The sequence below is a fragment of the Microchirus variegatus genome, assembly GCF_963457635.1.
Source record: "Microchirus variegatus genome assembly, chromosome: 17".
Taxonomy (NCBI): Eukaryota; Metazoa; Chordata; class Actinopteri; order Pleuronectiformes; family Soleidae; genus Microchirus; species Microchirus variegatus.
Window position 1 is genome coordinate 15,847,582 of NC_139818.1, and position 124,035 is coordinate 15,971,616.

General features: G+C 40.8%; 6 protein-coding genes across 6 annotated transcripts; 1 reads left to right on the forward strand and 5 right to left on the reverse strand.

Annotated features, from left to right (window-relative positions):
- Positions 1-40,495: 40,495 nt before the first annotated feature.
- Positions 40,496-43,447, reverse strand: cntd1 (cyclin N-terminal domain containing 1; the record flags this gene model as incomplete). Its single annotated transcript, XM_083903694.1, has 7 exons — positions 40,496-40,609; positions 40,777-40,873; positions 41,334-41,478; positions 41,594-41,756; positions 41,868-42,030; positions 42,117-42,192; positions 43,411-43,447. 7 exons carry the CDS (start codon positions 43,445-43,447, stop codon positions 40,496-40,498), a joined length of 795 nt encoding a protein of 264 aa, XP_083759820.1.
- Positions 43,446-44,905, forward strand: coa3a (cytochrome C oxidase assembly factor 3a; the record flags this gene model as incomplete). The annotated part of the gene is made up of 2 exons (XM_083903924.1): positions 43,446-43,641; positions 44,508-44,905. 2 exons carry the CDS (start codon positions 43,446-43,448, stop codon positions 44,609-44,611), a joined length of 300 nt encoding a protein of 99 aa, XP_083760050.1. The 3' UTR covers positions 44,612-44,905.
- Positions 44,906-46,583: 1,678 nt separating this feature from the next.
- Positions 46,584-83,052, reverse strand: wnk4a (WNK lysine deficient protein kinase 4a; the record flags this gene model as incomplete). The annotated part of the gene is made up of 20 exons (XM_083903476.1): positions 46,584-46,723; positions 46,816-46,910; positions 47,011-47,216; positions 47,560-48,178; positions 50,032-50,119; positions 50,349-51,211; positions 52,771-52,893; positions 53,140-53,194; positions 54,925-55,098; positions 56,375-56,491; positions 56,852-56,987; positions 58,241-58,314; positions 59,427-59,578; positions 60,459-60,819; positions 62,025-62,244; positions 62,986-63,074; positions 65,573-65,730; positions 66,398-66,618; positions 66,900-67,072; positions 82,429-83,052. The coding sequence occupies 20 exons, from the start codon at positions 83,050-83,052 to the stop codon at positions 46,721-46,723; spliced, it is 4,551 nt and encodes a 1,516-aa protein (XP_083759602.1). The 3' UTR covers positions 46,584-46,720.
- Positions 83,053-84,351: 1,299 nt separating this feature from the next.
- Positions 84,352-89,794, reverse strand: vps25 (vacuolar protein sorting 25 homolog). Its single transcript, XM_083903505.1, has 6 exons — positions 89,701-89,794; positions 87,929-88,074; positions 87,462-87,515; positions 86,802-86,890; positions 85,642-85,717; positions 84,352-85,144 (listed from the first exon to the last, which is right to left on the reverse strand). The coding sequence occupies exons 1-6, from the start codon at positions 89,745-89,747 to the stop codon at positions 85,032-85,034; spliced, it is 525 nt and encodes a 174-aa protein (XP_083759631.1). The 5' UTR covers positions 89,748-89,794; the 3' UTR covers positions 84,352-85,031.
- Positions 89,795-91,251: 1,457 nt separating this feature from the next.
- On the reverse strand, positions 91,252-109,972 carry arhgap27 (Rho GTPase activating protein 27; the record flags this gene model as incomplete). The annotated part of the gene is made up of 18 exons (XM_083903695.1): positions 91,252-91,429; positions 91,520-91,625; positions 91,720-91,851; positions 91,990-92,067; positions 92,167-92,265; positions 92,614-92,748; positions 92,863-92,968; positions 93,436-93,534; positions 94,195-94,296; positions 94,505-94,592; positions 94,710-94,777; positions 95,385-95,447; positions 95,532-95,618; positions 97,397-97,519; positions 97,766-97,846; positions 98,078-98,320; positions 99,262-99,735; positions 109,178-109,972. 18 exons carry the CDS (start codon positions 109,970-109,972, stop codon positions 91,252-91,254), a joined length of 3,057 nt encoding a protein of 1,018 aa, XP_083759821.1.
- Positions 109,973-114,255: 4,283 nt separating this feature from the next.
- Positions 114,256-118,410, reverse strand: mfsd13a (major facilitator superfamily domain containing 13A). Its single transcript, XM_083904035.1, has 8 exons — positions 118,184-118,410; positions 117,945-118,024; positions 117,140-117,589; positions 116,925-117,045; positions 116,509-116,605; positions 115,919-116,090; positions 115,292-115,485; positions 114,256-114,761 (listed from the first exon to the last, which is right to left on the reverse strand). Exons 1-8 carry the CDS (start codon positions 118,349-118,351, stop codon positions 114,511-114,513), a joined length of 1,533 nt encoding a protein of 510 aa, XP_083760161.1. The 5' UTR covers positions 118,352-118,410; the 3' UTR covers positions 114,256-114,510.
- Positions 118,411-124,035: the final 5,625 nt, after the last annotated feature.

A 124,035-nucleotide genomic window follows, 5' to 3' on the forward strand; every position in this document is an offset into this window, starting at 1 on the left:
CCACTGTGATGTTGCAGAACATTTTTTTTTTACCTATTCTTCACATTTCCAGGAGTGAGCGCGTGCAAGAAATACTCTGATGAACACACATTGATCCACATCTTAACAAAAAGAGTAAGAGCATATCTGACGTATTCACACTGCTGCTTCGACGATGCAGAGATATGTCCTTTCAAGCCTGAATCTCAGTGTGTGTGTGAAATGATATGGAGCTCTCAAAAGAACATTGACTCCAGCTCTTGAATGGCACCTGATTAATTGCAGAGCAGCCAGACTGAGAAGAATGTCAACAAGTTACAGATTGACTTAATCATCAATGATAGTATCTGCATTTAAAAAAGAAATTAAAAACAAAAAAAGGGCTGTAGTTTCCTAAAAGATAACAAACACAGTGCCTGAGTGTGTTACTGTGATACAGATTTGTACACTTATGCATCATCACAATGAGAGCAGCTTATCTGTGTTATTCAATTTAAAAAAGGTAATTTGACAGCTGAGTAACTTGGGGCAGAAAGAATTCCTCCAGTGCAGATTAAGGGACGGCTGACTCATCTGTTGTCTTTTGATTAGTATGCCTATTTCCCTGTGGAACGCTGGCATTCATACAGCCAGATATTTGTTTAGAATAACTGCATCACACATAAAGGATGATCATCTTATCGGTCACCATCTGAAGACCAATTTAAGTCGCCAGTCAATGCACGTGTAGGTGGCAGTCTTACGGTGACAAGTGTTCCCTTTGAGCCAAGAGCGCCTCCCACAGTTGCGGCACCCAGATGAGGCTTTCTAGCACTATCTGTCTGGCGCACGCCGATAAGTCAGGGTTGCTAAAACCCAGTCCTTTGCATGTCCTTGGCAGAAATGAAAACAAGTCTGGATTTATTTTCTGGGGCTCACAAAAGTGTAAATCGAGATTAATTGCAATGTGACGGTAGAGGCAGGTTAAGGATGCAGTTTGTACATAAGCAGGAATTTGTAAGAGAGCAATGTTTTCTGGTGGAGGATTAGGGGGTTTCATTGTATGAGCAGCACTTTGGGGAGTGAAGTGAATTCCCTGAAAAGTGACAGCAGCAGATATGAAAACACTGGGGGGTGCTCCAGTCATGCACTCAGACTACTGTCCATGTCACACAGAGTAAATACACAAACACACAGAAGGCAGAGAGAGGGGAGTTTTGTTACAACATACTGAATTTCTGCTCAGTAAATGGTAAAACATCCAGTGGTCTACTTGGTGATGGTATCAGTGTAACACCGCCAAAGGCCAATACAAATAATAAATGAAAATGGGATATTTCAGGTTAAATAAAATGAATTAATATGTGCAAAAGCTCTTAGAAGATAAATTTTACACCGTACAAAGACCCTGTCCTGGGGTAGTAGTTATCGCAGTAATAACACAAACCTTATTAGTTCAAATAAGAGTGACCTTACTGTTCCAAAAATGAGCAGTCTCATCTCTCCCAGAAGTCTCTTTTGGCTGGAATTAATCCACATCAAAAGCCCTGTTCCTCTAAGTGAGAGCTTTAAAATGCTTGAGCGACACTAATGCAATTACGGAAACAAAAGATTTCATGTGGTTTTTCCCCAAGAACCGTGGAGTAACATGGTCACTAACATGATCATACCAACCAGACCTTAATCAGTCTCAAAGCATGCGTTAATACAAGAGCAAGTATGTAGTATGTATGGCTGAACCTTTCTATTGAGCAATTTGAAGTTCAACCAAATTAGTGCATGAACCGAATGGTGAAAAGTTTTTACAGTGAAACACTTGCAGGAAGTGATGAGCTTGATTTGTGCTTTTTCACAGCTCTAATGGCCCAGCACAGGAAAGGGATCATTTAACAGTGGGGTTTTTATCTAAGGACGGAACAGGAACAGAGTGAAACAGACCTCCGGTGACAAACAGCGATGAAATCCACTGAACTAATGTCAAGAAATGCCCTGCTGTAAATGCATAATGGAAACATATTCATGGTACAGTATGACATTCATGGCTAAAGCATGTTTCGAGTGTCGAGGAGAAGTGACATTAAACCTTCACAGCAGGAGGGGGGACGGCTATGCAAGCAGCAGAGCTGAATACAACAGGTTTTTAAGAGTCATAAATTATTCTTTAAAAAAAACATAATACATTTTCCTACTTCCTTAAACAGAACCCAGGAACTAGTGAACATCTTCTGTGTTCTGATGAGAGGATGCGTCATTGTTTATCGCTGGCATGAGGAGATGGACTCACCACTGCTGCGACTCTTGCGGTTGGCCTTCCCCCCCGTCAGCAGCATCTTCAAGCTGTTCCTGAACATCACTGCAGCAGATGCCCTGGACCAGACTACAGGAAAATCTGTCAAGGGAAAGAAAGGACAATAAATATGAATATTTCTGACATTATTAATCGCCGTTATCAGAGTAATACACTAAAACTAGATTTAAAACAACAGGGTATGTCTAATACGGGGGAAATCCTATTCATGAAGAGTCAAACGCGGCAAATGCAGCATCAATTGTTATTATGGAAGAATACAAGGAAGAAACTGAGCTTTCACTACAACTGCAAACCAAAGAAACACCTTTTATGCGATATATAATAGTAAGGTCAGTGTAAAACTCCTTATGCTGTGTGCTTTTTTATTGCTTAAACATTTACACACCCACCACTAAAATTGAGCTATCATGTAAGAGCAGACATGTGGACAGAAATGTCACAAAAACGGCAATTAATGGTCCACGCATATTACCTGCAGAGCCACAGCAGACCCGCTCCATTATATAAACTGCTTTATAGTGCAAAGCTATACACTGAGGTACTACATCAGATCTTTGAATGCATCAATAAAAATGTTTCCTACAAAATATACTCTGGTTTAATGGGAAAAAAAATCCACAAAAACCAAATTCATATTGTGTATACTGATATATAGCTTTAATGTAGAAGAGCAGTAAGAATGCGAATCATTTTCCTTTTTTTACAAAACTGGCATAGGTATACTCAGGGCTGTAAGAATGGCAGCTAAAGTCCCACAGAGTAGCTCAATTGTGTACAATACACACAACAATAATGGTTAAAAACAAAAATATAAAATTCAAAAATATTACCCCCCCCCCCTTAAATCTGCATAACCAATTGTTTTAATAATCCCCCACTGTCCCTGTATCTAAAAAAAGGATTTTAGGATGAAAGACACTGGAGAAATGAGATTGTGGATAGTTGGGATGAAAGTGAGCCATTCATAATCTGTTTGTTTTCATTATTTAGACTGTTTGTCTGAAACCTGGCAGCTTCTTGTATTGACTATACAACACCACAGAAAACTGAGGGGAGTCACTTCAGCAGTCTCCAGCAGTGTATGTCGTGGCTTTAGAAGCGATGTGAAAGATATTTACACCAACCGTTTTTTGATGTGGAGAAAGAGTCATGAACTCTTTCTCCGGTTCTTTCTCTGAGTCTCACACATTTATTCCCAAATGAGATTGGATAAAACATCAGAGACGCTGTAAAGGTAGAGGTGGACCTTATTTCAACTACACACTGCACTTTTTTCACTTTGCTGGCTTGTTTTCAGGCCCAAAAGACTGTACTCACCTTTCTTACTCTATCACTGATACAATGCAATTATTTCATTATTTAGAATTAGGACAATACCGCGATAGTCTGATACAGTAATTTTTTGACCATTTATTAACTATGAATATGTTAAGAACACATTTGTGCTGAGTCATTTCAAATACATAATTCCACAATTGTAGAACAAATATTGTTGTACCAAAAAGAACAGCCCAAACTGACTGTGATTTTGACCACCATCATCAATTTAACTTACGTTATCTATATTAAGACGTATATTTGTGTCCAATAATACACTCACAATGCATTCACTGTGTAACGTAGTTAAGACAATTGAGTTACATCTACACTAATTTAACAGGGGTAATTACATAGTATAAAAGAAAGCACATGAAACAACTTATAATTAATATGTTATCTTCCATTTAACCACATTTTGACTACAATTATTTACACAATTGTCTTGACAAAGACTAGATCGCTAAAATAGTAATTTCTGGCAGCACAAGAGGATGATTGTACCCAATAATACTTTTGACAGCAGTTACCATTCCGCCACTCCAGTCAATAACAGTGAACAGTAAAATGGGTTAATGGTATTTTTACTTTAGTGTAAGTTCAAATTTTAAAGTTAAGTAGGCTTTTACTTACACTCATTTTTTAAAACTGATTCATGGCGATCATTGAGAATAAAACAAATGGGTTTTCTTTACCTCTTTTGCAAAACAGTGCAGGGTCACACAGCCACAGCAGTGGATTCCACTGAATTAAAAATGAGTCCCGGCGTGAATGAATGGGTCCTCGAGGAAAGGCTGATATTTTTCCCTGTAATGTTTGGCAAAGACTCTGATGCAACTAGTGAGGTTGTGGTCAGAGTCTCCTGCAGGGAACTTTCTATTATACATGTTGTTATCAGCACAGGATAGGATTGTCTTTGGAACTGCATGAAGGCAGTAAGTTAACTGATACTTCAGGCAAATAGTCCCTTATTAAAGATATAACATTTCTCAAAATTAAGTACTTTTGCCTTAATTGTGTTAAGTAAATTGCACATGATACAATCAATTTTATTATAATAATCTAATTTTAACAAAGGATTACTGATGTCATCAAGTGTTAAATGTTCATTTCAATCTGTGTGCTAGAATTAAATATGTCAGTGATTGCACAATACTAAAATAAATTAAGAATTAATTTGGTCTTGTTAAACAAAAACACTAAATGATTTGAAGCAAAAACAGCAGACGCTGATTCAAACTCTCTTCAACATGAGGTCTTTTTGTCCTCAAAATTGTTTTATTCCTTTTACCTCCCCATTTTCATGTAAATGTTAATGTGTCTGCATAATGCGTGATAAAACACTCTGCCTAAAATGTGTTTATCATGTTGCCTAAAATGAGGGGAAAGAACTAAACGCATTCTTCATCAGAACAATCACTTGCAGCTAGGTGGATGAAAAGCATTAGTCACGTCATTAAAAGCAGCAGCTCCAGTTCAAGGTGGCTGAGCACTGACACATCCTGAGAGTGGCCAAAACGTGGTGTGGGCAGACTTCTTCTTTTTTTTAAGTGAGAGCTCATTTATTGAATTCACACTGTTAATTAAAATCAACAAATTATCTAGCACGGGTGTTTTTTCCCACAGACTAACAAATGCTCCAAAGCTTAGATAAACACACCTGAAGCGAGGAAAAACAAAAGCCCCTTTCTCCTCTGTCTGAAATCAGTTAATTGGTATGAATCATGTGCCTCCCCCTTGACAAGATGTAGACAATAGGAAGCGAGTGTAAGGTGGCAGCGGGTCAGCTCTATTGGCATGCGCGCTCATCTCCAGAGGTGCAGCAGAGGTTGTGCAGGTGCGTCTGCGCATGAATTCATGCAACTCGCCGCAGTGTCACCTCAACGTGATATATGAGCAGGGAGCCACTTATTATGCGTGGTTAGTATTAGCCAGGCCAGAAGCTATTCTGTGGTTACAATACTAAATCAAAAAAAGTCACGTAGCTTCATGTCAGCTCTCCGCAGAGCAACAGAAAGAGCTCGGGATGGAAAAACAGAGGACTGTCTCCATATCTACGCCAGCGAGCTAACCAGGTAAACCTAGGACACTTTACTTGCTACCAGAGCTGAAAATAGTGAAATATTCCTGCTGTCAGACTTTCAATGTTTGAAATCATCCAGGACAGGATAACAAATAGGCAACGGAGCACACACACAGACATGCAGGTCACCAGAGAAAGACAGGCATGCACACAAAAATGCACCCATATACTGTACATAGCTGAAGCAATGTTTCATCCGAGGGTGTAAGTAAGCACACACATCTCTCATTCCCACTCTCTCTGACCCTGTGTACCGGCCTTTGTGAAGAAAAGCCAAGAAGCAGCATGCTCTCACAGATAATGTGCGTAAGCGGATGCAGCCCATCTCGGGCTCTTCCACAGCTTGGCCATCATAATGCTCCACCAGTGTGTTAAAAACCACTTAAAGGCACATTCACCAGCCCCTGCCTGATGAGACACTTTCATCCGCTGTGGTCATCCGAAGCGGAAAACACTTGTTTGTTTGGATGAAATATAAAACAGATACAGCTTAGTGCTCCTGTTAGCATGGCTCATAAGAGCCGAGTTAAAAAAGACATGGCCCCCAATTTGCTCTTTTAAGCTCAACAGATTTGGAGTTTGAGCTGCCTTTGCCATTTAGCTACATGCATTTGCTTAAAATGTGACTTTGTGACTAAGAGAGCAGAGTTATGATGATTAAGCACTAAGTATTATCTAAATTTTTAAACACATCCAGCTGGAAGCAGGTGCAGATGCCCCCTTCTGAGTGTAAGTCGTTTACTGAGAACCACCATAATGCTCCATTAATTACATCTCGTTTCCGATCAATAAAGTATCCTTTAATGGGGCCAGCTATGGCAAAGGCCAGCGTTGCAGGGCATTCAATAGGATTTATCTCATGTTACTCCTGGGATCCGAATAAAAAGTCTTCTAAAAGGAAACCACACAGACGAAATCACAGTATTAGAGAGGACACACATTTCCCATGGGCATGCTCTTACCTAACAGAGAAGTTACTGCAACTGCAAAGCAAATGGCTTAAATTGAAATAGATCTGATTGTGCCGTCTTTTTTTTTGTAAATCCGGGGCAAATCGTTTAGAGGTGAACGACTGAGGAAATTACAAGGTAAAATCTAATTTCCACTAAAAGCCATCATAAGACACCGACTCAAAATGGGTAATTAGGAGTCACCCAAGGAAGAAACACAGCTCAATTTTGCTGTTACAAAATCCCAGTGCAGTCAAAGCACAATGAGGCATCAACAGGCGGTAAATGACAAATGGACTTTCCCCTGAGGGACACGTATTTCTCGGAGCAATTACGGTGGAATCTAGCAGTCTGACATGGGAAACGTGAACGTCAGAACTTAATCAAATAAGAACAGTGGCAGACGAGGCACTGCGGTGTAAGTCATCCGCAATCCATTGATTTCCTTCATTTGTTTTTACACACATTTCTGCTGTCAGGCTACAGGGAAGGAGGGGGAGGAGTGAGCTGGGGGGCATGGCAAATGGACCTGTTCATTAAAACAAAATCCTGCTGCAGAAGTGCATCTCTAAACACAGCAGAGGAACAGTTTGCACTTAAAGGCAGGATTCAAGTTGGAAAGCTGATTCAGTCAGCCTCCTCCCTCTTCTCACCCTGCAGCATCAGACGTGGATAAATCACACTCCCATCTCCAGTTTGAGGATGGTCAGGGGAGTAGAGTTCCATAAATCATACTGATATCAATAAGGGGAAGTGTCAATGCTCAACTCACAAGGTGAGAGTCGTACAGGGGCGATGCAGAAACCACTCAAGCTTGCTGGTAACAAAGTTTTGCTCCTGCCCTGTGGTAGATTATTTATTAATCTAGATTAATGTGCCTGCTTTTGCAGGGCAAGGTGGTGATATCTGTATTATGATGCATCATGCACCAAGGGTATGATCAGTCACGGATGAGACATTTGGTCCCAGCAGGGGTGAAAATTGCTATCCGACACCTCCTCAGCTCGTCATTAGGAGTTCTTCATGGAACATAGGTCCTGTTCATACCTCACATTAACCTGGGTCTTGAGAGAACCGACCACAAGTGGTCTGCTCTCAGTAGAGGTGTGAGTAAAGTCAAGTTTGAGTTTTTGCTGGGGCCACACTGAAGCTCCGCCTACTAAACGGGAAAAAAAATTTGAGTGGTTCCCATACGCCGATTTACTTGAGGTGACTCAACACAACATCAAGCTTCATCATCATCACCTATCAATTGTACTTTTTTCATGTTGCAATTCCAAAAAGGTAAATTGGGGTTGTCAAGTTGTGAGATGTCTATGTTTTTCCACGCTTGTTGGCCTGTGCCCTGACTCTCAAGTTTCCACCTCCAATAAAAAATGGTGGACTTCAGTTTTTAGATTACAAAGTAATATTTTAGCATAGTTTGGGCATTAAAATGCATTTCTATCATGAGACATGACTTTTGTTTTCACATTTTTTATCCCAATTCATAACTGAGATCTTACAAATTTGTCAGGTCAGGTCTCGCCAGACAAATGTAGGACTGCCATGTATTTTATCGTTGCTATGATGGTTGCTATGGACGCCGAGATCCACTGAAACCACATATACCTACTACATTTTGCCACGACACACCGTGTGTTGCTATTTTTCCTACAACAACACATTGGGCCGCTAACACGTCCACCTGCATGTACTGTATAGCAAGGAAGTGAATTCAAATCACTGTTGGTCACTCGAGGCGCATGTGGAGACGGATTGCGATGCCAGGTGTGAACTAGTTGCAGATCTGCTCTCCACTGACACATGAGCTGACCTTACTGTCAGCACACCATCTGTGGCCTCAACCCCAAAGAGGTCAACACTAAAGAGCAAAGTCAACATTTGGCAAAAGTGTCTGCTTCCCAAGAGACCCTGAAAGTGACATGTTCACATATGTAGGTTCTCGTCTACGTCTTTGATTTTGACGGATCAGATGTTTAGAAGTAATCTTATAGATCGATTGCCAACACGTTGTGGGTCTAGGCAGGTATGAAGTACTTTTATTAAGGTTCATATTGCTTAAGGAAAGTCAGCCTAAGTGTATTTCTTATTCAACACGCTGACACACATGGCCCATATAAAGGCAAGTGAATTATTATGTGCTTTGGTTGTGTCATCTCCCTGTGGGGAAACAGAAGTCCTCCCACACAGGCCAACTGGCACGTAGTTTCATTACCACATCTATGGCCAGCTCAAACCAGCATAGACCTCGCTCACCCTCATTCAAATCATTCAAAGGAAGCAACTGAAATAGCCTGTCAACCTTCATCAGAGTCACAGAGAGCCAAATGAAGGAGGACATCATTTATTGTCTTTATTTTTCCCCTGTTTGTTTGAAAGAAGGTCTTGGCAAGACCAAATAATGGGATGAAACACTGTGAGCCAGACAGATAGAAAGATGTAGAAAATCCTCCTACCCAGAACGAGGATGAAAGTACAATGTTTATCATCTAAATGCATACATTTTATTTATTTTCTCAAAAGCTGCATGACAACAGTTTTTTTAAAGGTCGCATGTGTGTCTTTTTTGTAATCTTTTCAGCAGCAGAAGCAGGCATTTGTCAATGCCTAATGAAAAGGCATTTTTCACTGCGGAGCCGATAACAGTAGCCCTACTAGAGTAGTACTACTTTATTGCTCCCTCTTTCTTGTTTAGTTGCTGCTGTAAACAATAACACAAGGCTGTGTAGATGAGCAACACTGAATGTGAAGCATAAAAGCTCACCAAGCTTTAGTAAAAAGAAAGAGGAGCACATTTCTGCTTCAGCATCTGCTTTTTAAGGAGCTGCATGAAATCACAAAATTACCAAGTTATGTCACAGGAGATGAAGGACGCGTACAGTTCAATTGAAATACTAGATTCACTGACAACGATGGTACAGGAAGTTATTCAAAATTTACATTTACAGCCTGCAAATGCTGTATATGTTGTGGAGAACCTGTGCAATCAAGCCCCTAATAGATCTGTCAATTTCAATTTGGGCAGAATTGGTTCTTCAAACTACCTGTTAACCTTGAGTCTTTGGGTGGGGGGGGGACTCTTCCATATTTTTAGTATGGTTTGCAGTACCTGTTTTAAACTCTACTTGCATGAGGGGTGTGTTCTGGTAGTGAAATCTGGCACCGAGTTGCAGCTGTCTACGGAGGTGCTGCTCACACAGTCGGTGCGTTTACATGTTAAAAGTCCGATTTTAGGTGAACTGAAATCAAGCTAGACCTGGATAATGTGACCTTCAGAGGCGGAGTCAGATGTACACAGCCAATAAATCGATTTTCTATTCCGTCAGACTATGGCCTTAGCTCGAATAAAGTGTGCCTGTAAATGTACACGAGTGCTCCAGTGTTTTTTTTTTTTACAACAAGGTACAACAAGCCTTGTGCTGATTGGACAAGAGAGTGGTGAAAGAGCATACCACTGACCAAAACATGGACTAAAACAGCCAATGGCAAAATTTGAATGCTGGTATTTGACCAGAGAGATGCACGGGGATCATTTATAATATCAATACTTTACATTAAACTGTGACAGTTTGCACCTGGATCAAAAAAATAACATTACTATATACACATATACACTAGAAAGTATAGAGACTTTGATCTCACATGGTTCAGACCTAATAGAGCATTCTAAAAAGTTTACCACCTATCAACAAATGGAGCTAAATGATGATGCTTAAGGTCAAACGCTGTGTTTAATCATTGATTTTGCCCAAAGAGAAGGATGTTTAAATGAGACAGTTTGATTAATTTCCACTGACTGCTTCTTCCAGCTCTCTCTCTCCTTTTCTCTTCTTCATACTCTCTGTTTATTCACAGACCTCACTGCTACACCTGCTGGCCATTTGGAAGTGCTGCTGCACCATCTGCAGTGACACAATGAGTTATATTAATGCAACAATAAATCTGAACCTAATCTAAAATCATAGCCTTTCATCTGCTGCTGACATATGACAGTGAGATTGTTCATCATCTCGTCCAGCGGTACAGAGGAAATTTTGTTTTTGCATAAATCCTCCTTGCTGAAGCTCACATTTGTATGCCTCTGCCTCCCCAAACCTGTTCAAACAAATAGACCAGAGTGTCTGGAAGAAGAATGGTTCGATGTTTGACAGACAGCTTAAAGGGGCAAATAGAGCCATGACATGAGGAGAGAGAAGGTCATTCTTCAGAAAGCCACAAGCGGCAGGTAATCAACACTGGCAGGAGCGGGGGCATTTGCATTGAGATGGAGACATTTAAAAATCAGTCGGTGTCTCTGGTCGAAAATGTAATTCTTGGCATTAAACAGGCTGGTCTTACTCACTCCTCATTTCCTTGTTGATATTGACTTATATCTGTGTCTCCATGTGGAATTTAACTGGAAAATGTATTTGCTGTAATCAAACTCAACGAGACAACAGGGTGAAAAACAGGGCTCTGAGAATGAATTACAACGTCCTTACCCGTAAGGTCTGGTTATATTGATTAACAACATTGAATCACAACGAATAACAAATTAACTGAGTCCTATTTAATACAGATGTTTTTTTACCCACTGCTGCAGAGATCCTGGGTGTGATTCATGGCAGCTTGTGTTTAACAGGAGACATAAACTACCGGTCATGTGCATCAGTGGGAAACCAGCAGGAGATCACATTCTTGTTGCTGCAGAAGCGGCAACTCTGGGTTGACTGGGCAGTGAATAACAGGAGATGAGTGCAGTTCCTCTATGGCAGGTTTAAAGAAGTGAATGGAGAGAACATGCGATGTTGCACGTCTTGCAGGTCTGAATTACAAACTACATAAAATCGAAAACTGCCAGCTGCCAGCAAAATCTGTCAAATGGTTTGTGATAATTAAGTTAATGGAAACACTAAAACACAATATCTGTTGAAATGATTAGAATCACAAGATGGGTCATAAGCTGATCTTTTCTTTTCATTTCTCTTCTGTGCTCATCTCCCGACTTTATATATCAGATTATAAAGCATTAAACGCCTGTGCTGATGCTGGTTGTAACTGCTGCTCCTTCAAAGGGAATAACTGCACAGCCAACTCACAAAAGCTCCCAATGACATGTATTAAAAACCAATGTGTGCATCCCAGTTAAATTTATTTTTCTTAAAATGCTTGACCATGTGTTTCTCTGCCTGAGGCCCATCGAGGGCTTGTAGTAACTTTATCTGGCCCTGCTGCTCAGAGATACAGAGTGTTGGACTTCCTTGCCTGGGGCTATTGTGTATTAGGTCTGGCTGAGTGGTTGATAGGCTTAGCATGGTGTCTAAGTGGTATATGGCCGTGGGGAGACGCCTGGGTTGATACCCAATGTGATCCCTCAGTTGCAAAAGTCGCAAATGAACTTAAAACAAAGTGTACTAAAGTGTAGACGCACAGTCATTTGAACTAATGTATCACCCGCCATCTGAAATACATTATTCATATTATCATTATGGTCATAAAACAGACAGAAGATTACAGATTTTAAAACAGTGAATACATAATATACCAGAGTAGACAGGAGCACTAACGTCTCCACAGTCTGAATGTAAATCAGAAGATAACTCAATGTGGGTTAAGGCCTGAATAATGCTCTATTCTGAACCTGACATTCTGCATGTGGGAAGTTTCAACCGTCAAAGCTTGGCACATAACGTTCAGAGTTCAGCTGCTACCATTTGCTCTGCTGCTTGTGGCTGCAGAATAGAAGTCCTTTATTTTCTCATGTTGCACTGGAGCACTGTGACTGACCGCGCTCATTACAGCTCAGCTCGAGACAAAATTGCATGTTAGTATAAGAGAATTTCAGTCACATCGCTTAATTATAAGCATAATTCGACTTCTTTCATTTTCGACCGTTTTATCCTGTTGAGGACAAAGAGGACAACTTATTGTTTGGAACAACCCTAGGGATGGTTTGCCAAAGTCAGTGTTTAAGGTTAGAGGAAAATTGTTAGGTAACTAAACTGGGAATCAGGGAAATGTCTTGATTACATTTGCTAAATAAAAAGAAAAATTAAATTGAAGTTTTGCGACAGGATGTGAGCTATTTCCAGCATGAAAGCCAGAAACCATAAACTCCCATCCAGTTTCATTTTTGCTTTGTTACATAAAGGGCTCACTACTTCATTGAACTGGACAAGGCCATGACTCCTGCCAGAGGTCTCTTTCTTCCTGGTGAAGGGGAGTTGTTTTTCACTCCACTGTCACCAAGTGTTTGCTCATAGTAGAAACTGCTGGGTGTTTCTATATAGCAACACTGTAGGGTCTCATCCTCATAGAGTGCCTTGAGATAATGCATGTTGTAGTTTGGTGCTACACGTGGATTAAATTCTTAGCGATACTTATCTGACATCTTGTGCCTTTTTCACATAGCTGACTCTGATAATCAAGTTCAGATTTTCTTCTAAGGTTATGTGATGAGACTTTCTATTTATGACATTAACAAAGCGTGTGAATGGACTCGGCACACCCAGAAGCCATGGGCAGAGAGTCATCCGACTTTCAGAGGGTGGGTTCGGTTTCAAAACCACAAGACGAGAACAGAACAAATCAATAATATATTGCCATCCAACCAAACTGGAGGAGAGAGCGAGAAAGAGAAACAGTAGAGTAGCTTAGGAATGTCAAAAGGGTTCACAAAATGACATTGGGTGCTAGCCAAATTAGTTTTCTGCACTCAACTGTGCCTGCCCTCACTGACACAAGACTGAAATGCAGGTCCAATTGTCAAAAGTGATTGTTGACATCGGCCTCGGCTTTCATTCACGTCTGGGGAAATGGGTCTGTGAATTTCACTGGCATTGATATGACTGAAGCAGAAGCACATGGACTGGGATACAGTCAGAGATGAATCTCTTCCTCAATGAATTATGCATTGTTCCACTCCTGTATTACCATGTACACCACTATGTCCACTTTCACTGTGTGAAGAACTTCTTTGTCCACTGTGAATTAGCAGCACCTCTCTCATCTCCTTTCATCTCACCCACAGACAGTTTCAGCGGGAGATGTGCATGCTTTTGGCATGCAAATTATTTCATACAACTGTGAAAAAAGAGGCGCTGTCAGAATTTTTTTATGTTATCTTGCTTGTGAAAGGAGGAGAGGATTTAAGTCTAGAAGCAACAAGAGCCTTGTCAAAATGGGAGGAGTGCTTAAAAATTACTTTTTGAAATGTGTCCCATGATTTAAAACCGTACTTTTCTTGTTTCCCTCCAGACTCACTCGTCATCCCTCAGCCAGCAACGCAACACCACAAAGAAAAGACACATTAGTGTGGCTTACAAGTAAAATTATACCTTCAGGGTTCCTATTTGTGACTATGAATCTGGATCTTAGAATACGGTACAAAGGAAAGAGGGAAGCGTAGGCGGCAACACAGAACAACATCTTAAATTACTTGCTCTTCCAGTTCAGCCCTCCACCAGATAGCTGTCAAGACTGCACTGACGTTTCATTGGAAGCACAGACATGACCACAGGAAAGTGGGACCCAATTAGCGCGTTAGCTGGCCACTGACCTCTGATGGCAATTTGATGACCACCAATAAATGTCTGTTAGACCGCAGTGGCCATCACTCCACGTGTCAGTCATGCAGCGCAGGGACAGCTGCAGTTTACTTCTTCACTCACTAGTAAAGTGAGCTTGGTTTAAAATAACTTACGGAAGATGATAAATGGCATTACAACGCTTGTTGAGATGTTGGCAATCATCCGTGACATTTTCAATTTTGCAGCAATGCATGTCTGTGGCTTGAATTTCCAGATGCTTATCATCAGTTATTTCAGCAAATGGCTGTGATCGTTTTTATGTCAAATTACAACTTGTTTATCTTTTATTATTATGAGTAATTTTGAAGTGTTGGGACGATGAGACTGTTCTGAAAATTGATGAAATATACATACACATAAAGGGTCTCACTAATTCCACTGAAACCTGGCAGCGCCATCTTAATCAAAGTATCTTCTATCTCAGAGTGACAATGTCTGCACATATACAGCAGCCACTATGCAGATTTAAGACGCCACGTATGTCCTCACACACAAGATGAAGACATGTCAGGGAGAAGGTGAAAAAGGTGTGTGCATAAAGTGACCTGATCGTGTGAGGGTGATGAGATATTATGTAGATGTAAACACACAGGGTCACCTGCAGTCCTTCCCCTCTGCTGAAGGTCACATTTCATCACACTCCCTGTCATCCACATCAGAAGGCGGAGCCAGGCCTTGCCAATGTCAGCGAAAATAGAAAAGTAACTATAGAACCCTCTTGAGATAGAAGAAGTTAGCCTTGAGCACATTACGTACAGTGAGTGGAAAAAGGTGTGCAAGAGGGGAGGAAAAGAGACAGATAGCCCTTGAGACATCACGATCGCTAGGAGTGTTTCTACTGAATTGCAGATGGCAGATAAGTTATGAGCTGTTGCAACAACTTAGAGTCATTTTGTAGTAATCGGTAGTGTATACATACACTGAAAAGACTTCAGCTGTGTCCTTTACAAATGAAGAGTGGGATAAAACGTTACTAATCTTACTATAACCAATTAAAGTATACAAATACAGTACTACATTATCTGCAAAGTAACTGACATTGACCAGTGGTGGTTTCAAACGTCACTGAGATGATGCGTTGGCTACAGGAATATCACATTAATCCTGGATGTTGCCAAATCGAAGTCCATATTCATCAGATTTTTACATTACCATGTCATCATTAGTCATTTTCTATTCATTTATTTTCCCTTTCTGTCAAAACTGATAGCATCACTGGACTTAATTTTAAATTCCAACAAGCTTCCCTTTCCCCCCGCTCATGCCAATCTAAACTTTGTTACACCGTTCAAACGGACCACCCACAAATTCATTGTGCCTTTACAAAATAATTAGTTCTTCAAAGCGTTTCCTGCCAACTGTTTTTTGTTTTTTTTGTTTTTTAATGTATTAGGTTCTGGGGGAGGGGGAGGGGGAGACAGCTGTGAGCTTGGCCCAGCTGTCAATGAGGGCCGGTGGAGATGAGAGGGGAGGAGCTGATGTTGAACAAACCTGTGCAAACACTGTCCCCTAAGGAAGATCACTTTAAAGAATTCCATTAAAAGCACAGATGATATCTTGACTTCTCCGATTCAGAATCTGTAGCATATTTGCAGTCCTGCGAGCACATTAATTATGCTGGTCCACATGACAGAATTGGCTGAATGAGGTTCTTTCTCTGCACATTCAGCTCCTCCTTGAGGTAAATAATATACTAAAAAGCTGCTGTGGTCTTGCTGCATCACACCCATACCAAATTCAACACAGGATGTACTGAGGTGCGGTTCTGCCAGAATTCATGAAATAACTAAAGTGGGAAAAAATTTCCTGATTTTGACTGAATGGAAATTAATTCAGAATACATTTTTTGAGCCATATCTTCATCCCCCACAGTTATTATGCATGAAACAGGAAAAATATGTGATGGATATTGTGGTACAGCTCTGTCTGGACTAAAATGTAGATTCACTTCCCATGCTGTTCACGCAGTGTTATTTCTCAAACCATACCATACATTTGCACAGACTTAATTCACTGATGCAGGGCTAGTAGCTTTCATACTGAGTGGAAGCTGGGCTCTACTAAGCTTCATGAAGTGTCTTTCAGATGGACGACTGATGTCAGTTGTTAGAATGAAGGTTTTAGTTACACAAGCCTCCATTCTTTCTATGGTTGTGCATTGGAAGGAATCTGGTGAGACATCACATCACCCAGTACAGAGATGACAGTATGATATGTTGTGATGCATTTATCTAACACATTGTAAGATTTGCTGTTGGGTTCACCCTGTTGTAAGTTGATGCATCATCGAAATATTCGTATTATTTGAAGGTTATGTCACTTTAATCGATTACTGTAATATAAAACTTTCAGAAAAACTACAAATAACAATGTTACATACATAAATCATGCCATATGCCATGCCATAGTATCATGCCATGATATATTGCAATATTTTAGTGAATCAATATTTTTCTTATACCCCTAGATTCTTCTGAAATTACCGAAAGAACACCAATTGTAACTGCACATAGTTCTGTTGATAAGACAAATACAGTCTATCTTATATGTTCAATAACACAAAAGTGTCCTGATTAAATTTTCAATATTTGACCCTGAATGAGTCATTCTCTGCTCCAAGCCATTGAATCTGCTTACCATTCCAAAGTTCAGCTTAAAAGTCACCAACAGTGTGACGTTTAAATGAGCAGCAGGACAACTCGATAGGTCATGGCTATAAGCAGACACTGCAGACCTATCACAGAAAGTACTAACTATCAAAGCATTTGTTGGTTGAGTGGTCATCACCAAAAAATCTTTTTCACTTGCCAGATCATATTGAGAACCTTCTAGGATACCTTCAGGCCCACCACAAAAAATCCCTGAATTAGGCCAACAAAAGCATTAACTGGAATAAATGACTAATCTGGAGATAGCCATACCAGTACCCGCTCATGTTGCTCATCTGCACAGTCAGGCATACCTCATTGTTGAATCAATCTGTGGGCTGTACCATCAGATGATCCAGGTCTGTGGCTTCTGTGGTCTGTTTGAGACACAGAAACAATGCGGTGCTACCTGCATCATGCTCCTTACAACATTCCAGCTACTAGGAAAAATAAACTCCCGCCTCATCAGCTCTAAATCTGTGGTGGATATGTGATGACAAGTCTCAACAAAGCCCACAGAGAAACTCATCTTCCCATCACCATACAAGGATGAAAAAAAAACCTGATTCTGTAACATAAAGCCTGGGATAACGGCTCCCCCACAACTCAAAAAAGAATTTATTTTGCCTCTAAAGTGGTTTTTGTCACAACTTGCTTGTCAGTTGGCATTTGTGGGTTTCAACGTGTCAGATTTGACACAACTCCCCTACAGTAGCTGTGGGCTGTTGCTAAACACCCACACACCCCACTGGGATCCAACCATCTCTTTCAGATCCCATTCTCCAACTTGACAACACTGATCATTCTCATCATCATCCCCTCTAGTACTCGGCAGTGTTTTTCTGCCTAAAGCATCTGATTGGTCAAAGCGTGACTCACAATGCTGGAGGAAAGCCTATGTACACGGTTGTTTTTGCAGCAACCTGAGGCACAGATGCGAGGCTGATGAATACAGCTTTTCCATGTGATGAACATACAACGCAAACTGCCACTACCATAAGTTGTTAAACAACAAATCACATCTAATGATATGCTCAACTGAAAGACTAAAAGCCAGTACTTAACAAGCCCAGAGACACTGTCATGTTTCAGCATCTCACACTGACAGGCCAAAAGGGACAAGGCTTTCTCCTGTCCTGTCTCCAGGACACATGCAGTTTGCAGGATTTGTGTCTTTAAAAAGACGTTAACATGTTGTTAAATTAGGAGAAATCTTGATAAAATGTGTAATGATGATGTGTAATGTGTAGAAAATTCAAATGAGAGATTTTACACACAAAAAGCTAATTAACTCTACCTCCCTGACCCTCTAAAATGTAAGTATTGTAGACCTGTTTGTAGTATAATTATAATTGATGTCATCTCCTAAGTAGCACTTGCAGACTCTTTTGTGTAGCCCAGTGCTTTACAGCCGTGGAATCTCAGGGGAAGAAAAGAGCCAGTGTCATGCGGTCAGAAGGCATTTTATTCTGACTGAAATTTGTGTCAGCACTTTCTTCCACAGAGTGAGAGGCCGGCGTTCAGACCCCCGTGAGCCTGTTTCTCAAAAGGAGAGGCAGGTTTTAAAACGGGACGAAAATCCTCCACTCCATTTGCCAGGCCTGCATCTTATGGGCCACAGCTGCATACTTGTGAGGCAGCAACTGTGACTGTGCATACCGCTCTGCAGCCTGAGAACAGCTGACAGAGGCCGTTCATCTTCAGACACCGACACGCACGCAAGAAGCTAAACAGTCGACAGACGTAATGTGTGCGTTAAAGCCTGGTAATGAGTCTGCAGAGGTCACTGGTCGATGCTTTACTTTTTCCTTACTTTGTTTACCGGAGCTGCCACGGTCACAATTTCAAGGCTTCAGTTTTCCTGCAGTTATTGTGCATTGACCTCCCAAAAAGATTCATGACTTCTAAGGACGAGTGGACTAAAAGCACATTAGCTGACTAGTCTGTTGAGAGAAAATACAGTTAAATTCTGCACGGCTGTGCATTCAAATAAGTTTATAATCATGAATAACTAAAACATTTGAGCTAAAATTGGGTTCAGAAATTTGCAAATGATACCACTATGATTACTTCTTGGGTTTTACCGTGATGTTAACTTCTATCAAATGATGTGTAGTTTCTTTTAAGGGATAAAACGTTATGATGTCCTACTGCACAACATGTTTTACATGACACGTTTAACATGCTGAAGACCCACAGATGTGTGAGATAAAATGTCAAGAGGAAGTTGACCGAAGGGATCTTAGATCTAGCCAAAGCATCCAAGGTATTAATTATTACTGTACAATTTTCAAGGTAAAACTAAAATATCCACTGCAAATACGGCAGCAAATATTTCACAATCCATACACCTGCTTTAAAGGGAAAAAAATATTTCATGGGATGACCTTGGTGAGATGCGTGTAAAGATGTTCCGGTGCAACAGACTGGTTCAAGTGCCATGAAACTCACTAGACTGACTCACCATGAATAGAATGCAGGTAAGGTCTCCAAATCTGGCTTTCAGGGCAGCGAGGTGCTACATTTCGCTGTGCTGAACCACGGTCCCGATCCCTCTCCAGAGGGGACACCCAGCAGGTCTCTATAAAAGGGAAACACACAGAAAAAAATATCACTTTAACTGAAGGCAAGTCCCACATCGAGACACAGTGGCAGCAGAGGCAGACGCAGGCCTGCCGCTGTTCAATCTTCATGATCTTGCCTCAACAGGGCATGTCTGGGGTGGCTACAAGGGTGAATTGTCAAAGTGCAGACTGGAACAGTAGACACTTGTCACTTTCTGCATGGGGTGTCTCCAACATAAAGTGTTGCATTCAAGGGCTGTGATGTGGAGCCACACAGTCTCAAACGTATCCTTGTGTCATTAAGTGGCGAGCCAAGGACTGAGGGCAGAGGGTCATTGACATTTCTCAGTGGGAGACACCAGCAGCCATGTGATGAGAAACACAGGGGGAGGAGAAGTTATTTCAGTATTTCATATTTGAGTTTTCAACCTTCAAACCTCCAAGATTATTTTGATGGTGCGTCGACTTACAACAGGGGTGAATGTCACCTCTGAGCCAGGTCTGTGTCGCCTGCATTGGCACTGCAACTTATGGTTTCAAGTCTGTACCACAACAAAAAAACTAGTGGTTTCATCTTATCCTCTCGCACATCACATTCATAAATCAAGCGATTCAAATAATGTGCACACAATGAGCAATACGTTATATAAGCCGGGTTGAAAATGCAAGCTATGCAAACTAGAGCACAATTGTTCTGAAGACATGGTTGTTTCTATATTATGTCATTGGTAATTGTTGGCTTATGAACAAAAGCACACGTTACAATACTGTATTTTAACACATCATAAGCAACAATGAAGTAAATTATTTGACATTTATCCCTCATATCAGTTCATACCGGAACATCAGCATGCTCCACGCTGTTAAATTTGGTCTTGTGTAACTGTAAACAAGCAAAAGCAGCACAATGACAGGTATTTTTAATGGCACCGGGGTGTCATTATTTTTCTTCCTCTTATAAAATATGTAATAATAAAATGATGGGAAAAGAAATCTTTACTCGATTGGTTAAATCTGCAGTGGTGAGGCATAAACAAAGATGAATTATGGCAGTTAATTAGCCTTTTGTAACTACTTGATTTATTAGGAGAATGTTCCAGAATTTGCTAAACAAAAACTTCTTTAATAACTAAACCCTCCCCCCAAAAATGTACATCCCAGTGAGTATTAAATACATTAATTTAGGCTTAACAGTGCCCCAGTTTCAAACTGCTATTCTCAAAACAGTTGACTTCCTTTTATTAAAATAAAAAAGACAACAAAGATGAGGAATTCTAAAAGGAAGCATAGCCCAGTCATTTGTGCACAGAGACTACTTTTGACAAATTGCAACAGCATAATCAAGTTTTCTCAAGAGTGTCACACGTTTTTTTTTTCCTTTTTTAATTATAGTTTGTGCACTGTGCTCTGTAGGGAAAACCTCTTAAGACTTAATCTCAATTTTACCAACACATTAATTAAGCTGAGCCAATCAATAGGAGTCTAAATAAGTTAGAGCAATAATGATGAGAAACAGTAACAAAGTCATTGACAGTTTGAGTTGTTTTTTTTTTAATATAAATGTGTTGTTTTGTTGGCTTGCCAGTGAGTTAAAGGCACAGTGTGTAAAATTTACATCACACCTGTCCCCTTTCAAGTGTTTCTTCAGTTAGCTTCAAAAGACGTTTAGTTTGTGCATTATAGGCTATAGTAAAAACATGGTGGTCTTTTGAGTTGACCCCAATCATGTGATCGCACACTGGACCTTTGAAGCAAATATAAAAGGTTTGTAAGGTTTCTTTTAATGAAATGACAGCTCGGTTAGAAAATATTGATGTCCATTTTGGTCAATTTTCAGAGATGTTTTTTATCTTTTTGTTGAGATTTTTTATGTCTGGGTAAAAAAGTCAGGCTTTATAAAGAGAGCTAATGGAATGAGGTCAAAGGAATACGGCGGGTCAGTTCCTCTTGTCACTTGAAACTAGTAGGGTCACAAGGGGCGGGCAGCTGTCCCCTCTGCTAGATGATGATTAGAAGAGACACAAGAGCACAGGACCCATCTGTACTATGTGCGTGGTTTACAAGAATATGAACTATAAGAGTAAGATCTGGCACATGTAAAAAAAAAAAAAAAACTGAAATATCAAGTCCTGCATACACGTTGTCCACTGAGTCTGTAGTCTTAACTGAGGAGGCCAGAAATTAGAAACAAATTAAGCAACTAACACTCGAACAAATCCCCCTTTGACTAATAAATATGATATTCACGCGTTCCCTCTCATCTACTTCTCACAGGCCACAAGTCTTTAAGCTTTCATGTAATACGAATGCTTCTGTGTAAAGTCTAGCCGTTCATGTTTGCCGACTAATCTGTGGCTAAATTGTGCTGCTTGAGATCGTGAGGAAATAAAAAAAACTGCTGCTCCGAGACTCCTTCTGCCAGGAGGAGAAATAGGCACTCGAACAAATTGGCCCGCTTAGACCCGACTCCAAGCTCACAACAAGGTGTGCGCCTTTGCTCTTGCCACAGTTTCTGTTCACTGAACATCTGAGAAGTAAAGCAGGCCACTGTGGACCAACGAAAACAATTGCTTTCCCCTTTTAATTCAAACCAAAATAATGTGAATTAAATTGCATAGAAAACAGAGTAGAACGTTGTGAATTTAAGACTAAATTAAGAAAACACTATCACATTTAATCCATGCCTCAAGTCATTCAAAATGCAGTAGATTTGGCTGAATTTTGTTCTCTTTTGTACAAAAACAAATAACATTTCAATTATTTAATCAAATCACTATTTTGCATTCCCAAACTTACTTTCTGGTCCTACAATATTAGACAATAAAAAATGTATGGGGCCAAGCTTTGCCGCTATGTCAGTCTTCATTGTTAATTTACAGACAGTGGGCTGTATCACCTGCTCATGGTTTAACACTGCAAATGAATAAAACAGAGGTGACTCAGTCTGGTATGTCTCAAACCAGCTTAAAATTCTACAACAGCTCAGCTCGTCAGACGAGCCCGTTCTCACCAAACGACGTGAATGAATAGTAAACTAATACCCATAAGTCATTGTGAGTGATGCATTTTCTTGCTTTGCTGTGTTATTTTACTACTGTCTAACCCCTAATGTTCTGGTGTTTAGTGGCAGGTGAAAAGCCTTAAAATGCATCCTGCATAAACACTATCTCATTAGAACAAGGCACCAAGCTCTGACCATCTGCATGACCTTTACCCTTCTAATCTAACACTTTTTTGACATCCTCCAGCATCCTCCTTGCTGCCCTTTCCTGCCTAGCTCAAAATAATAAATGCTGCATCTCTTTCCAGGACCTTGGTTCAACATTGGACTGCCTTTTATAATATCACACAACTAAGCAAACCAGCACAAGCTGTTGAAGTAACACAGGGAAAAGCACAACCACTGCCAACACCTACTTATAATTAAAGAAATCAAGAAAAAAAACATGTACTTGACTTTGTTATCAAAGGAAACGGGCACAACATCTGAGCAGCAGCCTCACAGGTGTCCACGATTTAAGTGGCAGGTACACTCTCTGAATGGCAGATCGTCAAGCAGTTATCAGAGCACGCTGAAGTAGCAGGGATCAACGTTCAACAAATTAAAATGCTTACAAACACACAGGGTGCACTCATCAATGCATAAAGAGCGAGGAGACGCTTTACAGCCGCTGCTATTTCATGCAGTTGTTCAGTGTAGATCAGGATGAAGGGGGTAATCCATGACCATGTAATGAAACTAACATGGAATCTAAAGTAAAATGGTTCTCTCCCTCGGTTTCTCTTCATTTCTAAACATCTCAATGAAGTTTAACATCAAATATGTAATGTCTAACTGCATCTATAGGTGATGACATTATATATTGTAAAAAAAACAATATATAACTAGTGTCACTGGTTCTCATTACCTCTGTGACACAAGTTAAAAATGAATGCTTTAGGGCATTCTGTGTCTTCCTGACTAAATAATATATTTCCGTTTGAACTGGCATTAACACAGCGGGGTTTTCAGCTGGATATCAATTAGAGGCTAATTAAGTGTTTCCAAATGGCAGACCCTCGAGCGTCCCATCACCCACTGTGACACACAGACGACCCTTACCTTGACGGAAGGTTGGCAGTGTCCCTTCAGTGCTGTCAGAGCAACATTCGAGGAATTGTCTCAATTCAACAGCTTTAATAAACTTTTAAATTTATTCCAGAGTCCAATAATTGAATTCAGTGATGAAGGAAGTGCTCAGGTTATTGAAGTTAAAGTAGAAATATATTACACTATAAAGATTATGCGTAACAAGTCATTAGTTGACAGAGAAAGCATCAACAGTAAGAATACTCATTACCCCCATTAGCCATTGCACTATACAGATCTATTATTGAATTAGAACTGTTGATGCACTCATGTGAGAGCACCACTTCACTGTTGCCGTGAAGGGTGGAAATACTGTGCGTGGAAATTAACTAGTAACCACAGCCATCGGCTGTCAGATAAGACATAAAGGAAGTACATTTACCTCTGTGAAGGAGTCAAGTAGAAGTGAGCCTTAGAGTAGGAAAAATCACAGGTGTAAAAAATAATCACGTTATTGACAGCTTAATTCCATACAGCTGCCTCAGTTTTTGACTCACTTAAAACTAGAACAGAGCCATCGTTACTGATATCAGCGAAACCTGTGCTTTAACATGTCACAATAATGTCTGCAGGGGAAAAAAGTCCAATCGAATTGGTATATACTGCTGCATGTTTGTTTACCCACCCAGTCTTGTGCAGCTCGTCTTTATCCCTGCCATGGTGTGTAGTTCTGGGGCAGAGGTGGTGTATAGTATTTTTAGGGCAAACTCAGAAGGGACTCTTTGTTCGGAACACTAACACAATGAACTCTCATGCCTGAACAAGGACGTATTATGGTGACGAGAGGCTAAGCGGCAGACCGCTCCCCTACCTTAAACACAAGCCACTGTTGAGGGAGGCCGCTCGTCGACTCACAACTAACCCGGGCTCTGTTTATGAAGGCTGTCAGCAAGACCATCACACAAAACTGACACATTTTTATTTTTTCATACAGACAATATGTGCATTTACACACATTTGCAGGATTGAATTAAGTGTTAAACTAGGAGCATTATACTTAAAACCGCCATAGAGATTCCGCAGACAGACTCTTCATCCACAAAAGACAAACCCACACAGCTGGAGGGATTGTGGTCAGTCGTGTAACATTTAGTTGAACTTAGAAAACGGGGTATAACTATTTTTTATCTATGCTCAAAGCAGCTTGAGTAAAACACAAAAGTGTAGCAAAAGGGAGTTAAAAATAGTTAGTACGCTGTGCCACGTCGCACCGCAGGACTTCAGACTGACAGTAACCAGAACATGGGCAACTACAGTGGGCTGTCATTTATTTAATTATATCATTATTTGTGGGACTGTATTCAGTCATATTAAACTTCTTTCAAACATTGCAAAGCGTTTCACATAACAGCAAAAATGTTAAGTAAAACGAATAAAGAAACAGCTTTAGTATAATAATCTTGTTGGAAAAAACAATATCATACATTTATTCATCGTCTTCCACTTTATCCTTCACATGAGGGTCAAGGGGCCACTGGAGCCAATCCCAGCTGATATAGGGCAAAAGGCAGGGGGGGTACACCCTGGACAGGTCACCAGGCCATTGTAGGGCCAACACACAGAGACAAACTACCAATCACTGTCACATTCACACCCACTATTTAGAGCGTCCAATTAATCTCTGTGGGAGAAAACCAGAGAACACCCACACACACACACAGGAAGAGCAGGCCCAGACCAGGATGGGAACCAGCAATCTTCTTTCATGCTGAGACACAAGAGTGCTAGTCTGATGCGCCACTGTGCAACATAAACAAAGTCAAACTCTCCTCTGCGAGTTTCACATTCAGTCGTGAACTTTTCTCACACAAAAAGCCTTCATTTCTTTGGCGGAGTGTGAAAGGTCTGCCTGTTTTGACCCCACTAGCTGGCAGCCCACAAATCAAAAACTGCAAACAATGGCTGTTGATTAATGTCCATCATCAATAACTCTCTTCTAGATCCTGGTTACATACAGCGCCTTGACTGCCATCATATACAGAAGACATTTCATAACAAACCATGCAGGTGGAATGAAGACCTGGTTGATGTAAGGCTTCACTGAATGATAAGGGTGGAATATCACAATCAAGATAAACCCCAACAAATGCCTTTTATCAGAAGTCATGAAGAAATGCAGTCAGCTCTGAGGCATGTGTGAACAAAAATAGTGAATATTTAAAAAATTAAAGTTGGTAAACTGTGTAGCACCACACTGAAAACTAGTCACTTTCAGTCACTCTACAAAGAGATAGAATTGTGGAAATGAAGGCAGCAATAGTTGACAAAACAATTAAGCCAGGAAGAGGCGTGTAATAGTGTTTGACATAATAACAGCAGCTGAGGTTTGTTTGTATATCGCGACCATTAAAGTCACATCACAAGCCTTTCCACTTATGTCGGACTCCTCTCCTTAAATCTCGGGCTACTCTGCTTTAGATTCACAGCTATTCGTGCGTTCTTGTTCCATAACACAAAAGGCATCTTTGAAAAGAGAACTGAAAACAGTGCTACTTTTCATAAAAAATCCTTTCATTTCTTCACTCCTACACTCATTGTAACACACCCTGCTTTGGCAAACAAAGCCAATGGAAGCTGCTGTGTTTGCAACAACGCGTCCACTATGTTCTACAGACACAGAAATGCCTGGCAAATTATAATGAAGTTAGCCCACTAATGGTGCTTCACATCACAGCGCTGAGGCCCATCTCCCACTGCTAACCGAGCAGGACACAGTCGGCAGAGAAACAGTGGAGCTATTTAGATATGACAGAGCACTAGTGTTTCATTGACAACTTCATGCAAGCCCACAGATCACATTACACATTAGCCTTGGCAGCAGCAGTGTCAGTGCACTGGCATTATGGAGTTGACATGGTGGTAACCCCATTTATCTTGTGATGAACCTATTATAGCACATTAAAATGAGCAGCTATCATGACGGATAGCAAAGTCCCTGATTATCTTCTAAAAAAAAGTGACACCATGTTCTAACTGAGGAGAACAGGAACCCCCATGCCGACCTGTTATTAATACAATGCAATGTAGGAATTCAACCTTCAAATAATGTGTCCAAGATTATGTTGGTGGCACATCGACTAAAGCCTGCCCCACACTAAAGGATTTTTCAAATCTGACGTGGGAGACCACAGACACAACAGACTTTGTCAGTGATTTTATATCCTGAGAAAGCGCAGACTAGACGACACAGGACCACACACTTGGCGCTTAATCAAACGATTTCAGGGAGGAGATTCCAGGGATTTAGGATCTCACAGAAACGTGCGATTTAACGTGACTTGAGAATATAAACAGTCATGGAGGTGGACTGTCTGCGACTGTCAGTTTTGCGGAGGAAATCATGGCTGAGAAGACGGAATCAACTTGGCTTGTACAAGTTATGGTTCTAAACAAAAGTATGCAACATCCGTTTCCTGGTCAACTCAATATCACACGTGTATAATACTTCTGGAAGACTCCAATGTGTTTGATGACGTAAAAATTGTATCTTATTACCCCTCGATTGTGAGCAGGGCCAGATCAGAACTGAAATCTGGCCAATTATACTTAAGTGTAAGGCAGGCTTTAGAACAGGGTGAATGGGAACTTCTGTCAAAGCCTGAGCAGGGCTCCATTGACTGTTTTGACACTATGCAACTTCTGGTTTTGGGTCCGTGCCACAAAAAAAAACCACAACCTCTACTTTACAGCAATGTCAAAGCAAACCAAACAAACAACGTGTTATCCTTTACCTTACCCTAACCTTAACCTAACCCCAATTCAACCCTTAGCCCTAAACATAAACAGTTCCTCAGGAATGAGATTCTGCCATACTAGAATCTAGTTTTGGTCCCAATGAGGACTGAGGTCTTAAAAAAGTGATAAATACAAACATGAACACACATGCTTACATGCACATGTTTCCACCTGACACATTAGTACAGTCAGGCTTGTTAAGAAAAACAATTTAGTTCTCATGAACAGACGTGACGTCAGAAGGCATGGAATGATATGGGATTCTGGTTGGTGTGGTAGCCTTAGGTGAAAACATCCAGGTATCACTGTATCACAGTATTGTGATTACAGCTCTAAAATGTCACCTCCTTTGGCCAACAAAACATTGAAAACCCTGCCGACTGGGGAGGAGTCACGTACCTCAAACGTGACATGAGTGATTCCAGCACTCTGTTTTTGACGAGCTTATGACAGAAAATATAATATATATAGTAATCAGCCCATGCCTAAACATCTGTGTGTATTTGAATAAAAGGAATAAGAAAGCCAAATCCATTCTCATGTGATCACAGGAGAGGTGTCCAGGATCCATTTTAATGCCAGGCATGATTTGTCATAGTTAACAGTGTCCTTATGTGATGATTTCACTAAGGACACATGTTGTCTGAACAGGACCGAGAGATCAGAAACAGCTGGATAATAAAGCTTCCATGGCAGATGTAAACCTCCATTTTCATCCATAAAAACTGATGGAGTCACAGAGGTCAGCGTTATCCCTGACAACACTGCAAACTGAAGGTTGCTGGAATCATAGCTGTTGCTCCAGCTATGAGACACAGCTTTCATGATGGATACTTTGCCATTCATCTGACATCAGCAGCTGGGGCCAGATCAAGCAGCTGCCTAATAGGCTAACAGGGATCCTACGCTCCCAAGAGTAAAGTTTGAGTGGCAGACTGATTGGATTCAGGCGTCTAGCCAGTCTTTGTTATCCAAGAGCCGCGGCCATCTTGGCAGAATCACGTAATGTCATGTAATTTAAGTGGTAGCACTTATAAAATATTACATGTACTACTTCTGCTCGTCCGGAGAGAAGTGATTAACTTTATTTCATTAAAAGCTGCAATGCAGCAACAGAGACTCCAGTCACAGCAGTAACTGCCAATATGAAATATATCTGTGCTAACTACGGGGAAAAGGCTGGGAATTACTTCCCACACATCCCGGGCTCAGCAAGAACAAGCCTCTGGTCTCGGGCCACGTTCACACACAAATACATCAGTTTGAACGTGTTGCTGCGCGTCAGCATCTTTCCGGCCTGATTAGCTTTTTAAAGATTATTTTCTACATCTACACCACCAGGACGTCACAACAACAGAACACCACTCGGAATTGGACTGCAGGGCATTCACATGCCACCTGAGCCAACAGCTGTACTCCATTTACACCAAGTGGCTTTCCACCGATTTCAAAGCCTTGTTTGTAGTTGATTGCTGAAATCACTGTGTGCCAGCAAGTCCATTCTGATTACTACCACGATATCGACTATAACTATGATTATTAGAAGTTGAAGTACTGATCATTCTAAAGGCTTGTGGAGGTAGGTGTTACACATATACATCATGGTCAAAGTAACCATATTTATACATTTGAGGCATGTTTTAGAAGTGAGATGTAGGTTTAAATCCGGAGGTGCCAATAAAAATCAGACAAACAGGCTGCAGTAACCCTCGCTCCAAACAGGCCCTAAGCCTTTCATGTGCACTGACTCCAAACAGCAGATCTTGTTACACACACCGGCTCTTCTGGGACATAAATAGTTACCATTCATGGCAACGGAACACATGCTTCTGCCAGATATACAAAATGCAACGCCGTGTAGCAGATAGACTAAAAATGCGAAGTGAAAATAAAACATTAACCTCAAGTTATAATATATTGATGCAGTGCCCCGAGTTATTGTTATGGAACCATAAGGAGGCGTACGTATAATAAGACACAGCAGATGAAAACACTGAAGCACTGAAACACTTTGATCCTGTGCTGTATTTTCGGTTGAGCTGCTGGATTATTTTTTAAGGTGTATATTCAACCTCTTTTGAAGAAGAACAGGCAACAGCATGTACAAGAAATATGACACAGTCTCACCAGCACCTTTCTTCCAATTTATTCTGTTTAGGCTTTTTTTTTTTTGAAGATGACAGACCTTCCCATACACACACTGTACTATTCACTCATGGCTTTGCTGAAATTACTCTCTCGCAATAACAAAGCAGAGAGAGCAACAGAGAGCTGTGTGAAGTGGCACTTGTGGAAAAAAAAAATCATACCCCAGAACAACCTCTACCATCTGACAGTACATCTAGAGAGGGATGATACCCACCCAATACAAGACCTTGAACTCTAGTCAAAGACTTTGTCATACAACTAGGTGAGGAGGAATGGAGTTGAAATGTACCAATCAGGTCTCAATGAATGTCCCTGACCCCCCGCAGTACAGCAGACGAAAGGATAACCATGAGCAAACTATAGTGCAATATCCCAATGACGGAGGAGCTGAAAATCCAGAGAGGAAATTGGCCACTTGCGTCAGAGTCTGTTCACTAACAAGACAGAATGGAGCGCAAAGAAGGCGCCGTTTTCTGCATCATTATTACATACTCAAAGGGCCTCAGCAGAAAATGGGGGACATGCCTGGGGACAACCTGTCCCTCATTAACAATAGGCAGGGCACCATCTTTTTTCTTCTCTGAAGGTGTATTTTATATATTGGTGTACTTGTGTTTTACATACAGCCATTCATCAACTCTGGTCAAAGTCCGCCTTGACTTGCATTTCTAATATCAATGCCTTTCCCCACTCATGCAGGCTTAAATTAAGTTACTGGCCAAGAAGGAAATAAATTATGACCAAAATATCAATTTCTATTTCCTTTACCGTGCAATTTTTTTTTCTTAAGTGATGATCATGCTATTCATGCTACAGTGCACACATACGTGCCTGTTTTTGTACATTAAAAAAAACTGAAAAGCCAAGCATTAGTTTCCCCAAAAGGCTTTTCCCGTTTAAAAAACAGCATTAAAAGGCCGCAATTCGCATCAGCACTCAGTGGCATGAATCAGAAATATCCCTGAGGACGACACCTTTATTCCCCATGCAGGAAATACTCTCACATTTTCAGAGCTGATAAGATTCAGAGAGCAACCCCCAGTGCTGTCTGGCTCGGGCCGTGGATGCAAACCAAAAGAGCCATTTTTGCCTCATTAAAAAACAGACCTTTTCATATCTGAAGGAACAGTCAAACAGTCTTGCGCGGCTTGAAGTCTCTTAATTAATTCCAGCTACTTTAAAAAAAATAATGCAAAATACGCTGTCAGATATGGCGAGTGTATTCATTAACGGTATATGTTTAAGGGTCTCTAAACAGCTGCCGGTGACTTCAAAAGAAACATTAAAAGGGTTTAAACGTGATAAAACTTGAATGGTATTGTATAATAATCTGTAAATGTTGTAAATGCACTTTTTTTTTTCATTTGATGTTCCAGTTTTATCTCAGCCGTCCTCATCCGCTCTTCTCGACTAATCAGTGACTTCCTGAGACCAACCGAATAAGAATGTGCTTTCACACCTTATGCAAAAATGACTTTGACTGCATTGAATGACGATCTATCAAGACTACATTCAGTGTAAAATCAGATCCTTCAACTCCTTTATTATACCAAAAAGAAAAACACTGTGGAGATATTTTTGGAGCGCTTTCTGAAACCTCTGATGCTGTTGTTCTTCATGGGATGACAGCGTAACCACTGAGGCACAGAGGTGTTCTATAGAAACACAATAAAAATATCTGGATGCTTGTCTGGAAACTAGCTGACAGATATCCATTGGTGTAAGAAAAATCGACACTTGTTGTTTTTAACGTAAGAAGACTCATTTGTTTCAGATATTCCCAATGAGGATTAGCCATTGAGACGCAAACTAAGAATTCGTGAAATGTTTAAACTGAATTACTTACAATTCAATCAGACGTGCATAATTTATCACTCAATAGAGTGCATTCGATCTGACATTGTGAGTTGAGAGTGGCTACTTTTAATCAGTTTGTATTAAAAGATGTGTGCCGTCTTTTATTTATAATGCAGGTTTCTGAAGAGCAGAGTGAGATTGAAGGCTGTTTTCTGTCAATTCAGTTTTCTAAAAAATCCTTTTGACCAAATGCGGCAGCCGAGTCTTTTTCATTTTAACTTCTGGCCTCTCAGTGAGTGTGACAGGAGGGACCATCTTGGCTCAGGCTTTGGAAAACAAGGACTTGTCACTGCCCCCCCCCCCCCCTTCAGCACAAAGAGATAACAAAGAAAGACAAAAAGTTTAGGAATGGTCAACTTAAGACGGAGGGAAAAATAACACCATGTTTTCATAATAGAAAAGCTCCACACAGTGAACACGCAGATGTGTGTCAGGGGCTGGGATAGCAAGAGAGAAGCAAAACTAGCACATGTCACTGATGTGATGAGAGAATACTTTGAGGATGAATGTCTTTTATCTACGCCGAGCTGACAACCAAGAACTTGAATAAAAAAAGTACAGCGAAGACGGCAGGCATCTCCAGCCTCATACAAAAACCATGAGTGCTGGAACTCAATTTTTTCCTCACAACGTCTACATCGCAAAGCCATACATGATTGTGTGTATGTGTAAACAAGCGCAAAAAAAATACATATAAAAACCTTTTCCTCAGTGACAGTTTTGCTATTTTACAAAACCACTTCCATGTTCAATCCTAACCCGAGTCACATCCTAAGACAACTGCCAAGGTTCTCACTTACAACATACCCCCCCAACTATCCAACAATTTTCCACTATAAAAAGTGGCGTATGGTGATCATCAGGAAATAAGCATTTTCCCTTGCAAACAACAGGCATTACCCAGATTAACAGCCTTTTGTCGAAACATACTATTAGCACATAAGACCCTGTTGAGAAGGACCAGATGTCAGATAACAGGCTGTGAGGAGTGAGGTAGGTGCTGGCCCGAAGCCACTGAACAAGTAAGAACAGCTTCTTCCATATAAACCTCTTCACTTTATGGACAGTATGTTGTTTGGGTGGGCAACCCCCTTCTACCTTATGATGTATAGGTTAAATATAGGTTGCACACAAAGGGAAAAAGTAGCTTATAATTGTCCCATGTGTGTCACCTAAAACATTCACCAAACACTGCAACTAACGATTTTCACCACAGATTAATCTGTCCATCATTTTCTCAATGAATCACTGGGGGAAAAAAATGCAGAAAATGGTGTAAAATGTAATTATCAGACCTAAAAATGACCAAATAAATCAGAAATGACTTATATTTAAGAAGCTTAAATCAGAAAACACGTGTTTGGTGATTTATATAATAACCAATGAATAAACAATTAATTGTTGCAGCTATACTAATACACCTTTGCCATGTTGCAGAAAAGGATTCTGTTTTACAGCAAATCTTGCAGCAGCCTCCCTGCCCAGTGAAGTCTATGTGTGTGTGTGTGTGAGAGAGAGATTATCACCATAAACAATATAATTAAACAAACCACATCAATGTGTTGCACAGATCATTTTCACAAAAGACATGTTTAAAAAAAAAAAAAAAACCCAGACATATTCCAGTTTGCTGAGAAAAAAAATGGCTTGTTATTGTGCACAAAGGACCTTTTGAGTCAATCTCATTAAACACTACTGGGGGTGTTTATTGGCTTAGCTGCCAGGGTGCGCTTTGCCTATATGAACAGCAGCAATAAATAGACATTAAAGGTTATAGATCGGCTGCTAGAACTGACACTTCAAACAAAAATAAATGATCACTGGTTATTTCTCAGATGAACTTGAACATGACAAACTAGTTGAGGATCGACAGAAGTTGCCGTTGGGGAGAAAACAAAAAGCACAGATTACCTGATTCAGCCTTGAAAGCTTTGTTTTTCTGGCCAGCTTTGGCATCACATCAGTGCCTCCTCTGCTGCTGCTGCTGCTGTTGCTCCTATACAGTGTCTGCTGCTGTTGCTGCTGCTGCTGCAGCGCTCTCTGCGCGGCTCCACGGTCCAAGAACTCGACCACTCGTCTCCACGTTCCCCCAATCGGTCCGGAAAAAAGCGTTAACAGCACCGATCCGAGCGGCTGCATCCACTGTAGAGGCAGAAGAAGAGGACGCTAACAGCTGCGACTCTCATGGGTGTTATAAGAAGGCGCAGACTCGCTCTGCAGTAGGCAGCAGTGACCGGGGCTCACGGCTTCTTCTCACCCGCAGAGTGAGCCAAGTGTCGCGGCCGTTGACAACATGTGCGCAAGTATGTATGCGCCTGTGTGTGTGTGTGTGTGGTGCAGTCAGAGACAGTCGGTGCCCAGTGCCACGCAGCGCCGCAACATGGAGCTGCTGCTGCTGCTGCTGACCTGCCTATCACTGCGTCAAGTCCATGAAAGCTATCAAACACACGATTTCCGGTGCCATTTGTTTTTCAAAATAAAAGCACCAAGAAGTTGTCACGTTAAAGGCGCCGAAACCAAAATAAGAGCCCAGAAATATCCAGAACTGCACTAGCTACAAAGATGAACATTTTACAGAAGCCACAAAAATAAAAATACATAAATAAAAAAGTATGCACTGGTATGAACCAGTCATTTCCAGAGACTGGGTCAGATCGGTTGCAATTGCAGATTTTTATTTGAAGGTGCATTATGTAATAAATCTAAAGCAACTGGCCATAAAATCCTCCTAATATGTCACAGAGACTCAGGAATAATGTTCATATAAAATACTGAACTCACAAACAACAACACTACAGTCAAAATATTCACATTAAAAAATATATTTTGCGGACTACAAATCATGTTTATGTTTTGAAATCATGTTTTGGCATGTGGTGCCACCAACCGCCGTCTACCAATCATGCAGTCAGTAGAGTCTCAGCTGCCGAGCAACCTCGGGCTGCCAGTTAGGTCTGAGCTACAATGGCGGAGAAAACAACACCTAAAAGACCTCGCTATTTTGAATTTGAGTGTAGTAACCGTTCTTGGCCACATTCTTACATATGGTGCCTTTAAAGGTCCAGTGTGTAAGAATTTGTGACATCTCATGTGAGACTGCCAAGAATATCTGGGGACTTGCTGTGAGCGAGACAGGCCGCAGCCAGACCCTTGTTGTGACTGCACAGAGCAACAAACATAGCCCACCACTCCCTTTCCTAAGCGCATCAGGAAACTACAGTAACCTTAGCATACCAAAGATGTAAGCACTCTCACAACCCGCTCCTCTCTTACACTCTGTGCTGTTTGTTATTCTTAGGCCTGCCCCCAAACTAGTGGATTTTCAAATCTGACTTGACAGAAATGTTTATATTGTTACACACTGGATCTTTAACTAACAGGTTGCACAGAAAACAAATTGTTTTCCAAGTCATTTTCATAACTTGAAGAGGCAAATACATTGCTGAAGCTCAACACAAAATCAACATGATCCAAAACTAATCTAATAATGCCTGTTACAGACACAGAGTGTTCAAAAAAAACATTATCTGGGTGCATGCTGCAGAAGGTGTGGGCCCCATAAATATATCTATCCAAAAATGTGAAACAGAAATCACTTTGAATTTATCAGCCAGTAGATTTCTATTAGAGAATGTTGTGTCCCAACAATATCTTGCACAATAAACCGTCACTCAACAGATCGCAGTCACGTATAGTACGGCACCTTTGGGATTACCAGTACAGTATTTCCAGTTTCCCACCAAGCATCTTGATGCTACTCAGATGCAATACATGCTCAGAATAGTGTGGGGGGTAGAAGACAGGTATAATGAATAATGTATGATGAAAAGAGGAACTAATACCTAAATCATTCATAATTATTCAAGTGAAACAAGGTCGATGCCAATCAAACTTCAATTCCTCTCCCCTGGCGTTTGCCATTTGAAATGATAGATGGACAAAAGGTTGGCCAGAGTCAGACATTAGTCTGACCTCCTCCTCAATCCGTCAATAAAATTACAGGCCTATCAGCCAGAATTACAATCAGGGAGCAAAACTAACTACGCGCAGTGCATCAACATGGCATAGGGGTTCAATGGCCTTGAGCTGACTGACATTAACATGTGAGGCACCTGTGTAATTCATCATAATTTAACTAATATACATTGTTTATTTGAAGGATCAACAATTTATATTGATTATATTTTTCTATCAATGTCAATGACTGGTGATTGTCTATTTTAAAAGCCTTTTCATTCAACACAATTCTACTTGCTGATTCTTTCTGATTAAGTGAATCAAAATATATGTCTGACACACTGGTGTTGATTATTGAAATCCACTAGTCAAGTTGCAACAGATTCAATACATTATGGTAAATGTAAATTTATATAGCGCTTTTCCAGTCTTGATGACCACTCAAAGCTGCTTTACACTACAGTTTCCATTTACACCCATTCACTCACACTTTCATACATTTTCCTATCACTCATCTTTCATACCCACTCACACACTGCCGGCACAGCTGTCAGGAGCAACGTGGGGTTAAGTGTCTTGCCCAAGGACACATTGGCTTGTAGACTAGCGGAGCCAAGAATCGAACCCACAATTATCAAACCCCCATTATGTGACTCAGTGGTATATACTCTTAGAAATAGAGGTTCCAAAAGGGTCCTTCTACAAGGGCTGATGTTCTACCTGGAACCATTTGCTTCTGAAAAACCCTTTTTCCCCTGAAAAAAGGGTTTTACAAGGGTTCTTGGTAACACTAATGGTTCCAGTAAGAACCATTATGATCCAGAGAACCCTTTAAAACCCCTTTCCTGAATAAAGGAATTTAAAAGGGTTCTTGGTGAAACCCTCCAAAAGGGTTCCAGGTGGAACCTTTATAAAAAAAAAAGGTTCTACCTGGAGTCAAAAATGGTTCTCCTATGAGGACAAGCCAAAGAACTCTATGGTTCTACTTAGCACTTTTATTTCTAAGAGTGTAGAGCAGGCTGTCCTTCAACTGTTGGGGTTGTGAGTTAGATCCCTGGCTCCACTAGCCTACATGCGGATGTGTCCCTGGGCAAGACACTTCACCCCACATCGCTCCTGAAGGTTGTGCTGGTAGAGAAAGTGCTGCACATACAGTAGTTGTGCTAAGTGAATGTGTCTGTCAGTGGGTGTGAATGGATGAATGGAAAAACTGCAGTGTGAAGCAGCTCTGAGTGGTGCTAAATAAATAAATAAATATAAATACATAGCATTTACCATTTCACTATGAGCTGGATGAATGAGAATCTACAAAGACACGCTTATCTGACCTTAACTGCAATGTGCTTATTCTTATTCTGTGATTAATTCATGACCAGCATGTATTCAGATATGAGCCTCTCACTGCAGTTTTCTCCCGCTCAGCGTAGCCGCTCCTTTTTCAGTAAACACTGAGTATATTTACTCACGCACTAGTGACAGACTATACCTTCTTCAACAGCCTGTCTAGGATCAACTACGAGTGTAACCTTTGCCTTTTTGAGTGTGAGCTTCACAGGGCTCACACTGTAGTAGCAGTGAAATGGCCCACTAAAGTACTCTTTTTTCCCCCATCAATGTAATCTTTTTAATCATCATTTTAGTGTTACTCTAAAAAAAAAACTGATGGCACGATGTGCTCCGTCATAAAAACTCATCACACAGTCTAAAAACAGATAGAGATTATCCTTATCTCACATTTGACAGTTGCCAACATCATATGTCTCGGCTTGTAAGAATTGTACCTAAATATAGCCTTCAGTTGGCAGCCATAGTGAACCTGCCAAAGGGCATATTTGTACTTTAAAAGGCACCCTCTCTGCAAATGGTAATGAGAAATACTTGAGGGAGGCCCTGGAAACAGGCATCAGTGCAGGGTATCTGACATACTCTGTTTATGTGTATGTCTATGTGTGTGTGTGTGGGGGGGGAGCAGTGGTGTGAGTGAGTGTGATGGATGAGGTGGTCACAGATAGTCCCCAACCACTATCCCTATACACCCCCCACCCCCCCCACCCCCCACACCAACAAACATTGCCTGGAAACACATAAGCTTCAAACCTCCCGTCACAGCTTTTTTTTTTTTCCTCTCCCTGTCTTTCACTGTTCGTTCCCCTCAGCGTGAATACAAAGAATAAAAAGAGTGAAAATAGTGAAGGTGACTGTGCAGCCTACACTCCATAAAGCCGTCTACAGGGGGAACTAAGATTAATGGACACAAAACACAAAATTGCAGGGAGATTAGCAGAGTCATGGGTAGCTAGAGAAGTAAGACAGTGACTCAGTGAATCCCCTGATCCTCTACTTAACCCACCGGAGCTCAGGCTCCTGTGTGATTGGAGAGAGTTTCTTATAAACTTCTCTCAGATTTTAATATAAGACTCAAAGATGAAAGGGTCTCTACTGTGACTGTGTGTTATGATGGAACAAAGATTCAGACAGAAATGTGTGTTGCTAAATATGTTTTTATTGTTCTGGTTTACTTTTGTGAATAATATAAATGGAAATTAAAGCTGCAAGCAGCATTGCGCAGGCCCTCGCAGCCACCACCCTGCCAGCAGGTGGTGCTGTGCACTTGACTTGGTTTTTATGTGTTTAATTCACCAAGATGGACAAAAGAGTTAGTTTGTTTGGGCTGTTACATATTTCCACCAAGTTTGCTGAATTTTGGTGTACTGTAAGTCAGTTTCAGCTCCATGATACTAGGTTTCATGTTAGGGGGCGCTACTAAGCTATGATGCACCACTCATAAGTATTTCCCTTATTTCAACAAAATGCTTTTGTTTTGGAAGAAGCATGCTCAGGTGCTAATATTACATGTATGACTGATAAGACAATAATTTACACATACTACCAGGGCATGTCACATGCACCATTCCTATTTAATAATTGCTAAGTAAATGTCTCTTATATTCTGCTCCTTTATACTATCCTCCTGTTATGCTATAGAGTTTATATGATAGAGCAAATGAACTATGATGCATTTATTATACAGTGTGTCAACCAAATGTGCCACAGGTCTTTTTCAGAGACTGGGGAGGTCCAAACACATTTGCTCATAAAGTTCCTGTAAAACTATAATAGCAGGTTAATGGTTTATCAGCCATTTCTAAGCATTAATAAATGTTGCCTTATCAAAAAGTGGTTCTACTACCTTATCTTAAGTAAAAGATCTAAGTACCTCCAGGCTACATTTTTTTTTTTCTTTCCCGTTTTGCATCTGCATGTTTAATTCAAATTCGACAGGAAAATAATAATGTTTTTTTTCCCTCCAAAGTAGAAGAAAAACAGCAACACAAAATGACAGGCTGCTTTAACTCTCACAGAACATCCAGTAGCAACAGTGAGCAAAAGTGAGCATAGCAACCGTTGTTAGGGAGAGACAGGGGCAGATCCCTAAAGAGCTGATTTGCTCATTTGGTATGTCAGCCATTTAAAACAAATCCCCTGAAGACTTTTATTTTAGCCTGGTGATACCAAAGTAATGTGGTGGCAGGTAATCACTAAGGTAATCACTAAGGTAATCACTAAGGTAATCATTTACAGGAAGCTTGATTAAGTTAGAAAATATATATATATATATATATATATATGTATATATACATCCGTTTGAGACATCTATTTAATAAATTGGCTGAAATGCAGCCCCTGTCATATCTGCAAATATTAAAGAACACAATTATAAATGTAAAAATAATGATGATGACGTCGATCATAATAAATAATGATGTAATTCCTCTCATAACAGCTTGTGGGAAACCGTGCAATGAGGTCATAAAAGTACCTCAGCGTAGAGGCTGTAGAGTGTAGTAGCAGCCAACCTCACGCAGTAAATACACCTGAGAGTAGAAACAGGTGTTACAGCCTCCTGCTGCCTTGCTTGCTCTAAGATTATTTCACACCTGATGATATCTGCAAATGTTGTTCCACACTCGCTGGCAGCCATCTGTTATGTTATAATAGAGTGTGTGCCGGAAGCTACTGTGTGTATGTGGAGAGACAAGGTGCCAAAAATCTCTGTAGGTTTAACGTGAAAGAAACAAATGGGTTTAGAAAGTGAAGCGAAAGCTTTGTGTTAGCTTTAAATATAAATATATTTCCTTTGTTGTACTGTGTGAATGGGTTTTTTTTTTCAGGATAAAAAAAACTGGGACAGTGGAGATTCATGTTATGCAACCTTTCCCCCCCATTTTCATGTCCATGAGGCAACTCACTCTATATGGAAGTCAGAATATAAAAGAACCCCGGCTGCATCCAATAACGCTCTAACAAAATAACTTTCCTTGACAGTCAGACTCCCAACCCTCTCTTCTTGCCACCTACAGTCGCCCCCATGCAGCTCTGGGAAAAGTGTTTTGTCTGAGTCAGGATACCCAAGGAACAAAGGCTTGGTGTCCTGCCATCATGCGAACTCCCGTAGAAACCAAGACATTACTGCATACTGTTTCTGTGATATGTTTTTCACTGTTGGTTTATAACAGGATTTGATAGGCCTAGGTGTTTTTCTTTTTACCATTACTATTTATGAATTCTTTTTATTCAAAGCCAATCGAAGGTCTCATTGGTACAAACTTGTATACAAGGGTCTTATCGGTCTGTGTCCCTAATATCTATGTGCGTAGTTTCACCAAAAAATTGATGGACATGATTGATGGTTGTTAGGTTCTCTAATGTCTGTTATTGTCTTCTTGTAATTTGGCTTGTATTTGTTGATTTGTATGAAGAACAGAGTGGGTATGTGAGTGAGTGTCTCTCCAGTGCTGAGACACTGGGTGATTTCCTGGGAGTACCACCACTGCTCAACATTATTCCCTCATTCTAGAGATTTAAAATTGTCTTGAAGTACAACAACAGGAGTCAGGCTGGATTCATATCCCAGATTTTTATTATGACGTTTCTAATTGTCCCAATAAAAAAAAAAGATTCAGATTCAGATGTCACTCAGATTGTCATGTGACAACAACAACATATTAGAAATAAAATAAGTACCACAACAAACCACAATGCTTCTAATTAAGGTGAGCAAATCACAGTTGCATTTAAAATGAAAAGAAAATGAAAGCACACTTGTGTCAAATGTTAATTGCTATATCAAAGCCCTACAAGAGTTATAAAATAATCTATTTGGTACGTCAACATCTTCAATTCACAAAAATTCAGAGTACTTTTTCTGCCCAAAAATCTACAACTAGTGAAATAACACAGTTTTAGTGGGTGAGTGTTATTAAGACTCAAGCTGATGTTACATGAAAACTGGATCCACTGATCTGCATCACTATCACATGAGTAAAATCGCTGATGCTCCTCTTCGAGATTCCTGTGATATGGCTCAGTTCTCCCACAACCTGTGATACATGAAGAGGAAGTTAGTCTGCATGGATAAAAACAGCTTGTATGGCGTAACAGACAAAGCACATACAAACAATCAGTACACTTGATGTTTGTACACTTTCTATGGTGCTGACATTTAAACTGTGTTTACATAATTTGCAATGGCTCAGTATTATCTCACCTGTTCCCATTTTTTGACGAAGAGGATGAACGTAGCCACGGCAATGACAGTGACACCAAGAAGCATGTTGTCTTCAGTCACCGTCGCAAACTTCTCTCTGTTTTTTTAAATGCAGATAACGGCATCTTATCGAGTGAATATTTGACTTAAATTTGCCAGATGGCCGAAACGCAGCTCTGACATGATTGCCAATATTATTTCATGACTGTTTTGATGGTGTGTTGCTGCTTGCTATCTACAGGCTCACAGCTTGTTTTTGCTGCCTCCAAGTGGCCAAAAAGAACCACAGCTATGACAGGTTTGATCATTTCCCCCACTCACAAAATGCAGGCTGTTCTTCATCATTATTAAATACCTCTTGAGTGACTGCATTGCACTGGGTCGAGACGTGTGAAACAAGATAGCACAAAGAAGCGTTGGAAACCAAAACAACATTGACAGTTCACAGCTGCTTGCAGTCTACTCAACGATCGATCAATCAGCCTGTCCACTCGACCATGGCAGTAACCACCTGTCCCAAAACATCAGGAAACATGGCTGCAAGAGAAATATGATACCTCTGTTCTCTGGTTGGGTTGAGACATTGACTGGTTGTCTTTAGCAATGTCTCATAGATGGGAGTCCGCTGTAGGCTGACAAACTGAAGAACATGATGGCCCATGTCATACAGGCGCTCCACATGGATGGATGGCTCATTGTGTCCTGGAAATCACCAATTGTGTTAATCACCACAAATCACAAAAGCTATTTGTATTATTATTAGTTTAATGTATTTCCTAATATGTGACAAAAGTCGTTTACTAAATATATGTCTTACCAAGTACCTCCAGAAGTATTTCCATGTACGTCAGAGGATTTGGGACATCCAGTCTGAATTCAAGCCCTTTCAAGATCATCATCTCTGATTTGAAGAGAGACTGTGCAGAAACGCTTATGCCGACTGAATGCAGGAACTGCACAGCAGCCTTGTTGTTGATCATCTAAAAAAATATAGCACGAACAAGCAAGTTTATGTTAGTTTATGAAGAAGATTTGTTTATTTTTCATCCATGGGGAATTCAGTTATTAATGGTAGACTTCTCAGAACTAACCTGCCTGTACAATGACAGTTTGCTCGCAAGTTGGACGCAGGAGAAGATGAGGATTGGGAATTTCTCCTTGATCTTGTGAAAAAACGCCGCCTCGTATCTTCTCGGCTGATCACCAGCTGATGAGTGGGCAGTGAACAAATCCCTAAGGTGCTTGACCATGAATCTGAGGGAGATAATTATTCACAATCAAGGCATGGCTGTGACGCATAAGGTATGTAGGGTAATAGCATACGTGCGGCTCATTATTACCTTTGAAGTAATTCAATTGCATGGTATCCAACCAGTGGATCGAGTCTCATTTCTCTGCTTATCAGAAGGATGTACTCTGAGAGACGGGAGAGGGAAACACAGTGTTCACAAAAGCAGTAAGTATCTTCCAATTCCAATAAAGTAAGGCAAGAGAAAAGGACACATAATCTTCATTCAAAATGATTATTCTCTTTCTTCATATATGTACAAAATAACTGCCAAGAGCCATGTATGTTAAAACACGAAAACATTGAATCATAAACAAGCTGGGTTTCGACACCACCCACCAGCAAAACACACAAAAAATAGCAGCTGAGACTCTGCTACCTCACGGAGTAAGCATTGAGAACTGATGTCAGTAATGACAGCCCTCATAATAATCCCATGCTTGTGAAGTCTATAGAGTGACAGGGAACAGTGGGTGACACAGAGTTCATCTCAAACACCTGAAAATGATTGTGCCAGAAAACTACACCAACAGATAAATGTCTACAGTATAGGCTACTTACTATGAAAATAGAAAATATAAAGATATTAGCAGCACCCATAAAGTATTGAGTATTGAATGATTCAGATTATATTATTATGCTATTTATGAAATGATAATGTACATAGTAATAATAGTTAAAAACAAATAAAACACTTGCTATTAGACAGGAAGTTACCTTGCTGCTAATTAGTACAGCTGTGTGGCACAAGAAAAAAATAAATCACATAATTACTTATTTTAAGATTTTCGAATAACCGAGCAATTCAAATGTTTGATTGATATCTTATACAACTTACCAACGACTCTTTTATCTCTGAATACTCCGTTACATTTTGATAAACTGCTGAGGTTTTCTTTGTTTCGTTTGTTGAGATTAATAAGAAAATCCATGAGAAGGTCACCAGATGCTTCCCGAAACTTGCAGTGAATTAATTGGTTCGCCATTTTACATTCACTGACCACAACCATTACCTTTACACAACGTCACGTTTATATTTAAGAGTCAAAAACAAAAATAACTTGGAAAAACCTAAATGTAACTGAATTTGAACCTCATTTCTCCCAGAAGATGGAGCTGTTGGAGCATAGTATGTATTCCAGGACCAGTAACGTCTCTTTGCAGGAACAAAAAAGCTACCGGGGGGGACTCATTTGGAAGTTGGACAGACTTGTTCCGTTTGCTCTGTACGTGGAAGGTGTGTCTTCCTTACAGCGCAGATCTCACAACACAGGGATGGGCCACCAAGAGCGAACTTAAACTCAGCGAACACGGAAGATGTTTTGGGAAACAGCGCTGCGTATGACCGTGGTGAAACAGCTTGAAGTGACTAGCAGCAGACATGGCTGACAAAACGCCGCCGAAGTCAGATGCTCCCTTTGCGACCAGAGTAGACCCTCTAAAAGAGGATCTCTCCCCACAACAGAGGTACTTCATCACGCAGATTGAGCGGGAACAGTGGAAGAAGAGAACGCAGAGGATGGGGGGCAGGAACGCGGCCTTGGGTCTCGCCATTGGAGCAGTTGTGATGGGAATCTGTATCCTTGCCGAACACACACACACACTCACGCGTTCACACTACACAAGGTTAACTACGTAACGTTAGCTTGCTTAGCATGCTAGGTTTATTCTGTGGCCCCTGGGTTTAATTTGGAACTTTGAACACGTTGACCATAACGAAACATTTGTTCACGCCATTTCTGAACTACTGCAGAGGAAACATAACTAGCTATAATAGTTGGACGGATTGATACTGGTGTACTGAATGCTAACATGACAGGTAGGTCATTTCCTGTGACGATAAATGAGTCAGCGGCTCTACTGCCTTCACGGCAAAGTTTGAATCTGGATGTTGTTGTCTTGGAGTACTTTATATTCAAATGTATTTTTTATTCTGTATTCTCTATATCTTTTAAAAAGTATGTTGGAAGCTAGTTGTTTCTCTCTCCAGCACTTATGACACGTTCAAGTGCCATTATGCCTTAATCTGGCTTCGGTTTGCCCTGATTATTGATAATGTCTTATTGTATTGGTGTTGATTTACCATTATAATTCAATTACATATGTAGTTTTACAGAACAGCTTACAAAAACTAATATGACGTTAAATCAGCAGGATTTAGTGTTTTTTAATTTTGTTTTTTTCATCCATAAGCCAAATATGTTCGTTTTACTGTCATTGGGGACCAAATAATTCAGCAATGTTCACTTTAATTTCACTTAATCAATCAATGATTGCAGTCATTTTATTGAGTAAGGAGGATATTTTTAACCGTGGCTCTCTTGACTATTGAAAGCAGTAGAGTTGCACCTGGATAACATGCTGCTTGTTGCCATGTAATATCTGTTATATTATTGTTTCTTCCTCCCACCTGTTTGCCTTGACCACATGCTCCCTGCACTAGATGGCTACACGTTTTATTCCGTCTCTCAGGAGCACGTCGTCGATGAACTCGATGAGGAGGCCAGGCGTGCAAGGGCACAGGAGCCAAAGACTGATGCCAACTGAGATGCGAAGAGTTTCCTGCCTGTCGTTGGACTGCAAGTCTGTTCTGCACTTAATCAAGAATGGACATATGTGGACACTGATGCAGCCTGTTTTTTTTGTTTTTTTCCCATTCATATTTTTCTTTCTTACTTTTATGTTGGGACAGCGGAGTGGCCTTTGTCATCAGCGTGAAGGGTCACTGTGTGGTTCTGTTGCTGACTTAAAGCTTAATCTCATGTGATGAGGGTACAGTTTAAAGGAAATGTACTAAATATAAAAGCGAATAATCTCTGTAACACTGCTGAAATTACAAGGATCGACCTGTTCAAACAATATTTATGTATAAAAAAGATGATTTGTTAATAAAAAAATGTCATGTATTTGATTTTTTTCACACAATGGCTCAGTGGAACTATGTATATGATGCTAAGACAGAAGACAGAACGTTGGTATTTACAGTTGCATTTATTTTCGTCAACGTTTGAAATAGAGTTTGATCTAGCCACCAATAATTGAGAGTAAAATGAAAAAAAAAAATAAGACATTGAAAAGGAAAGGCACAGATTCAGCTCGACAGGACAGCAGCTTCAGAAAGCAATACAATTGCATATTTACATTCAAAATTTTGAAATGTCTTTGATATATTATGAACATTACAGGAGTTGAACTGCCAGGAACATTCAGTGTGTGTGTGCAGGGGAATATTTTCATAAGGCAACATCTACACATTCACAGCTTGAATTGATTTATCCAAATCCCACAATACATAAATAATTTAAACCTGTGGGACCATGGAGCAACTTAACTGTGATCAAGTACGTAATAATGCGACCAGACGAACTGAAGACGAAGGAAAAACAAAAAAGGAAAGCATATCCTCCTCGAGCGAGCACAGTTTTATCCACAAAATGACTGAGAATTAAAAATGACTAAAGTGCACAAGGTGCTTGAATCATGGAACAAGCAACACGTATGATTTTTTTTTTTTTTGCTTGAGCAAAAGTTAAGGTTGCTGAAATTTTTTAGTTTACTCTTAATGTGTAAACGTGATCTATAAAGGCGCTCTACTATATACACATGTACAAGCCAGTAGTCTAAAACCTAGGTGGATTTTTCCACAACCAATCAACATAAGGAAACATTGTCTATACGGTTTGGAAACTGAAGAACAATTCTCTACGCTTCTGCACTTTGCTTTTCACAAGATAAAAAATAAAGGTTTCTTCTGAAGCACGCTACATGCCAGCATTTGTAACCCATGTACAACTTTTCTTCCCGTTGCGTCATCATCTTCATGCTTTCTCATGATTCGGCTATACAACATGAAGAATCGGTCAAACCTGTCCAGGCTGACAAGAGAAAACACGTGATCAGAACCTTACGATACACTAAATAATACAGTTTAATAATTCAAACTGTATTTTAGTCAGCCCCAGGAAGGCAGGATGGAAATCAACTCCACTAAATGAGAGTATGTTAAAAACGTGCAGAGATATCAGCAAATACATTTTGGGATTAAACATGTTATCCATGTAAGGACTGTTAGTACAAGTCAGAGGTTCGCTGTGGTTCACATTACTGTGCTTCGAATGATGAACGGCAGTGAGTCAGACGGGCAGAAAAACTGCGACTTAAGTCATTCTAGCTCGGAGCTAATAACAAGTGCCACTGCAGCTCACAAGGCCACAACGCTACAGCACTTTACTGAAAAAAAAAAAAAAAAAAGCTTGCTCAAAGAAAATATTTGATGCAAACTGCAATGTGGCATTCTGCAAGGCCATGTGGCAGCCGGACCAGAAGCTGGTCACCTGTGAACTGTCTGCTCAAGTCGTTTATTTACAAGAGAATGTGACGCAGACCGGTTTATCATTCTGTGCTCATACTGCAGCAAATTCACCTCAACTCTTAAAACAGAAAAGGCAGAAAACTGACATAAGCGTCGCAGTTTCCTGTGTAAATCCAGATTTACTGAGGTAAACGGCCACTGGCAGACGGAAGCAAATTTTTGTTGATCGGAGTGCTGGTGTAAAGTGTTGAAGTGATCCTCCTGCAGGACGGGGGTTAGACTGTCGCAGTCACACTTCAGATGAGGTAGTCCAGACATGTACAGCATGCTTGGCTGAACATTTCTTACTAGGAAAGAGAGATGGAAAGTATTGTATTATGAGTTAAAAAATGTTTTAATAAATACACAAAGTTTGTTAATGCAGTGATTGAACACTCACCATTCTACTAATGTCAGTAGCAAAGGTGACCCCTCTGCTGTGTTTATCCTGGGACCCACTACTGCTGCCTCCAATGGAGTTTCTTCTAATAATACCTAAAACAATTGACATTGGCTGTTTATATACCGTCACATGAAGTTGTCACATTCAGTAGACTGACTAGAAAAATCAAATAAAAGGATGTTTTTCCTTTACCTTGGATTGGCAATATGTCCAAACGCTGCAGGCTGTTCCTGCGGGAGGTGGGGAAACCGCTTCCCTTAGAGAGGCGGCGCTGTCGGCTGGACAGCATAGCAGCAGGAGAGACGATGCCGGGCGGAGGAACCTTGCCCATCTTCTGATACAGCTCCTCAATCTCTTTCTTCTGGGCAGCCTGCAGGGTCTGAACCTCTGTCAGATGTCTAAGGGACAGAAGTGAAAAAAAAAAAAAAATGACACTGACACCTGACATTCTGACAACAACCTTTTGCTGGAGATTCATTTTCAGGGGAATTACCCTTTAGAAAATGTAGATTTTTATCTCAAATCATTATGTCTACACCATAAAAGTTGGTAATGAAAGTCACTGAAATGTGCTCCCCAAATGAATGCTCTCATGTTCTGCCCTATTTAATTCAACCTCACCTTACTGACAATTTCAAAGTGAAATGTGAATATCTTATAAATTGTCTTCCATTAATATAGTTTTTATAGCTGCTTTTGGGTACAGACTGTATTCTGGGCATGTTTGCTGGCATCACTTACTTATCTCTCAGTTCCTGAAGCTCTTCCAGCATTTCTTCATCATCACTGTCTGAGTCATCGGTGCTCACGTAGGGACCGCTCCGGCTGTAAGTCATCATCCATAGATTATGAAGGGCAGTGTTGTACTGTGGGCTGCCCGCCGCCCCATCCCACAGCCTCCCTTCCATCTCAGCAGCCGTCACTGAAAGCCCGCTGTCGGCAGACGTGCCCATCAGGCTGAGGCTCTGCGCTCTCCTCCGACTCCTCTTCCTCGTTCTCTGCCGTTCCCCGACCACCTCTCCCTCCTCCTCCTCCTCGTCCTCCTCTCCTCCGTCATGTTGCTGCTGCTGCTCCTGATGCTCCTGGCTCCCAGCCCACCCCGGCTGCCCGTCCTCCTGATCCTGGAGAACCGCGGCCGACCCTCTGTGAGGATGAGGGTGAGGAGGAGACATGGTGAGCGAGGTGCCCAGGCTTGTCTCAGACTCCCCCTGTTCCTCTGTGCTGCTTTCAGACGGGGTGCTACTCCTCACCTCAGGCTGCAGTGCAGAGGGCACAACAACGACAGGCACAGCAGGCGCAGGAATGTCAATGCTGGGCGTCACCTGGAATCGGCCGACAGTCACCGGTGCAGACTGGACTTCTGTAAGAAAGTAACCTTGATTAAAACCGTTAAAAATAAAATTATTATTACTGAAGAAAGTTTTTGGTAACACTTTAGATTAGGGAGCACATATTCACCATTAACTAGGTCAGCTAAATTGAAAACTAAAATTTCTGGAGTGCCAGCTTTTCAGAAGGCTGTCCAGCCAGTGGGCCGGTCAACCCCTGTACTACTATTTTGTGTTGCATGTACAAATAGATACAAAATGTTATAAATTATTTAGCACTTATTTATTGAAATGGCTGCTAGTTTTGTGCAAAAGAAAGTAACAAAACCACCAACATTCAGGTACATTTGGGTGTAACAGTCACAATATAAACTACATTAAGGTGCACAATAGGCTATTGTGTAGCAAAGTGCCAGAAATAGGCTATGGTTTTATTGGCTTTTTAATAATACATTCATTATTTATGGGTTAATGGACCCTGGGCCGGTCCAAATTGCTAGAAGGGCCGGTTCTGTCCCCCGGGCCTTAAGTTGAATAGCCTGGAACTAGGTGCTTACTAACATGCAAGTGGCATACTAGCCCTTTATTAATAAATATTAAGCACGTATTATCACCTTATGTCACCTAAAATCTTAATTCATGTCGTACTGGAGGTAGAATAAGGTTATGAAGAATAAGGTGTTAATACATGCTTAAAGAGTACTAATAAAGGGCTAATATGCTACTTATATTTGTTAGTAAGCACCTAGTTAATGGTGAATATGTGTTCCCTAATCTAAAGTGTTACCAAGTGTTTTTAATATATTGGTGATATAATCAATAATACTAGTACACTGTAGTACTGACTGACTACAGCTGTGTATCTGGACAGTTAATGTATATAAGTGACAGCCAATCATTGGCTAAAGAGCAGTTCTCATACCTGATTGCAATGGACTGATTATAATCAAATTATGTGTTTCCTTAAAAGAGATCGGTTTTGTATTTGTTTTTTTCCCCTAAAATAGGACAACTCTGTAATATACAATCAACTCACACAATTAATATTTACTTTTTGTTTCAGTACAAGAGGTACATCTAGTGGAGAGATGGATGGATTTCCTAATATGCTACTATACCTGAATTAAATCCTATAAAGAGTTTTAAATTACATGAAGGAGAAGAACTGATAATCGTGATCGAGGGTGTTTTTCTGGTGTCACATTCAAGTCGAGCGCAGAAACAGCCTGAGAGCACTCACATCTGCAGATCATTTTAGGGTATAAAAATCCTGCAGTGTCTCACTTTGCCCACTAAGTGTCCTACTTACAGTAAACACAGCCTGTTTGGGTCTGCGCCCACATTCAACAGAGGGGACTCTGTTGAATGTGGACTTCTGAGGACGGTATAAATACTGACAGGTGTGGATGTGGGAGGAGAGGCCCGTAACGAGCAGAGCTGCTCGCCGATTGGTCCAAGACGGTGGGGAGGATCACAATCACACCTACGTTTGTGTTCACAGCAAATGGGACATTACACTCGAGACTGTTACGCAACAACCCCCCGAGGCACAGCTAATGGACGAGAATGTCGTCGAAAATATGACTGGCAAAGTAAGAGGCGGGGGAAAGTGAAAACAACTCTAAAGACAAATTGACCATGACAAAGACATCAGACTGTATTTAGACCCGATACATTATAAAAATGGAGCAGGACGAGAAAGACTTTGGTTTTCAGCGAATTTGTGTGTATACACAAGCCTGCGTGTGGGTTTGTTTGGGGTGCAAACACAAACCTCATACAGTATGTTATTATCCAGCCCTCTCAGCTGTTGGTTAATAACATACCACGCATTTTGTTTTAACGCAGGGACCAAGGAGAAAACGCAAATGCACACATTCCTTACCAGATTCAGGAGAAGAGACTTCCGGTACTGGGCTACTGCCATTCATCTCGGGTACAAACTGGTGCAATTGTGTGCTGAAGGGTGATAACTAAACAGGAAGAATAAAGACAATTAGTAATATAATCATTGCCAAAGGTATAGTCACCCATGTGTGATCTAATACAAAGAAATATGCAGATGCAGATTCTCATCAACAACCTTCTGAAACTTAATGTTTCAGCTGTTAGTCATGGCAATAAAAATAAAAATGAATCACCACTTAAAATATTTTTTTGTAATTGAATCAACTCATGTGACAGATGTGAGATCAGACTCACAGTGCTTGTGGGGCTCTCTGGCGGCGATGGGGAAAGATCTGACGAAGAGCTTGAACTGGAGACTTGTGGCGTGGATTGAGCCTGAGCTGGAACATGTGATGTGTACGGAGCCACATAATTGTGCAGACTGCCCTCCTGTGCCAGGCCGGGGGGAGTGGAGTATCCGACCTGATAAAGAGGCTCCTGATGAACCAGTGGAGGAGTGGAAGGCAGTGAAGGTGGGGAGGCGAGATGTGGCCAGCTCGGGTAACCGGTCTGTGGAAAACCATCTACGTCCATATGAAGCATATTTTCAGGGCTTTGGTAGACATTGTTCTGTGTTTGGAGGCCCACTGTTGGGTAAGGCAGCTCTACCTGTGGGGCCTGGTAATGTTGTGGGTAATGGTAACCTGTCTGTGGGGCCAAGTGAGGCGGTAATTGGGGGTGATAGCCTGGAAAGGAGGGCATACCCTGGGTGGGCAGGCTTGCAGGAGGGATAAAAGACTGAGCCATGCTCATGGCCATAGAGATGACGTTAGCCAAGGAAAACAGGGGCTGTGTGTGAGGAGGCCACATGTTGGGGTGCTGAGGAGCAGGTGGGGACAGGGTGATGTTCTCATTGCTGTTAGGACTCGGGATCTCACTCTGAGGACCAGGGGAGCTGGGGGCAGGGGAGGGAACAGAAGGGAAGGCGGGGTTGCTGGCCACACGTGTGAGGGGAGGATGCAACCCTGCAGGCTTCGGGGAACCCGGAGAACCTGGGTACGGGAATGGGAAGTGTGTTTGGCCCGCGTGGCCCATGTAGGGCACATGGTAGTGCTGGTGGTGCGGCAGGAGTGACGCAGGATGGTGATGGTGATGGTGCTGGTGGTGAAGCGGAGATCCTGAAAGACAAAGACATAATGACAGTCTTAACCAGTGTAATAATTTACCCCTTTTCAAAGTAACATGACCTAATTACTTGTTATATTAGTGAATTACAAGTTTTAGTAAAAAATCAGATGGCTCAGTTTCCACTGTTTTCTGTGTATTACTTCCAGAATGACCTGCCACATGTGCATGTCATCGTGAGACTGCCTGCCTCTAAAGCACAGACACAGAATGCAATTTAGTAATACAGTTAGTATTATTTTTGCTTAATTATTATAATAGTAATATTTTTTTTTGTAAATTGCAGTCCCTTCCACTGCCCGATGCAAGGTGAAATAATTACATTACACTGATATCATCTTGTTATGATATGAGTAAACATTTTCTTAATGTCTACATTTCATTTGTGCATCAAAACTGCAGGTTGCAGTGGATTATTGGACAAATTAACTTGTCCTTCTTTCCACGTTTGTTCCTTCCCGTTCTTCCTTCAACCCTCCCCCTGCCATGCGGAGCATAAATCTTTCCTGCACTTTCAAATAATGGGGTTTCCATGGTGAACAAAGACATTTTGTTTTAAGCAGTATCCGGACATAATTGCATGTTTAAGCCTCAGCACACTTGCACACTGAGCAAGTGCAAGTGAGCGAGGCTGACGTAGGGCATTTTAGAGGGGTTTAAATCAAACACACGTGTGTGTGCGTGTGTGTGTGTGGGGGGGGGGGGGGGGCACACAACTTTTTTGGTTCTCAGTGTAAAATTAAAGTAATCAGCATCTTTTCTTCATCACTCCTAAGGGAATAGTTTCAGATGCCAGTGTCCTGGCTCCATCCATTGATTTGACTTTTCCCCTCAACAATGGATCCACAGTTGCAAACCACACCTCATGTTCCTGATGATGCAAACCAGCCTCAACTTTTTTTCCATGCTGACGGAAAAACCTAAGGTTAGGCAACACTCTATAACTGTGGCGGGAGGCCATGGGGCAATTGCGAAAGCGACCGTGCAGCGCGCATCCAGCAGAGAGGAGACACAGGACCAGAGAGGATGCAGATGTGCAGATGGCCGCTGAGGCTGCAACAGGGTACATTATGGAGGATATGTGTTCCTAAATTTACTTCAGATGCCCCCTGTCCCCACGGGGAGGAAGACTGAAACAGGGGGGAGGATAAGGCTTGGAATTTCTGTAGGAGTTTGTGCTGCCAAACAGATGTTGCTATCGCAGCACTGAAGCAAAGCTCGGGGGGTTTACAGCAATGGCATTCAAATCTCTTTAAAAGCGAGAAAGCCCCGTTCAGGTGAGGTAATTACCCGAGAGGGCATGCTGCAGAGCGGAGACAGACGGAGGCTTTGAGGTGTAGGGGTGGCGAATGGCGCCATGCGAATGTCAGAACAATACCAACAACACCTCCCCCTGAGAATGTGAGTGGGGGTTTAGTTGAGGTAGCTGAGCTTTGCTTTGAATTATTCCTTTGCCAAAGGACTAACACTTTTTTTCAACGAGCCAAACAGTAAACAATGCTAGGGCTCTTCACGCGGGGGGACTTAAGGGAGGGGACTAAGGGCTATTTACCTGGGGCGTTGTGGAAAGACTGGGAGCGCAAGAGAGGTCGCCCAGATGAAGTAATGTCTGCATTGATGACGTCTCCATTGGGAACCAGTGGAGAGCCTACACTTTGGTTAGCCACAGTGAAGTCTAAGGCAAAACACACGTGCATGGGTAAGATGCTTGTGCACATGTCTGCACATGCAAAAACAAAAAAAAAGGCATGCATAGTAAGATGCAAATACACATGCATATCAATCTGTCATGCAGTGAGTAAGACGGACTTTGTAAGGTTTTTAGATTTGCAAAAAAAAAATCATCATATTGATCTCCTCAAGCATTAGCATCAAATGTCCCCCTCAATCATTGAAACAGGTTAATGAGACTCAGACTTACCAGGCAGAGAAGAGGACGAGTGTGTTCGAGGCAAGGTGTGACTGTGCAGATTAGGCTGTAAAAGAGCACAGTTGATACATTTGAGTCTCCACTTCTGTTCAATACTGGAAAAAAAATAAAATAAAAATCTTCAAACGCACATTTAGTCTCACAGTTGCATTCAAGAGCGGTAGACGCTGAACTAGAGCTGACTGTGTTGTTTTCACAAGCAGAGCTATTGCAGTTTTTTGTTGCTTTCGTAAGGATGACTTTATCTTTTATTTGATAAAAAAAAAAATCCTGGTGGCTTCTGTGACACAGATAAACACATATACCCACACAAGCAGAGCTAATATCTCTAATCCCAGATTATGCATCCTAATCTTAATGATTTCACTGATCCCTGTCACGTCTGTGCTGCTATGAGGTCGACATTGTGGTTTTTCTGTGTAAAGTTTCATTAAATTCTCTGAAATGTGTTATTGACAGTATTCTTTTTTGTCTTTTAAGGATGACTTGTAGTAAATTTGGTGATAGTGTTATCCTGACAGTTAATTGTTTTTAAAGGCTGGTTAAAATGATGAACACATATACCTGCTGAACATCAGCATATCGCATGTTATCACACTGAGGTTAGCATTTAGCTCAAAGAACTGCTATAATAAGAATTGCCTTCCGAGGATTCAGCCACCACATGATTCTCAGAATAGAGCCCCAACCTCAGAGTTACAAGAGCCAGAGCAGAGCATGACTGAACAGTATAGGTCTGTTTCAGCAGTACAGAGCTGACGAGCACAGTCATAATGATTCTTTGGAAGATGGCGGTCGATGTACTGAGTACTGAGTCAGGTACTGGAGAAAAGCCAGCAGAGATTTGTTCAAAGTGGCTCCGGATAATTAAAGTGCCCAAAGGATCAGAAATGGAGCCAAGTTCGAGGGTTTATGGCTCTTATTTGTGTCTTGTCCTACATAAAAAGTCACGTTATACATTATTCACTCCACCGTCCGCAAATATCTTTGACCGTTTTGACGATACGGCACCAGGAGATTGTTGACTTTTTGTTGTGCAGAGTGGCACATATCCAGGCAGAACACAGAGAAACACTTTTCCTTTAGTGGACAAACTGTATCTGATTAGGTCATATCTTGTACAGGGCGGCGCTGTTCTTAACAACTTTTTCCGTCTTCCTGGAAGTCTTGATTTTACAGCTTTACAGAATCTTAAGACAACAAAAACCTAAATCATTTTGCCAATTCAATGTGGGCAGATAAAATGGAAATGTTGTCATAATGTAAGCACTGGAAAGGACCTGTGGTTATGGGAACAAACAACAACGAGTAAAGCTGGAAAAAAAAAAAAAGAGGTATGGGTACACATCTACAAATCACAGGGTTTAATGACATTAGTGCTTTTAGAAACATTATGGCCTAATTGAAAACCACAACCTCAGGTGGCTTTAAGAACACTTAACCTTCTATATATAAGGGCCAGTCTCATGGGGGGTGGAGGGTGTTTTTTCTTCCAGTCTAGGAAGCAGAGCTACAGCTTTATTTGGACACTAAATTTATGGGTCTGCTTTAGAAAAAGGCACCACCACACACACACACACACACTATAGCTGATGTAAATGCATGACAATCAGACAGGAAGGAAAGAGAGGCAGTAATGCAACAGTCCAACTGCTTTAAAATACCAACAAACAAACAACTGAAAGCAGACGATAATTTACACAGTCAGCCACTGTTTGGTTCTCAGCTCAGAAAAGCTATAACGTGGATTACTGGCAAAGAGCAGGTGTCGCTGACCTGTGAGGACGACAGTGAGTTAACGCCGCTGTGGAAAGCAGGCTGAGGGATTCTGTGTCCGTCGGAGTGGACCGGCTGGTCTTTGGACATCAGAGCCTTCGCCCGTTTGATAATGTCGCCCATGCGGTGGATGAAGCCCTCCTTCTCTGACGGCAGGATGAACTCATTGTGCACCTAGATGACAAAAGATAATCCAGATACTTAGCAGTGGACATACTACAATCCAAACATACTCTGTTAGATGTAATTATACTTTAAGCTGTTTAAGATAATTTGAACATCATTGTATACAGTGGGATTCAATAGATTAATGGAGTAAAAGGATGACACAAAAGATGAAAAAAGTACTTTAAAAAGTATTCATGCTTTGCATGTACTTGTCAATCTAACTTACTCCATCCAATCCAAGTTTTTTTGTTACGCACTTTAAAACAAACCACAGTGGACCATAGCGCTGTACAGAATAAATAAAATACATAATAAGTAAAAGGTTCATAAGATCATAAAAAAACACAAGAAGAAATAGCAGCTATACAATAAAATATATGCTTTTTCTCACTGAAAAATACACCATTTAATGAAAATCCACATTACACAGCAGTGTTTTTTTTTTTTTTGCATATTCATGCCGCTCCGAGTGTTGCTGTGAATTGTGGTTAGGGGCGTGGCGACTGTTTCCTGTCAGGACTCCTTGTACAGAGGGAACGACGGGAGCTGCTGCAGCGAAAGCCAAGCGGCTCCCACTGGGCCAGGACTCGTAAACAGAAGCCCAGTGTGTTTACAAAGGCAGGGGGAAAACAGTACGGTCAATGAACAAAGTGTGCTGCCGTACACGCTGGCTCATTACGCCAGCGTGTAAGTGTACGACATGTCTCTCTGCACTCCGGCCTCTAATGAAGCTCAGAGATGACAACAGCAGGACGGGGCCGCTTACCTTCGTCACTCACTCCTTAGTAATTAAAATACGCTACCCGCTAAAGTTAGGATCACCAAACAAAGGCCTGTTGACTACAGGCTGGATACATCATGCATATTATTAGCTGACTTCATTTTTATTTACACTACCATTTAAAAGTTTGGGGTCACCTTATTTTTGAAGGAAAAGCACATAAATATAACATTAAATAATCAGAAATACACTCTATGCATTGTCAATGTGGTAAATATATGGAATATGAGGCCCATTCCCAGTGTTCTAATGCTGCATTGTGTTTGCTAATCGTGTTCGAAGGCTATTGGAGGATTTGAAAACCCTTGTGCAAGCGTGTTAGCACAGTTGAAAACACTGTCTTGACTATATTTTCTATTCATTTTGCAACTCTTTTGATGAATAGAAATGTGACTTTTAATGGAAAACACAAAAAAATTGTACAGGTGAACCCAAACGGTAGTGTATGTTCAAGTAGTTTCTCTTTCCTAAGATGACAAAATTACTACCCAGGGGCCTCACCATGACAGCGGCGATGTCATCGGGGTTGTCTCCATCCAGATCAAACTTGAACGTCACCATCTTGTCATTGTGTGTCTGCAGCTGACACTCCACCACCCGGTCCACTTTATCTGAGAGCTGCAGGGAGGGAGGGTGTCATGTAAGGGGTACTGTTGACTCACTAAAACACTATGCAAACACATGTGAGTCATATGAGACCACTGTGACATATGGCATATTTTATGCGTGTATTGTACTCTTTGTCCTGCTGCCTGTTATGTTTGACCTGTTTGTCTCTGCCTCCAGTAAACAAACCTCTTAAAAGACCGGAGGCTCCTGATCACAGGATAAATATATCTGCGCTTGGTAGGAGAAGCAGCATAGCTAATTATAATCTTGCTTAATTAAGGTGGCGCCTCGCCACTCACAAGTAAAATGCCTGCTGGTTGATTTATTTGTTTACGACGGGCATCAGTTGTAATTCAACATTCGTTTTACCCCTGTGATGCGCAGCCTTGATCGAGCCCTTCTCCGGAACAGCTTCGCAGCAGTTCTCCTTGCAGCCGTCTTCTCTCCCTTCTCAGACGGGCCCTCGTTGCCGTCGCTCAAGCCTGAAGTCACATCAGAGGCGTAGCTGCAAAGACATAACGTGCACACGCTATACTGGTGAGAAACCAAGCCCTTTAAAACCCCTCACTGAAACTTTCCTCCCATAACAATACATCATCCGCAACAGATGTGATTACCTTGGTATCCCATAATAATAAACAGCACTCTTAAATGTCAAATAAAGACTTCATGTGCTGCAGTGGCCTGTCTCATGGGTGTAAACAACAAGTCAAGTTGAACAATACCATTTAGCATGGCCTGTATATAAAGCTGGTGTTCATCAGAATACAGCAACAAGTCCACGTGATATGTTGTATTTACAACGTACAACGAAGAAGTTTTTGTTTTCAGAGAAATGGAGAACATGCCATGCTTTTTTTTTTTTATGAACACACACTTTGGTTCGGCTAATTGCGTCTCCTGGGCATTTTTGGATTACTGTGGTCACAGAGTTGCCTCCGTCCACCTTCTCCAGCACTGGCTGCAAACATTTACTAACATTTACAGGTCTGCTGGTTGGCCTGTGTCCACACGGCTCTATTTAAAAAAATAAATAAATCTTCATAGGTAACCTTAGTGCAACGCTAAGCCTGTTTTTGCGCATAAAAAGAGCATGGAAATAAACAAAGGGCAAACACTTGTGTTGATATTACAAACAATTCTTTCCGTTTCCTGATAAAGGAGATAAAGCAGATAAAATTATGCTCATCATTTTTCCACTGTTTTTTCAGAAGAGGAAGAAAGCAATGATGTTACTATGCTTTTGTTGACTAAAAACTTCAAGAACTAAAAACTATTTTAAAGTAAATAAATCAAATATGAAATCCGTCATTAGTTGTAGCCTTGGTGAGGGTCACAAATAAAGGCAAAAGTGTCATTATGAAACTGATGAAAGCCCTTCAGCGCACACAATCTGCATGTCCATTATCAGCTCTCATGCAGAGAATAAAGGCTCAGTCTCCCAAACATCCCACAAACAAGAAAAAACAGGGCCTCAGCAACATCTGAGACCCAGTTACACAGAAACCCACAAGGGTCCATTCTGCCTCAGTGCAATGAAAACACAGGAGAGCCTGTCGACTGCTTTAAGCTTGTTATCACAGCCCCACACATGTGGAGGAGGAGGAGGAGCGGCACAGGACAGACAGTTCTCTTAGATCTGCACAAATTTTTAAGGTCTCTCACTTTAATAAAGACTGGACTGTTAAGATCAATTGTACCTTGGACGAAAGAAAAAGAGCAGAGTAAGTGGAAAACAGAAAGGCTGAGGAGCTTTACCTGTCCACAGGGGAGCTGAAGCCACTCGGGGTCCCTGAGTTGCCGTGTTCAGTGTTATTGGATACTGCAATACTCTATGAATAGAAAAGATGAATGTGGCGAGATTAAAAACAAATAGAGACTTAAGTTTATGCTATTTTTCTGTCGTTGTGGATGTTCAGTCGCATTGTAAACATCAAACTTCTTAAAGGAGACATATTACACCCTATTTCTCCAAGTTAAACAAGTTCCCTGGTGTCCTAATGAACAAGTCTGTGACATGCTTTGGTCAAAATATCATAAGGATGAAGCACCACAGCAGTTCAATCACCCTGCCAAAACAGCCCTGTTCAGAACGCTCTGTTTAGTAGTATCTCTTTAGGTCCACCTTAAAAAAAACTAAAACTTAACAGACAGGAAATTACATCAGCCACAGAAGCTAGTGGCAGCTAACAGCAGTTAGTATTTGGAAAGGCTCTAGCAGGCACATTGCAGTCATATATAACATCTATCCACTGGACAGGTAAATCCTCTGAGGCTGGAAGTTTGTGTAGGACTCTGTGCTGCACTGTGGAGCCAAGAATAGAACCACAAAAACATGAGTCATCTTTTTTCACACATTGCCAACTGATAGGACCTCCAGAGTCCCAAATATCAGTATTAAAATGATTAAAAAGTTGATTTTGCATAATATGGGACCTTTAAACGGCCAAAAAATATAGCTACTTTTTAAATTATTATTATTATTATTTATTTATTTTTACTAATTTCCAGAGATAAATGTGTTATTCGATCATCAAACAGTGGATCTGAGATGCATGTTTCATTCAGCAGAGGAAGTTGGGATTGAACAAATATAAAAAAAATCAATAAAATGACAAAAAATTGACCTCAAAGTCACTTCCTTCAAACAAAATAAAAGCCATAAACTGCTCTACTGTAGTAAAAGATCTGAAAAAATCATAAAAACAAATTTAAAAAAAATGGGTCAAATATGAATTAAACAAACGCAGGAGCATCATAATGATCGTAAGTTTATTCTTCAATTGACCAAGTGGTAAAAAAAAATGGGTGAAACCGCCCGGTAATTTACTCATACTAGGGTATTATCTCATTCATAACTTCGTATCAGGATGTGTTCATCTTAGTACGACCGATTAACAAAGATTAGTTCAGATTAACAGGCTCTGTAATGCGGCCCACTCACCGAGGAGAAGCGCAGCGCTGGAATGGGGAGACCGTTGACACTCGGGGTGTTGGCGTGCGTGGCGGGAGGGGTCGCTGGCGTGTTAAAGGTGCCGGCCTCCAGCGGATCCTGGAGCCCGGAGGAGCTCAGATCGCCGTCCGTCTCACAGTCAGCTGTTTCAACAATGGATATAAAACCATTAGCATGTGACAAACTGCGTGGGCCCGATTAAACCAACACAGACTGTAGCACGCGCGCAAGCGGGGCTGACACCAGAGTATGACACCAGACTGAGGCATAACACACACATCAATGATGATGACAGCAGTGCAGAAAATTCGGAGACTTTTACTGAAATCATATGAAAAATAACACAATGCTGGTATTTTGGACTAAAAAACATAATATAAAAGACTATTTGTTGGTGTTTGTGTGCGTAAAATAAGAATTACAGGGACTGAATAATTAAGTTATCCATAGACAATGTGCTCTGAGATCTGAAAGGCTTCCTGTTCCGAACAATTGTACAGAAATGATTGATGTGCAGTGTGTGAGATATAATGTGTGTATATAACCTGTACACAAGAGGTCAGAGGTCAGAGGTTTAACACTGACCAATACAAAGGATGATGTAAAAAGTGGTTTAAGACAGTGCTGGGATGTAATGAAGTATATTAAATCTGTCAAGAAATGTTGTGTTATGATTATAGCTCAGAATAATAATGCTAATAATTTGAGTTTTTTTTCTTTAATTTTAAAAAAATATTTAGTAGTTCACAAATGCATTATGTATTAGGAACTGGACTCATGACAACAAACACTGTTTAAACTAGAAAAGCACTCAGAGAGCACAGACCTCCGCCAAGGCAGCTCAGGCCCCCAATGCCCCTCACCGCCGTGACAGATCACGCCCAAAATTTAATCACTTGTTCCTGGTCCCATTGTGGACATTTCCTGAAAATTTAATCCAAATCCATCTGTGACTTTTCGTGTTATGTTGCTAACTAACAGACAGACAATCAAACTCCGGCGAATTATATTGGGGGTTCTCACAGTTAGCAGAAGACAGGCTGTTGTGGCGGATGTGGAAGTGCTGGTCTGCCTCGGGCTCCTCCAGTTCAGCAGGGTAGTTGGAGCTGACGCCAGAGTCCGCAGAGCTTGTGACGGGGGACGCGACGGTGGCTGGAGTCGGTGACTCCGCTGCCACAACGTTGCTGACTTGAGGTGAACGCAGCTGAGGTGACGGGAGCCGATGCTCCGGTTCTTCTTCGATGGCCTCCTGCTCCTGCTTCTTCCTCCTCTCCGCTGCCTGCCGCCTCAGCTTCTCCCTCTGGCGCTTGATGGCGTTGACCCTGTCCCGTATGGCCTTGGCCACGAGCTTGAAGTCCGCCTCGCACACAAAGCCAAGTACGACCTGCATGAGAACGCACAAACCGGTCAGGGCAAAACAGGTGCAAGTAAATATTGCAGGTCCCCAGTGCGCTCCTGCAATATTTAGACAATTCACGCAGGTCTGTCGTATGTAATGACCTGGATACGCATGCCGTGACATCAACAGTCAGTCGTTTGCTTTTGTGTTAACAACATTTAACATTCTATAAATGCACTTTCTGTCAGTTTTGTGTCTTCACAGCCTCCAGCAGAGTGGGCTACTCAACACATAGTCAGATTACAGTGGAACAACGGGACTGGATGTTCTCTTTACTGATACCAAATTTGATCTCGATGAAAACTGCAGCAAAGAGGTAAACAAGACAGGAACCAGCGTGGCTCACATTTTCATTAAAAGTGACCTCTGCAGAGGAGGTTTCTGGAGGGACCGTTTCGTAACGACCAAGAGAGCCATTATATTATTAAAGACGTGACCCCAGTTGCTTCCTGAGACACGCTCTCCCGTTACAAACAGTTGATGATTAAATGTTGAGCTGTGCCCTTGACACACTCAGCGAGGCTTTCGCTTTGCGGTCGGGAGCTCGCTGTCATAACAGCGCTGTCAAAGAAACATAAAGATGCTGGACGCATTAGTGAGGGTGGGGGTCAAGTGTCGCAGGACACATCGCAGAAAGAGAATTTCAGATTTTTGTGATGTGATGTTAGGATCGCTAAAGCTAATATCTGTATGTTTGCGTGAAACCTCTAAAAAATCTTTAATATCCAAGAATATTTAGCAGTTAAGTAATTGTTTACCTTCTATAGCACTAATAGCAGATAGCAGTAATTACTAATTAGTTGAGTGTCTACTTGAATTTCCTTTCGGGATCAATAAAGTATATATCTATCTATCTATCTATCGACTTTGAGCAGTCATCTAATTACATCCCTGTCTATTTAAAGCATCCAGATAAAGACTAGTTAGTTTACAAAGAGGAAATAGATGTCTAATTGTACTAAAACATGAGAGGCGGTGCCACATATCCAGTCCAGAAAACCAGCATAAAAAGCTATCATCATAAATCAAAGTCAGGATGATGTGAGGTTAGCTGAAGTCGCCACTATCTCTTGATCTGGAATCCATTATTCAACTTCCTCACTATTAGCCGCTACAAAGTGGGTCAAGCAAAGCATGTTTGTCCTCACAATACGAGGTCTGTGTGTGCGCACCAGTTATCGGGGCCCTACCATCTCCTGAGCCACCTCCTCGGGCACATCCTTGTAGAGCTCGAAGAGGAACTCGATGGCGTTGTTGTCCTTGTACTTCCCGTGGAGCTTCTTGGTGTCGTCCATGCGCAGCCACAGCTTCAGGCCCGACTTCACCGTGTCGTCCTCCTCCGCCAGCTCCACGTGCACGCCGTTGTTCTCGTGGAAGAACGGGTGTTCCAGGAGGTCCTGAATGGTGTACCTGCAGGAACGGAAGGACGGCACTTAGATACTTTTCCTGCACTCCACCTGGAACCCTTTTAGAGGGAACCCTTTTAAAACCCTTTATTCAGGAAAGGGGTTTTAAAGGGTTCTCTTGATCAAAGTGGTTCTTACTTTTGATTAGTGTTACCAAGAACCCTTGAAAAACCCTTTACAACCTGTCAAGGGTTTTTCAGAAGCAAATGGTTCCAGGTAGAACCTCAGCCTTTGTAGAAGGAACCCTTATTTCTAAGAGTGTAGAAGGTCCAGAGGTTTCTATCATTAAAAGCTGCCTACTCAATACTCAAAAGAAGATATTTGTTTTTTTTCGCTTTCAGCAGCTAATCACAGACATTCCCCTGTGGGAATCACAGTGTGGGCCTTTACAGAAGTAAAAACGATGATAAGTACAGGAAGCGTTATACAAATATAGTTACAAAACAGGCTTTCTATCAGGCCGCAGTGACCTTGCGCGAGTCTTACTCACACTTGCAAGGGTATAAAACGACCTGAGAGAAAACACGGCAGACATGTCTGACTTTACTGTGAGATTCCTTGTTTTCTTGCAACAGACAGCTGTGAATGTTCACGTGAGGCCAAAGTTGCAAAAACTAAAGTGAGAAGCTGCAGCAGCAAACTTTCTCACGTGTGTTTTTCTAAAAGTAGAGTCAAGTAGAAAGCAGGGGAAACGGAACGACGTGAACTTGGAAACAGTCGCCGTGATAACTTGTTTCAATTGTACCTTTCATCTTTGTTCATACGGATGCAGCCTTCGATGATCTCCTTCAGTTCGGGTACTTTGACTTTGTAGAAACTGTCAGGTTTCATTCCCTGCGAGAGGAAAAAAAACTTTTCACATCATCTGTGCAGAGCTACAAATTGTATCAATAAGTAAGAGATGAGCTTCCCTGCTGGCTTTGACTGCCCCTCCCACCTGCACGACATGCTAACATACTCTTCTCTGCTTGGTGACACTTGCCACCATGACATTCTGTTCTGCAATCATGTCAACACTGGAGGAAAACAGTATCTGGAGTTCAGGAAAATGGAAAAACCCCACAGTGTTCTCCTTTTCTGTCGTGACAGCTTTAGCTTTAACGTACCAAAAAGTGCACATGTCACATGTTATTAATATACATATATTACAGCCACAATCACTGATAGGATCTGGATGGGTCTGCAGATACCTAAACAACCAGCTATTAAGAGGATCTGAAGCGAACAGAGAACAGAGGTTTGTTTGTTTAAGCAGTTTTGCCTCTCTGACCTCAGAGTCACCTTCACAATAAATCAGTTTTTTGCAAATCTAATTTGTGGCTCTGCACCTTCCCTGTGGTGACAGAGATCGAGATAAGGGCTCAGGAAATATGCCGTAAGAGTTATTGACTTTGCGTTATCACATTTAATGAAAACAATCGGTGGATTTAGCGCAAAGCCACCACAATTATCTTGCACGATTATAAGGATTAGGCAGAAAATTTGGCTTACAACTGCAGAGCTGTGGCTAAATTGATATGAACACATTTGTTTCAGGTCAGGGGAACCTTAATGCTACAGTAGAGAACAGTGTGTTTTCAGCATTACGCATCCTTGTGTTTCACAATGACATCATTTTTGAACCAGGAAATCCTTATTTCCAGCTGCTCACATGTCAGTGTTTGTCATTTTCTTCGGTTTATATAATGAATAACTGAATCTGCTGTCGTTAAGCAAAAACATCAAATCTGAATGTGCATGTTTGACCTTAATAATGAAAAATAATTACACACTTGTAGCCAGATACTAGAATATTAGTACAGGATATAATCGTTTTTAAATGAGGGGGAGAAGTGCTTAGTAGAACCATACAAGTTCCTCGGCTTGTCCTCATAAAAGAACCCTTTTTGGCTCCAGGTAGAACCTTTTTATAAACATTCCACCTGGGACCCTTTTGGAGGGTTCCATCAAGAACCCTTTTAAAATCCCTTATTCAAGAAAGGGGTTTTAAAGGGTTCTCTGGATCAAAATGGTTCTGGAATCATTAGTGTTACCAAGAACCCTTGAAAAACCCTTTCTTCGGGAAAGGGTTTTTCAGAAGCAAATGGTTCCAGGTAGAACCTCAGCTCCGGTAGAAGAACCCTTTTGGAACCCTTATTTCTAAGAGTGTATATGCTGATCATGTTGTGTGTATGTGTATATATAGGTATTTTACACAAAAACATGCATTCCATCATTCATCAAGTGAAAGTAAACCAGATTTGGCACAAGCCATGGAACATTTACAGACAATTTTGCAAAGAGAAATTATTTCCAAGAATCTGACATTTATATGAATTCTGCCTTTCATATACATACAGAATATATATATATATATATATATGTATATATATGTATACATAAATACCAACAGACTCCAAATACAAGTCAGCATTTTGTGTAAGTCAGTAGTTAATGACACTGCTAAACAAATAAATTGGCACATTTTGTCCACTTTTTAAACAGTTAACATAAATAACTAAGAGGAGAAGTACAGCTAATGTGATTTTTCCTAGTTTTTCCGACTGCGCATGAAACATTATGACGCCGTCTAGTTTCTGCAGGAGCCAGAGACCCGCTACGACTTGTTGGCATTGTCACTCTCTCACTTTCCAGCCTCCGTCAGACTCATGTTTGCTTTGCATAGGTGACACTCGAGAGAGAGAGAGAGAAAGTGCGTTCTTTGTGGAGCAAAGCATGAGACACAGTTTTCCAAAACATATAATTCTGCCGTCGCCTGCTTTTTGCCCACTATGACGTAACTCAACTACTGTAATGCTACACTCTTTAAAGTCACTACTGTGCTTCTGGCGGACTTATTTCCACCCTTAAGATGTCCTACATGTATTTTTCTCTCAAAGAAATGTGTGATATGGTCTGAATCATGCGCTGGCTTCTGTACTGCATGTGTGTAACGGGTTCAAACCATCTTCATCTCCATATATGGTCATGTTAACATAAATTCATTACCTAACACATCTGTCATTTGTCAATAAAGTATTTTCTTCCTGCAAGCCTTTGCAAACCAGTCAAAGTCTTTGAACTGATAGAGTGAGTCAAACATGCATCAGGATTTTGACCTTAAAAACAAACAAAAATCATGGTATGTAACCTTGTAATGGAAAAATATGAGCTTTTAAGAGACAAAAAGCTCCTTTTCCAAGGTTTCAGGATATCCAGAACATTTACACAAGATACCCTGGTTCCTTTTGGCCTAATTCCAATGATGCAGACATATGTGGACAATTAAGTACAGGGTTAAAATACCCCCCCCCCCCCCCCAAAAAAAAACAGGTCCTTCTAATCATACTTACACTGGTAACTTTGCGGTAGATCTGGGCAGCGTTTTGGCACTCAGAGTACGGGTACTCAGAGGTGGCCATCTCCAGGATGCACATTCCAAAGGCGTAGACGTCCACCGCCTCGTCGTACTTCTCCTCGTACATCTCCGGGGCCATGAACTCTGGTGTTCCTGTCAGGGCAGAAGTAAAGATCTCCCGTTATTTCTGTTGTTATGAAACATTTACACACACACACACACACACACACACACACACACACACACACACAGCAAATCTTTCTGAGTAAATCCAGAACAGCTTTTCTCATTTGCAAAAAATGTGAAATTACAAAACATCCAGGGATGAAATAGTTCCAGAAATGACAAATGTAATGTAGATCTAGAACGTTTACAGGCCGCCTTAGAGAATCCCCTTTAGACTTGGGTCTAAAAAGGTTTTACTGGATTGGATTCATATTTATTAAACTAAACAAAATGTGAAAGTACCAAGAAGTCTTCACAACTGGACACTGACACTAGCTGCTTGTATTTGATGAGATGGGGAAATATCCCTACTATGAATTCAGCCACAAAACGAAATGAAAAGGTAGATCATTTGTCATAATATTCCCCAGTTATCACAAAGATCAGGCGATTATTAAGCACTACTCGAATCAACTCATTAAAATGAAGAAGCCTTCTGAAATTAGCATGATTTGCTGATGTACATTTCCAGTGACCTTTTAGCTGTAAAGGGTTTGTAGTTAGACGTCATTTTGTTCCAGACAGTGTCTCTTTCAGCTCTAAGTGTAGAGTAAACAAGGTAAACCCTCACACACAGACCTAACTTAGTACTTACCAATGACACTTTTAGCAAAAGAGGCACTTTTGAGCGTGGCCAGCCCCAGATCCCCTATCTTGACAGATCCGGTCGGGCCAGTGATGAAGATGTTGTCACACTTGAGGTCACGGTGGATGATGGGAGGAGAGCGCGTGTGCAGGAAGTGAAGCCCTTTGAGGATCTGGCGACTCCAGCGCTGCAACAGCTTCAGCTTCATCTCCTTAAACCTTTTCAAGTACCTAAAAAAATAAATAAAGGAGGATAGGTTTAAACAATCCCACTCTAAACATAGCAAAAATAAAGCACAGGAGGAAGCTTTTATTTTGGAGAGAATAATCAATCTCTTTATTTTGACAGCGCAGAGGAAGTTTTAGTGACCTGGTTTAATTTTTTTATCACATCATATAAAAACAAAAGACAAGAGGATATCCACTGTATGAGAGCAGTGACACCTTCTCACAAAAGGAATGACCATAAATATTAACAGCTTCCAGGTGTCTTTTAAATCCGTTTTACTCACGTTTTGAGCGTGCCTGACGTCATGAGTTCGGTCACCAGAATGACGCACTTGTGGCCCTTCATCGTCGACTTCCAGGAGTCATGGAAACGCACGATGTTCGGGTGCTGCAGGCCCTTCAGCATGTCCACCTCCTCGCTGAAGCGCTGTCGCTCTGCCTTGGTCAGCTTACGTGTCTGCAGAGAGACAGAACGTGTTTGTTTACATGCACTGTAAGATCCTCACTTTTTCACCCTGCACTAGAAAAACTGTTTATTCTACAATCTGTATGCATACTTTACATGTGATTATGATGTCGTATCGAGGTTTCTAATCATAGTGTTCCCATGTAAAGCATGTACATTTCTGTATTGCCTGAGTTGCCTCAGCAGTCAAAGTAAACAAGTATTTGTTCGGTTATTTTTCCCTCAAAAACATAGCAACAGTCCGTTATATACAGTCGACATGAAAGTTTAACACACAATCACGTCACATTAAACCAAAGCATTACCTCGCCTGGTATTTTCTGATTTCTGGAACCATGAAAAGATGTTTACGTTTAAAAAAAAATAGGACTGGGAAAACCCAAATGTGGAGAAAAGAGCGTGTGGCAATGCCGACTGCTCGTTCACATAAATAAATAATAGATAATCGCACAAACAAACAAAGAATAAACTGTATCCTTGCGGCAGGATCATCCAGATTTTAAATAAACTGTGGTGTGATGGTTGTTCAGTAAACTATTTATAATGCAGTTGTGTTGACAGGTAAGTAGCAGCGCTGCGAAGGTTCAACCTCCTGGTTACGTAAGATGATAACATTAAAAATATGGAACCAATTTGATAAATCACTGTTACTTTAACTAATGAGCTTGCTCCAGGACTGAAAACCACAGGTTCATCCATCTGGGTGACCCCGCTGTTACATAACCACGCTCACTTTTCCTATAAGGGAAGCTCTGACTTTACAAACTTGAAGGTTGGGGGGGGGGGGGCGGGGGAGGGGGCGAGGTTTCCAAAATCCATGTAAACCTGAACCAAACACTGCAATCATGCTCGATGAACAAAGACATTTTTGTGCTTCCTCCTGGGATGAATGGGCCAATTTTACTGTTGCTGGAGTAACTCGGTTTTTGTGGTGTGTGGTTGGTGGAAAACTCCGGGGAGACTTGAGGGAACCATGAATCCTGCATTGAGGTGGAATTCTGGGAAAAAAAAAAAAAAAAACGCTCTGCATGTGTTTATGCTTACAATCAACATGTCCGCTGCACTTTCTCCTTCCTCTCTGCTTTTCCTAGAATAAGTCGGTGGGGTGTGTGTGTGGGGGGGGGGGGGGTTGCTGGAGGCAGAGAGTCTGAGGACCCACGAGTCACACCAACGAAAGGCCCCTTTTACCTGCGTCAGTCGCATGTCAAAGCTGCCACTTTGCACCCAAAGATTGAAACACGAGGCCCCCTGAGCTCGAAAGCAAGAAACAGAGGTGACTTCTGAGTGAGCGCTTTGCATCTATATCTACGATAATAATCAGTTTATATATCGACGACACAGGACGCAGCTTATTCCTCATATATGTAAGAGCTCTGTCAGAAATCATGTTGTGTTACGTTATGCAACATTCTGAGCTCAGATCACACAAACGGACATGTATCCTCTGAGTAGGTCACTTCTAATTCAATCATCATACATACAATTGAGCTTTGAGGAGGCCCAAATTGCACAATTATATAGATGTTGAGGTTTACAGCCACCTGTGTAAATATGGTGTAGCGTGCAATATGACAAAAAACCAGGGAGTGAATGTAAAGAGTTATCTCTATATGTGTATGCGTGTGCAGTTTACGAGATAGCCGGGGTGAGTGAGTCAGAGGGTTTATGGTGTGATGTACATCTGGTTATTATCTAAGTGCGATAACATCAGACCCCTGTGTAGCGAGCTGTGTCTCCTGTGGATAGCCGCTCGCGCAGACAGACGACGGCTGTTGCCGCGTGGAGTCAGCGGCGCGCTCATTAGCCGCGGTGTAGCAGCAGAGCCCCCTTGGATACCCTGCCACTTCCAAAACCACAGGACCTACTACAGCCTCGCATGCATGCATGGCGGGGGTGGCATGGTTGCACAATTCAAGGATGCTAAAGGCAGAGATTCTTGGTAGGAGCCAAAAAAAAAAAAAAAAAATCCTGCTGTGACCACACTGAAAAGTGCTTTTCATAAAATGTGAGCTGTCGCACAAACTGGGGTGATTATTTCATGTGAGTAATCGTAAAAACATGTCCTTGGTTCAACCCTCTAAAACGCAAAATTGTTCATTTTTTAAAGGTCAAAATGTGTAAAATAAAAAAATAATCATGTTGGTGTTGACTTATCGAGGCTAATTTAACTTTAACGAAGCCTCCGCCCAGTAAATACAGAGTTTTGCTCATACTATTTGATAATTGATTAATTGGTTTGAGTGCTGGTTAGGGTTTTTTTTTGTAATATAGACATCTCTGCTTTTTCAGCCTCTTTAATGTCTCTTTTAAAAAAAGGTTATATTTTCTGGTTTCTTTTGCTCCTTATAAAAAAAGACTCTGGACCAGGGGCCTTAAAATCAAAATAACCTAGGGGCCAGTGAACTTCTAGTCTGGTCAGGAGGCGGGGCCGTCAAGTGAAAAAATTCCAAAAGTTTGGGACTTTAGTGAATAGATAATCCATAATGATGTTGCATTTAAAATATATTTAGGATGATATTGCACACCATTTCAAAGTAAAAGTGTTTTTTATATATAGTTCACAAAAAAACGAATATCAAATCAAAATAACATGTAGCCTTGTAGAATTGAATGAAAACACCGACAGGGTTCTATATAATTAAACGTTGAATTTAATATTGTGATAAATGTTAATTATAAAAATATTGTTCACTGTCAATTTGGGCCAGTTTTCATTAGAATTATAGTTTAGGGCCACAAGATATCGACTGGGGGGCCTCATGTGCAGGCCGCAAGTTTGAGTCCCCTGCTCTGGACACTGGAGAACATAATCATTTCAAGGTTTGCAATAACAGCAACAGAATAACTAACAGATGAGTCAATTATCAACATAACTGCAGCCCCATGATTGTTTCCTTCATTATTACAGACACTTATAGATAAATTGGACTTAATGATATTTAGTTAGAGGCCCTCGTGTTTGTCTTATGTTAAAAATAATTTGTGAAGAGTAGGGCTGGGAATCACAGGGTATACCTCACGATACAATACATGGTCCGCAATACCAATAATATCACCATTCTGTGATAATCAATATATTGCAAGACAATCCCATAGCGATGTATCACGATATCTGTATAAGTGACAAGTTAAAGTGGAGGATTTCTCTATTTATTCACAACATGGAGAACAAAGTGCATAAAGTGTATTGAACGTGACCCACCCATAGTAAACAGTAGAGTATCTATCTAACTTTTCAACCATCTGCACAACCACCTTTCGCTTACTTCTGCCGTCTTTGAACAACAAGGTTAAAAAACAAAAAACACTGCGACACAAGACTGGAGAAGATGATGCAGGTGGGGAGGGCACAAAAACCAAACAATACATGTTGGTATATTCATCAGATCGGTGTGCGAGTGCCGTCTTATAATGCTGCCTCTTCCAGCCAGATGGTTTATTCTTAGTCACTGAGAGGTGTTTGTGTACATGTGTGTTGAGTTGGGAGGGGGGGGGGGGGTTGGGAGAGGATCTGCATTAGCCAGTGGTGGAAATATTTGGGCTCTGTGCCAAACTGAAGTGACATAAACAGTGTTGACGGTGGAGAAGCCACCGTCTGCACCCATGTTATGACAACCAGGAACGCGATCAGCGACACGTCGGCCAACATTTCCAGGTGAACCAGGTGGTTTATACACTGCGGCTTCGTACGCAAAACGGAACTGATGCGCTGATGTTACACTCAGACAGTCTGGCCAAGGTTTGGGGAGCATCCAGGGAGCGAGTGTGGAGGGGCTGCGGTATCTGACGGGGGAAAAGTAGGCCAAGTAAAATAAGTGAATTCAGTCATGCTTCGTATTGCCTACAAGGAAGTGTGTTAAGGGTTAGAAGCAGATGTTCATATTGAAGACTTGGGCCTGAATTCATTCTGAAAAGTCATTCAATGGATCAGTGGTTGTTCTGTTTTAAATTTAAAACCCCATTACATATGCAGTATATATCAACATGACACCCAGTCTAAACGTTGCTCATTAATGTGTTTTTAATCATTTGTCTGAAGGGAAGAGAGGATTAGACTTTGTCATCACAGTTGACAAACAACCTGTGTTTGGATTTGGACGCGTCAAGGGAATTGCGCCGTCAACTGCCCGCCAGCGACACTGCAGATATGTCAGGGGTTAGAGGTCACGAATACAACTACTCCACTCATAGACTGTCTTTGTAACTAAACTGGACTTTAATTAACAACTTGGTAATTTTTTCCAAAATGTAAGAAAAGGTAAAATGAAACTGTATTGTGTTATCTTTAAATATAAATATATATATATATATATATATATATATAAATTCTCTTATATTCAAACCATTGTCAAACGAGCTCACACAATGCCGATCAAGTCCGTCAACTCCACACGGCTCTCTGTGTTTCTAAGTATAGTGGCGTTCGAGACAGCCGGAGGCAACAACAACAACAATGAAAGGGCTGGACACTGGCTGTAGGTATGCAGTATGACTGAAAACACACATAAAAGCACCCGCTGCTCCAAAAAAAACCCAAACAAACAAACTAAAACAAAACAGGTCTTTCAGCATTTTTACGGGATAAACACTTCTCGTCTCCCCGCATGCCCGCCCGCTTGTGCGCTGCCACTGCATATACATAAACGCTCCCTCAGGCAGGTCACGCAGTATTGCTTAGTATAACAGAGTTTGAAGGATGCAGCATATTAATGACATTGCTTCATTTCTATTCACGAAACAGAGGCGGAATAATAACATCGACAGCAACACAAACCACCAAAAGTTACGTACTGCATCTTTAAGAATATTCCATTCATAATAAGCACAATCCAGTTGCTCAAATCCAGCTGCCATACTTTCAGGTGTACCCTGACCTCAGCAAAACACTAAAAGGGTCACAGGTGACTTCCATCTTCTTCTTCTTCCCTGTTATTAAATTATGTTAACTTAAAGTTCTGTTAACAGGCCATAATGCATGTTATCTATAGAGTTGCCATGCTGACATTCAAGAGCGCTGCTGACAAAGACCAGAGCACAGAAAGTATGCAGCAGGCAGGAACCTGCTCAGCTTCAGGATTACCAAACCACTGTCCATCAGAGGTGCTGACAACTGACGCGCCAAGCTCTGGGATTGAGGTCAAAGGTAACGTGGGGACCTCACGGGTCTAAGACTGACATACCTGGCCTTGACTGACACACACTCTGTACAAACACTCACAAACACTCTTTCACTGGTACACTGTTGCATTCAGATGTGGGTCCGGTGGACGGCAGTGTAGTCTTTCCCGAGGAAAGGCCCGACATGGTTCTGTAAATGGAGCGAGCATAGAGGGAGGTTAGCCATTAATCTCATAAGGATTGAGGATTGAAACCAGCCACTGACTGCTGCGCTCACTCTGAGAACCTGATCTAACTTGTGGCGCCCTGCTAATTAGCTGCACGAGTAAAAGAGACCTCGACGTAGGATTACTGTATACGCTATCCCTGATGTGTAGGATTTCAACAGTGAAACAAGGAAAACATGTCATAGAACAATGTCATACGGAAATCTATGTAACTTTAAAGGTGCATTGTGTAATAAATCTAAAGCAACTGGCCATAAAATCCTCCTAATATGTCACAGAGACTCAGGAATAATGTTCACATAACATACTGAACTCACCAACAACAACAATACAGCCAAAATATTTGCATTAAAAAAAAATATTTTGTAGACTGCAAATCATGTTTTGGCATGTGGCGCCACCTACCGCTGTCTACCAATCATTGCAGTCAGTAGAGTCTCAGCTAACGAGCAACCACGGGTTGCCAGTTACGTCAGAAAACGAAACCTAAAAGACCTCGGTATTTTGAATTTGAATGTAGTAACCGTTTTTGGCCACATTCTTACTTATGGCACCTTTAAATACTTAATGTCAACAATCAATCTTAATACAGCACTCTTTGTTTGTGTGGACACGCAACTGTTACGTAAACTTTACATTTGCACAGCAATTAATTGCCTGATATTTACACTGATCCTTGTATATGTATATATGCTTTCACCTAATATTGGCCAATTTATTGGTCTGCGAGTGCACAAGTAAAAGCCTGTCCTGTGAAGAGTGTTGTTTGAGAGCTGGAAGACCTTGTATCTTTAGTCTGTTTACTTTGTTATACTTAACTTCTCTTTCCCTGTCTGCTGTTTGCTTTTAGTCACACACTAAAACCTCATCTTCTATAAACAGCGCTGGCCCGATATTGAAGACTCTTCTTATAACACTCTTGCCTTTAAAAACTCAGCTTTGTAACTGTAACTGAGTACATTCTGATCTCTCTTATTTAACTATGCTCTATAACGCATTGCATCATTGCCTTTTGATGCATTCTTTAAACGAGAGCTTGTGATTATGGCAATAAAATGCTTGTGAATAGCGCTGTACTGAAATGTCAGTACAGTAAATATCTGAATCTATGGGACGGGACTTACCCAGGCTGATGATGACACATGGCAAATTTGTGATTTAGCAATGCTGCTTTATGCAACAATAAGAAGACGTGATTGACCCGTGGCACCTGCGACGTCAAGAGGACATTCCTCCTTTACTCTGGTCAAGTAAACCCTGCAAGAGGAAGCTTTCCAACTGCTGCAGGGGAGAATATATTAGCTGTTCTCGCTTTCTCTCTCTCTCTCAGTGTTATGGCATTTGCGGATAAGAGCGAGAATGGAACAAACACTTTGTCCTCTCTAACAAAGCCGGTGAACCATTGAGAGAGCACAAGACACTCGGAGCCCATGGCCTATGAGAGTTGTGTTTTTGTTTTTTTAAAAATGAAGAAATGTGAATGAGGTCAACGCAATGACTTGGAGGAACAGCAGAGAGCATGTGTTGCAGCACAGCCAAACAACGTACTATAACGTGGTTATGTAATCGTACAAAACACGGCGACAAAGACAACAGTATTGATGATAATGTCTGTGTTCGACTTGACTGCATTTTCTCTAAAGCTAATGTTGCAGCCAAAGGATTAGAAAAGCCTGCTTCACGGAGCAGCTGTGTGAGAATTCAATAAACACGTAATGTGTCACATGAGGTCCGTGCACTTCCATAAATAAGCATATATTCAGCAGCTCCTCCTCCCGCACAGTGAGGGACATTATTGAAAACTGTAGATTGGACATGAGAGACCTGTGGGCTCTTAGTGCTGCCTCGACTGGCCTCACAGCTGTGGCAACCAAAACACAACAAGGAGATTTGTGATCGGTTATTGCTATCCAAGGTGAAAGGGTCAGACATATTTGACCATAAACAATTTAAAGTATGAGAATTTCTTTGTTAAAACGTCGTATTTGTGCCTTTGGGGGCGAGCACATTTAGTGAGCAATAAAGTAAGCAAGATTTATTTGCTACTGAATTCTGAAGGTTGGTACAACAACACACCGATGCTCATAGAAGGACATCAATTCTTTTCGTAACGTGAACATAAAATAGACGCCGTCATCCACCTGTCATTTGGCAATTACCGCTATAACTTAAGACTTTTAATGGTCGCCCTGTAGAACACGGATTTCATCAAGTCATTAACATTCGTGTGTCGGAATCATCGAGCTCTCAGTCTGACTCCAAGAAATCAACCGATGCCTGAATGCCTTTACAATGTTTACGATAATTATCCACCAGGCTACTGTTAAACAGGCAACAAGCTGCAGCGAGTTCACGACCATACATATCTGAGAGGTTGGCCCTTGGGCAACGTCTTTGAACTGTGCGAGTATTTGCACACGGATGTTTTAATGGTGCACTTACAGTAAGTCCCCTCCACCACTGTGACATGAAACACTTTTTTTTAAACACACAAGGGGAGGAAAATGTTTTGGTCCCTTCCTTTCCTTTGATAAGTGATCAATAAATGCTCTTGGGTTTCTCATTAACAGTCCATTCTGAGGAGTTTTTATAACAATCAGTCAAGTCTGTAGTTCTTTATCTAATAAATAATTTCAGTTATCTGACTGAGACCTCACCATTAGAACCTGGTGAATATATTATAACCCCAGGCTCACAGAAAAGGTGCTTTTATCTCAGAGCACCCTGGCCTTCTTTGATATTACTTTTTTTATGAAGTCAAAAGCTGATAAAACCCCCTTGAATATCACTTGAAATTCCAAATATCTGCAAAGTATTCCAACATTCCCGTATTCACTTCAGGATCAAATAAAGACTTTTTTTTTTTTTTTTGTAAAGTGAAACACTTAGCTGAGGTGAAACATGAACCATGTGTTACTGAACAGTTTGTGTCTAGTTTATTTACTCCACTCTGGCTCAGGCTGCACGTACAGAGCAGCAAACAAGGACAGGCTATATCAAGTACCACTCGCAGATATAGTTTGCAAGTGTGTGCGCAATAGGTGCCCATGTCACGGGACGGCAACGACATGAAAGATTTATGAATCCGCTCAACTCAAGAATCAAAAATGACAAACATATCCAGCGCATGAATGCGAGCACTTCAGAAAACCCACGGCGCGCCGTGATAAACGTGAACTAAGAAAGCACAGTTCAAAACCTTGCCAGAGCACAAATGACAAATGCTTTCTGTTGACTGAGAAAACACATTACTAGTGTGTTTGCTGATGGGTATTGCAAGGTGCCAGACCACAAACAGGTACAGTCATTACTGTACACCAATGGCCAATTCATCCCAGAGCTCACATGGCACCCTGCACCGCGCAGACGCCTCCGTCGTCGCACAGTCCCAGCACACACGGTCAGTTCAGAAAAAGACCGCAGGTTACCCGTGGAGCAGTCTCTTCCCTTCCCACCGACGATGGCCTCAGAGCCCTAACAGCTATTAAAACTTGAGGTCTTTGGTTTGTTTAGGAAGCAGGGCCCGAGCTGCAAGGTGACCACATGTTTCACCCCTAAAGAAACGCCTATACAGTCACACTGTCAATACTGAAGACTGAGGTGAAAACGTGTTCCACCAGTACAAAGACTGGTGTTCCTCCACAAAGGCTGCTGTGTACTGTGTGATGATCATAGAAAAGTTGACAGTCATGATTAAACTATGGCCAATGGTCTTTGGTCAAGCTCGAGGTTAAGTTCATGGACAATTAGTTGAAAAAGTTCCAACTATCTGTGTTCTTGTGTCCTCCTTCACAACATCCATGAACCTTCTCAGTGGTCTTCCTCTTTTCCTCCTGCCCAGCAGCTCCATCTCCAACAACCCTTCAAGATCCTAACCCTAACCCAAGATAATCACCTCTAAAAGCCTCTGCATAACCCTAACCCAGTTCTTGGACAATAATTGAAAAAGTCTGCCTCCATATTGTCCTCTCCCTCATGTCCTTGTCTGTTACACCAGCTGTCCTCATGTCCTCCTTCACAACACACATGAACCTTCTTCTTTTCCTCCTGCTTGGCAGCTCCATCTCCTACATCCTAACCCAATAATCACCTCTAAAAAACCTCTGCACGTGGCCAAACCATCTCAACCTTTTCTCTCTGATTTTATTTCCTCAAAGTAAAATACAGAATGAATATCAGTGAAGGAAATATTATACCTTAATGCTTACAGTATGGATAAACAGATCATTCACACACAACAACGAGGTCTTAGAACATCGTGTCATGATCATGATCACACTGAACTCTGTGTGAGGAATCGATTTTATGGGGAAAACCAAGAGATCAGAGCTAATGTTACAAAGGGTTGGGGACAAAAATCCAGTAGAAGAGAAATGCATCATCATCCATAATATAAACAACTTGTGGTTATTGTGACATAAATTCAAATACATATCTCGCTGAGGAACATTAAGAAGAAATTCTTTAAAACTGACCTACATTGCACATTGAAACCTCTGTTGCGTGTGAATTTAAAAGCACTTAAGCTGGTTCATGATGAGTTTTTCTTCCCACGCAGTGTTCCAAGTCGATGTCTGACAGAACACGCAACTCAATTTTCCATAATTATTTACTTAACTATCACAATAGAAGGCAAATTACGCTTATCATAATTTTCTGGCAATGATGTCTTAACAATATTTAATATTATAACTTGACAGAATATTCTGCACGGCGTTAAACACGCACACGGAAAGTTCTTATTACAGTGTTTCTATGGTGCTTGGCCATAATCTTATCTTTTATTATTTGTCTACTAGAGTAAGATTATCATGCTTAACTTTCATAAATTAAACTCAAACAACTTCACTCAAGCCATTGTGAGTTCATTCACTTTACTTAACTGGTTTCTTGTATTTTATTCATTCTAAATTGGTCATTTCTTTGTGGTGGTTTATTTACCCCCTCTATCTATGTTCTGGACCTTCCTTATCACAGTATAGTGTGATATTAAAAGTGTCATTTCGATGGCAGATAAGAGACTATCACACAGCTAAGACGTGTATAAAAACACACACACACACACACACACACACAGTCATGTTCAAGCACTTGAGTTTCCATTAGTAACATTCAAACACACCTAAGTGCCCCCAGGCCGCTGAACACAAAGCCACCGTGCTCCATCGGTTTGAACTGTACCTTCAGTATCCACTCTAAAAAAGAGACTTAACACTATCAACACCAGCCAATGCGACACTGTTATCTCGCCCGCGTGATACAGACGAGCTCTATCCGGCACGGCAATCACCAAAATGATTGCGCACGTAGAACAGAACAGAGTTTTAATACGTGACAAAGCGTGGCCTTCCTCTCGGGGGACTGTGCCCGAGCTAATTTTAAGAAAACAAAACAAACTGCCCTCACGTCAAAAGTGACGCGCTGCCGCATGCGAGCGCAGGCTATCGTGGTGGGGCCTCCTTCACGTTCTCCTCGGAGAACATTGGCTGGCTCTGATAAGCTGAATCTGGCTTCAGCATGGGCCCTCCGAGTAAAGACAGTGTTGATGTTGGCTACAGTCGAGCTGATAGGAAGCCCACAGCTTGTGTTATGTCACTGAACACTAGCCACATTCAGATAAAACTTACACAGCCAGGCTTCAATGAGGCCCAAGTAGGCAACGCAAATCTAGGACTTGTGCCAAACTGGGTTAATTCTCTGCTGTTTTAACTCGTAACTCTAAATGCAAATGGTGCACGAGACGTTAATTTAGTTTTTCAGATTTAATTTGACCCATTGCTATTATATGAGCTTATAACTCTGAGTTAAAGTGTAAACACATCAGCTTCCAACTCTATACCATGCGAGCCTATTGTCCCTGCTACAGTCATGGGCTTTAAATCTCACAAACTAAATGGGCGAAGTAAATCAAAGTCACCACCACAACACACACACACATCTCCTTTATTCTCGCTTTAGTCCTCAGATAATGTCCGTTTTCCATTTCCTGTTTCTTACCAGAAACAATGGCTCCTGTTTATTTTATCTAACCAAACAGATAAAGACGACACTTCATATTCTTGTAAATGCTAATAAACTGTGAACTTTTCAGTCGATCCATTGCTTTGTCTTAAAGGGGACATATTATGCAAAATCAACTTTTTAATCATTTAAATCCTCATAGTTGGGACTCCAACTATGAGGAGGTCCTATCAGTCGGCAAAAAGATGACTCACTCACTTTTGTGGTCCTGCTTAGTCTAAGTACAGGAGATAAAAAAACGTGTGATGTTGACTTCCGCGCTCACTGGGACGTCAACATCCGCTTTGTCCGTAAAAGGCGCGAGAATGCTGGCGAGGTCAACAGTATCTGAAAACCGAAAGTCCGTGAAAAGTTCTATTCTTGGCTCCACAGTGCAGCACAGAGTTCTACACAAACAGTCCACCCTCAGAGGATTCATCTGTCCAGTTGATACATGTTATAGGACGGCAATGTGCCTGCTAGAGCCTGCAAATTATTATTATTATTATTATTAGTTATCATTAGTGTTGTTTGGGACATACTATCGGTTGAATGATATAACCTGATTTTTAATAGAATATTTAAATTTTGTAAATTGTAATATAAGATAAAAAATACAAAATAGGGACAATTATAGCCATTTACAAAAAGCCCACTAAAGAGGAGAACACATTTCTAAAAGCAACTATATGAGTGGTTGGTACAAGGGTCTGTGATATAAGATAAGGTCTAAACATTTAGAACAAACAGCGAAATCTTAATGCCAGTGAAGTGAGTTTTTTTACGAGTGGGGCAAAATAGAGTGCTTGCACTTTTTTGTTACCAGTCTACGTTGCTGCAACTGCATTTTTGGGCCTATATTAGAATGAGTATTAACAGCCAGCTCAGCGTGTCGTATCACCAGGAGACAAAGTGTGCTGGGGGTAAGATTTCAGGAAACTCTAACCAGTATCGTAATAATAATAAAAAGAGTCCATTAGCTTAAGAAAATGTTTGAAAAAGAAATTGTGACCACACAGAGTCCTCTTAATCAGCAGAAAACTGTCTCCCACTTCGTTTTTTTTTAACCAGCTGAAAGTTGCCGTGTCCTCCATTTGTCTTGACATGGAATTACTTCCTGCACGCAGCACGGGAATGTCGCCAGGCGACATGAGCTCCGATAACTGAGACAAACAAAGACAGAGCTGTGTGTGGAGCTGATAGGCTTAATTTGTTCATATTTAAAAGTCACACACTGGGGTTTAAAAGCATGGCCTGAATAAACACAGAAATTGCTGTAGAGAACATGAAATATGAGACTATTAAATTGTCTGACTGTCTGCTGAGGGAGGGGCGGGGGAGGGAGCTGTTGGAAAGAGCCACCCGGGTAATGTGCAACCAAATGCCCTTTAAAGAAGGACAGGTCCACGCAGGGAGTGACGACCAACGTTTTATATTCGCTGCAGGTTTGTGACGTACAGCAGCAGAGATAAAGCGGGCCGTAAACTCTTACTTTTGAGCTGATGAATGGAAGTGTGTGTGTGTGTTATTCGCCTCCACGTTTGCCTTTACGCTCACCCTGTGTTACCTCCCTTGCACCTGAGTCACCTGTGGACCTATGGGGGTGGGGGGTTGCTAGGTAGCCGCCGCCGCCTGGGAATTGATTTTTTATTTCAGCAATAGAATCAGGCAGCTGTAAACTTACAGACACACGTTTTTATAGCTCTGCACTTCCACATTTGAAGAGTGGGACATACAGTAGTGGGACATGTACCTTTCTTGTCGCCTAATTACCCGACACACTGCAAACATGTCTTTTGCATTCCCCCCCCATTCATCTGGCATACTGTACATTTGTGTGGCGCTTCATTTTGCCTGATAATATTTCAGCGCCACTCAATCTCTAATTTTAGCTGCATGAGTATGTGTATTAGAATAGTTGTGCACCTCCGGGGGACAGGTGCTAGGTACCAAAATATAACGTAAGTCAGTAGCGTCACAACATGCAACTTTCATGAAAGAGTCTAATTGTGTCGTTTTAATTTTGTAGAACAAAAGGTTCCATAGGACAACGCCCACACTGACCTGTAATAAACTGTACTGTGCACACAAGGAAAATTGCCTCATTGGTAATTATGACTTATTAAAAATGATGAGTGCATTACTGAGAATTAGTGCAGATGTGCGTTCACGATTTTTTAAGTCCAAACTTCCTGCAGATTATAGCTCAGGCTTTGTAATACATAGTTAAAAGAGGCTTACGGTATTTCTACTCGACTCGTGATGACGCACCTTCGACTGCTGCTCCGTCAACATTACAGGAGCGACTGTGTTTAGCCACCAACAGCCACCTTATTGTGTTCTTTAAAGTGAACCGGTGGGGACACATGTGGACGAGGACGGGGGCAGCGGTCGCCAAGTCTGTCCCTCGTTCAAACTTATCACAACAGCAACCATATCAACAATGGCCACCTTTAAGCTTATTAGGGAGTGATTATGGCAGCTTAACTGGGCTCATGTCTAAAGTGAGGAGATAAAATAGCATGCTTGTGGTGCGTTCCGGATGTAGTCATAAGTCGGAATTTTCGAGTTCCTGGTCAAACGCCCCCTCGGGTAAGATTTCTGACTGAGAAAGTTGGCACATAGGATTCCAAGATGGCTGCCACTGCATAAATATATTTTAAAAAAAGAGTGTTCAGTCTTTATCCACAGATATGTTGCTGTTTGTGTACACGAAGTGTGTTGTTACTGGCTGGAAAAGCATGTTTTTTCAGACTTCTCAACTAGAACGTGGTCAACTCGGAGGGGACATCACTCCCACTTCTGACGTAAACCGAACGCACCATTGTTTCTGACATGTCCCCCTGGCCACAGAGCTGCAGCATCATTGATTGTTAATGTGTTTCCCCTCGACAATAGCAGGGGTGGCACTTTAAAAAGTCAAAAACTCAAACGATGACGAACCCCCTGCTTGTGTTTTTGTCTCGAGGGTGTGAAGCAGCTTTTTCGACTGTGTTGTGTGGCGGCACAGGGACAGGGGACAGGGGACAGGGACGTCTGTGTCTTCCACAGAGCCCCGGGAGTGACTGGGCTCCTACCTCCACTAAGTGGACACCTGTTGTGCCAAGTGACAGGTGGTCTCCTGAGGCAGAAGACCCCACCTGCTAGTGCTGGGAGGCTTGGGGGCGGATTCACCTCGCACTCTTAATCCCTGACTGTCTGTGCTTCGGCACTTTTGCAGAGTGACACGACAAAGACAAAGACTACCTCTGGGTGTTTTCCTTAAACGACTTTTCTTTCCCTCAAGGATCAGAATAAAATCGAGTGTTGCCAGTTATATGTATGTAGTTCGGTGTCAGACGCGCAGGGCTTCATTTAAAGTGTTGTCACCTGATACTGATTCCAATCTACGTCACACACAAACTACAAATGTTAAAGGTGGACTTAGACTTAAATCTTTAAATCCTCCGCAGTGCAATCAAAAAGAGGTGGCAGCTGTTAGTCAGGCTGTTTACTGGCTATGTGTCCATCACTGTTATATATATATACACACACATATGTACACTTCTAATGTTTGTAATGAGAATCACACCCAAATACGGATGCTAGACCATCACAGAGGTCCTCAGTCTGCATGTGAGACACTCTAAGAGAACTAGCTTTGGTGTGACCTGCTGGTTGGTAATGAAAACAGAGATTAGAGGGGATCATGGCAAGCAGAGTGGTTCAGTTGGCCCGACAGGATAACCTGGGTTACCATGCACAGGTCTGACACAGCCTATAGCTCAAGGTCAAGGAAGAGTAAAAACGCAGTAAATTAGCTGCTTCACATCAACTGTGAAGGGAGGGGGTGGGGATGTTAGAGCCCTGAGGGATAGGAAAGCAGGGGAAGTGACTTATACACAGTACCTTGCTTAGATTTGTTGCTGAGGAAATAGAAAGGGAGGTTAAAGTTGCAATTTGGGTGATCTATCTGTGGTTTTATGTCACACTTAACTTATCCCAACTTAAAAGCCCTCTTACCTGTAGCTCACACCATGCCACCTCCACAGTAGTCTCCGTGTCCAGTCCTTTATAGACTGTCTTGAAGGATCCCCTTCCAATCTCTATGTTGAATTTCAGGTATCTCCCATCTGGTGAGGTCGCCACAGCTTTGGTCTCCACGTCTTCCTTCTCGTCCTGCTCCCACTGCGTGTCAAACTTGATCCGAGACAGGATCTTGTGCTGTTTATGCTGAGGTTCGTTTTCAGAGTCGGAACTGGCTTCCCTCGATCTCGGCACCGGGTGATCCCAGTTGCCAGAGAGGGAGCTGGGTTCCTGGCTGCTCGGCGGTGTGTTGGAGCTGGTCCCCGGGCTGGAAACGGGGGACGGGGACGGCGGAGACTCGTCGGTTTTCTCATCCTCTGCTCTGGACTCGGACAGTGTTGGGATATTCTCAGCGGACCAGGACAAGGCTTTGGAGAGAGCGCCGCTGTACAGAGGCGAATCGATGTCCATGCTGATTTTCTGCAGCCCGTAAGAGTTTCTCCGTGCGCCTAAACCGTGCTTCCTCAGCACGGATGGCACCCGGGACAGACAGTCGTCGGTCATGTTCACGGAGAGTCCTGGGAAACCGCGTCCTAGTATCTCGACCTGTGCGTGTGACATTGTTGCAGGTTCAACGCCTCCCGTCTTTAGAGCCTAAATGTGGAGATGGCACCGGGACAGTAGAGTACCGTTACTTTTCCATGATGTCAGTGGCTTTAATCAAAAGGCTGGACTACAACACAACACATACTATGTAAAACTGTCTGAAACAACTATGTCTGAGCTGCCTTCAACCTGTAGAGCCAGCCTTGGAAATGTTTATTTAAATGGAAAAAAAAAAAAGGAAACAATACTTACTCATAACAGGCGCTGTGTAAAAAGACGCTGCACACAAACGCACACATTGACGCAGAGCTCCTTTGGAATAACGTGTCTTCTTCTCTTCTCCTCACCGATTCCGCAGCCATAATCTGCGCTGAAAGGACGGAGCTGCCTATATGAACAGAGCAGCGGAGGGCAGCGCGTCCTGTGCGCTCCCAGCGCAACAACTCCGCCCCTCACGGCTTTGACGCGCCTACAGGTCGAGCCAAAGGGAGTAAATTACAGGAGTGTTTGCAAACGAATACTCGGCAAAACCACAACATTTCACGAGAATGTTTTCCCTGTAATTTTGTTTAATAACTGGTGTCTAAAATGATGTATGGGATTTATTAGAATTAGGATTATACTATTATTATTGTTGTTATTGAAGGTGGTGTTATGATTATGTGTTACAGAGAGGATGGATGAATATAATGCGTTTGCCATTTCCTTGAATTGGTGAGCTTGAAGTGGTGCCAAAGTACATTGGAAGTCCGTGCGTAAAGGACGTCTCATCCTCGCGTCAGTGCGTTTAAAGGCAACTCCGATTTCCCTGAATTTAGAGATACAACCACATCACAGCTTCTGTCCATCTGTGCTCATTTGATAAGCTGGAGATGAGAGATGCGCCGCGGGTTTGTTTCACCTGAAGAGGGAGCTGTGCCGCCTGTTGCTGCTGAAACAGGACACCTTTATCTCCAGCACAGGGGCCCCCTCCACCTGTCTCATGCAAGGTCACAGGCTGCCTTATCAGTGAACGTACAGGAATCACTCATGTCATCGTCAACGCAGGCTGAGACACTGTGGACCACGATCCAGTCACACACTGTACAGCTGCAGGCTCCATCACTGTGGTTTCAGTCTGCACGTCTTGCACCATTCTGCCCACTGTGGGGGCGCGGTTACCATTACCCACCATGTTTTTCCTCAAACCAAAATATAGAGTTATATGAGGCATGTTGAGCATTCAGAAGTCATTGAAAAAAAAAAAAACATTTAGCAAATTTCTAATTTATTTTCCTACATGATATGAAAAAAAGTTGAATACAGAGAAAGAGAGAGAATAACAGGAGTGTCACAGTAGCTACTGCACAATAATAAGATGACAGCAATGTGTACATGAAGTCCACTAGTATTACACTCTGTTGGATCAAACCAGGATTACTGGTTTGAGTCTCCATGGTGGTGTTCCTCTTCTGGAAGCATTTATTCTCAAAATAAAAAGTCCCTCTGGTGTTATGTTCTGGGATTTGTTTGAGAGTCTGGTTGGAACAGAACAGAACAACCAAGCTAATTTTACCAAATATTTATGGGGGGAAAAATGGCATAAAACCTATTTTATTTACAATATATAAAGAGTAAAGTTACAGCTGTTGGGGAAAGGTTTTCCCCTAAAGTATTTAGAAATAAAAGTACTTAGAAATAATAGTATTTAGTCCCCTGATATACTCATTGCATTATTAAATGGCAACAAATGTTACCTGTGACAACTTAAAACATGATGTAAGACGTCACTTCAACTGCTATATTTCCCAAGAAGAAAAGGCTATGAAATTGGGACAAACCAAAAGGCAACATTTACTGGACCAGCACCCTCCATCCAGGCTGGGCACTGAAGTGCAACCTTGTATAGCCTTAAATGGCTAAATATTAAAATTTGCCTGTAAGGTACAGTACGAGGGCATTCTCCCAAACAGTGTGTGTGTATGTGTGAGAGAGAGAGAGATTCCAGCACTTTCTCAAAAGAATTTGACTCCTTTGCCATCGTCCATGGTGAAGACTTCTGCTTTGCCTTCCGTTTGTAAGGCTTGCAACGAGCGCAGAAGCATCCATTCTTCAAGACCATGGAATTCTGGGACACAAAACAAGTTCACGTGAGACGGTACAAGGAAAAGGTGATATTTTTAATACCTTAACATGTAAAACTAACATTACAAGGTGCTTTTAAATATCAACATTTTCATATTGCAGGATGATAAAAAGGTCAGGTTGTTAACATACATAATCAAAACATAACAAAAATTGCAAAAGTTAAATAAACTGCAGCAGCATTATTGTGAATCTTGTAGGATATTACTATAATGATCTAAATTTAAAGTAGCACAAGCACAACATATCAAAATAGTAGCAGTACTTAAGTGTAATTGCTGTGGTACTTTATGATATTTCACCACAATGAAATTAGCAAATAAAACAGAGGAACTACAAAATTGACAATAGTAAAAAAGCATTCTTATGCATATTTCTAATTCTATCACATCTTTCAAATGGGATCTACTAGTTGTCATTTGTTTGCGCATAGAAATGATGCCGATAAACGTGATGTAATGTCATTTAATGATATCATACCTTCACCCTCTGTGTCATCACCATTGATCAACTCATACAGTGTAAACACAGAGTTGACCATCCCGTTTTTGGAAATCTATAATGTCAGAAAACAGAATAATGGTCAGTCATAAATGTTTGCTACAACAGTTACGGTTTCATAGCATTTTTCTTTCCTAGCATTGAGGTGATTATCTCTCAAAACTTACTTTAATTTTCAAAAATAAAACCAATATTGTTGTTGTTTCTGAAGGTGCACACTCTGTTCTGTTTTTCTTCTCAAACTTAATTAAACCTTGTTACACCTACAGCCAAATTTGAAGATTTCTGCACAGATTATCCAGAGGGAGTTTAAGTGGCTCACAGGGAACTTGAACCCACACAATGTCCCAATTATAATGCGACAATAAACAGAGCAGTTTCTCTGTGCCACTGACAGAGTGTTGAGCTCACTCCTGACCTACAACCTCCTGTTAAAACTAAGTTATTGCACGTGTAGCTCTGTCGCCACAAACATTAGACTTTTGTCTCGTCTGTTTACTTCACTTTAGGCTCTGTCTTTTTTTCTAAGTCGTAAAACAAACCAAACTTGACTTGACTTTGTCTGCTCGTATTATTCCCACACCTAGCTTTATGTAACAAACTGGCCCTGGTCCTCTTTGTTGGGTTATTTTAAAACAGGGTTTTCATTCTGCTTTCCTGGGCTTCATTTGTAAAACACCAGTGTGGTTACCTAGGGACTCAAACACATTTACATGGATGGCAGTAACCTGGTAATGTGTGTTAAAATAGAGCAGGCCAGTGAGTTTTCTTCTCTAAGCAGAGTCCAAAGCAGTACTTGCTAAGTCCAAATGTAGTAGTAGCTTACAGTGTATATTATCCTTTTTTTTTTTTTTTTTTAAATAAAAACCTTGTATGTCATGCTCAATTTTACATATTTTATCTGTTGAAAGTAATTGATAATCTTACTTACTTACTGTTAAAATGCTGAAAGATTAAATGTAACACATCCAATTCCCCCCCTGACGATAAATAAAATATTATGAGTCTGAACTCTTCTTCCTCTTTGCTGCTTGAAAATACTTTTTCTACCTTGTTTCTACCTTCCATACACCCGCTTATCAACAACCAAAATGCAGTTTCATAGAGAGGACACTGAGTTTCTTCATGCAATGACTCACCCACTGATATATTAGCTTTCCCCACTCCTCTGGTCGTCTCCACATGACTAAACAGCGGGATTTGTTTTTGTCCAGCCATTCAAGATTGCCTGAGGTCAGCCAAAACAATTTAAAACATGGATATTTATCAATTTGCAAGAAAGGAATGCAGGGTGAGACTATTGAGGTGCAAGACCTGATCTTAAACAGTACAGCTCATTTGAATCATGTACATGCAATGGTGTAACAATTGTTTCCCTTCTGTTAAAGAATCAAAAGCCCCGTCTACACTTGTTATTATAAGGCTGGATTTGCCAGGTAATACGAGTGAACACTTCTCTGCTGAGGAAAATATGTTATATATTATACTCTGCTTATTACACAAGCATTAGTAATATTCATGAAGTAATATACTTATAAAGATTGCTAATACTAGCTTTAAAATGTAACCTTATAATACTGTACCACTGACTTTAGACCAGGTTTCACTTCCTGCTGCCACAAGATGGTATTGGTCCAACAAAGTGCCCGACCACATCTGACTGACACTCATATGGCCACATGCACATTTGCTTCTTAAACAACACATATGCTAGGCTGGAAAATGTCAACAGTGTGGATCTTAACACTAGCAAAAGTACTTGCAGGACAGAACAAACATCTCGACAGAATTAAATGTACCTTTTTTTCTCAGTTCCTCAAACACAACTTGAATTGCTTCCATCGAGAGTTTTCCTGGAATTCAGTTAAGGCTGATAACACAACAGTGGATTCACTTTCAAAGCTCCTCTTCTCACTCTAAAAAAAAGCCCTGTTTAATATGTTCTCACATCATGAAAGTCTAATGCTCACTTTTATTTAATATTGTCATAAAGAGTTATTGAATAGTGTTGTACTAAAAAGCATTTCATAACTAACTCGCATGAAATTTGTGTCAACTTTAATATCCTCTGGGTGAGGTGTAATTTTATGTGCCTATATTAAAAAGTGCACCTATAAACCTTTGATTGTAGACTAAATTTAACAATTTAGGTCAACACAACGAGAGATAACAAGGACTTAAAAGCTGCATTTCTAAAAATGCACTTAATAGATCAAGCAGTGCAACGGCTAAAATTGGTTTACGCACAGGTGACCTGGAAGGATACGTTCTATCTTCTTGTTGTTGAACACAGGACTTTCTTGAGCTTCCAAGACGTCCAGGGTGTACAGCTTGTGATGCCGGCAGTACGACAGAGCGAGAGAACACCATGCTGCCAGTTGCTTCTGTCTAGTGTCAACATTGGGCTGTAGCCTGTCAATAATGAGATGAGCAAAAGGTGTAAAGCACATCTTCCAAAGGGCAAAGACACCAAGATTGAAGTCTGAAAAATGCCATGTAAATAAAGAAAAGTGTACTATTCCTTTCTTTGTTGCAAATCTACCAAACAATGCAACCTGAGATTTAATCTGTGACTGTTTTTTTTGTTTGTTTGTCTGGGACTTAAAGGGCCATGCTCTAAATCATTTTCTTTTAACATATAAATTAGGTTCAGTGCCTGAAAGTGTTCTGCTTTTAATCATCCATATTGTCTGTATTATTTTGGCATAGAGCTTCATTTCAATGAGGTGCATTGTTAAATTGGATTAGCACATTTTGGTCAGTTTTTCCTTCTTTGCAGTAAGCTTAAACCTTAGGATTGCAGTGGAATTAAGTCACGTGACATTGTAGGCCTGTGGTACAGAGTTTTAATCCTCTATGCCACTACTGTCCATCTATTAAGGAAGCCCCTTCCATGTAGTTAAATATCACTTTACATTGAAAAATTCAAGTATTTCCAAAAAATGACTGCAGGAGATAACACATTTATCACATATTATATTAGCAGTGAGTTTTAAGCATAAGGACACTTATAAATAATATATCTGTATTTGCACAGTCCCAGTAATTTAAAATAGTCAAGAGTGTACAGCACAAAACACACAGTTAATATTCACTGGACATGAAGTGATTACATTTGTTGTATTTGCTCATTATATCTATGTTTAATTTCAGCATTGAGGTCTTCTAGATAGTAGTCACTACAGCAGAGACCAATGTGCTGATCACATATACTGTCATCACTACTGGTTTGCATATCAAAGAATATAAAAATCCCACTTCTTTTGAAATACTGACGAGTGGTTCACTTTCTTATCCTTGGACTGACAAAGTCCCAAAGTGCAGAGTATATAGTTTCTATAAACTATATAATCTATATATATATATATAAAAAAAAGTCAAACTACTCTTGTTTTTAATATGCAAGGCATCACTTCCATACACACTATTACTATTTTATATATATTACTATATATATTATACTATTACTATATATTACTAGATTGTTAGCTACACTAAAGTAGGGTTCTATCTATTTAATATTTGATGTTAGTAACCGTATTCTCTCATTTGCCTATTTTTGAGTAAACTACACGTTCACCTCTGGGATATTTCTCTTTGTCGTGATGTTTCTCTTTGTCTCTGTGTATCACAGAACTAGGGGGGACTCTGGTTTAATAGTAGATTGTTGTTTTGGTAAATGACACATGACAATGAGACAGAACAGGCTATCAAAACAACTTGCTACGGCTAACAGCTAAATTATCTTACACACCGCAACATATATATAAGTACAACGTAGATGTACTAGTGTATTTGCGCGATGCGCTGCCTTAACATGCGCTGAATAAAGCCGAATGAAGCTGTTAGACAAACTTCTGAACGCCAGTAGGTGTGTAAATCCACTTCCCTAGCTGCTTCGTTTAGCCACTTAGCCGGCTAACATGGTGCTAGCTCGTAAATTAACACGCTTCGGTTCGAACAAAATAGATACAACACCGGCCAATAACAAATGCTAATTCATGTTCTGCATATGTTGCTTCTAGGAAGCTGACTCACGTAAAAAACGGTGGGAAATTGTACTGCCAGGGCCACTCAAAACTCATTTCACTTGATGCGGTGTTTCACAGCTGACAGCTTCCGGAAGAGCGTCCACCCTCTCAAATGTGTCCGACTAACACAGACTTTGCTTTTATTAACTTTAGTAAAATGAATTATACAAACACAATGAATTTGTATCACTTTAAGCTTTAACGTGTATTTTGCAGTGAACTATGCAATCATAATACATGTGACTACATATCACTACATTTTGTGACATTTTAAACCCACTTTTGTACTTTTTTGTCATACTATTTGTAGTTAACTACTAATTACTTCAGGTATTGCGATTTTAGTCGGAAAAAAAAATCCTCACACTAACCAACTGGATGCTTACACATTAAAGTGTGACTAATAATGAAACAATAACAAAACACACCAATGCACTATGCAAAGTGACCACTATCATTTTCTATAATTCTTAACATGTAGGTGGTTAATACCCCAGTACCAGCATTTAAGTGAGCTTAGTCTGCAAGAGTGAAGACGACCAACGTTTTTTCTTTACAAAGTTACTTTATTATTGAATATGTTGTGCATTTCCAACACCTTTCAGCATAAATATGCCATCTATATCTATTTACAATGCAAATCTCTTCTAATATTCACTTTTACTTTTCTTGGTAAGCTTGAATTTACTGCAGACTGTCAAATATATGTAGAATGTATTTATATTTCTATGTTATAATCCAAGTTTCTTCAAGTATAGCATGACTGAGAATAAAACATGTTTTACAATTCAGTGAGGAATAACCTATATGATGCACAGGTATTCTGTTTCAATAGAATTCACAGAAGGATATTGGTATTAATATTAATTTTTTTATACATTGCTATATTACAATAAAACAATTCATGGGTAAAAACGAAACTGGAATAATGCAGCATTAGAATAAAATTTCAGTTATTGCAACGTGTGATGTATACTTTCAAATCCAAAACTAATTTTAAATCATAACACTTTCTACAGTATAGATTATTTAATTGTTGAGGAACAGAACTGATGTCTGGATGTGACATGGATTGTATTACAACTGCAGTTAAGACAAAAATAAAATAAACAGTTAAAATCTCAAGAAAGTGACTTGTGAGATAAAAACAGCTACAATCTCAGGGAGCGAGAGCAAGTCCTCCTATCCATGAAACAGGCTCGATCACTCTGAGATGGGAAACCAAACTGTTACACCAGTGTAGGCCAATTCCCAATACTACAATACTGCCAAAGGCAGTCCTAACAGTGTGAGCCTCCTATGGAGCAACATGGAATTAAAAAAGTGGTAAAATGCTTCAAACATCCTTCGCAAAGACTATTGGAAGTTCCCTTTATCTCGTTTTATGTGAACTTCAAATAGTCTGCGCGAGAAGGCTGACAGAGCCCTTTAACTTCACTTCAAAGACCAGTTTTATTTTGACATGTGACTCTGAAGCTGTTTGTGTGCAGGCAAAGGGTAAATCTAGCACTTCAAATAAATGGAGCACATTCAGGTCCAGGTCTGGTGTCTGGCTGCCTTAGCCCGAATGAAAGATATGCTCATATTCATTGAGAATAAACTCGACTATCTGGTTCTGAAAGACCATGTGCATCGCAATGTTGGACGCCTCCATTTCGGGCCGAAGCAGCGTCGGGCCAAAGACGATGGCAACATTCTGCACGGTCATGCGATTGTCCTCCCAGTACTGAATGACCCTGGAAAAAACAAAATAACACGAGGACTCATTATTTCATATTATTCTCACTACATTATGAGCGATCAGAAGAGAAAACAATGAAATATACCTGCATAAATGTCCAAAAAGAAGTTCCATGGTGTCATGATTTGGATGAGGAAGTGATTTGACCAGCTCACGCATGCAAGAGAGTTTTGTGTTGTGATCAGAAATTCCTAAAAAAAACAAAAAAAAAACAGAACAAAACCTATAATTCATAAATAGGTGATACAGTGAAGTGTTATTCATGGATTTGAAAATGTTGCTTACTGATGGCTGTGATGAAACTATCGAAATGGCTGAATGGGAAAAGTGGCTCAGGAAGCTCTCGGAAAAACAACTTCAGCGCTCCAGTGATAACGTGGACGTCCTCCCACTGACCGTCCTCCAGGTCCAGTTCCTCTGTTTCAACACAACAGGTGTACAGCCCATAAAGACACAGCAGGGGGCACTGCTGTCTACAGCAAGACACTTCACTTGGTGGAACATCTACTCTCCCTGTACTGGGCTGAATTTACATAAAGAACTTGTGAAGTTTACCGTGGTCTGCTTTGAAGCGTAGTTTCTGGATGACAGCGAGGTTCCCGCTCACTCTGTAGAGTCCATCGATGTCTAAACCTGTAAATGAACACATCGCGAGGCAACGGTGACTTAACTGCTATACTGCGCGCCACAAAAAAAAGGGCCTCAATAGAGGATATAAACAAAGTGGATTACCTCGCTTTTCTACTGCTTTGATGCATCTCTCCACAAAGCCCGGGACCGTGGTCCTCTCCTGTGCGCACAACGTATCCAGGTGGCAACCAAATACGCTATCTGCAGAAATGAAAATCAATACAGAGGAAACTTTAAATGAACACATAATCCTGGGATATTATTGATAAACTGTAAACTGTTTTTTCCCCTTTATGACATAGACTTTTATCCTATGTTGTGTGTACTACTGTTTTGTGTAATACTGTTTGTCTTCAACTCCGCTTTACTGTGAAAATAATGCCCTCAGTGTTCACTCTTCAGTTTGTTTTCTCTGTGTATACATGAGCTGCTTTTCAAATAACCCCCCCCAAAACAAGAGAAAAACTAGAAAAGCACTCGGAGAGCGCAGACCTCCGCCAAGGCAGCTCAGCCTAAATAGTATATCGTGGCCATATATCCATATATTACCTCGGATGTATCCTTTCTCCTTCACGGACTGCAGTGTCGGCCGTTTCAAGAGGAATTTCATCAGTTTGGTGCGAACCCTTTTCTGATCCGTGTCTCCAGCAGAACTGGACGAGTGCGTGACAGTCGCCCTGGAGGCTAAACAACGAAACGTAAAACATTACAATAGCCGTAATAATAGTAGCTACAGAATATACTCGTATCTCGGCCAAACAGATGACATCAGTCGCTCCAGACGGGGTTTCATCTTACATTTTCGTCTTTCACCGAGGTTGCCAGACTTGTCATCTTGCTCTGGGCTGGTGATCTTGTCATACAAGTTCCCATCTTCCTCCTCTGAGTGATGATCCTGGTACTCCTGATGAACACACACACACACACACACAAAACAATAAAATGATGTCATGAAAATGACCAAACCTGGAGTAAATAGCACGTTTTTCTTCTGTTTTTTCACTGGAAATATTATCTTCCAGCAAATTTGCTCATTAAAAGTTCTTTCTAAACTAAATGTTTTGTTTGATTAATGTCCAGAAAGTTTTAAAATGTTAATCTATTATTGGAAGATTTATCTTTTTCCTCTTAATACCACAGTATTCACGTGGGAGAGAGATACGATTTAATATTACACCCTAAAAAATGAGTTCACAGCCAAAGGGAGGAACCGCAAGTCTGACATAAATCATTTTATACGATTCAGTTTTGTTACTGATTAAAACGAGTTCAGGTAAGTGGACTGTTCTGCTGCTACAAACACAGAAATGACTCGGTCGGTAAGGCTGATTGTTTTCAACCGTAAATAATAGACACATTGGACGTACTTACCAGTTGCCGTATGGTGTCCATTAAGGCCTTGTGCCAGTCACTGATGATGCTTTCTGTGTCGTACTGTAACAGAAACTCCACGTTGTTCTTGCCTTTTAACTGAAGAGGACAAAATCAATCAGAAACTAAAGAGTAAAGGTTGTCATTTTTTTGTCTGAATTTTTTGTCTGAATGCTGGAAACGCTATTTTTGGCCACTGTCAGAACAGTTTGTCCAAAAATGTGTCCTATTTTCTTACATTTATGACCAAATCTGAAATTAAAGTAATGACTTTTGCCATCAGCCTCAGTTACACTTTGTGTCAAGCACTAATTAACACTGTAAACAATTTCTCTGCTATATAGTAGCATGCTACCATTGTTTGTTCTGTCTCTATCTCATCTCCCTCTTGTCCTTTCTTTCCTCCCTATCTGTCCCTCACCTCTCATCTGTTCCCCATTTTTCCTTTCACCTCAACCAGTCGAGGCAGATGGCCGCACATCTTTGAGTCTGGTTATGATTTGGCACTATACAAATAAAATTGAATTGAATTGAATTGAATAACTACAGTTTCACTTGATCGAGTTCTTCATAAATCAAATCTCGATATGTTATTTAACATAAGTGAAGATTAAGGATGATTTTTCCCTGGAGAGTGAAGGGAAGTGATCGTTCACTGACAATCTCTTTTAGCTAAATACATTCACAGCTGTTAACATCATGTTTTGGATTAAATGAGATGATAACAGATCTCTATCAACAAAAGGTACACGTACACACCTCTAAAACATTCTTTTTGCTGGATTTGTCTTTTGAAGCCCAGCCAATCGTCGCTCCTCGCAGGTCGACCGTGACCTCTGGAACAATCTGATTCGTCTTGTTCTGCATAGAAGAAGAAAAAACAACGCAAAACTGACAGCACTGCATTCCAAGAAACAAGCTGCACCAAACAAAAAGCTGTGGCTGTCACTATCTGTTTATGACCCGATTTGTCTGCTCTGTCTAAAGTTTCAGGTGACTTTAGCTGTAGGATGAGCTCTTTCTTTTCCCTGTGAGTCCTTTCTAAGTAGAACCTCAGTGCGTGTCATACCGAGCTCCCCGTCACTGCAGACTTCGGGTCTTTGTGGAACGTCAGAACTCCGCCGTGGAGAACCGTCCATGTCTGGGCCCAGTTTTTCCTAATATGGAGGCAATAAGAAAAGACGTGGCGCTTAGGGGGAGAGATGGCTCACAATCTCAGAATCTTAAATGTGAGAATGTCAGGAAAACAGGATCCACAAGAATTTATTTTTTACCTTACTTTCTTGCCATTCTCACACACTTTTGTCTTGTTGAGAATTCCAGCTTTCTCCAAGTTATGCACCTGAAAATGTATTTTTAATCTTTTGTTTATTACAGTATGTAATATTTAGGTTTATAGTAATGACAAAACACAATAATAATGATGATAATGGTAGCTCATGAGGGACATGGTGAGTATAAACCCTATATATAAAGGCATGAATACAGGTTGCAGTGATAGAAATCCACATCCGGGTTTCTTAATCTGTAAAATAAGGCTGATTTTTTCTGTCATAAATCAAAATTCAGGGGCTCATACTTAATGTAACCACTCCTGCTCTTAGTGGCCTTTAAAAAAATTACTATCTAATGTGAAAGTGTCTAGTGGAATAAAAAAAAGAGTTTGGAAGCCAATGCTATGACTAAAAGAGTTCGTATCCATACTCCCTATTTTCCATATTTTCCGTGAACAACAAGGAAACAGTCTGGGAACACGTGGGGGGGGATTAAAAACAAAAAAGCACAATAAGTGTCCTATCCCAGCAGGGGAAATTACATCACTGCATGAAAAACAGGATGATTGATGGTATTTGAATGAGACACATGTGCAGTCACACCTTTCTGCCTCATCATAGATAGACTCTATCTATGACTCAAGCATCAGGTGAACCTTCAAACTAATAACCCACGTTATATCGCAGCCACCTGGAGGTCAGATAATAAGGGTTCCTCCAGGGTCTAAACCCAAAAGCCTTCGGAAAAGAGATAAAGAACCCCCCGTTAATGGCTTCATCTAGAGCGGTACGAGCAACGGCGTTGACACAAGCTGCACTCACGTTGTGCTGCGTCTCTGGAGAGTTCCCCGTGCTGGAGCTGTCGCTGCTGTAGTCTGATGTGTTCCTTCTGTGAGTTGGCATGAATCTCTGTACCATGGAGGGAAAACAGTGGAAGATTTTAATAATCCATTAAAATTAAAATGGCAGAACTTTCACTATAGGTTGTTTTAATGCCTGTATGTACAGTACATGAAGACAGAGTAAATTAGTCCACATAAAATGACACTTGCAGCACAGTCTTCATATTATTATTATGTCCATAAAAGTATATGGACTGGACACATTTGTGATTATTCTTAATGGTTATTCATAGTGGGGCCTTGACATGACTATTGACACTCATCCATGTACAAGAGAAAGGGTTTTTCATAGTGTATTTAGCCAGAATGTCACACCTCATCGCCTCGACATCATAACTGGTTCTCACAGCTCCTAATTCAGGTTGCAGCCTGCAGCCAGGCTCTGAGACATGGTGTAAAACCTTCTTCTCTGAGCAGCGGAGGCTTCTATCGGAGGTAGTTGAATGAGACTGATAATCACACACGGGTGAAATGTTTAGGTGCCCAAAAAAATTTGGATTATAAGATTAAGAGATCGCTTTATGCCACGTAAAAAAAAGAAAAAAATCATGTTATTTAAAACTGGTAAATTCCAAAACAGAATTAAAATAGCAGAAGTGACACCTCCATACAAATCAGGAAACAATCACCACTTCACAAACGACAGCCCTGTTTCTATACTTCCATAATTCTCCAAAATAAAAATAAAAACATCATTTACTGTCTGAAAACCAGTATGGATTCACATCCAACCGATTTCCAATGTCGAAGACGTTGATCTTTGACATTCAGAAACTTAATAGAGAAATTTGAAATTCTATACAATAGATCACAACATTTTAATCAATAATTTACACATTAATGAAAGCTATGGTGTCAAACTGGCTGAAATTGTTACTAGAGAATGAGAAAGCAATTTGTAAAGTTGGGAGTGTACTCATCAACAAACTTGGACATTGGCTTGCGGTGTCCCCCAGGTGTCAGTATTGAGTCCAAAACTGTAGTCAAGTGTCTCGTATCTTAAACTTTGTTTTATTTTGTAGATGATGAAACAGCTCATGTTTAATGGAAAATGCTAAAATCTGGGAACTGTAAAAATATCACTAAAGATACAAATGGAAATAGATGGTGTTAAAATTGAAAAATTGAATAGAACACAAGATCTGCGTTGCAGTTCTTTGCAAAGTAACAAAATGGTTTTAGACAACAAATCACTTTGCACTCTGTACTGTTCATTAGTTTTGACCTTATCTTAGTGGCTGCGTGGAGGTTTGGGGAAATACAAACAAATCAATCAAAGTATGTATTTCTATTGATTAAATGAGTTTTAGAAACAACAAATTCTAGTCATTTTTAGATGTCTTAATGCTGAATTGTGACATGTTGTATCTTAATTATATCTTAAGATCTATGGGGACCAAATAAACACCAGCTCTGGCCTTAATTACCACAGTTTTTGTTGTGCTCTGCTTAGTGTGAATTGCATAAACACAGCAAACACAGGCTCATATTTGTGTCCAGCAACACCCAGGTGTTTGTGTACAAATGCAGCCACTTGGACCCCTCCCTCTCCTGCTGCTACTGTCAACAAGTGTTCATTGTGGCTGATTTGCATTGCTAAATAAGAGCTAAAACCCCAGGAGGGTGAAAAAAAAAGAAAAAAAAAAGGGAGTCACCCTGACAACTTTTGCAGCTTTACATGCACGTCGAAAGCCAGGTGACACACCCTGGGTGTGTGATATAGCATAAGCCAGTGACAGAGAGTGTGTAAATACTCTGCATATATGTGTGTGTGTGTGCATGTACCCCATCATCCTGAGCTGCACTGAGCTGAACAGGTCCCATAGTGTGTCTCCAGTTTTTTATGACTGACACGTTTTCTGCCTCGACACCATTCTCCACTCTGGACTGACCCGGAGCTACAGGGGCCTGAAGGGAACAAAACACAATTTAGTTAAACTAAAGTGCAAATATTTGTCAACTAATCTACATCTAGAGTACAATAAAAAAAAAAAAAAATATTTGAATGGTAGATAAGGGTTGGATTACACTCTTATAATGACACTGAAATGAAAAAAAAATACTATACTTGCCTGAATGTGATCAATGAACCATTTGTAAATTAAATACATGTCGTAAAACAGTTGTAAATAGATTAAATAAATTTAAATTTACCTCAGGCAGGTTCCACTGAGACTTGGAGCCGTCTCTCAGGTAGTAATAGGTCTGTCCTCGATCGTCCACAGACTTGATCCACTGTTGCGTGAACATAGATTTATTCAATTCATTTATTTATGAATTTATTGTTAAAAAGACAGTTACCAAAAGGAGAATATTTAAGTATTTTCTACTGTCCTAATAGGAAAATAACAAAAAAAATAGTCTCTTCAAATGGAATCACAGGATATCCATTTAAAATGTTAAAGATGAAATATTTAAGGTGAAATTAAGATAATTTATCATGTGACTTGTGTCTCGTGGTTTCACCTGATCCGGAGAGTGTTCACTGGTGAACACCCAGGTCCCGTTGGGTTCCACAATGAGGTTCCAGCCTGTTGGGGTGCTGCGGTCCAGGTTGGCCCTGGGGATGACGGTCCTGCTCACGTGGCTGAGAGTGTACTCTTTGGGGAGGGCGAGCGGAGGTCCCGTGGCGGGGAGCTCCAAGTACGCGTCTGACTGATCGGCAGCCGGGTAATCCTCCGAGGGGTAGTCCTCCTCCGGTAGAGGAGGCTGAGGGTGTAAACATGGCAGAAACGGATATTAAGACAGGTTAAAAGTAATGTGAGAATGAAGTATATAATTTTCTTTTTTCTGTCTTGAAATGTCAGCATTTAATTTAGAATATGTTTTATTTCCTATCCTAACTGTTAGCAACATAACTCGAAAAGTCGCAGACGGATTTGGATGAAATTATCAGGAAATGTCCACCATGGTGCTCTGTGCTCTCCGAGTGCTTCTAGTTTCTATTGCAATTTCATGAAGTGAGATCCATGTAACTGCTTGGTAATGAGAATACCATAATATTACTTAAGTATTACAAAAAGTATTGCCATCCTATTACTATACTTTAGTAACTGAAATTGTAATGTAAATGTTAAGTGTTACTCTCGTAAGTTTCATCTGTAGAAATGATTTTATAGAAATAACACAAAACAAACACAAAAAGTCTACATTTTCAAACGTAGAGCAGCTGCATTCACCAGCAGCTGCATATTTTGTCTCACTTCAGTTTTTGCGTTAAAAATGTTGCCTCGTCTCACAGAATAAAGTCAACTGAATAATTTCCTGCTGTGGCCCTGATACAGACCTCATGGGCTTTGAATGTGATAAATGTGTCACAGAGTTTCCACGGCCTCAAAGTCTTTCTTGGCCCATTAATGTTCTAGTGCAAGAAAAGGAGGGGCACACTTGCTGCTTGTGTTATGAGGAATAACTGCAGAAAAACACTGTCAATAATGTGCGATCATTTTCAACACAATAGGGACAATCCTAAGGCCTACTATGAACTTTCTGCATGAGTGCTGTCGGCTAAGAATATGAGCCCTGTCTGCCGTGTGAGTGCGAGTGATTTAATTTGATCAAAAGCAGATTATATTTAGAGCTCTCCCCTGGGTGAAGCTAAAACAGGAGACAGAGCGAGGCTAAAGTAGAGCAACCAGACTTGTCCTTACCGGCCCGTCCTCATGAAACCTGTGCACGCTCATAGGCTCCATCACAGGAGGGTACGGGCTCAGCGGCTCTGGAGGCTCCCAGGACGTCTCCCCAGACATTGGGTTGTAAAAGTAGGAGCGGCCGCTGATCTCATCCACCAACTGCTCCCACTCTGAGGTCCACGCAGGCGGGGAGGGGGTGATAAGAGAGAGGGCAGGTGATTTAGGAGGTGATGGGGAGTAAGGCTCCTCTGCAGGGAAGCGCTCAACGTCTGTAGGGGAGTCTAGAAAAGGATTATCCCAGGTGGTGTGCCCCGTAGCGGGGTGGTAGTAGAACTCCTGTCCACTTTCCTGGTCAGTGTGCACCTCCCATCCTTCTGGGTCAAGGTAGGACGGAGAGCAGGGAGAAGAAGCTGAGGGGGGAGACTCGGAGATGCTTTTGCGAAGTTGCGCTACGTTGACGTAAACGGCTGAATGGAGACTTTCATTTTCCACCTGTGAGAAGACACAAAAATGTCAAATAAATACACAAATTCGACAGAACAAGAACTACAGCATACATAAAATCAGAGTATTTGCATGTGGGAGTCTGTGTTTGTGCTCGAGGACAAGTTCCTCCTTCAAATGACAGTTAGTCTTACCACTTTGGAAAAACTGTAAACAGTATTTATGAGATAAAAAGCCGTGTCAGACGGTGTCAAGTAGCAGTCTTCAGCTCGCTGCTCTTACTCTTTAGCAGTCAGCCTTGCCCAGTACTCAGGAAGTAGCCTTCAGCTAAAAAAAAAAAGCCCACACACAAACCACAAAGGTGTCCCTCCTACAACAATGATAATGAAATTATTTTGCCCTAATTTCTTCAGCTCAAAAACCACATTGTGCCCTAATAATCAGAGCTTGATTAACCAAAAAAAGTAATAAAATAATGACAGAATCAGGTAAAAAGTGTAGAGAACAAAAACAGACTGATGTTGTTTTTGTGCCTCGCCACCACAGCGCAATAATAAAAGCGTTTCAAGGTTCTCATGCAAACTATATTTTGAGTTCCTGTCAGTGTAAGGGAAGCTGCTGAAACACAAATGTGACAGTGCTTAAAGTGAACACGCGAGTCAAAAGTGCTGCACGACAGGAATAGGGCATCATGCAAATAGACGCCCGATCGTCACAACTAATTTGTTTTAGGAGCTCGTGTGAAAGCGAGACAGAACGCGATCAAACGTTGCCTCTGTTTGTCTCCAGCATGACTGAAAGTGTGACGCAATAATGAAAAGTGTCACCAAAAGAACTCGACATGACCCCACCCATCCCGTTAGATCGTGCTCTTTATAGGGTTTGTGATCAATGTGCAATGAAAACAGATTATTTACAAGGAAATAATGGAATAAAGACATAATATTTTAATCTTTAAGCTTTTTACATTGTTTAATTCCATAGTTATTCCACTGTGTGTCTTTATGGTGTTTGAGTGGCTATTATTTTATCTAGTACATTGTTCTGGGTGTCGTTTTCACTTAAGCCTCTATAGGTTTTTACTCTATGTTCTTGTTATTTATGTGTATGTGAAATAAAAATAGTAATAATGATAATATACAGGTCAGGGAAGGACAGCACAAATATGGAATTAAAAAGATATTTCCCATGACATTTCTGTGACTTATTAACTCCATTACAGTATATGTGGAAGATGGAGGAAACAACTCATGATCATATGGTATAAGCATGATGCACATGTCACAATAAAATTAGAAAATTGCGTCATCCTACAGTTTAGTAATGCATAAACAATGCAACCAGAAGAAATTACATATACTGTATGACCTACAACCTATTTAGGTTAACCAGTTATTATATATTGTTAGTTATGTAATGATGAAATGATGTTATTACAATATAAAATGTTATGATTGTCTGCACAAGTACAGGTTTTTATCAGAGATAAGCCAATAGAATGCGTAGTATGGTTTTGAAATAGTCTGTTAAGGCTATAAAGTGTTGTTGCCAACTTAGTAGTTTTAAAAAAGATAGAAAGAAAACTTTATCGGACCGATATGAGTCAAGGTTGTGACGTCAGTACCACATAAAGTGGCGTCAAGCCATATCTAACATTAAAATGCCCTCGATTGGGCTCTACTGTGAAGAGTTTAGGAGAAGAAGTATTTGACATGAATAAAATGAATTTGCCTACTCAATGTATTATAGATCTCAATCCAACCCCTGAGGAGCCGGTCAATGTGGACACACACAGACAACTGACCTGGAAACAGATCGATTCCAAACAAAGCGCCATGACTACATAGGGGGGAAAAACAGGGGAAATGAAAGAGCTGCTTCATCGATTCCTGAATCCCTACAAACACTGTGAGACAGAGGTGTCATAGACTGTCATCACTTTAGCGGAAATATCACAATCCCAGCACATTTTTCATAGTTAAGCTTAATTTGAGGTACTTTTAGCGTTACGTTATCATACTAATCCACTGCTCTTCTGGGATCTTTGCTGTGCTACATTTATTAGTGTAAAAACTTTTACATGATAAAACATATGATTCACTGGTAGATGGCAATGCTCAGTCACACTTTTTGGCCAAGGTGTCAGACGTCTGGGATGCATTTAAACTGGAAAAGTCCAGCATGTATCAGCATAAAGCTTTATTTGAGTGTCATTCTGGTTTAATATTTAAAATACTTTTGCCTGCACTCTGGGGCCTGAGCTCCTCTAGATCTCTTGTGGTTCTGTGGTGGTGTGATCTTGGCATGGACCCCTGATCTTGGATTTCCTTGACCCCTCCTCAGCTGGGAAGGTGGCTGAGTGCCAGTCAGGAACACTGGCACAAGCCCATGACTTGCTTCACTCTGTGAGGGCCTTGGGGTAAAGGAGGCGGTTGGACTGGTGGGGGGGGGGGGGGGGGGATCAGGGGAAGGCCTTTGTTGCTCCACTGTCTCTTAGCCCCATATATTTTATCACCAAATAAAATTACAGATTTAACAATAGGAGGAGTATATTAGACTGTTGTAAAGAGCAAATCAAATCTGTCCGACATACGGTGAACAAAAAGAATTTAAAAAAAGAGACTTATAGTGTAGTACGATGTATAGTAATGCTTCAGCAGCCTGGTAATGACATTAAGATAATATACTGCATCAGACACAGAGAGCATTACTTCCACTTTTGATTTGTGTACATTTTAGTCATAGTCATGATGTGTTGAAATTCTGAACCGATTTTTACTGTAATGAGTACACAGTGCCGTCTTTTTAGTGTACACCACAGGTTTTGTGACCCACTGTGATAAAATATGTGCTATTTTAAAGATTCAAGAGGCATTTTGTGTGATTTCAGGATAAGAAGCGCCTTTTATCAAAATGTTCAGTCACTACTTTGAAGCCGCTGCAGCTTTGTATAGTATACCCACGTGACGTAACACATTAAGCAACTCGTCCTACGTCCTCTGGTGTGGTTATTTTTAATCTAAAGACAGGACTCGTGTCCACAACAAGAGAGCAAAGGACTCGTTGGAAGTGAACCAAACCGTCAAAAGTTAAACCAAATCATCGTTGTGTGAGATTCAAACTAAAAAAAAAAAAAAACATCAACAGCTTTCAGTTCACAGCACAGGAAAAGAAACAAGTGCCCGAGGTGACCCAAAACAGGAAGTGCAACTCCTATCAAAACACATAAAGCACAACAACCACACAGACGCAAACTTTATACGATATATAACGTTTAAACGGCACCTTTGATGCCAGCACGATCACATACCTGGGGGGCCACAGGCAGAGTCAAGCCCTGCTTGGCCCGGTGACTTGACCAAACCTGCGAGTACATATCCACCATGCTGCTTATATCAGGGCTATTTTGGAGAAGCCATACATCCAACGGTACGAAAAAAAGGACACGGAACCTGAGCACATACGGCCACGCTGTGTCAACTTGTGATGGGAGCTGAGGCAGAGGCACAGTCATGAAACACACCGTCAAGTGCACATCCTCTCTTCCCCCCCACTCTCTGCTGCAGCTGTGACAGTTGCAGCCCAGATAGAAAGGAGAACTGTGTTACAATAGCAGCAGGAAGGGACTGTGTGAGGATGGGGTGATGTGTGTGTGTGTGTGTGTGTGTCTGTGTTTGTGTGTGCCTACGCATGAGTTGCCTTACACAGGATGGGGGCTAGAGGGTAACTGTCTGAGTTTGTGTGCTAAGAGGGCGAAATGCAGACACGCGGGCATTGAAAACAAGACCGAGAAAAAGGGTCAGATAAAGAAAGCAACAGACATTTTGCAGGTCACGTCAACCTACTTCCTGACTCTGTGCCTCATAATGATAAAATGAAAAAAGGAAAATTATGGCAATAGAAGAAAGCACACGATGTTACAAAGCTACTAAAACAACTTGTTTTCTTCCACAGCTTCTTCAAGGTCACTCGGGGCCAACAACAATTAAGAACAACACTTTTTCACAGCGAAATGAAGGAAGGCATGTTAACTCTATTGAAGAGAAAGGGCTTGAAACAGGAAGTCCAATTGTTCAATCAACACTTCCTTTTACACGAGACAATATTAGCAGCCCTGCAGACAGCACGCAGGGTGCCGCGCGGCTAATTTGGTCAAGGTTTTTTTTTTCGGTTACGGTTAATCACAAGTGGCTAGAGCACGAGTGTTGTCATTTTTTCAAAGTGACACTGTGATAAGGCTGTGATTAATGTGTTTGTTGTGTGTGTGTGCTATGCCAATTTTAAGAATGTAACACACACATGTTGAATAACCTAGCATTAGAAAACAGAATGTGTTTAGAATTTAGGGGGATTCAACCTTCTTTTTTTAATTTATTAACTGAAAATAAAGTAATGTTGTGCTTTCAATAACTTACAGCGCTAGTTGGATGCAGTATACAACTTGACCACTAGATGTCACTAAATCCTACACATGGTTCTACTTCGTAATAATAAGCTTTAGTTGCAATACCTAAAAAATATGGAATATGGAATATACTGTAGTTTGCTATTAAAATATGTTGAAGCATAAAAACATAATATAATCCCTTGTCAAAGTCCACTTGTCTCTGCTTTTCAAATAAGGAGGAAACTTTATCGAAACAACTGCATTTGACAGCGTTTTCCCCCGCATGGTTCGTACACAGAATCCTGCGGCGCAAGAGCGGACAACTCTCTGCCCTCAGCAATGCATGAAGCAGCAATCTTCCTGATTACTTAACCACATTAGTGCTCAGCCAATCAAACAATGGAGTGCCAAATTGGGGCCCAAATCACGCCACAAAAGCCCACAGTTGAGCTATTGAATCCCTCCTGTGGCTCCACCCTCCCATCTTACATCACACTCTTCAGGGCCCCAGTATCACAGAATAACTCTACCAACACTCAATGTGGAAATTAGTCGGCTTATGCCGTTGTTATCTTTGCACTTCCTTCCAGATCTGATGCCCGCAATCTGCAGATAATATTGCTTGTTCATGGTGGATTGCTTCCACTGAAGTGTTTTCTGTTGTCGTGGAAATATTGAACTGTGGCTCAGTCAAAATGGGCATCTCACTCTTTCCGTATGAAACCACGTTCCAGGTGTGAATAAACATTGTGACACACGGTGTGAAACGAACAGGAAAACACTTTAAAACGAACTTTCTTTCTGGAAAATCTGCAAAATTGGACAGTTTGTTTTCACCGCCGAGACGCAAAACACTGTACTCAAGAGTGCCCTTTAAACATTTTATAAATAGTAACGACACAGAAGACATTCCAGTTTCTATGACTCACGCTGCGTTTCACAAAGACCAGCTGAAAGCTTTAGATTAGATACACTTCTTGCATACATCAATAATCCAAGGTTTAAATGGCAACGGCTTTTGATTTTGTGAAAAAAATATGACCAAGAATAAAAAAAAATATAAGAAGATAAGTTAATACTACTTCTTGGCTTGACTAAGTCAAAAAATATCTAATCTATTACAACATTAAAGTCTCACCGGATTTCCTAGTTGTAATTTAGTTATATCTAATCTCTACTCTGATCAAAAAGCTTTTCTTTTTTTACCACGGTGTAGTTTACAAATTAGCAAATGCAAATGCATAATCCCTGCAAACTGTATCTGGGAAAAACAGTATTCGACCCTTCTGGAAATACCTGTGGAATAGATGTATTATAATTTTGCAGCTGTCTAGCTCTTAAATATGAACATAATCCATACAAGGTGTAAACTGGGACTAGGCTTGTCTACTGTACGTGCTGTTCAAATGAAAATGTGCACAAACTTGTATGACAGAGCACACTGACTCATTAACTCTCTGCTCTCCCAACACATACACCGCTGTCCCGACGCATGGTTAAATACTCCACAGCTAAAGCCAAGTGAAAATGAACCTGACCACTCTGTCAGCTATAGCCGTGTGTTTGCAGACGTCTGACACTACCTGTTGGAGCAGTTTCTTGGCATTTGATTGTGTCAATTGTACAGCAGGAGCAGGAATTTCTGCACTGTTGTGGTTAAAGGTTATTATATATATTGTACCCTATTTCTCCAAGTTAAACTAGTTCCCTAGTGTCCTAATGAACATGTCTGTGACATGCTTTGGTCAAAATACCATAAAAATGAAGCGCCACAGCAGTTCAATCACCCTGCCAAAACAGCCCTGTTCAGAACACTCAGTTTAGTAGTATCTCTTTAGGTCCACCTTAAAAAAAAAGTTAAACCAAACTTTAGGGACAGGAAATGACATCAGCCACAGAGGCTACTGGGAGCTAACAGCAGTTAGCATTTGGAAAAGTGATCATTTGCAGGCTCAAACAGGCTCATATATAACATGGATCTACTTGACAGATAAATCCTCTGAGGCTGGAAGTTTGTGTAGAACTCTGTGCTGCACTGTGGAGCCAAGAATAGAACTTTTCCCGGACTTCAGCTTTTCGGATACTGTTGCCCTCTCCAGCACTCTCGCGTGTTTTACGGACAAAGCAGAGCTCCGCGAGACAACAATTCCAGGAATTTAGCGCATTGTGACGTCCCAATGAGCGCGGAAGTCAACATTGAACGTTTTATCTCCTGTGCTTAGACTGAGGAGGACCACAAAAACATGAGTGAGTCATCTTTTCTCACACTTTGCCGGCTGATAGGAACTCCAGAGTCCCAAATATAAGGATTTCAATGATTAAAAAGTTGATTTTGAATAATATGTCCCCTTTAAGATGTTCCCAGTGAGGCTGTGGTTCCTTCCAGGTTTTCTCTAAAGAAAAGGGGGGGGGCTGAATGAACTGAACGGGTTGTTCATCTGTTCAGTTCGAAATGCCTTCGCAGGTCACGGAATTCACAGGGCGATTAAGTAGAGGCTGGAGATTTCTTTTACTCGCCAAAGATCAATGAGACTTTGGAGCCTCTGTGACTTAAACAGAACATGCTCAATATCAATCATCAAATAATCCATAGATTACAGACATGCTGTTGCCACAGAAAGCTCCAACAAACTGAAAAAAAAAACTTTACAGCTATGAGTTCAAGTTTGAATTTAAAACCAATCAAAGTTTTGGTTCAATCCAAACACTTTTACAAAAAGTGATTGTTCCATTTGGGACCAAAGGACAGACAGTGTAGCCCCTTGATATCAAGTGACCTACATTTGGGCTAATTGCATATGAACTTGTACGTCAATGACATGGCAGCGCTGGCACTAAAAGCCCCACAGCAATGCTTGCTGGGAGTCAGGCCAGGACCACCACCACCACCGCCACCACTACCACCCCATATCACCATGGAGATGGCTCGTCACCATTGTGAAGTAAGAATTAGTGCACTTGAGGGGTCCTGGCACGTCTGCAGTCCTGTTACAAATGTGCAAGTCTCTCATTCATGTTTTTTTTTTTTTTTACACAGGAAGAAGTAGAAGAAGAAAAAGTAAAAGTATTATAATAATAACTCAACTAATGTTGAAATTGCAGAAAAGTGTGTAAGTGCATCCAGGTGTGTTGTGTAATAACAATACAATCCTCCTTTAGGGAAAACACACACACACACACATACAGGTTTGGAGTTCTATTCATTTGGACAGCTAAAAAAAAGCATTATCCCTAACCTCAACCATAACCAGTTGATACCAAACCCTAACCACAATTCAAATCATAGTCCTTTAACTTAACCAGCTCCTCCGAGACAAGGTTCTGCCTCATTAGAACCAGGTTTTGGTCTCCATGAGGGAGGAAAACGTGCAAAACCTATACCCAATTGTTTACAAGTGACACACTTCTCCTCTTCCTCCCCCATTTTATATTTAGCTTTATTTATTTACTTTACAAATCATGCTTCTTATTTATATTATGCTATTTTTAAACATATTGGTATTTTTTTTCTTCATTTCTATATATTCTGTCTCTATGACGTAGCACTTTGAATCGACCTGAGTGAGCTTTATGAGTAAAAACTGACTCATCCCTGATCCTGTAACCGCGCAACAGGTGCAAAACCAATAGAAAGTGTCGTCAAAACTCACCTGCACCAAAGCTTCCTGCCGTTTATAGTCAACAAACTACTACATCCGACGGAATCGCAAGGTTAACAGTGAGCAAACATGTTCGCTCTATGTTTCATGTTTCATGTAGGCCTATGTTTTTCTTTGCGATGCGGTTGATCTTGACTCCCTGGTTCGTCAGTCACCGGCGGCGCAGGAGAAACCAGGTAGCAGCTGGAGGTTTGTTTGGGAGTGGCCCTCTGCTCTCGCATTAACTCCTTCCTTCCTATATCTCTCTCTCTCTCACTCACTGAGCCGACACAACCTGTTTTCGGTGTAACCTGCTCTGACTGACTGACGGTGACAACAAACAAAAGCTGCAGCTCAGGACCAGGAGCCTCCAGCAGCTCCTCCTAAAACTTTAATCATCCCCGCGAGCGCGTTTTTACGCACGGATGAGCGCAAACTCCAGCTTCCACACCCGCAGAAACTTTCTGACCACAAGTGAGAATCTTAAATCAGCTGCTTTTTTTCTCCTCTCTCTCTCTCTCTCTCTCTCTCTCTCTCTCTCTCTCTCTCTCTCTCTCTCTCTCTCTCTCTCTCTCTCTCTCTCTCTCTCTCTCTCTCTCTCTCTCGAGCCATTCATGCAACACCTCTTTTCGCCCATTGAAAAGGCATAAAGGGGGTCGACCGGTCATTCATATGCTGATGAGCTGGTACAGATACTGTGAACCTAACCAGTGTGGTATTTAAGTCAGAAAAAAAAAATCAATCAAGCAAACTCTAAAAGTTGTAATCTAATCAAAAACAACTGTTTTAGTAACAGTGGTGAAGTCTAAACTTAGTACATTTGCTCGATTTTCAACATTTTATGGATTTTACGCACCAAAGTGTGTTGTATAAAAGGGTTTGTGGTTCCATAGAGCAGGGGTTCTAAATGAGGGGCACCCCAAGACTATGTGGCACACTACATGGGGTCTGCCACATACATTTGATCATGAAAAACGCACTTTGTAGCAGTGTTTCACCAAACTCTTTTTTATGGTGACCCACTTTTTACTGATGGATACAAGAGAGTATTAGGGGCCACATTTTTTGTTATAGTGGAGATTCAACTTGTGAAATTTTGAGAATAAAGTTGGAATATCACGATTCTCTCCGACCACAGTCTGAAACTGACCATCCAAATCCAGTGGCAGCTTCTATGGAGACATTATATTCCAACGGTATTCCAACATGTCAAGAGCAAATTTAAGCAAAATATGTTTCTAATTATTTCTGTAGCACCTAATTTTATTTTTGAATAGGTTAAAATCAGCCTCTGTTTTAATGTGTAGCCTCCTGTAGATATACTGTATTGTGCAAAAGGCCACGACAGTGAGCTCTCTTCTGTGTTTCATGGGAAATCTGCGCCCCCTACTGATCATTAACCACAATGACACATTTGTATCACACAAAAAACACACACAATGATGAACGCAGGGAGTAACATTACCTGCTCAGTGTGTGGAACGGTCATGGAGGATGTTGCTTTCTGCTGCTTTGATAATGATTGATCACTTGAAACATCTGGATCAGGATCGGGCAGGTCATGGTATGAGTTCGATTCTGGGATGTAGAGTTCTGGTATTTCGTCATATATGGGTAATATGGGTAAGTCAGGGGGCAAAGGGAAGCTCATATCCTCATCGTCCACAAAAGTCTGTTCCTCTACTGCTTTATTACTCTGCAGTGAGATTATTTTCTGCTCTGGATGTCCATTCCCAACCTTTGGCACATGATGAGGTTTTGCGTAAACTTGCAGGCTGTCATCATCTGTGGATAACGAGGAGCTTCCTGCCGAACCACATGTCCTAATTTCATCCAAAGGAGGTGCAGAACTGCTTTCTTCTCTCAGAATCTCACTGAGCTTCACATCAGGCGTGTCCTCACAGAAACCAAAAGTAGAGAAGCGGCATGTTCCTCTCGAGGCCGCCTGACCTTTTACAGGAATCTCTGATGCTGCTTTACAGGACGATGATGATGATGATGATGATGATGATACGTCCACTGGTGTGCTGTCAGTCACACCTTCAGGTGAGTCCAGGTTATTCATGTCAGCGTGTGATGGAAGCTCCTTCACATACTTTGCAGGGATGTAAAAGGGCTTGGTGTGGCGGTCCTTGCAGACGTACCACCAGTGCTCGCTGGTCTTGGAGAGCAGGATGAAGCTTTCATTTGGCCGGATGGACACAGGTTGACCGTCCTTTGTCGTGTACTCAAACTCATACTGGACCAACACCAGAGCCATGCTCCAGTGCTCCTGTGTGTGTGTGTGTGGCCTCTGAGTCAACATTCACACATCCCGGAGCTGTAAATGGAGGAAAGAAAAGAAAAACATCCTTGTAAAATGTCACTTTGTGGCTCAGAGTTCAGTATCACACACTTTTACTTTCATGGTACACCATTTGTGGTTGTTGGAGTTATTTTTTTCACAGTTATTTTAAATCCCTGTTGTTGTTTTGATTTTCTCTGCAGTCATTTTGCAACATCTCATGTTACTTTGTGGTTATTTTGCATCTTATTTTAGGCACTGCCTCTTCTGAGCTTGAATTTTGGAATGACTTGGTGTTTTTCTCCATCTTTATGGTCATTTTGTGTCTCTTATCTGAAATGATGTAACGTTGGGTGTCACTTTAGGGCCTCTTTAGTGTAACTTCCTGTGTTTGTGTTGTTGTTCTGTGCATCTTAGTAATTGTGTTGTCATGTTTGATGCCACTTTTAATCGTCTAGCATCTTTTTTTTCATTTCATTTCTGTGCCTCTGTTGTTGTTTAACAAATTTTGTGACTTTTCTGTCTTTGTGTTGTTGTTTTCTCCTTCTTTTTTTTTATTTTATTTTTATAAAGTAATTATGTGACTGATCATTTACTGTCACCTTAGTATATATTTTTTCTGGTCATTTTAAATGTTTTACGAGATATCCCTGGAGCTGTTCTGCATCCTTTTTGGTGTCTTTCTGTGGTTCTTTTTAATGTATTTTTGTGACCTTTGCATCATTTTGTGTCAGTCAGCTGATGACCCTTCCAACGAAAAGTCCCATCCTGACTCTGTGTGAAACTGGCTGACTCATTTAACGACTGTAATGTCAGGGTAAAGCAAAAGAAATACAATAACAATGCTCAATACAGCAGAGCCTTCATTTCTATGCACAGGAACAGACAGGAAGCTGCTTCCATTTGCTGCAAAGAGCAACTTTACAAAGACCACAAGAGCAGCAGACACAAATTTGCTTAGCCACAGAACAGGAAGACTTCACTGACCTCAACTTTGCGTCACACTGACATCACCTGACAATCTCAGTTTGCCTTATCAGGCTATGTTTTATCCATGAAGCCCAGCTGCTGTTGTCTCCTGAAGCACATAGAAACACCAGGATGCAGCAGTTAACAGCTATTGTACGTGCAAAAATGTTGTGATTGTAGCCCTGCTATTAAATATTACAATTCCATTGCATTATTTAACTGTGTAGGTTAATGTATACGCAAGAAAATAATATGTGAGTTAGAAATGCTAATGAAAACAAAACTGTGGAACGCAAATAGTGAACAAGCATCGGTGAAAAAAACTTGACAAAACAAATTTTAACAAATTTTAATCACTGAATGCACCATTTTTTATTAAAGGGGTACATAAATACAAGTTATAACAAACTAAATAACAAAAATAGTGACTTGTAATTTCATATCACAAAGCCTAAATGAGAAGGAGTAAGTCATTCACTTGCCTGGTTGTGTTTTCCCGTTGCTGCTGGATGCCTCTCAGACAAACCTGAGGCTCTTGTGTCGGCGGAGAGCCCGAGCTGTACATTTTCTGCTCGTCTGCTTCGCTCTCAATTTCCTGTTCTCTGTGGTTGTGTGTGTCCCCCTCTGAGAACAGGCATCAACCAGTGAGACACAACTTCACAGAAACACACGCCTCAAGAAATGGGAAGTCTCATGTTATATTTGTGGTTCACTGGAAACATGAATCATTTCTGTACATTACAACACAACAAAGAGATTGTCCCAATGTTTCCTCTGAAATTGACATGGAGCATAAGGACTATTTGTATTTTTGTGTGTAAAAAAAAAAAAAATCACCGATAACAACTGAATTCTGCTTCTTTTACCACATACACTGTGCCCTCTAGTGGAAATTTGAGTTAAATACAACCTGATTGATTTATTGTGTAAATAGTGTTTGTCATTATATATCTTTATTTCCATTGTACTAATTCGAGAAATTTCCAATTCTTCTGAAATCATGACTCGTCTGAATTGGATTGTATAAAACTTTAGAAACATGACACGTAGAACGTAAACGTATTCGTGATAAACGTGAGGATTGTTAAGTACTGTATATGTAATAACAATCACAAAGTGAGTTGGTGATAGGCTGAAATTTTCTTGAACTGTTCGGGTAACCCCGCGCTAGGCAGGGTGTCTAAAAATTGAGTTGAACTTATGTTGTTCCTCTCCACGGAAATCTTTAGTAAAAGGCGAAAGATTTGTACGATTTGAAGAGAAACATAAGTGTGCTGTTTCTTAAAATGCACACAATGGGAGTCACCCTTTGACGTAACTCTTACAGTGATGGTCTCACTGAATTTCCAGAAGCAATCGATCAATATACACCACATCAATGTACACTATTGGTATAAATAAGGTCAAGGATGAAAATAATTTGGAAAATTAATTGAAAAAACACGAATAGTGTGTTTACAAAAAGGTTATAACTTTTTCGCAATGCATGATGGGAACCGATAAGACGAGCCGGCACCTCCCACATGTGAGACATACTCCGTCGTAGTGGCACGTACTGCATCGGGGGAGCTTTTTTTAGCCATTATATGTAATGAGAAATGTGCGAGAATGTGTGAAAATGCGTAAGACGACAAAACAGAACGACTGTGGTGAAAACTACATTTAAAATCAGGCTTAAACAATAAGTAGAAATAACGCGAGATAACTCAGTGTTACTACTTCCGCTCAGGCAGGAAGTCGTTCGAGCACAAAGAGTGACTGTGTGTGAGTGAAGTCTCATTCAGATAACTTTATTTCCATTGTTCCAAATGGAGTTATTCTCCTAGAGTTAGGTCGTACTGGAATTTCATTGTACATTAAATCAAGCCCCTACACGTGACAGAGAAGTTTTTAATTGAATATACACATATGGATTTCTAGCTTGCGTCACTGTCAGGTAATTAGTCATTCCTTTTGAACAAATAAGGTGACCCCGCACTAGGCAGGGTGTCTAAAAATTGAGTTGAACTTATGTTGTTCCTCTCCACGGAAATCTTTAGTAAAAGGCGAAAGATTTGTACGATTTGAAGAGAAACATAAGTGTACTATGCGCTCATTTTCACACTAGAGATATCATCCTTTGACGTAACTCTTACAGTGATGGTCTCACTGAATTTCCATAAGCAATCGATCAATATACACCACATAAATGTACACTATTGATACAAACGAGGACAAGGATGAACATAATTTGGAGAATTAATTGGAAAAACCCGAATAACGTATTTACTAAAAGGTTACAAGTCTTACGCAGTGCATGATGGGAAGTGATAAGACGAGCCGGCACCTCCCACATTTTGTGATAGACACATACCGCATAGGAGGGGTTTAGTTAGCCATTAAAAATGTTCTGAGAAATGTGTGAAAATGCTAAATACGGCATAAGAGAACGACTGTGGTTAAAACTACATTCTAAAACAGACTTAAACATAATGAGCATGCGCAGAAGTCAACAACTAAAAGCATGCCAGAACTTACCGTTGCTACTTCCGTTCCGGCAGGAGGAAGTCGTTCCAACGCAAACGTAAGACCTGCTTTGAAATGTGAAATAACAATAATTAAACAATGAAACCAGCAAGAAAAGGTTTTGAGTGAAAGCAAATTCCCCGTTAAGGTTTTCTGAAAAATATTTGTTAATCCACTACAATTTCTGCCAAAAAAATATTTGCCGACTTAACAACAATGGGTTATAAAGGACAAGTCATTGTTCCAGTTTTAAAATGACAAATGCTAATTGTTTAGGATTTTCAGCACATTTAAATGATTCCATATTGTTACCAGAATGAATGACTTGATCCAGTTTTTATTACGACCACACACAAAGTTCAGAACAATCAGAATGTTAGAAGTACAACAGACAAATGGCAGTTTTTGTGCAAAAAAACCCAGTATCTTCACCATTATCAACACTGGCTGGATGTAGAATTCTCAACATCTAACTGGCAGGGTTTTCTGTGTCAAAGAAACAGTAACATTAAAATAACCTCTGTATCGAAGAATCAATGCAGTACCAACAACACTTGCAACACAATATCAACTTTAGTAAAAATTTCTTCATCCTATTATTTATAACATAAGAATATAGAACAATATCTTTGTGGTGAACCTCCTGATGTTATTGATAATTAGTGAGCGCTCTCAGATTGCAGACCACCATCATCCTCCTCAAAACGTTTTAAAGAGGGCACACAATCTTTGGCCTGACGTGTCACCGTCATTATTTCTACATCCAAACAATGAAGTAGCTGTACTCTTTTGGTCATCTGTTCAAATATAAATATAGGTCAATATTTTAATATAAAATAAGGCAACTTTCAATTCGTAAAAATGTTCCTTCCAGTAGGATTTGGCAAACCACTGATTTTTCACCGTCCACAGACACATGACCACAAGACTTGGCTACAGAACTTATCAGAGCAGCTTTCTTTCATCATCTTGTCAGTTATTATAAAAAGCACTGTAAAACTGTTGCATGAAAAAAGTGTCTGTGTGCAGCTTTATTCAGATCATATGGCCTTGACATCGATGAGGTGGCCATGCTGGGCCGACTGCCTTAAAGTCTTGATCCCTTGAAGTTTGCGGCCGTGGAGCGTGAACTGAGACCAGGCAGCCAGCTGGAGCAGGGCACAGGCAATAGGCACAAACACCAACAAGTAGAAGCAGCCCAGGCGTAGAGGTGGAGTCCCTGAGCCGGAGACAACGTCAGGCACTGAAACCAGAGAGTCCTTCACAGGCTCCCTCTCAAAAATATCATAACCTGGGAGAGAGATATCCAACAGGAGGCAGAAACTTTGATTTAGGCAAATTAAAAAAACATAAATACAAATGAATACAGTAACACATATAACTATTTTCAGACAACATTCTCAATACTGAAATAACCAAATAATAAATCAGGTTAAAATTTAAAAACATTTGGTTGTAAATGTATGGAAAACACAAAATACCTGTTATATTTCCAGGACATTAATCAATACAATTATTTCCTTTCTTGTCCATGGGTGTCAGCTAAATAAAAAAGCAGTGATTTGTGATCAAATGCTTGAAAACGGGGGGTGGGGGGGATGGCTCGCTCAGCTCGACATTTCCTGAGGGCCGACAAGTGCAGATCTGTCTCATTTTCTCACTTATTTAATCTTCACAACAACTTCAAACCTTACTAAAGTCACGTTGTTGAAAAGGATACAGATCAGCTATTCGAGCAGAGATACTCTGCACTACTACAGCATTCAAAACTAGCAAATTTTGCACACTTCCTGATAAAGCGCGAGTATGGGGACACTATACCTGTGTAAACACACAGCAGCCATGTGCCAATGAGTGGGGCAAATGTCTGGCCCGGTTTGGTCAACAGGGCGACCATCCCGAAGAGGAGAGCGGACGTGGCCTGCTGACGTCGGTTGACCACAAAGTCTTCGTCCACCAGATCAGAAATGACCAGTTTCAGCAGTTTGCATGTCCCCTCTGTAAACACCCGATTACTGGGAGAATGAGAATGCAGGTTAGAGTCAGCCCAAACAGAAAACATCAACTGCAATGCAACTTATTTATAAGACATTTAGTACAGATAGAGTGCATTTTTTAAAAAAGGCATTGGATAGATTCGGGGCTACATAAATAAAGCACGGTTTCACAGTATACAATGAGGGAGAGGTGTTAAGTGTGTGTGTGTGTCTGCTCATATTGAGCAAGAGAGTGCCTTCATACTGCTTTTCAGTATGTACTGGCATACAGCCAGGAAACAACAGGAAAGTTAACACAGTAATTGACTGTAACAAACACTCCTTTGCTTGTCCTAGTAAATAAACGTTGTGCATTAACTATTGTACTCTCTCAACTCAATTGATAGGCGCCGCTGTGTGGTTGTAACTTCAGCTTTAACAGAAAGACAATCACGCGTGTGCATGGCCATACCTAGCAATGAAGATGCACAGCAGATATATGTGGTCGGCCCCAGCCAGCAACATTACCACACTAAGTCCCAGTTTGACCATAAATAGCCAGCGGATAACGTGGTAAACCCCATAACGTTGGCACAGTGTCAGGAAATACAAGTTGTTCAGGTGAGGAGCAATGTAAGAGATCCCTGCGTGAGAGCAGAAGCAAAACAAATTAAAAACAAAACAAAAACCAGCAGAAATCTCAGCTTTTCAACAGAAAATGATATGTATTGCCGACTAACAAAAGCGTAAATAAAAACAAAATAAAAACAGAAAACTTATTTACTGGACTTCAAAGCTTCTTGTATTTTGTGCAAGATTTCATCTAACAGTGCAATGTCTACTACTCACTGTCAACCTGTTCATCATATAAGATAAGCTTTTATATCGATTTGCATAAAACAAATGGGATATGTTTACTCTGTGTTTGCCATAATTCCTTTTAACAAAACAATCAAACCCAGTGCAAACTGCTAAACAAGAAGTAGCTTAACTCCAGTTTCACAACGCCTGGATTGAAAGAGATGAATGTTAGAATGGTTTATTTGTTCTTGGGGACCTTACCAAGTAAGATGGAGCCCGTGGAGGCAGAAATATTATCAGAGAGGAGATGTTCAAGGAAAAGAGGGAAGAAGTTGTTGTTGAAGTGGCAGTGAAAAACCTATAGAAAGAGAATAAACATTAATAAAATGTTATTTGAGCAGAATGAAGGAAAAAACAGACATATAGACTTGCTGCTTATTTAATATTAATCAAGGCTCTTAGGGCATGAAGCATCTTATGTTTTACTGACTGTCAAGTAATGACTCTATGTACTGTGTTTACATTCTCAGAGGTTAAATTATAATTGTGTACAAACACCATCCAGACATTTACTCAAAATCATCATTTCATGTTGTTAGGATGACAGTTTTACCACATGTGGCCCACTTAATCTCGACTAGAACTCATAACACATTTCATGTCGTCAGTAATCTCACCTGAACCAGGTTCATTGACACAAACCACTTGAAGTTCCTGTGTCTGGAAAGCTGCTTAAGGTACAGTCTGAAAGTGACAGGTTTTTCCGGATGGGTAGATAGAGAATGGCCATCACTGATCCTGTAATAGAGTAGAGGAAGTAAAATGGATGAAAATAAAGAGGCGCCAGTGTTACTGAATGTATGTGAATGTATAAATCATTTTAAATCCGTACTCTTTGTGCATCAATGGCTCATCCTTTCTTGGACAGGCCATCTGTTGAAAATTATGACGTAGCAGTCTGGACACTACGAAAAACCCCAAGACGGAAAAAGATGCCAGTGTCACACAGAAGAGGCGGAACAAGTAGAAATCCTCTTTGTCCCAGAAAGAGTAGGACAGAAAGACAGAGAACGAGCCCAAAGCGCTGAACACTGAACAGTGGAAGTTGAGGCGCGTGCGATCCGCGGCGGACACCGCCAGGTCAGCCAGCAGGGCACTGTGGTGGAGGTCCACCATGGTGAGGAATCCGTCGTAAAGGCACAGGCAGAGCAGGAACTGCAGGCCTGGCCTGGCCCATGCCACCCAGAAGGCCAGGAAGGACAGAGCAAAGAGAGGGCCATTTGTGGAGAGAGCCTTCAACCGCCTTAGCACCACTTCTGAGGATGTGACCTGAGAGCCTGACCTGGGAGTAAAAACAAACAAACAAGGGGGTATCTTGAGTATGACTTATGTTATATATTCATCTGTGCAAATACAGGAACAGCAAACTACACACATGTCAACGTCAGGTTGTATGTTTTATGTGTATTGGCCATATCTTGCTGCTGCTTTATGTTGTCTTGTTTGTTGCTTCATGCTATGTGCACGGTCTCACAAGTTCAACTCCAAAGTTGTGATTATGTTTGTTATGTTATGTGCCACAGCCTGCATTCACATTCTTGTTCTGCAAAGTTTATTATGTTTATTTGGAGTGGGGAACATTTACAATTGTGTTTATTTCCAAGAGTGGAGGAAAGAGACAGGATGAGAACACTTACTGGGGGGAGCTGAGGAAGGAGCTATCGCTCAGCCAGCCAAAGAGAGGGTCATTCACACTGTTCCATATGAGGAAAACTGTCTGAGGAGCATAATAAGCAACAAGTATTCAGTAAGTGTTTCTGACTGACTATACAAAAACATCATTTGGCTGGTATACTAGTGGTAAATGGGATATTATACCACAAGCCAAAGATAACATTTCTGACACATGCATACACACAAGTGTCTTCTCACTCACCTCTCCCACCCAGAAGGAGACTTTATCAATCTTGTAGACGGACACAAATGTCTCCACATAGTAAAGCAGGAACACGTTGTGAAGGATGGAGATAAAAAGGGCCAACGAGCCATAGAGCACCCCAGTGGAGAAGACACCTTGCCAGAAGCCACAGACACTCCTGCCCATTCTTCTATTTCAGTCTCTCTGTTCTGTATTTTCTCTATGCCAAGCTGTAATCATCTCACGGCCTGGCAAACCCAGGGTCACCACATCATCACGGCCTAAAAATAAAACAACAAAGAGTGTAAGGTTCCTTCTCTTCTCACAAAAACCTTGCTCATGTTTTGCTGTTATTGAAAGGTGTTGCAACATCTCATGGAAAATTCTCAACATGAAAACCCAAATTATACTGATATTTCACTTTCCCGAAGAGTTTAAGCCAGTAGGTACTTAGCAGTTGTCTTGTGGTTCCCTGTTCCTGGTCATTTTCCGACGTTAGTTTTATGACCACACCACCTCACCTGTCCCAGTGAACGCTGCTTTTCTTTGTAGGTTAACATCCGTCTTCAGTGCAGACAACCTTAACATGTGACTGTGCATATGTGACATAATAAAAATAATAATAATAATAATAATAATACCTTGTATAGCACCTTTAAAAACAGCAGTTTACAAAGTGCTTTTACTTACAATACATACACACAACAGTATAAATAAAACAAATATTAATTGATGTACAGTGCTTACAGGCTAGTATAAAAATATGTTTTAAGAAGTGATTTAAAACAAGACACATCCTAATGCATTCTAAATGCATCTCCTGTGTCCATGTGATTGGATCCGTCATCCTCTTTCCCTTTATTCAAATACACACTGGTGTTATGATTGTTTGCAAAACCAAAGGTACAGAACTGTACCTTGTGCAATCTGCCTAAAATCAGACCACTCCGGACACATGGTAATACCAGGTCTGACTGTGAACTGGGTCAAACCCTAACAACAGAAGTAGAGTTATTTGACACCATTGACTTGCAAATTGCTGCTCTCACATGGGTTAGATTCAGCATTGTGTTATAATGCTGTTTCAATGTGCTCTGTGTAATTTACACCTGCACGCAAAGGGGTGTGATGTTAATAGGAAAAAGGAGCTGGTAAGGGACTATAATGTTACCTCCATGTCACATCTCAGACAGTTTCTGTCTTACAGCTGAGGACAAACGGCCGCATCAGTTCCTCATTCTACTTTCCCTTCTACTTCAAGTCCCATTACGTTCTCACACATTGCAGCCCTCTTACTTCATATCCGAGTAGCACAAGCTCAGGCTTGCTATGAGCTACAAACATATCTTCAGGTTAGAAAGTCGTTTCACAAGCCCCAAATGGGTGCCTCAAAGTGATGTGATATCAATCTGTCAGTCAGCCACAAAGTACCATAGAAGCTCTTGCTGTGAAATCACAGGATCTGAGTAAGATGGCAAACTTCACCAGAGAAAAGCAATGTTCCTGGAGTGTGACTAAAAGCTTTCCAACATCAGATTCAGGCAGTATCACATGTCATATCAAAAGTGGTCTGCTTTTCTAGAAGATATGCCTTCAAGTTCATTCATCTTCAGCAGCTTAATAGCCGTTTTTTTCACCTGTGCAGATTGAGATGATGCACCTGTTGAATTCACAGGTCCAGTGTGTAAAATTCAGATCATTTGGAAGAAATTGAAGATAAAGTAAATAGCCCACAAAGGACAAACTAGAGGGAAGGAAAGGGCAAGCTGACAAATACCAAAAAATGTTACTAAATGTCCCTCACTTTACCTTTAGGCCTGCCAAAAGATATGGTGCACAAACAAGTTAGATTGAGCAACAGGTGTCTCCTGACCACAACTGAAAGGTGTGCCATTTGATCAGAAGTTACAGCTTTACACTCATGTGTTGCACTGAGTGTTATAACCTGAATAAGAGCCTCATTTGTCACAACATTTAAGAAAATAGTTTATAGGGGGTCATATTATGACCCCCTATAAACAAAGGGGAAGGCAACAAGATGAATTGCTTTTAAACAAGCTAGTAAAGTGATGTAGCCACAAAATAAAGGTCTGAAATAACATACTAAACACCTTTTTTATCTTTATATATTGTGTTTTATCGAATCATTTTTAATCTTTATTCATTGACATTTGCTTTTGACCGGCGTTGTCTTGTTGCTTTACTTCTCTTTTATCATGTTGGCATTTGGTATTGTGATTTTCAGGCTTTGCTTTCGTGGCTGTTTACCCAAGCATCCTGTTCTTGCTTCGCCGGTCCAAGCACTCTGTTTCGTGTTTTAAAAGCTGTTATTGATTGTTGCTGTTATTATTAATTGACCACAGCTGAGCACGGGCGTACTCTTATCGGCTCGTATTAACTTAATAGATATTCTTTCAGAGAGTGAGGACTGTCAGAAGCAGCTGATAAACACAATGGTCTGCGCTGAACAGGTTGTGGGGAAAGCAGCTAGCATTGGTTAGCATTGGTTAACCTCACGAAAAACGCTAACATTAGCTGCGCGGTTAATATAACCACGCTGCCTGTTGTCTAGCGATACATTCACGGCTAACTTTACACGTGTTGAAAACAGCTCAAATGGACATTACGTACCGTAGTGTGGGATGCTGAGCCGGTGAAATAAAGTCGTGTTTGGCACGGTGCTCTGTGGCAGGGGCTGAGTCTCAAACACAGGAGGGCGGTGACGTTATTGGCAGACCCGGCCACGTCATGACAGCAGCCGGTTACTCCGTGACACCGTGGACAAGGTTTGATCCCTTTTCATTGTTAGTGAATTAGTGACTGTATTCTTTGCTGCTGTTATTTTCAATAAAGATTGAGAAGAGAAAAAAAAGTGGGGAAAAATGGTCTGGGGGTTCCCAGTAGTGTTAGAGCGCCATCCAGTGGCAGGTAAACGCCATAACACAGACCTCTGGATCTGAAAGCCATTCTACTTTTGTCCAGCAGGGGTCAGTCAAAAGACACAAATGAAAGAAGCAGACAGTGACATCTCATTCTGACAAATAGTATTTTTATTCGATCCAACATAACATGACCTGTCACAATTAACTTTAAGTTTTCATTAACCTATTTATTCATTTATGTGTACATTATCCCCAATTTTAGCCTTAACCTTTTCTTAATTCTTTTAAACACACTTAAAAAAAATAAAAAAATAAATGCTTGTAAGCAAACTAAACAGCTGCTTAGCTGCACTAGTTTGTGTGGAGAGAAAAGAAAAAAAATTTCACATGTTAAATATCTAAATGGTGTTATTTTGTCGTTTGCTCAATCAGTGCACATTAGCAAATCTTAAAATTAAATTGCTTTACTTGTTTGATTCAAGTTGAGTATCACTTTAAGTGCTTTATTTTGAATATAAACGTGCAAATATATTTATAGCAGGCTTGTTTTGTGAAATTACGGGCTTCTAAAGTTTAAAAACAACAACACAAGCGTGCACTATAATCTAGGGATGTGAATCTTTGGGTGGCTCATGATTCGATTCTGATTCTTAGGCTCATGATTCGATTCAAAATCAATTGTTGATTCAACCGATTCGATTCATACGATTCTCGATTCAAAAATTGATACAATGCATAGTGTGTTAAGGCAAATTATGGCATCAAAACAATACAGTTTGTATAAGATAATGTGATTTTTTTAAATAAACTGATTCCAATGATGTAATCACACAAAGGCAAACTTAAGACAAAAGTTAACATTAATTAATTCAAAACAAATACAAACTTACTCACTCTACAAAAATAACTGCATAAATAAAAGCTTAGGCTAACTGCCTTTTTTCTCCCAGAAGTTACACAAATAAACTGTTCACAAATAACACAAACTGGTGTTTTGTGGGGTTTTTCAAAATAGAAACTAGAAAAAATAGATGAAAAGTTTATGAATCGAATTGTGGATGATTAGTATCGCGATTCTTATGTGAATAATCCCCCCCTCCCCACCCCTACTATAATCAATGCAATTTAAAGTGTTACATTCAGATTAATAATAGTCAAGCACCGACTACAAGGTGGTGGGAGGAGGGGGCCCCCCAAATCAAATTCAGTTTATGTCCCCATAAAGGCTTGGGCCGGCACTGATAGGCTGCAATAGTTAAGCTAAATTTTTATTATTATTATTATTATTATTTTTTTTAAATGATATGTTTTAAAAGTTGCCAATGATTGCTGTATGAGGCAAGTTAAGTGTACTATGTGGCCAAAAAGATAAGGTAGGTCAACCTCTGGATCCAGTGTGTGTGTGTTAGTGGGTGGGATGAGTAGAGTGTGTGTGTGTGTGTGTGTGTGTGAGTTGGGAAGCTGCAGCAGCTGCAGCAGTGGCAGTACTACAGTACAACAGTAGCTCAGTGTCTCGCAGTGCAGAGGACGACTCACTCAGAGGATTTTTTGGGGGGGACACAACCAGAAAACAAACAAACAGGTGAGTCAGTTCCTTCTCTACTCTTTACACCTTTGTATCAGCAACTTGTTTCTCCCACTTGTCCCACGCGCACATTCCCTTTTTTACACGCGTTTTCACCCGGTAAAGGCGCACGCGCGCGTGTGTGTGTGTGCTGCAGTCGGACAGGTGCACATGTCATGGGTGGATATTTGCGCCTCCATCTTTCCAAACTGCATTATATTCCGTTATGCTGTTTCAATGTGCTTAAAAAAAGCAAGTTGGACTATACGTGTGAGTGGAAATATTCATGTTCTTCCTCCGCACTGCCTGACTGCTGAATGGCCCTATAAATATAAATATAAATATAAATATAAATATAAATATAAATATAAATATTTGCAATAGAAACATCTGCTTCTGCTTGTTTTGTCATAAATGTGACAGAACTGCAGTTGCAGGTATTAATTTTTTTTAATGTTGTGTTACTTCATACTAATACATTATAAAATGAGGTGTAAGCCATTTGGGTCACTTCATAAACATGTAAGAATGGAAAAATGTAGGTGCAAGTCGCACTACATTCAAAAAAGAGGTGAAAAGTGCTGATACATACATTAGATATTATAAGGGCCATCTTGGCATTGCTTATATCAGAGTATTTTAGTATTGTTTTAGGTCAATGTGGAGCTAATTATTCATATATCATGTCTTCCTTTACATGTGAAAACCTCACATGACCCTCAAGCTATTTAAAAAAAAACAAAAACTTGGCTTTCAGCACTAGTTAGGCAACAAACCATGGCCTCATTGTGCAGACCTAGACATATTAAACTGTTTTATGGTTTTTCTCCCTCACTTCTTCTCTGTTCTCCTCTAAGTGTTTGTTTGTTTTTAGCTTGCTTATTCAACTGTCTTATTGTTTTGTCCTTTTGCTGTGTATTTTTGTGCACTGGCCTTAATATTATGTTGAGTTCATGTTCTATTTCTCTCTTATGTACTGGCCTTCATATGTCAATTCTCCCTTTCTCTTATTTGAACTCACTTAAGTAATTGTTTTATTTTATTTTTGTTCTTTCGCTTTTGCGATCTGTTTCACTCCCCACCTCTCCTTTGTCCCATATTTTCCTTTCACCACAACCAGCCTAGGCAGATGCATTGTGTGATCTTTATTTGCCTCATCAGGCAATATTTGAAATATTTGATTCAGTTTGATTAGACTCTAAAGCACTTTGTAACATTTATTTAAGAAATGTGCTCTATAAATAAAGTTTATTATTAATATTATTGAATTTATGTGACGAGTAGACTAAAATATACTATATATATTATTGTCCAGTTAAATAAACTCACCAGAGACTCTATTTGGTGTCCATAAAGTGACCAATGAGTGTATTGTGTAATGGAGTGACCAAAGTCAGTCATCAAATATTATATCCCTGTCGGAA

What these genes read in the sequence shown, in the direction of transcription:
- vps25 (XM_083903505.1), bottom strand. Translation starts at nt 89,747, where the DNA reads ATGAGTTTTGAGTGGCCCTGGCAGTACAATTTCCCACCGTTTTTTAC. An exon ending in TGAGGAACTGAGAAAAAAAG is followed by an intron (nt 86,891 to 87,461) that starts GTACATTTAATT and finishes GGCTGACCTCAG; the next exon opens with GCAATCTTGAATGGCTGGAC. An exon ending in GAAAGCTAATATATCAGTGG is followed by an intron (nt 85,718 to 86,801) that starts GTGAGTCATTGC and finishes CTGACATTATAG; the next exon opens with ATTTCCAAAAACGGGATGGT.
- mfsd13a (XM_083904035.1), bottom strand. Translation starts at nt 118,351, where the DNA reads ATGGGCAGGAGTGTCTGTGGCTTCTGGCAAGGTGTCTTCTCCACTGGG. An exon ending in GAGCCATTGATGCACAAAGA is followed by an intron (nt 117,046 to 117,139) that starts GTACGGATTTAA and finishes ACTCTATTACAG; the next exon opens with GATCAGTGATGGCCATTCTC. An exon ending in TGTCAATGAACCTGGTTCAG is followed by an intron (nt 116,606 to 116,924) that starts GTGAGATTACTG and finishes CTCTTTCTATAG; the next exon opens with GTTTTTCACTGCCACTTCAA.